Raw genomic sequence first — 120,903 nt, forward strand, 5'->3', positions numbered from 1 at the left:
TTTGAACACACAACTAACAAAACAGTCCACTCGAGATAATTTCCAACAGTAAGACACAAAAATAAGGGTTTAGGTGTTGAATATGCTACACTCGTACCCTAAACCGTATTCCTAGTGCACGATGTCACACGGCCAGTCCCTTATTGTTAGGGAACTAATTTTGGTGTCCTATCCGCTGCCGATCTGTTGCCCAAATTCCGCGCATGCGCAGAGCTCACTTTTTCGTTTTTTTTTTTCCAGATGGCGGAACCGTGTCTGGCGCTATTAACTCGTATATAGTCATTTTTGTGATCATCGGGAGATGCATCAAGCGTGTTGAAATATCAAATTTAATAGTACAGTAGCGAAACTATCCTGGAATACATTCTGCACACCTTAATAGACATAACAAGAAATAATCGCAACTTAAAAAGTACTTGGGAACATTAGAAAGGCGGTTCTATTTCTGTGCGATGTTGCTGCTATCTCTAGAATTTTTTCTTTAACAACTGTATCGATCGATTGTATCAGAAAAAAAAAAGCTATTTAAGAAGGAATTTAATTCGATTTGGTACCAAAAAAACTACGAGTTCTACACTATAAACCAATTATAGATGCAAAGTAATTAAATATAAAGGTTAAACTCTAGTGTTTAAAAGATGGTGTTAGAGCACAAAATTTGCAATGAAAGGAAAAATAACTAAATTTGAGACGTCCGGGCGAAGTCTGTGCCCCGGAATCTCCTAATCAAGATATTCGTCCCGCATGCCTGCGCGATCCGATGCAATTCCCTACTCTAAATTAAATTTCCCGCTGAAGTGTCGTTCCGCGGGGAGTTTACTCGTTTCCTCACTTCGGGGTATCTGCGAGCTGATTGTGCCCCTTTTACAACCCCCCTCCCCCCCCCCCTCCTTTTATAGGGACTCGTTGTTTTCTCGCCCCAGCTAACTGCGAAACTGTGAAGTTCAAGTTTTGTCGAGGGAAATCGTTATGTTTCCTGACCCGAAAACATCGCGCCAAAGCGAAACAGCCAGCGCCTCTGCCAGGGTTGGCAACCTTGTAGCCGACTAGAGTGTTTTTGGATTGTTTTTTTTTCTTCAATAAAAACCAGTTTTTAAAAAAACAGTTTAGTATACATCCACTTTGTTTTTTGACGTGACAACGTCTAATAAATCGATGAACGCCAGCTGCACGCACGAAAAAGGATTACAGGTTGTCCCGTTACGCTCATTGTACGCTTGCGCCGCATCTATCTCTCTTCCACTCGATTGGAACAACCATCGATTTGACTTTTTCGAGGCACATTAAACTTGAAACACTCCCATTCGTTTCCTACTTTTCCTATCATCGCTCGGTCTCAGTCATGAGAAATTGTCGTTGCGGCACACTGGCCGTTGAGGAGTGGAAAGATGAGCAGAATTCACAACACAATGCCTTACCCCCTCTCTAGACCAGCGAGGGAGGTAGGTTTTCCTTCGCCCCTTGGTTACCCTTCACCCATCGCCTACGCATGGAACCGGTATTTACGGACTGCACCCCTCCCCCTCTTCCTACCTGTAAGTTGTTATCTCACAGGCGACCTGGAGGGAAAATCCTTCCGTCTGGCCTAGGCTCAGTAGCCTCGCATTTCAGACATGTGATTTGTCACGGCCACTATCGGTAACACACCGCGCCAGTCAAAAGGTGTCGTCTGCATGTCATCTGCTTTGATATTAGTGTATCAGTATAAATAGTTTTCCAATAACATATTGGGAAAAATAATAAAAAATTAAAAAAGATAGAAATTTATCTTATTTTCAGTAATTATGGTGTTTATAAGATCTTGTTTGGCTAGCTTTGCGCTGCATTCCTACTCCAGACATTACAATCTGTAAGTACCATATTTACTTTTACCAATGCCAAACAGCAAATCGACACATAAACACACTGCATTTCTTGAAAACACTGTACCGTTGCCATTAAAAATACTTAAAGGAAACCACGCAGGCAAGATTTCAAAATTGCGCTTTTTGACAATTTTCACAATTTTGTTTTCTTTTCATATACTAAATAGGATAAAAACTAAAGGATCATCCATAGATAATAAATGTTTAAATTTTATTATAAAAAAAACATAATCCCACACCGTTTACTTCCTGAGATACGCGCATACGCATACAAGCTGAGTCTCACAAAAAAAAAAAAAAAAAACTTCCCCAGTCCTCTTGAATAGATGTATGGGAACGTTTTCAGTTTTCCAAACTAAAATAAAGAGTATAACATAATTTTTAATAAATTTAAATTATGAATAGTGTGACTATCAAAAAACGTTATTTAATTTTAAAAATGCGTGGGGTGCTTTTTAAGATATTTCCATAATGACTCTAATTTTACCAATATCTGTCAATAAAATATTACAACAATTGACATCAAGCACCTCACGTTTTTTACAATATTTTGTTTTATTTATCACACTATTCTTAATTTAAATTTATTGAAAATTATTTTCTACTTTTTAGTTTGGTTTTCTATTAAAGCGTGTTTTTTAGTTGTTTTTTTTTTAATTTTTAGTTTGGTTTTCTATCAAAGCGTGTTTTTTTTTAGTTTTTAAACTATCATTTATTTTTTTACTTTTTAGTTTGGTTTTCTATTAAAGCGTGTTTTTTTTTAGTTTTGAAACTATTATTTATTTTTACATTTTAGATCAATTTATCATTAATGTGTGGTTTTTAATTTTAAACGATAATTTATTAAGCTCCCTCTGGAAACTTTATTTCTTACGAGTACATGGTGCAAGACACTACCGTGTATCCGGGTATAAAAAAATCGCTAATCCTGAACATCCTGATCAGGATAATGGGTCAAACTGGTACTTTGTATAGAATGAAACTCGGTGATGCTTTGTCGTCTCGAGCTAAACAGGGCCCGCTCCCGCGCCGACGAAGCTAAAACAATAAAACAAATACCTGGAACGCGGGAAAGACATCATCCACCCGACCCACCACTTCGTGCATCTTCGTGTATTGTCGGAAGCAAAAAAAAAAAAGAGGGTCGCAGGTAAGTTGTGGCCACAGCGGGTGGTGCCCCACCCCCTAATCCCCCCTTGAGAAAGTCCAAGCTCTCGCTCTGCCGCAGCGCGGAGGGGAAGGATATTACCGGTGGTGGGGGAACAGGACTCAGGGTTGCGCATTCTTGAGGCAAACGCCGGAACTAAATATAAATATTTGAAATACTGTTCATAAGCAAACTATCTATCGAATGTACACAAATGTATATATATATTCAATATCGTCGTAATATTTCCTATAGCTGTATTGTAACATAAAACCATTTTTTGATAATTAAAAAATGAACAAATATAATATTTTTTTAAACTTATTAAAAACAGTTAAGCCGCTAACTTTTACTATGCAGCCAATGTCAACAATGTCTACTTTCTGTAGATAATTAATTTGATGATTTAAGATGTTTCTAATCTGTGCTAAGAGTGCAGCAAAATGAACACTTTTTCCCATTGTATATCTGCTATGAGACCGAGCCTTAACAGAATAACACAGATTGGAAGAAGTTAAATAGCAAACATGTATAAAAGTTATACTTAAAATAATCTGTTCGTTAAAGTAATAAACATATTTGAATCAATGAGTGCAAATAAAAGTAAATTTACCAATTAAATTGTAGATTTCATTTCACTCCTTCTTTTTATCCATACAAAATAGTGATAATTCAATAAAAATGATTCAATTTTATTCATGAAAGTATGCAATCATTTCATCAATGTTTTGTTATGACGTTGTCACGTTATACTATCGTCCGTAAACCGACTTTACAGACAACCAATTTTTTTTTTTTTTTTCCATAGAGCCTGCCAATGAGGGAGCGAACAGGGGTGAAAGGGCGGGTTGGAGGGGGGGGTAGGGTATCTCCTGCACTTCGGGGCGCCCGAGAACTGATCGCGTCAGAAGTTGTCGCCAATATCCCCCCCCCCCCCCCTGTTCCAGCCCATCCATCCCGCACCCGAAATGTCGAGGAAGTGCTTCGGCGGAACAATTATCGAGCGTCTTAATTGGTCGGCTGCGCCGGCAAAGGGGGGTGAGACAGGGGGAGGGGTTGAGAGAGGGGGGGGTGACGGCGTGGCATGGCGGAGCCGGCGCCTCTCTCAGTCCTCCTAATGAGCGCAAAGCCCCTGGGAGAGGCTGCAGGTGCAGACGCCGAGGAAGAAAGCAGTTTCACGTTGGGGAGGGGGGTGGTTGGGGGGGGTGGGGGGGGATAATAATTGATTGTGCCCCACGAGTGCTCGCTAATTTGGAGCGACGGGAGGGAAAATGGGACTCCCCTTGGAGTGGGGAGGAGGAGTTGAGTTCTCTCTCTCTCTCTCTCTCTCTCTCTCTCTCTCTCTCTCTCTCATCTCTCTCTCTCTCTCTCTCTCTCTCTCTCTCTCTCTCTCTCTTCCCTCTCTCTCTCCCTCTCTCTCTCTCTCTCTCTCTCTCCTCTCTCTCTCTCTCTCTCTCTCTCTCTCTCCCCCCCCTCTCTCTCTCTCTCATCTCTCTCTCTCTCCTCTCTCTCTCCTCTCTCTCTCTCTCCTCTCTCTCTCTCTCTCTCTCTCTCTCTCTCTCTCGTGGTGCCTGGCAACAACGTCGTTCCTCGCCCGAAGAGAGAACCCCCGGGCTCACTCCGGCACTCGCATGATCGAGTGACGGGACACTCGCTGTTGTCTGCGCCGTCATGAAGTCAGCCCTCGTAGCGTACAAGCCACCCGCCGACTAACAGCCCTGCGCCAACAACACGAGACAATAACCTAGCGGCATGAAGTGACACTACATTCTAATAAGCATGAAACAAAATAAAGTCCTTTTTTTTAAATTTCGATTATCTTTTCAATGGTTAAAAAAAATATGCTTAAATGAAACATCAATTAAACTTAATAAAATTATGCCCCTATTTTCGTAATAAAAAATTCTTTACTATCTCGAAACAACGTGTTTCATACAAATTATCATACTCACGTGTTATTACAAAGTTGCAATATATATTTTTTGTAGCATTACAAATTATATCTTTGGCAACTGGTTTCCAATCTAATCTTTTGTAAAAGTGTATAATTTTCTCTGTGACACCTGGAGAGATAGCAAGAGCGGGCCTGTCTCGTGATTGCAAATGGCCGCACGCAGACGATGCGCGCTCTCCTCCGGCGCATGCGCGTCACGACGTGCGCGGACGACCAATTAGAAGCGACGACTCCCCCCCTCCCCTCACCAAAAACCGTCGCGCCGCCTCCTCGCTCGACTCCCCGCTATAAATTCCGACCCCGCCAATATATCGCTGTTGGAGCTTTATTAAAACGTTTCCCCCCTCTCCACCCTCCATCGACAATTTTTTTTTCTGTGATATTTTTTTTTCTCTCTCCCATAGAGCAATTCCAGATACGGGGAAGAAGAATCATCTGCCATAAATTATCGCGAAATTCGTAATTGAACGTACGGCTATTACAATCGAAGCAATTACGAGGAAAGTGTTTTCTGAAGAAGATTAGATATCCGACAGAAAATATTTCAAAAGTGTCTAAATCGGTGTGCAATTTTTGCTATCTACGTTCAATCCCGATAATTGCCAATGTTAAATTCTGGCAGAGTAAATAACTAATGAAAATATTGTAATTTTCACAAGTTAATCCCACACTAAACACTTGAGGCAATCTTTATTTAAATTACTGTTCCATCTGTATGATCACCATAAGTTTTATTATGAGTAAAAGTGTGGAATTATAAATAAAATCGGGGTATTATGTGTCATGTGAAGGATTTGTTAAGAGATGCATTCAACGAGAAAAATAAAAACAATTTATTAATTTATTAAAATTTCCAAAATGGATACATATGTGTTACAAACTAAGCACTATATTCGGGTTCCTTACTATCTATAGTTAATCTATAATTTGTTAGTTTAAAAAAATAGTACCCAATGTTTTATATAGTTGTGAATTAATTGAGGAAGATCTATGACAGTATTTTTTTACAGCTCAGACATTTTAAGTTACTGCAGCCTTAAAGTGAAATACTCCACAGGGCTTCCGAGACAATTTTTATTTTTTATGATCGAAGAAAATGTTGTTTGTTTGTTATTTTCATTTGGGGGAAGACAATTATTACGCATTATCAGCATCGATACACGGTAAATATTTTGTAAGAACATAGAATCTCTCTTACTTTTGAGAGAGTTTGAGCTAGCTGTAAGGTTAACATGACCGCAGTCATAGAACTGTGGTTCGACCATCAAAGTAAACGTTAAAATTTAAATGACTGCAGTCTACGTGGTGGCGAAAAAAAAAAAGGACGTGGAATGTACGGGTCTGTAGTCAAAAGGTCACTGGTTCCGAACCACCTAGTTTTCTCTACTAGCCTTCGCCCGCCAGAAGCAACAGCCCGCGAGTGGGCGTGTCCCGATTGGTGGGTGGTGGTGGTCGGGGGTGGAGGGGAGGCAACTTGATTGGCTGTCGGCCCCGCGGGGTAAGCCGGGGCACTTTGTATTCGCGTCTCGGGCCGAAGCTGGACCGCGAGAGAGGGTGGGGGTAGTTTTTTTGGTGGGGGTGGAGGTAGGGGGAGGGGTGAAAGAGGTGGGGTGGTGGGGATTGTGTGTCAGCACGTACGCACACCCCGACCGAACAATGAGCACCACCCCCCCTCCTCCCCACCACAGCATACAGCCCTCGGGCCCGAGGGTGTAACTGGCACGGCTAGTATCTTTCTCCCCCTCGCCGCGGTGCGGCGCTAGCATCGCCGAGTCTGGGAAACCACCCTCCCGCGGACGACAATAGCGGCGTTGACACCGTTGTTCGGGGATGACGGCACACACCCCCGCCTCCGCAAGAGCTGCTCCGGGAGAATGCAGGGCTAACAGCCGAAGGACGCCACAATGGCGCTAACAAACACGGCACGTGTTGACGCCACACACTACCACCACAATCCACCCCTTCCCAAAATAACCCCTCAAGAACCAAAACCCAGTCTCATCTCGAGCCAAGCTCCCCCAATCTCCTCTCCAATTAGGCGGCAGCTTCTATGGGTCGGGATCAGCGACTCAAAGGGGTAGTACCTACCCTCAATTATCTTGCTTGCGATATTTCGTGTTTATGTACGTGATCTTCCACATGAATAAAAATGTATATGTTCGTTCGCTCAAAGTCTTAAATCTCCGAAAGTTCTTCACCGATTGCTTTTAAATTTTGACACGACGTTGCATTCGAATAGGCACGTGTTTATACATACCTATGTATAACCTGTGACATGTAAAAAGATAAATAAAAATATAGATATGTAAAAAAATATATAAATGAGTGTTTGTGTGTTCGTTTTCTCTTTTGTATGAAGATAAACTGACTGACGTAATATATTATTTGGTATTAGTATGTGAGTTAGGTACCTATTAAAAACACTGTTAAAAATTTTCACTTTAAATTTACGAAGAATGCTGAGTATTAATTATCCAAGGATCTTCGTAAATTGACGGTATATCTCCGAACATTTACGGTACTGGGTTAAATTAATTGTAATATACATCAATAGTCATAAACTTATTGTATTAACAAAACATTCAATATCTTGACGCCACAGCAGCCATCTTGGATAAGCCATCTTGTTTACATCTGCTACAGTGTGCTGCCGCCATCTTGGTTTATTTTTTTTACCCGCTAGAGTGTAGCAGTGTCAATCACCAGACCGCGAATCATCCACCCCATCATCGGCTGTCTTAGCATCCGCCATCTTGTCAACCATTTAATATCCGCAGTTATGGAAGAAGTGGATGTTCGAATACGATAAAAATAAGCCTATATCAGTGCGTCGAATATGATAAACTATTTGGTTAAGGAGACATTATAAAACTGAATGGGGCCAGTTAAAAACAAGCAAGAAGCAGATTGTAAATTTTGTGACGATGTAGTGAACTTGAAGCTTCGTGTGTCATATTTTAGGGAAATTTTTAGTAATTTTAAGGATTTTTGAAAATATTTTTAAAGAATTTCGTGGAAGTTTTGAGACCAAAATGGCCGTCATGACGTCACAATCCAAAATGGCTGCTGACAACCTTGAACATGCCGCCGGATCGGCTATTACATGCTACTTAGTTATGTAGGTAACAATCTGAAGCAATTTGTACAAAATTGTGGTATTTATCGTGTCCATAAAGATGTTATGTAAAAATACGTCTTTTTTTAAAAGTTTAATACGGTTTTGACAGTCTAGAGAGCATGAAACAAAAAGTAGGGTGACATTTGTCCGGAAGTCACACAATGGTAGTCTTTCTAAACAAATCCGACCTAAATTTTTTTTTCACTCAAGGCGGGACTATAAATATCACCCAACCCAATATTTCCTAGTACGTTGTCTTAATCAAGTCTTTAAAGAATATAGTTCAGGACCCCAGCTATACCTGGGAAAACATACGGTGTTGCAGAGCTTCAGAAAAAAATAAAATTGCGATCTGAAAAAAAAAATATCCATGATATCAGAGTTGTGTCCACATACGAAAAACATTTTAAAACCCGCTGTGGGCGGATGAGTAGTTATGTTTACGTATGTCGTTTAAAAACGGTATTTTCAAAGAGTGTAAATGGCTAAAAACGGGTGAAAATTCCCAATAGAGATTCTTGAAAGCACTCACAGGATTTGCGTTACACATGTAATCTTCAATTATCCGCCATCATCGTGTTTGGTTATCGTGTGGTACCGTATTTTTCACAGTTTTTTGTCCTGTGCACGACGAGAAGACTGCGCGCCAGCTCAGAGGAGACACCGCGCTAGAAGCACCAGCGAGCGTCGCGCTTATCATCCTGCCTCACTGACACAGATACAGTCCTGGCCAGGGCAATCAACTAGAATGTAGAGTAAGGCAGTAAGCAGAGTTGTAGAGCAAGCAGTGCTGCTCAGTGAGAGGCCACACAGACGTCTCAGATCGCCACGGACCAGGCGCGGTGGATATTTACGAGGAAGCCTTCTTTTCACAGACGAGAGAGCCAAACGCCCGATCGTGCATCTTCGGGTTTTTTTTTTTGTTCATTGTAAATAAATATGGCGGTGTTGATAAAAAGGATACTAACGGTCAATTAGGTTAGGTCAGCTACATTATAAATACTTTGAAACATTGTAAACGGTTGATTTGGTTAGGATAGCTACATTAAAGATACGGGGGGGGGGAGGGGGGAAGCGAGCATGAACTTGGGGGAACTTCGGGTGTGGCTCTCTCGTCTGTGAAATGAAGGCTTCCCGATATTTACGAGCTTCCCCCCCCGGGCGGTTCGGGCCGCGGCTCGTAAATCAGGCGCGCGAGTCGTTTGTTTACGAGCGCCTCCGAGGGCGACGTGACGTCACGCGACGTCGCTCCCGCCTCCGGTCACCCCCCCATCACTCCCCGGCCATGTCACCGTGACGACCTCCCGGCGTATCGCCAGTTTCCATCGACAAGGGCATGGGGAATGAGACTCAGACTGTTGAAGTTACCCACCGTAAGAATACAGTATGTCCATAAAAAGAATGTCCCTCTTGTGATATTTAACAGTAATCAAGTAGTAGCTTGGCTTCTGGGTTGTAGCCGCGTCCTTGGCGAATAATTCATCGAGACGTGTTTCGGTCGACAATTGCAGTCGCCATAATCAGGGAGCAGTTACCTTCCTGAGGTTCTTACAAGTTATCCTGCCGTTATAATACTCTCGCCTGAACGGAAGGTGCTTCCTGATTGACTGCAGTTGTGGGGCCAATCAGAGCCTTCCTTGCTCCTGGTTGGCTGGGCTGTTTTGCCAATCAGGGGCGATCTGTCTGATGTTGGATGTGGATAACTTGTAAGAATCTCAGTAGGTGACTGCTCCCTGATGATGGCGACTGCAACGTCGGTGAATCATTCGCCAAGGACGCGGCTACAAGCCAGAAGCCAAGCTACCTTAGAGAACATTTTTAACATTATCAACTGTAAGCGTTGTAGAGAGTTGGTTCGAGGTCATAATAAAAGAGCTACTCAAAACAGTTTAAGATATGCGCACGCTAGTATGACGTCATGTTCACCATATTGTTTTCGTCTGCTGGAGGCCACCATCTTGTTTTCTTTTACTAGAGAATGATACCACCATACTAGATTATTTTTTACGCGCTATAATGTAATTTGGGCACCATCTTGTGATTTCTTAATTATTTATCTAGAAATTCGGGAAAAATTCCTGAAGTCATTTAATAAATTTCCAATCAATATACTGATTGGTTCGATTGATTTCTGTACATGGTTAGATCCCTGGTCAATACAAATAAATTTTAATTCTATGTAAAAATAATAATTTCAATAAATCATTTTCAAAATTCTTAAAGAGGCTTAAAATCCTCTACTACCAGCCTCCACCAAGTTATTATAACCACCATATTGGAGATTTGTATTTATTGACCTAGAAATTCGGGAAAAATTCCAAAATTCACTGGAAATATCACTCATTAACGTTTTGGTTTTCCCGCTTGCAACGTGAATGGAACGGAAGTTGCATGGAACGTAAATGTGTAACCACACTGCTGTCGTCTGTGGCGGATAGCGCGAACCAATGTTCAAAAATCCAAAGGACAACTTTATAGGTTTAACTGTTTAAAGAATTTTAATAAGATGGACAGTTTTTTTTAATAAACATTCCTGTCGAAAAATTAGGTCTAAATCCCGGGTTAGTATTTGTTCAAGTTAATTCTTTTCGCTTTCATTGGTGTCGTTCCATTGTATAGTTTAATATTTCGCTCTGCTAATCTGATTCGATAGTCGACGAGTGTGATCCGGCAGCGAATTCTAGCGGTTGGTTGCGGAAACTACGTGTGATTCGCGTCCAGAAATGTAGTCGAAAACACAAAATTTTCGTAAATTTATAACGCTCGGGGTTATTGACGTGAATAGGCCTAATAAATCGATGAACACCGGCTGCACGCATGAAAAAGTGTCCCATTACGCACATTGTCCCGTTACGATGTGTCCCGTTACGCTCATTGTACGCTTGCGCCGCATCTATCTCTCTTCCACTCGATTGGAACAACCATCGATTTGATTTTTTCGAGGCACATTAAACTTGAAACACTCCCATTCGTTTCCTACTTTTCCTATCATCGTCCTATCTTTAACAGAATAACACAGATTGGAAAAAGTTAAATAGCAAACATGTATGAAAGTTATAATTAAAATAATCTCTTCGTTAAAGTAATAAACATATTTGAATTAATGAGTGCAAATAAAAGTAAATTTATCAATTAAATTGTAGATTTCATTTCACTCCTTGTTTGTATCCATACAAAATAGTGATAATTCAATAAAAATGATTCCATTTTATTCATAAAAGTATGCAATCATTTCATCAATGTTTTGTTATGACGTTGTCACGTTAAACTATCGTCCGTAAACCGACTTTACAGACAACCAATTTTTTTAAATATAAAATAATAATTATACCTTAAATTTCGTGTCCGAGGGCTGGAGTTTCGTATTGCATGTTTATTTGCGACACGTGAGCTACGCGAATTGCGTCGTTAACCCGAGTCACTGGACGTCTCGCTCGCGCGGTGTTGACCGAGTCACAAAAGCCTGAATGGGGTGCGACGCGCGCCTTTTAAGAAACATCATTCACCGCGGCGCTACGACGAGCCACATTAATCCTCGACCAAACTGCGCAATGGCGCAGGGATACCAACCGCGCGCAAATTGCTGCACTCGGACAACTGTGGACCTTCCACCCCCTCCCCCCCCCCCCCCACCACCTATTCCCTCCCTCACACAAGGGCGTAACTCGGGCGCTGAATGCTTTCAGCTTGATTAGGGAAATGTCTCTTCTCGTCCACCCGCCGCTTCCCCCCCCCCCTTTTCCGGCGCGGGGCTAAGTGAATTTACCTGGCGCGCATTGTTGCCAACTTTGCACTCGGCTCGACAGTAAATGGAGACACCCACCCACCCCCCTCCCCCCAGCCCAACTGTTACACGAGGCACTACGCACACACACAACTACATGTTACTCGCAATTTCCAACCCCGCCACCAATTTAAACCGGACCGTGGAGGGGGGGGGGGGGTAAAAAAATAAAAGAATAACGAATAAAAAGCCCCTTTCACACGTATTTCCTGCGGAAGAGCACGCGCCAAACGGTACTCGAACAACGCCCGCGACAGTTTGTCTGCAGGATGTAACTCCGCGATTCGCTAAAGGCTTAGAGCCCCAATCGCATTAGTCTCCGCTTTCGTTGGGACTGTTATTTTTTTTTCCTTTTATTTTCTTTTATACACTCCAACACGCGCGTTCTGTCGGTTACACAGGCGATGACTGCTGTTCAGGAAATGGGTATTTTGACGGAGCTATGCTGTTCTGCGGCACAGCCGACCTATGTGGCCAATTACGAACAGGACGTATTCATTCTTGATCTGTATTTCGTCCTCTGACGTGGCCGCAGTCATCGTAGATTCAAAAGTTAAATCATCGTTCGATTCCCAGCGAGATAATTTTTTTTTTTGACATTTTTTCTCAAGTGGGAAACCTGGCGGACGTTTCCGTGGGTCAGTGGTTTACTCGGGATGCTGCATTGGGAAAAAAAAGGAGAAATTCTGATATACATGTAGCGGCTAATATTACAACCTTGATACATGGTGAGGTTTAATTCTCGTGACGACGAAGTGACTAAAGACCGCATCACGTATGCACTCACAGGTCCCACCAAAAGTTAAAGACCATTAAAAAATAACAAATATATTAGTATTTAGTTCTAGAGTTCTGGTAGAAATTGCTTATTAACCGCAGAAAATCTTTGAAAAACTTATTATTTAATAGCTTTGAACGCCTAGTTAGAAATTTATAAAACGAAAAAAAAAAAGACAATAGTAACTTTACGTAATTTTCGCTACTAAATTCGATTTTTTAAAGAAATCGACATTTTCTTACAAGAGGTATTCATTTTTTTTTACTGAGAACAGTTTTTGCAAATTTATACTCACTCCATTACTCTCTCCAAAATTTATACTTACTCTATTATTTAAAAACTTCTGATATAATAAAGATTTTCTAGAAGTGAATTTTTTTAAACATGTTATTACTAAATGATTATTTAGTTATTTAATAATGTTTCAACTGTGAATGTTACGATTTAATAAAATCAATAATTAATTTATTCCCAAAGTTTATGACCAAACCCTCTTAATTCTGTTTATGGTCTTAAAATTAAGGTGAGACAAGCGTATTTCTTATAAATTTGAGCAATGCCGGGGTATCTGATTTTATCTGTGACCTTCAAAAAAATAAACACTCTTTTATTTAGGGCCTACGCTAGTCGGCCATTGGTGTGCTCTAAGAAGAAGTAAAGAAATACCCGCCTTCCTAATATTTTCTACCTTCATTATTATTTTCCCGTAGCCCGAGGTTCTAATTAATTTATCGAATAAAGGCATACTCTGGTCTTGCGTTCTCTCTATTATACACACAAAGCATATTATCATTAGAATTCATAAGTACGTATTTCCATATACAGCGTCCTGTGATGCTTCGTGTAATACTGCGCTCGTAAAAAAAAAAAAACTTTTATTTTGGGCATGGAGCTTCCTCCTCTGTGTGATTATTCTCTAGCCTGGGGATAATTACAACACAACGCTGCCTTAATTATTATTATTATTTCGCAGCAAGGGGTTTCAACATGCCGGCAAAGCACACAGAAGGGTCAAGCACACAAAATCCAAGCAGCAGAAACCTACCTCGGAAGGGCAATGCATTTTACACGATAAAGATCACGAGTCCATAGCGGAGAGTTATAACACTGAATGTAGAATTTTGTGTGTTTCCCGATTGGTCGAGGTTCTTTCGGGTACATGTTTCGTTGTCGGTTCGCGAATCGCAGCCATCCAGTGCGGAGGCGAATGCGTCCTGATTGGCCTGGTCGAACAGGGCAAGTGTGTCTTGCAAACGATCACCAGTTACAAGGAAGAAACCACTGCCTTATTGCAGTCTTATGATCGTTCATGTTTATTTCGCGAATATTACATGGATCTATACCTCGGATATACTTTGTGGCAGAACATAAGCTTTACAGAGGATGGCCCGTGTAGGCACAGGTCTGACAGGTGACACTCCTGCAGTTTACAAATCCTGTAGAGCGAATACTATAGAAGTAGAGCGTGAAGCAACGTCTGCAGTGCCTAGTAACACGTGACACCGTCATTTGAGCAATAATAGTCCATAATTCGTGCCAAACAAACAAATATTCAATTGAGAAATTGCCTTGAACTAGACTTATCAGTAGATCAACACATTTAGCTTTTTTTTCCCTCTAAAGACTTTTTTTTAGAAAGGAACACTCGGAGTACACAAAAGTGGGGGGGGGGGGGGGGTAGTATGAGATGCTCACAATGCGTAGGTGAAGGCAAGATTGAAAGCCGTCTGTTCATGTGCATACGCCACAATGAACTGCTTCCCTCTTCTGCGGACGAACGCCCGTTCAGGCTCGGAGGACATACTGTCCGCGTCTACAAAAACACTCCAACAACAACTACAACAACTACAACAACTACAACAACAACAATTAAATCGCGAATTTATGAGTGCGGTGAAGCACAGCGGGCTCGCTGATTAAATGGCGCGTGGCTTAAACACCAACTCTTCTCTCAGAGAGCCCATTTGCAGTTCTGTTTCACAAATTACAGGGGGAAACGTACAGACGCCTCGTTACAAACCCGCGGGGCCTTCCATCACGCTGATAGGTCCTCGGCTGTTCACCGCAGCGAGTGAAACAACAAACCAGCCACACGGGAAGCGTGCACCGCGCCTACAAATTATATTTTACACTGAATTTTTTTTTTATTATTATTTCCCTGTGTCTATCTCCCTGTCTCTCTCCCGCGCGCATTGTAAGCCTGGTATTTACTGCTCGCGGCTGGTGTTATTTATGCGCGCGGCCGCCAGGGGCGCGCCTGCGGAGCCAGCCGCCGGGAGCGCGCGCGGCGGTGACAAACAGCAGCCTGTCTTCGCCCCTCCGCGCGCGCGCTAGCAAGGTCGCGCCGCGGGGTCGCTGCAATTACCGGCGCCATCCATTGTGCGCGCCAGCTCCGCTCGGTGAGTGAGCGGAGGTCGGCGGGCAGGGGCGGTGAAGTGCTGCTCCGAGCTGATGCATCGCCGGCGGGGCTGAGTGCGCCGCTTCGGAAACAATCGCGGTGATTTAACCCAGACTGTTCGGTCTCGCGGTCCCAAACAGCCCGCTTCCCTCTACTTGGATAGTCTCGTGGTCCCGAACAACCTTCTTCCCTCTACTAGGACAGTCTCGTGGTCCCGAACAACCTTCTTCCCTCTACTTGGACGGTCTCGTGGTCCCGAACAACCTTCTTCCCTAAACTTGGACGGTCTCGTGGTCCCAAACAACCTTCTTCCCTCTACTTGGTCTCGAGGTCCCGAACAGCCCGCTTCCCTCTACTTTGTCTCGTGGTCCCGAACAGACTTCTTCCCTCTACTTGGTCTCGCGGTCCCGAAAAGCCCGCTTCCCTCTACTTGGACGGTCTCGTGGTCCCGAACAACCTTCTTCCCTCTACTTGGACGGTCTCGCGGGGCGAAGGTTACGCAGAGAAACGCTTAGGCCCGTCCTACAACGACACGGAAACGGCAATGGATCTCCCGGAGCAGACTTATTACAATAGCACGCAGAATAAAGACGTACCCGTACGTATCAGCTCGGCAACGTTGAGCTCTTCAGTTTACGTTGCTCCGTGCGACAAATAGCAGCTGATAACTTGGCTGCGGTGGTAGCCGCGTATGTTAAGGTTCTAAGAACATTTAGCATTGTTTCAAGTACAAAGAATATCTAGTGTTCTTTTATAACTAGGTCGTTTATTTCTATTATGTATTTAAATACTGCCAGTGCTATATTATCGAAGGGAAATATATTTTTTAAAATTAATATTTTGTGACCTTGGAATGCAATATTGTTGGTTCCCAGTTGTTACGTTTTCGTAGTGTGGAAGCAGCCGGCGCGATAGTAAAATATTCCGGAAGATCCGTCTCCGTTGACGTGTCATTGCAGAACGGGTCTTACGACTGGGCCCGCCATGATTTTGGAGGCCAACAAACCGCTTGACTCGTAGCTCATGAATTATTTAATGATTGTCACATCGCGGTCGGGACAGAAGCATTGACATTCGCATCCCGTGGTGATCCTGACTTCACAGGGAACAGCGACGTGTGTAGCACGGCGTTGAGATGTTCTATGCTCGTTCCAGCCTAGGTCCCTGCAGTGCGAGCTGCATGGCTTCCAGTCCTGGGGTCGCGGGGTTGAGTCCCTCGCCGGGGCAGAGGTGTTTTTACAATTAGTTGGGGACATGAATCTATATGTATATGAAAATTAATTATTTTTTGTTTGTCGCTAATGCGTTCCTAAACCATTAATCCGATTGCGATGAAACGTTGGTGAGTTGTTATGCGCATGCCCGCGAAGGTTTATGAATTGGTACAGCCATTTTACAATAGGTGGCACGTGAATCGTTTCAACAAATGAGTATATTTCATATATGTAGCTGAGTGGCACTTCGTGTGTTTTCGTTGTATATTAAATATAAAAGAGAGATAGAGAGAGTGATAGAGAGTGATAGAGAGTGATAGAGAGAGATATTAATATATAAATAGATAAAGACAAGATATAGCAAGGCATAGAGAATGAGATTGAAAGATAGATAAAGAGATATAAAGATGTATAGAGATATAGGTATATAGAGGAGAGAGATAGAGATAGTGGGAGATATAGATATGTATATATAGATAGAGAGGTAGAGCGAGATAAATAGATATAGAGAGTTAGAGAGATAGATGTAGATATAGATATAGATTTAGAGAGATATAGAGAGATGGATAGAGGGATAAATAGATAGAGAATTAGAGATAGAGAGACGTTTTGTAAGTGTGTAATTCAAACAAATTACAAAAAAAATTGAATGAGGGATTGTAACGCATGGCGGGCATTAGCATATATTACATATATTGTTCCAATAGTGGTACACCTTCAATTTCGTTTATTTTTAATGACGGTTTGTTTAATATAAATAAAATAATGTTTTTTGAGATACCTGAAGTGTAGCAACTTTCTTTCAAATGACTTGTAATGAATGTGTGGATAACTCCATTTGTGCCACTGTCAAAATAAGGCCTTTAAATACGTAGCACGTAAATAAGCAAAACCTGCTACGTCTGCAGTGAGCAGCACTTAGCACGTTTGCGTGTCGTCTGTGTTTCAGGCGATCGGATCGTAACAAGTGCTGGGGCTGCTGTCGCGAATGCAGTCATTTAAATTGATCCATTCACAATTGGGCTAGACCCCACACATCTGTTCACTATGGCAATTGCCTGTGTTTTCCTGACTTTTCTGGCCAGTACATGAATTCACGAGTGTCCCCGCTTTTCGATCGAGACGTTTGAGATGTAAACAGAACCTATTTAAAAAAAAACACTTTTTCACGTGACAACGTCTAATAAATCGATGAACGCAGGCTGCACGCACGAAAAAGAATGACTCATTGTCCCGATACGCTCATTGTACGCTTGCGCCGCATCTATCTCTCTTCCACTCGATTGGAACAACCATCGATTTGACTTATTCAAGGCACATTAAACTTGAAACACTCCCATTCGTTTTATACTTTTCCTATCATCGTCCTATCCTTAACAGAATAACACAGATTGGAAGAAATTAAATAGCAAACATGTATAAAAGTTATAGTTAATATAACTGTTCGTTAAAGTAATAAACATATTTGAATTAATGAGTGCAAATAAAAGTAAATTTATCAATTAAATTGTAGATTTCATTTCAATCCTTCTTTGTATCCATACAAAATAGTGATAATTCAATAAAAATTATTCAATTTTATTTATAAAAGTATGCAATCATTTCATCAATGTTTTGTTATGACGTTGTCACGTTAAACTATCGTCCGTAAACCGACTTTACAGACAACCAATTTTTTTTTAAGCAATGTGACGTTATAATTTAGTGTAGCTACAAAAAAATGTGTATTTTTAAAAAAATTTAATTTCTGGAATACTTAGAGAAGAATTTCCAAGGCCGAAGCCTATGCGCATTTCATGCGGGATTTCAACCATGCAGGAAGGGTAGCATGCATTATGCGCTCTATTATTGGTGATTGACTAGCCATGACAGCTATTGGCACCTCGACTAACTCATCTATCTCAACTATAAACTATTCCATTTGGGACAAAAATGATAATTGTGCCATAAGTGAGCCGTGTAGGTGTGATGAATCAGCAGGAAAGCAAAACTCTGCTTTTTCTCTTGCTCTTTTTTAGTCTTTCTTCAGCGTACCGAGAAACCATTAAAAAGTTCAAAGAAAATTAGCGTCGCAGACCAAACTTCTTGTTGGCTTATCCGCGCAATGTAACAACCGTTAATGAAGGCTACGAAGGAGGAATGTAATTGGTGACATCGTCCTACTGCACGCTGGTAACTACCCCTACAAGCCTTCGACCTGAATACCGTAAGCGCCCAAAAACACATCTTCACCTTGGAGGCATAACACACTATGTCACAAAAATCATATTTTTTCAATAGAGCAATTTAAATAATTTTATATAGAGCCTCACTTAGTTACTCAACTATTTTCCACCCGAAACGTGCGAATTTTTTAAACATCGTAGATCTTAAATGTTTTATGCCAATAGAAAGAACTTCAAGTTTATGGTTGATAGGGCATTTTGCCCAAAAGCGGACATAGTGTCTTGTGCCACATAGGTACAGTGATTCAAGTGTGCAAAATGTTATCATCACAGGAAACGTGAAATTTCAGTGAGATCTTGGAGCCGAAAGCTGTCGCTTTTAATTCACTTCGCAAATTAACGATATATATATATATATATATATATATATATATATATATATATATAGAAAAAAAATTCGGACTTGTTAGGTTTCCGAATCCCGGTGCTCCTACATCGCCTGAGCTCCGGAATTGAAATATTTTTTTTTTCTAGAGACGCGGTACATGAGAGTGGGCACACGGGGAAAAAAAAATTTCGAGTAAAGAAAAAAAAAAAGATCCCCACAGCAATGCGAATTTAATTTCCTGTTCCGGCCGGTCACCATATACACCCGGTCATAGAGCGAGAATGCGCCGTCCCCCTATCCGTCTCTCTCTCTCTCTCTCTCTCTAGCTTCGCTTCCGTTGCGAATCAGGATCCTCTCTCTCTCTCTCTCTCTCTCGCTCGCTCGTGACAAGTAGCGGGCCCGGCGCGAACAGAGCTTCGCCGCCTGTTCCGTTACGAGCCTCGAGGCGCGAGACGCGCGGCCTTGTAAGGGGTGGATGACACGACTTCAAAGGAGAGCGAGCACCGCACACCCCCTCGGCTCCCGGTCAAAGGTCACGGGCCCGATTCCCGGACGCGTGGCGGCGTGAAAACCCCCACATCCCCCCTTCACTCCCGTCTCCTCTAATCACGAGTATTTTTAATTCACTTTCCGAAATGGCTTTACGAATAAAATAGTAAAAAAAAAAGCAAAGCTCCACCAGGTATACATAACTCTTAGTGGGGTAGGCATCCTAAACTAGTATGCCTCAAAAGGAAAAATTCGTGTTTTTCGTTAATGAATTTAAACGATCGTAGGTAACATTCTTTAATTGATAATGGAATGGGGAACAATTACTTGGACATAAGCCATTGCAGTTTCTCACCTGTTTGTCAAAGAAAAATTTCAAGAATGCAAAATAAATAAAAAATGAAAACATAAAATCACAAAGAACTAACCTAAATCAGCAAATGTCAAACTTTAGATATCAGACAGCACATAAAATCCTGCGGAAGGAATTAGGTGCTGACAAAAATAAAAACAGACGAACGCAGTGGGTTAACAATTACTCTTCGCAGCATCTTTTTCTCTAAGCCTTTCATCCTTACACGGACAGTAGGCTAAACGCGTGCAGTGCCTTCGTAATAGGAAGGTCTCTTCAAATTTGACGCGTTGACAATGGGAAACTAACTAAGCGGCTAATTTTATGGTGAAAAAAAAATACACTTTCCTCCCAGTGGAACAAAATTATAGTTTATGTACAGTGCTTGTCTACACAATTGTTCAAAAAATTGGTCAAAATTGTACTTTTCGGTGCTGTTTTAAAGCAAAATAATAATTGCAATTTTCCTGATGTTTTGTAATGAAAACACTCATTTAATGATTAAAACATAAATGCTAAAAGTTCAAAAGTGTCGGCGTGATATTTCAAATCCTGGACGACTGTATCGGAAATTCTAACACCGCAGTGATTCCCGCTCTTCAAACTTCACCAAAAGGAAAAGAGTTTTTTTTTTTTTTTTTTTTTTACCAACGACTGAACTCTTTCTTCTCCGCCCTCCTTCGGGGTCTCAGCGGCGCTGAAAAAGGAAAGACCAGGCTGAAAAAATATATATATTCCTCCCCTGCGGACAATACCGCCTCATCAGGCTCTTGCCCCCTCCCCTCCCGTGCGGCGGTGGGGGGTGGGGGGTGGGGGTTGACGCCGGAGGGCGTAGCGCGGGGCACAAGTCCTTCCCTTCTCGCCTGCGCGTAGCTCAACAATTTTTGACGTGATGTCTTATAAATCGATGAACGCCGGCTGCGCGCACGAAAAACATTGACTCATTGTCACGTTCCGCCTGAGCCGAGCGTGCAAGAACCGGCCAACCATCGTGCGAGGAAATCTTCTATAATACCAAACAGGTTAAGGCGGGCTTTTTTAACTAATTGTTCGTGATTATATTTAAACAAATTATTTAAATTAAAATTTGCAATAACTGTAAAATATTATTTGAAAATTAAAAAGTATGCAATTTTTAATCAAAGTTTTCTAATGACGTTGTCACGTAAAATTATCGTCCGTAAACCGACTTTACAAACAACCCCCCCCCCCCCTTTTTTTTTTTTTTTTTTTTAAAGAACGCTCAGGTTAAGGGATGATTAGGCCCCGCCAATCTTGAATCGTTCCATCCTTTTTTGAAGTGAAAACTTCTATGGGAAGTTTTGGATAGGAAGTAAATTCATGTAAGTCGTCATCGACATGGTCACCTGACGTGTTAACGATAACACTACATCTGTTCCTATTAGTATAACTTATTGAGCTTTTAAATCTTAAGTATACGATTGCTGTGCAGTAAAAAGTGAGTATAAAATATATTAATATTCTCATATAGACATATAGTTTGAATAACGAAGAAAACGGAGTCTTTGTAGCAATGTAACATAAAAATTAAGAACATCATTATTTATTTTTTTAATACCTTCAACTACTATTCAATGCGTATTTTATAGTAATTTAGGAGTTATTTTACTAACGTAATAAAACAAATTTGTTTTGTGATAGTATTTTTTTCGTAAAATGTTGCGAAAAACGTTTTCACTTCTGTCGGCAGTCCTCATGACTGCTTTGAAATTTTTTTTCTGCTACAATTCTATTTTTTAACTATTTAATTCCAATTTTTTTGGTGTTACAGGGCATAAATCGCATATCCCAGACATTCTATACCTGGTTACAACCACGTGTACACTAACAGGCTGTAGTCTGTAAGAGCCGCGAGGAAACAACTTATTATTTCTCGCGGGTGATAATCACACCAGGTCACGTGTGGTTGACTTCAACAAGCAGCCAAGGCTAAGTACAATGCCGTGACAACTGAAAACATTTAGCATGGAGTTTTATTGCAATCGGTATCCAAATATTTTAAATTGCATGACACGAAGTTTTAAATTGACGTAACAAAAAAAATACTTAAGGAAGTAGCTTGGCTTCTGGGTTGTAGCCGTGTCCTTGGCGAATAATTCACCGACGTTTCGGTCGACATTGCAGTCGCCATCATCAGGGAGTAGTTCAGAGGCGACACCGCGCTAGAAGCACCAGTGAGCGTCGCTCTCATTAACCCCCACACAGTCACACCACCGATAGCCTGGCGGTGAGTGGGCGAGGAAACAGCAAGCAGGCGTGAACCCGCCGTCAAGGCCCTGTCATTTCACTTGAAAATAAAGTGTGTCAAATAATGAAGTAGTTTTGGCTTCTGGGTTGTAGCCGTGTCCTTGGCGAATAATTCATCAGGGAGCAGTTGCAGGTGACTGCTCCCTGATGATGGCGACTGCAATGTCGACCGAAACGTCGGTGAATTATTCGCCAAGGGACGCGGCTACAACCCAGAAACCAAGCTACTTCAGACCATGGGCGTGAAACCCTGCGAACAAAATACTTAAGAAATGAGAAAAAAAAATATTGATTTTGGAAATTACAGCAAGTATCTTTGCTACATCACTTGATACCTGACAGTTACCTGTCCGTACTGAGGCCAGCTGCTTGCAAGCACAGCAGGTATCGCTAAATTGCGGCGGCTCGTGCGGACATTAAAAAAGGTTAATAACACGTGAAGTTGAAAAAAAACACCGAAGTTACACGAAGGCAAGTATTCGGGCGTGTACGAAAATAATTTTGAATCGTATGTTTTTTGGCTTAAGCTATCGCTTTAACGAAGGCAAAATTTTCAAAAAAACTAAACGATAACAAATTATTAAACAGTTCAAAACAACATGGCGCCATTTTGTTTTCTATCCGTCTACTCTTTAAGGAAACGAACTCATAGTTCTGCTAGAACTATCTCGGATGTTTTCTTGGTTATGAACTTCAAACAACCCTTCTGAATATATATATATATATATATATATATATATATATATATATAGATCATCAACCCAGACATTGTTTTGTTTATATATTTTAAGGCATCTGCGCAGGTTTTCATCATTGCTGCAGATTCCGTTGCCACGCTCAGCTGGTGTTCGACTCTCGAGATTTGGCAACTCCGGCGCTGCAGTTCAAACGACGTCATTAGCACCGGGCGGGGGCGGGGGGTGTTCCGAGGAGACGAAGACTTCGGCCCACGGTTCTTCCCCGTCGAGGACGAAGGAGGGGAGTTGAGAGAGGGGAGAAGAACACATCTGCACAGTCACAGAGAGAGAGAGAGAGAGAGAGGGTTGTGAAGGTATTTTCCCGGAACGGACCAGGCTGTTGGGAGAGTGGTGATGAGTCCATTCAAGGGAAGTTTCTCCCTTTTTCGCGCGCCCCCCACGGGAGGAGATGCAAGGGGGAGGGTCACGCGAATGCAAAAGGAAAGGAGGAGAAACTGTGATTGAAACGGGATTTTTTTTTTTTTTGCGGACATGGTCGCCAACGGAATCTCTTTGACGACCGTGAAACCAAACACAAACACCATCATCCGGGCCAACGACGTATCAAGCTCAAAACAGAAGTGGACACATTATTTTTTTTTAATTTGACAGAAGAGGGCAGGGGGGGGGGAGCATTTTTTTTTTTTTTCGGAATTTAGCCATTTTTTCATGGGAAATAAGTAGAGACCGGAAAAATTCGCGGATTCATTTCGTGATAGGCTGAAATTCAAACATGTGTATAATTCTGCTGGTTCTGCTATTGGCTCGCAGTTTAACTGGAGCTCTCTGGGCCAATGAAAGACTATCGACCAAAGAAGAAGATGAATCACAAGCTACCCAGTGGAGACGACTCACAATTTAGTAACCAATGAACACGCGTGTTTACTTGAGAGGATAATGGAGGCTATTCTAGAGGTCATTGAATCCGCGAATTTTTCCGGTCCCTAGAAATGAGGGTGCATGGTGCCATACAATAATAAAGAATAACTAATGAAAGAGAATCGTTTATGAAAAAGAACTTGTTTGAGCAATATGTTTGCGATGAGTATTAGTTAAAAGTTTTCTGTGTAACTAATGATTCTTCTTCTTCTTCTTCTTCTTCTTCCTTGTTCCAATTGTTTTCCCACTTCATAAAGGGTGAGCATCGGACCCCCCCCCCCACCCCCCTCACTTCATTTTCTGTATACGCCTTTTATCCAGCCCGATCGCTCATTCGCTGGTCGTAAATTGCAGTGACTCCAAGTGCGACTGTTTCACCGCCCAAACAGTACTTTTTCCTCTGGCAACCAGTTGTGATGACGTCTCGCAAAACACGGTTTCGAGTTCTATAGGCCCACTAAGTATGAGCACCAACCTGCCATTTTAACGTCCAGATATGAGGTCCATGTACCATCCAAAATTCCACCATACTCGTCTCGTTAAAGAATGTTATTTTCTTTCTAGGTTTTTCCCATTCATGCTCGCCGAGAATGTTGAAAGACCACTTAAAACTACAAAAGTTCAAATTATGTTCCGGGAGAATAAAACCAATAAAATCGAAGAGTATGTCTGAGATATATGAACCATTTCATATTATGTGTGTGTTGGAAAATTATATAAAAAATTGGTTGTCTGTAAAGTTGGTTTACGGACGAAAGTTTAACGTGACGTCATAACCAAACATTGATGAAATGATAGCATACTTTTATGAATAAAATTGAATCATTTTTATTGAATTATCACTATTTTGTATAGATACAGAGAAGGAGTGAAATGAAATCTACAATTTAATTGATAAATTTACTTTTATTTGCATTCATTAATTCAAATATGTTTATTACTTTAACGAACAGATTATTTTAACTATAACTTTTATACATGTTTACTATTTAACTTCTTCCAATCTGTGTTATTCTGTAAAGGATAGGACGATGATAGGAAAAGTAGGAAACGAATGGGAGTGTTTCAAGTTTAATGTGCCTCGAAAAAGTCAAATCGATGGTTGTTCCAATCGTGTGGAAGAGAGATAGATGCGGCGCAAGCGTACAATTGAGTGTAACGGGACACAGCGTAACGGGACGCAACGTAACGGGACAATGTGCGTAACGGGACACTTTTTCGTGCGTGCAGCCGGTGTTCATAGATTTATTAGACGTTGTCACGTCATAAAAACAACTAAATCTTCATTAATAAGTATTATAGCTGGAACTATAAGGTCGTCACTCAAGTCCTGTAGACGAGAGTCGGTCCATAGGCGTGCGCACGGTAGGTGCCACAGGTGCCTTGGCACCACCATTAGTGTTAACGTTATTTTGTTTTTTACAAGCAGAAATAATACGTACTTACAAAAAACCGTATTATTTCTAAAAAAAATATGTTTTCCAATCGTGTCAAGTTACAGATATGTGCTCATAACACTATCAGTATATCAATTATCAATCGAACCAACTATACACACGGAAACAAGCCAGGTGCAATTACTTGTGTTGTACACGCGGGCCGCAGCTACGAAACTTCTGAAATGTAAATACTTCTCCTAGTTCTCCTCGAATTACATAGAATGCGCGCTCGGTGTCCACTGTTCACTCCACTCGGCAGGCGCACGGAATAATAGCCGCCATCCGCCAGGTAGCACTACTGTGTAGTGTTTACTCTTACTGTTTACTCATCAGTTTACTGTTCTAATGAGTACACGAGTACAGCCTGTGTTTGTTACGTGGATCACTCATTAATTAATTATCATTTTGTTTTCACTAGTGGACAGTTTTTATGGTTCGTTAATTGCTGTATATATATATATATATATATATATATATATATATATATATATATCTGTCTGCATTATGTATAAATGGGTGATTAAAATTAAAAATCCCGATCCCGAAAAGGATTACTCTATGACTTATATGCAGTCGCCGACAAAACATTTTTGTTGTATTCCAAAAGTTAAAACTTTTGCCCACTCTTATTTGTGTATTATCATTATTTTAATGTTTTACTTATTTGAGGTATGTTACAAAAAGTCCCTTGATTTGTTGATTTTAAAACTTAACATTTGAAAATGTTAATTTCTAGCATTTATTTGGCGTCTTCAGAAAACATGTAAGTACGGTTTTTCAAAGCCACCAGCATGAATTCCGTGCAAACAATTTGTGCAACTTACTTTATGGCTCAACAAAGCTTAAAACTGTAAATAGTTTAGTAGTTTTCCTGGCGATTATAACGTTCAAAGCCATAATTTGTCACAAAAAATGTTAAATTTTTTACATCTGTGTATTTAATGTTTTTGTTCGGCAACACCTTAAATAGCACCATTTTGCGCTTTCAAATCCCAATTTTTCCGGGGGAGGACCCCCGGACCCCCCGCTTTAGGTTCGGGTCCGTGAATGATAGGGCTGTTGTGTAATCTGGCACCACCACTACTGAAGTCCTACGCACGCCTATGAGTCCACCACTAAGAAAATTATATGCAATTTATTTCCTTGCGCGCAGGGGCGAAGAGGCACGATAAACGCAAGGCAGTCTCGCTCTTAAGGGTGCTATTAAATCTCGGGTACTCTTCCCGGGGCTATGTTAAATATACCGAAGTCCTTAATTGCGAGCCGTAAAACTCCCAACTTTGATTACGTAACCGCAACAATCTGAAGGCAAAATTATACGTTCCCTCCCCCCTCTTCCCTTTTTTCTCTTACACGGTACAACATTCGCAGGGATTTGATCTGCGTCGTGTGACGTCACACGTGACGAACGCACGCCGCTGGACGTGCTCGTGACGTCACGTCGCCATGGCAACAGGGCGGGGAAGAAGCCGCTGGCGCTGGAGAAATGTTACCTCGAGCGGTGAGCGCGGTGTTTGTTCCATGAAACGCTTAAGAGAGTTATTCGCTGTCGGACATAGTCCAGCGAGGCGCAACTGAATACAGCGGAATATGGCCATTAAAAAATGCTGTGCTGTTGAGAATTGCCAATATCAAAAATAAATAAAACATTTAATTTTATATTATCTTTGAAAGATTTGTGCAATGGGATCGCATGACTTGATGTAAGCTTTTGGACATACGCCATTGCTAAGCACATGTACCGTAAACCGGGGTTACTCTGACCCTGGGGGTCTACTTTGGCCCAAAACGAAAAAAAGATTGTAACACATTCTATTTGGATGAAACGCCGCAGATTGTGTTATTTCTATGTCTGTCCGCTAGGTAGGATCATCGATCAAGGAAATATACCCTCGAAATGGTTATCACTCTCTCCGCTAATTCGCAGCACTGTCAGTTGCGTAACAGTTAGTTGATTGCGTGTTTCGTGTTGCTGAAACTTCTGAATGTGAAACTTAACAATACCCACTTTGGCTTTGGTAAGTAGTTAATTCGAAAGTGTCATATACATATTTGTACCCTATGTATTGTTTATATCGGTAAGTGCGACAATTTTTTTTATATCGGGTGATGAAAACAATGGTTGCTTTTTTTGTGTTAAAAGGGGTTACTTTGGCCCACTTTCTTCGTGGGCCAAAGTAGCCCCAACACTTTTAATCCACTGCAATATATAACATTTTGTTCGGTGTATGTACTTGTAATTAATTTTCAACAACTCGCGACATATATTATAAGATTGCACTCGACACACACATACGTACTACATTTCAAATTCAAAATAGTACCTGAATTTATAGCTACTGGTGAACATTTTCCAAGATGTTTGTTTTTCAGAAACTGTAATTTAGTGTCAACTCCTGAGATGATAAGCTGACTTAAAACCTTTATTTCAGTTTCGTTTTACGAACGTGTGATTTAATTAGTAGAACAGAGATGTGGTACAGCTACACTGTTAACAACTTCCATTAATTAAGATACATTGTCAAGGCTTATTTAACAAAACAAGGGAAAGTTGTGCCAATATTTCAAAACAACTTGCCAGGGATCGACTGAGTGAAGTCATTTTTGCGAAGACATAGCCAGCTTACAGTCAGATTTGTTTCGAACATTAAAAGAATTCGTACTGCAGTGAATGAAGAGACCATAACTCAATATATTAGCAACTTAGAGGAACTGGTCAAAGATATTCATCCTGATAACATTTATAATTTTGATGAGACGAACCTGACCGACGATCCTGGACGCAAGAAGATCATATGCAGAAGGGGCTGTAAATACCCAGAAAGAATAATGAACTCGTCAAAATCAAGTACAACAGTCATGTTTTGTGCGAATGCATCTGGACAAACAGTTCCACCCTATATTATATACAAAGAAGAACACTTGTGGTCCACGTGGACCGAGGGAGGACCTACAGGAAGCAGATAGGACGAAACATGGATGGATGGACCTAGCAACGTTTGAAGAATGGTTTTTCTCTCATTTCCTTTCTATTTTGAAAAGGCAAGAGGGACCTAAAGTTGTGATTGGTGACAATGTTCCCTCCCATTTGAGCCTAAACGTTTTAAAATTGTGTCAGGAGAACAACATTCATTTTGTGTGCTTGCCACCAAACTAATCATGTAAGCCAACCGTTGGACGTTGCCTATTTCCGACCACTTAAAGTTAAATGGCGGAAAACACTTGCTGTTTGGAAAGAAAACTGTGAGCATCTTACCCAAAGATATGTTCCCCAAGCTGGTAAAACAAGTGCTTGATGAACTTCAAAACACTGTATCTGCGAACATAATTTCGGGATTCAAGAAAGCAGGAGTGTATCCAGTTAACAAAGAAGAGATATTGAAACGTCTTCCCCAACAATCAACAGCAGTCAACCTGGATTTGGTGGGAGAAACATTCATGTTGAAGCTACAGCAAACAAGAAATGACATTGTTAAGCCCAGAAACACCAAAAGAAGTAAACTGAATGTGCCATCTGGACAGAGTATTACTGAGCAGAACATCACTCCACTGGAACCATCTTCTGGTGGCAGTAAGATGCCGAAAAGAAATGAGCCTAGTTAAAGAACACATAAGAAACAAAGAAAACAAAAGAAACAGGACATAGTGATTTCAGCTTCTGTAGCAGTGAATGTGTATCAGAATATAGAACCTTTGTACCATTAAAATCATCACGGAACAAAAGAACTTGCCAATCTGATGCATGTGACGATGCCAGTACATCTGTGCAAGATGTGACGCAACAGGTTTCTGTAAATGACTGTGAAGGTGGGAAGTTTTGTTCTTGTGCAGTGGGATGGACACACATATCCTGGATTAGTTGTAAGTGTAACCGATTATGGTGCTACAATTGACTGTATGGAGCCGACCAAAAAAGCCTGGAAGTGGCCAAAAAATAAAGACAGCCTATTTTACAATTGGCGTGATATTGTGCAATGCATTGAACTCCCGAAGATGATTAAAATGGGATATTTCTCTGTTAACGTATAATATAGTTTGAGATATTGTTGCCTAAGTCTTTGCAATTAATAATTATAAGTATAGGCAGGAATACTGTTATGTTACTATTAAAAAGTTGTATTGCTTACTCAATTTACATTTTACATGTATGAAGTTTGCCTTAAACAACAAAAATCAAGGCAGAAAATTATAGTTTTAAAAAATGTACCATTTCTATTTAACTTTCTCTTTCAAATCCATGTGCTACTTTGTCCCAAAACAGGTTTTTCTTGGTTCTGTTAAGTAAATTGTGAAGGTGGGCTAAAGTTACCCTAACAAAGGGTCAACTTTGGCCCAAAACAAAAACCAAGCTGAACTTTTAAAAAGGAACACAGTAATACCTAATGCCATATGCACGCAATCCCAAAAGCCTAGAGAATATGATGGTTGCTAGCAAAAGTTCATATTTATTTTCATTAAATTTCGGCAGCAATGTAAAGTTAAAAATCTTAAAAAATGGGTCAAAGTAGCCCCGTTTTACGGTATGTCTGATTTTTTTGTTCAATATTTTTGTGCTGTCATCATTTGTGGGAGTTTTTTTGTTCACTTAGTCCATTCTTATTTGTTTTTCTTTGTTTGTTGACCATATTCCTGTTATGGAATATGATGTGGTGTTTATATCCTGTTGACAACAACAATTTTTTGCTTAATTAGTGTTTTTATCTTTTGGTATTTTTCAGTTTTTCTCTAAAGACATACGTGTGCTTAGCAATGGCGTATGTCGAAAAGCTTACATCAAGTCATATAATTTTATCAAACATTATTTGTATAAAAAGAAATTTTACAAATATTCTCAGTTCAGAATATATGGCATGCTGTATTAACGAAGTGGAATATTGAGTATAATTTCCAAAAAATTTATACTTTTGAACAATTTTGAAATTGTTGAATTAACATGGTATCAATGAAATAAGCATGGTGTTCAAGTTGTCTGCTTATTGCATGCATGCAGGCCAACAAATGGAGTAACGTACAACATATAAGCACAGTATCCAGATATGTATTGTGTTTGTTAAGGCGATTTGTGCACAGTAAAAAACGGTCACAGGCCCGAAAACAATGAATTTTGTATCATATGATCACTAAAGAGTCTAGATGCCTATGTGGGTGACCGTTACTATGTAGGGAGGTCAGGGGCTTAGTTCCAGCTCGTCAATGGCGAGATGGCATTCAGACAGGAAGGGTGTCGCTGGCGGTCGCTCTGCGGCCTGCCATCTAGGAAAAACTAACAGAACCTCAAAGATTGTATCTCGCTCTCCCTCTAACACACAGCCGATAAGGTTCTATCGTGCCCGGAGGAGGGGAAGGTTTAGCAGGTTTCTCTTTCACTCATCCTTCGCCATGGGGAGGCGGAATGGATTATTTTTTGTCCGCAACTGTGCAGACGTCATGTGGCCACTCCCGCACATCTTCTCACTCAACTCGCTCATTCTCTCACACTATTTCAATAAATCTTTTCAAATCTTCAACATCAATACTTTAAACCATTGCGCTTCCTACGGATTAATTATATTTCATGCACGTGCCCGAATTCAGCTGCAAAAAAATATAACGCGTAGTCAATTTTTTCTTCAAAAACCTTCCGAAACACTGTGTGTTAAAAAAACATTCTGAAAGCGCATTTTTCTAGATAAATGGAAATTCTAAATCACCTACGCCACAAGGAAACATTGCGCTTTAATATTATGTAAAGAAAACACCTCTTAGTTTAATAGTTATGTAAAGGTGGTGTGATATGTTTTAGATGTCGCACCATCTTATCATCCATGTAGAAGAGTTACCCGAAAAGCTAACAAGACTATTGCCATGGAAATGGGAATATGGTTAAGGAAATATTTTTCAAATGTTTGTAAAAAGTAAACAACATATAAAAAATCTTATAACTGTAAAATTAAAATACAAACAACCCTATAGAAAATTTAATTTCTATATGAAAAAGTATACAATAATGTTTACAAGAAACGAAATTGCAATAGCAATACAAAAATATCGCAATTTTGTTACATTGTTAACATATATATTATTTTTAATAAAGGCAATAAAAATGACATACTCAATATTTGGAATACAAAAATACCTTACGCCCTACATAATTGCTGCGATATTCACAATAAATGCTTTTCTTGAATATAGTAGTTAAAAAACATCGTAAATAAATTATGAACATACGTATTATGGTGAAGGAAAGTGGACACTATCACACTGAAAACTCTTAGAGGGTAGTTTTCCTCATCTTATTTCTTTCTTTGCGTTTTTGGTCTTGTTCGTTAAAATATTTCATGTTCAAATACTTGATACGCATATACGTTCTTGTCCTGACAAAACAGTATATAACTTCTTCTGGATATTTATTTTCAGTAGTTCCGCAAATAATTTTAGTCAGTGATTCAAAAATACGCTCTTTTTTGCACAAATTGTTGCCATGAACATTATCAAAACACATTTCAGCAATCTTTATTAATTCAAAAAATTCATTAGTGGGGCATTTTAAGTTACCCTTTGATTGTACATATATCCAGCTATCGTCCTCCGAATTGAATTCCGTAGTGCCAAGGTCAGGATATTTATTTCTGAAACGGTGAGCTATATAGCCAGAAACATATTTCAGCCCTTCAAGAGAAATTTCGTCACTTGAAAGGGGCCTGGCCTCTAAATCTATTTCTTCCATTTCAGCAAGATCTATTTCATTTAAAAGTAATTTCTCTTGAAATGTCTTTGTAAAATGCATTTCCTTGCACAAAAGTAGTTCTGCACTTTAATTCTGATAAGCACTGCCCTGTTCCATTTCATTTGACGAAAAATCACTTACCAAACATATTTCTTCTGTCTTCTCAACCGTGTTTTTTCCGTTCAGCAAAAACTGCTGCAGAATGTTTTCACAATATGTAGTTTATAATTCTGTATTTAAAGTCAATGGGCGACAGATGCGTATTTTATACCTCTAATATAGAAAAAAAACACTCTAACACATCTTGGTTCAGTTTAACTGTTAACAAATATTTCGGTTAACAGGTCCTATACATATTTTCCAGTGTTTTACTGACTGAGTTATACTGGACATTAATTAAATAGATCGCTGATATTTATACATTCAAACGAAATTTTGGATTTATCATTTTATGTGAACTCTAGTGCTTTAAAAAGTGTAACGCAACACTACACACAGGTAGTGATGTCTAGTGCACTGCCCTATGCACATTAATTAACAAAAAATAAAGTAAAATATTAATTACTGATAAATAATACCTAGATATCGTGATACAAGTAACACATGCTTATCTGATATTTATCTCAATTAGAATACGAAATAGGAAGACAAAATAATTAACTGATTTAGGACTGATTTATTACTTACAGACGAATAAACAAATACCACGTATCCCTCAATACAGTAATTCCATTTAACCAAAATATCACTCCGATTTTTTTTAACTATCGTTGCCAGGTACATGGGTACGACTTCGCAAATGTCAATGTTTCACGTAGAGTTCAAAAATGGATTTACGGTTCGAAAAATTCACTAACTCATAAATTAAATCAATTGTCAGATAAAACATAAGACCTATAGACTCAAGACCACTAAGATAGTTGTGCATTTTATGTTCAAATGATCGTGCCATTAATAATACTGAGAGACTAATTAATTTAGTAAATATAATAATTAATAGCGGCTGGTTTTAGTTTATACCAGCAACATCAACAAAGTCATAATATCAATCGACAATGTTAAAAAGTTGCAGGGCGTCAGTACAGCGTTAGTGATAGAGTAATAACAAAATGACCATACCTGGACTAATGATATCTTCTGACGTTAATAACTTTAAAATCGCGTATTCCCGTTCACAAATTAACATACCATCAGCAGTCTGATGATAACCTTTTTATACATACTATTATTACCGCACACGTAACATAACTTATGGTAGGCCCGCGTCAGGAACGTCCTGACGCGGAGCTGCACGCACCAAAACGGCCAAAACCAAGCTTCTTTTTAGTAGCGTAACTTTTACAACAATAGGCTCGAGGCACTTTTTGAAAGTTCCGCCGAAACCTCAGGCAATTTCTGGCCGTGAAAAACGTAATTCCAAAAGCCGCAATTACTTAATAATTACATAGAGAAAAGCCCAAACGTCTGTAACAATGTCAGAAATATAGTTCAAAACCAAAAATAAATTAAAAATATAAATTTAAATAACGTAGCACAGAATAATAAAACTGTAAAAAAACATTTGAAGTGTTAAGGTTTCAGTGTTCTGTGCAATGTAAGATTATAAAAGGACATTTGTAATTAGTGTGCCCGACATTCTGGCATCGCTAGCTAACATTTCAATTTTTTTTTATTTCATATAACTGGAATAGCCTAGTGTTGATTTGATGTTCTAAATAAATTTTAATACATATAAAATCTATTTTTTTTTTTTGGTTAAATTTAGATCTGTCATTCTAGTGTGCATATAGCATACCCTATCCAACCAGAATACACAACTGATGTTCTATGCTGTCAAAACATATTAATCTGGAGGGTAAAAATTTATTCATAGGTGTAAACAACCACCACAAAGAATTATCACCGTGTCAGTAATCAACTTCAAGTCGAAACATAACCGCTAAAAAGAATTTCGCTGTACGAATTTTTCTGTACAGACACAGTTTCCTTGCTTGAGCGAAGATAGACTCCACTATGAAGCGCGACCTTGACAGACCCTTCGTTTCTTCGGCCTCCTCTCTCGTCCTCCCTCTACACCCCATTCTTCCCCCTCCCCTCCTGCTGGCTGCGGCCCGCCGGCCGGAGCTCCGCCGGACCACCTGGTTCCGACAAGCGCCGCCCACAGCGCCACGTCGCGGGGACATTCTTACCGGCGGCGAGAGTTTTACACGCAGCACTAGAACGGCCACTCCATAGGGCGTGTTTTGAGTCGTATTGTATCAAAAACAAAAGGATATGAAAATATATACATAATTCAATAGTGTTCTGCCAATTATGTTTTCATTTTCATTTAAATTTATTCTTTAAATCGCTGCTGAAGTAGTCCAGCAATGATCAATGGAAATTGTCAATATTAAACTGTAATTTTGACGATGAAAAATTTTTTCCTTACTTTTATAGGTGCAGAAACCTATTTGTACACTCGCTTCTTGAACTATACTTAAGTTTAACATAATTATGTGTTTTCTAAATAATTCTGGCTTGGAATAAAAATAAATTCATTAAAAATGACATAACTCAGTAAAAAAAAACTTTATTAAAAAAGATCCTAGGTATATTACGTCTTAAAAAGAAGCATCAAAAATAAATATGTACAGTTAAATTAGTTTTGTCGAAATACTTTCCATGCACCAATCGCCTTAACCCCTCGTGAAGAAACTCTCGCCCCACCCCTTCTTCTCCCCCCTGGATATTTCCGCGGGCCAACCCACTTGCGATGCCAACAGATTTTCGCCCCTGCTTTTGATAACATTTTTTTTTTTTGCTCTGGAACTTTGAGAATATTAAGAATACTGCGTGAAATTTCTGCCCAGCCATTTGCTACCGCGTTGTCTGTTGCGTTTGCCGTCAGAGGAACAGTGCAGAGGGCTGGTTTCCGATTCGCCCAGCGAAGAGTGAACGTGTGTTAGATAGATAGAGAAAGAGAGAGAGAGAGAGAGAGAGAGGAAATCGAGCACTCTCTTGGATTGGGCGCTCGGTACGAGAAGAAACGTCAGAACGCGCGCTCTGGAGGCGGACAGGTGTGGAACAAGACCGCAGGTGTCTGAATTCCATCACATCCCCTACCTTACCAGCTCTCCCTTGGTCACGTCTGTGTCCTGTAAAAATTGATTTACGACAAATGCCACAGAGCATTCCTGAGGTCACGTACGTTCAGTGGTGGATCCAAGGGGGGGGGGAGGCACCAGGGGCATGTGGCCCCCCCCCCCCTCCGAAAAACCAGTTATTATCTGCTACATTAATATTGCCGACAAAAATGATTGTTTCTGAAACCAATAAAATATTTTAATGTAACTAATGAATTTATTTCTTGTAGAATCATAAAATCTGGTGGTTGGATGTTAAGTGTAGTGTGAGTAGATTAAATTCAAATTTAGTAATTTTAAGACTTTTTTTTTCTCTGGCTATTCTGAAATCCTAGAGTGAGGTGAACCTCTGGATCCGCCACTGCGTACGTGAGGGGGGGGGGGGGGGAGGGATAAACGTCTTGGATCTCATTCAAACTTTCAAAATACATTTAGAGCGTCACAATAAATTTCCAAACCTGTTATCAATATTAAATACATGTTTACATGAATAAAACTACATACTAAAGTGTACAAAACACAAAATAAAGAATAGATAGGTAACATTTAAATCCTGTAGTACTCATAGAAGTTAGACTACGGAGAGAGTGTCTGTCTTAAAGTAGATTTTTTTTTTCGGTTAACAATTAGTTAGCAAAACCAACCGACGTTGTTTGAAGACTAATGCTAAAGGTCTGTTTAATTTCCTGAGAGTAACCCGATAAGACGAATCGAAAAAATGCAATCAAAAAAGTGTGTATTGTAAAATAACTATATTAACTGCATATATAAATATAAAAAAATTTTACTGTCACATAAAAATAAACGTCATTCAAGTGATATAATTCAACTTGTCAATTTATATCATTTTCAAGTTTTCACTCATGATTATGAATTAATTTGTTTTTATCCTTTTTATAAAAGTTCTCATAATTTTATAAGTCTTTTCAAATAGTTTTAAGATTCTTAAAGGCCATATTATATCTAAATTGTAGCATTAACTAACGACCTGTAACCTTTTGTGTGTAGTCTTTACTGTAAAACTGTTTATTTTTATATCACTCATAAATCAATTTAACTGTTTTCTTTTCCTTAAAAATTCTGACGAAACCCGTGTCTTTCAGAAATTTAATTTTTTTTTGTATTTATGAATAATTAAAAAATAAATATATATTTTTACGACAAAAAACTACGTATAAACGGTTATTTCACAACTGTTTACCGTAAGTTTTTAATCTCTCGATTCATTATAGGATTGAAATATTAATTGTCCTTTACAGGTCTCAGAAAAAAAACACTTATTTAATTGATAAAACATTTTACAATCAAATGAAGATACTATAAATTATGAATTAATTATGAATAGGGACATGCATATTTCGCCAAAAGATTTCTAGTCTAGTTATAAGTTAAAAACACTGTAACATCGTCTTTGTTTTGCGACTGGGTGTAAATCTTTCAGGCACATGTATAATGTTAGCGCACCAATCACAGTGATTCAGTGCTGAAGCAAACGCGTCCCGAGTGGCTCGGTCAAACAAGGCTACGACTTCTCTCGCAGACGGCCGCCAATCACAAGGAAGAAACAGCTGGTGCGGGTATACCTTGTTGCAGTCTAATAGGCGTTCAGATTTATTCGCGAAAAATGCCTGCCCCTAATTATTAAGGACCTGAAAAATTCGCGCGTTCAATGACCTCCAGGATAGACTCCACGATCCTGTGCATACTCGGGCAAACGTCACCTGTTCATTGGCTGCTGACTTGTGAGGCGTCTCAATTGGGAGACTCGTGATTCGATACTGCTTTGACTGAGGGTCTATAATTGGCCCACAGTCCTCCAGGTTAACAGTTAACCAATGGCAGAAGTTGCATAAAGCTACAATAATTTGCATTTCAGCATATCGTGAAATTAATCCGCGAATTTTTCCGGTCTCTACTAATTATGAACAGTGAGTAAGGGGTGAGTTATGCACATGCGCCATTTCAACAGTAACTAATTAATCTGCAGCAACCCTGCATCGTGCACGTAAGCGCGCTAGAACTGTCTTCCCACTGGAGGAATGGGAGAGTTGGGGGGCAACCGACGTACCCACGAGTCCACACCGTCTCCGCCGAGTAAACACAACCCCCTTTCCCTTCTCCGCGGGCAATCTTCTCCGCAGTGTAATCCCCTCCCCCATGCGCGCATCCCAGCCAATGGCGACCGCTCCGTCGCGCCATCTTTCATCGTCAACACCGGCGCGGGCGCCCCGGCTCTGCCTTCAATTTCTTCGCCCCGGCAACTCGGCGAGAAAATTACATTCGCCTCATTTCGCGGCCCGTTTCCCCCCCCCCCTCCCCTTTTCCCTCTTCCTAACCCACCGCCCTTAAAACCCTTTACACCCGACCACCTCCCCCCAACCCAGCAAGCCGGCGTTAACACTCCGCTATACACACGAACTCTTCTTCTCACCCCCCTTTCTGCAAGTCCCCTCCGGAACTCCCCTTTTTCTCCGTCGTTCGCGGAATGCAGATTTGCAAATACTTCCTCCCGTTCGCTTACCCCCCCCCCTTCTTCCCCTGCCTGCTCTTCAAGGGCCTGTCAAGACGACAGGGAATTAATACACAAGACGACACCCCCTTTACCCCACTCCGTACTCCAGCCCGATATATCCCCCCTCATGGACCTCGCTAGACGAAAAATAGCTTCCGGGGTAAATTGTTTTTTTTTTCAAACTCCCCCCCTTCTCCTCTACATACTCTGATTTTCCCTGCGACGTTGCAATAACTTGCTGCATCGCGGGTTGTTCAACGTATCTGCCGTCCGAATCCCGACAAAAGTGTAAATTTACGGACTAGTGCTTTTATCGGCTCATTTTTTGAAAGTGTGGCTTAAGATTGTATATGATTGGTAGAGACTGGAAAAAATTTGCGTTTTCGATGACCTTCAGGATGGACTGCACATTCCCTTGTACACTCGGGCAAATAAACGCAAGTTCATTGGCTGCCGACTTGTGAGACGTCTCAGCTGGTTTGCTTGAGATACGATACTTATTTGATTGGAATTTTCCCATTGGCCCAGAGTCGTCCAGATTAACAGTGAACCAATAACAAAAGCAGCTTTAAGTTATATGTATTTGAATTTTAGCGTATCGCGAAATGAATCCGCGAATTTTTCCGGTCTCTAATTACCCGTTACGCTCATTGTACGCTTGCGCCGCATCTGTCTCTCTTCCACTCGATTGGAACAACCATCGATTTGACTTTTTCGAGGCACATTAAACTTGAAACACTCCCATTCGTTTCCTACTTTTCCTATCATCGTCCTATCCTTAACAGAATAACGCAGATTGGAAGAAGTTAAATATCAAACATGTATAAAAGTTATAGTTAAAATAGTCTCTTCGTTAAAGTAATAAACATATTTGAATAATTAATGAGTGCAAATAAAAGTAATTTATCAATTAAATTGTAGATTTAATTTCAGTCCTTCTTTGTATCCATACAAAATAGTGATAATTCAATAGAAATTATTCAATTTTCTTCATAAAAGTATGCAATCATTTCATCCATGTTTTGTTATGACGTTGTCACGTTAAACTATTGTCCGTAAACCGACTTTACAGGCAACCACTTTATATATATATATATATATATATAATTCATGGACTGCAGTCATCGGTGTCAAGCCCGCAACTAGGCTTTAAAATTCGTTTTCAGCCGTCGATCCGCGGACGGAGCTCTTGGCTTGTGCCGTGCGCTCGTGTGTAACCACGGGGACATCAGTGTGAGTTTACTCTTCGTTTTGTTAGACATTTCTGTACCATTTTAAAGTAATTTTTTTTCCTCGACGCAACAAACTTTTTTCTGTAATTTGTTGTGGAATTATCTGGAACAGATTTTTGATATGAAGATGGCGGCCTTTGTGCTAATGTGATTTTCGGTAAAGGATAATAAGAAAGCCGTAAAAAAACACTCATTATTCTCAAGGGACTATATTTTCATCCTAGTAGTATATAGGTATACTTATACGAGGCTCCTGTTACAGGGTCCAGGGTCCGGAGCAGGAGCCGACCGCCATCTTGAATCATGACGTCACGGCGGTCATATTGAATGATAATGTCATCGTTGGACTTTTGCTACGGCCGCCATCTTGAAAACCCCGTATTTTATTATGCTAGAAAGTCGGGGGAAATTTTAAATTTATAATAATTTAAATAATAAAAATATATCTCCGCCATTTTGAAATTAGTTTGCCATTTTGAAAAATCCATAATTTTTAAGCTAGAAAATCGGGGAAAAATTTAATAAATTAAATAATTTGACGGTGTCCATTTTGAACACTACATACTTGGGTACACATGAGTTGCCGCCCGCTGCCTGTAAACCTCTGTCTGACGTCATCCGCCTTCCAGGGAAGTTTTCTGGAGAGCCGGAAGGATGGAAGTGTTACGGCGAACGAGGAGGGGGGGTGTGTGTGTGACGAAGGTAATTGCAGCCCACGGGAGTCGCAGGCCTAGCAGGGGTGAAGGGGGGGGGGGGGGGGAAGAGGGTCGAGGGAGGACTTTCTTTGGAGGCAAGATCACAGAGCACATAGGGGGGGGGGCCTGTAATTCCAAGTCCCTTTTCACCTGCAGCCCCTCTTCCCCCAACCCTCTTTCACCCAACCCCTCCAAGGACCGGCGCAGCGCCTGATTAAAAGTACGCCTCGCGCCTTTGAAATGCTACCTGGGCTGCATCTCTCCAAGCCGGCCCGCGCGTCGCACTGCCGCCAAGTCGCCGCGCGAACACGAGCGAGGCGTGTCCGGGAAGTAAGTACCGTTTGGTCGTTTAAAAAAACGTCGGTTTACGGACGATAATTTCACGTGACGATGTCATAAGAAAACATTGATGAAATGATTGCATACTTTTAAGAATAAAATTGAATCATTTTTATTGAATTATCACTATTTTGTATGGATACAAAGAAGGAGTGAAATTAAATCTACCATTTAATTGATAAATTTACTTTTATTTGCACTCATTAATTCAAATATGTTTATTACTTAAACGAAGAGATTATTTTAACTATAACTTTTATACATGTTTGCTATTTAACTTCTTCCAATCTGCGTTATTCTGTTAAGGATAGGACGATGATAGGAAAAGTAGGAAACGAATGGGAGTGTTTCAAGTTTAATGTGCCTCGAAAAAGTCAAATCGATGGTTGTTCCAATCGAGTGGAAGAGAGATAGATGCGATGCAAGCGTACAATGAGCGTAACGGGACAATGAGCGTAACGGGATCCAGCGTAACGGGACAGTGCGCGTAACGGGACACTTTTTAGTGAGTGCAGCCGGCGTTCATCTATTTATTAGACGTTGTCACGTCAAAAAAAAAGGGGGGGGGGTTGTCTGTTAAGTCGGCTTTACAGACGATAATTTCACGTGATAACGTCATAAGAAAACATTGATGAAAAAAAATTGCATACTTTTTTTTAATTTTAAAATATTATTTAAATTTTTTTGCACATTTAATTTAAATAATTTGTTTAAATATAATCACGAACAATTAGTTTAAAAAGCCCGCCTTAACCTGTTTTATATTAAAGAAGATTTTCTCGCACGGTGGTTGGCCGGTTCTTGCACGCTCGGCTCAGGCGGAACGTGACAATGAGTCATGCTTTTTCGTGCGTGCAGCCGGCGTCAATCGATTTATAAGACGTTATCACGTCAAAAAATAATTATTTAAAGTTTTAGTTTACTACATATCTACATCGCATTCTCACATGGTCGCCATGCTGTTTCAAGCACTTTCCGCAACGCTCTACCAGTTTGTTTATATTTAACCCCTCTGCATAGATGTTGGCCGCCTGGAAATGGAACGGACGCCTTGGACATAGGCATCACGGACTTCGAATACGCAATGCGTGTAACCTAAGTATAAGCGCGTGGTAAACAATATCCGGAAAAAGGTTAAAGCAGTCAGTCTCCTCACTAGAGCCGTAAAATGATGGCTGCGGTTTTAATTTTAGGACGAAAAGGGGCTTAATTTTGGTTGATTTAATGAAACGTCAGCCAAAAATTACAGCAAAATGTACAAAATTACGATTGTAAACTGGTTTAATTTCCAGGCGTAACTGGCGAGTACTGAAAGACTCGCTCACTTTTTTTTTTAAAATTAAATTTGATAATTTAAGTTAAACGAATCAAGGCTTGTCGAAGCGTTGATACGCCGCAGTTAGCGGCGATGATACGAGAGTGAAGCATTGATTGAGTGAATGGTCGAGGGAAACGGGAATACTCCCCCCCCCCCCCCCCCAACCCAAAAAAAAAAAAGAAGGCTGCAGTTCACGGCAAACGTCCGCCACATTTTCGACTTACGAAAACGTCTCCTACGGAAATTGATGCCATCACCGAGCGAAGATATCTTACTTCTCAACCACGTCTCACCTCTTTATATTGGCGCAAATAATTCACTGTTTATAATGAAGGGCATTTTGTTTTTCGAAAACATCTGATAACTAGGGCCATGTATTTTTCGCGAAAAGATTACGAGACCAGCTGTGTGTCAAAACACTGTAGCATTGTCTGTGTTTTCGTGCGTGGCTAGGTTTATTTCAAGCACGTGTCTGCTGTCCACACACCAACCAAATGATTCCTGCATGTCCCGGCCAAATAGGGAAATGGTTTCTCTAGCAGATACACGCCAATCTCAAGGCGACAATCGCTAGCGCGGTCCAATGAGCGGTCAGATTTATTTGCGCAAAATATATCTGTTCCTGCTGATCGCTGATTAGTAGAGACCGGAAAAATTCGCGGTTTCATTTCGTGATAGGCTGAAATTCAAACATGTGTACAATTCTGCTGGTTCTGCTATTGGCTCGCAGTTTAACAGGAGCTATCTGGGCCAATGAGAGACTATCGACCAAAGAAGCGTCCAATCACAAGCTACCCAGTGGAGACGACTCACAATTTAGTAACCAATGAACACGCAGAAGAAAATGGAGGCTATCACAGAGGTAATTGAATACGCGAATTTTTCCAGTCCCTACTGATTAGTAGAGACCGGAAAAATTCCCGAATTAATTTCGCGATAGGCTAAAATACAAATAGTTATACCTCAGTGCTGCCTCTGCTATTGGCTCACAACTCACCTGGATGACGCTAGGCCAATGAGAAACACCCGACCAAAGCTTTATCGAATCACAGGCTGCTACGCTGGGACGTCTCACAAGACAGCAGCCAATGAGTGGGTGACATTTGACCGAGTGTACGTAGAACTAACTATTGAGTTCATACTGCAGGTCATTGAACCCGCGAATTTTTCCTGTCTCTACTGATTAGTCATGCCCGGGCGTCTGCAAGAGAAGCCATCGCCCTATTTGACCGAGCCACTCAGGACGCGTTTACTTCCGCACTGAATCACTGTGATTGGTGTTGTTACAATCGATATGTACCTGGGAGAAACTCACCCAATCAGGAAACACAGACGATGCCATAGTGTTTTAACTTGCATCTAGTCTCTAAATCTTTTCGCGAAATCTGCATGCCCCCAATGATGTTTGGATTGATTTAGGTTCAACTGCAGTTCTCTGGCCTTCGATTGTGCGCTGTAGGTTCAGTGGACGTGAAGCCTCGTGGTTATGAGAAGGGGGGAGGGGTGGGGGAGAATGGAGACGCTCTACAACCTGCCCCTCCCCTCATCCTGGCAAGCAGAGTGGTTGGATTGGTGACGGGGTGATGTGTTGTGGGGGGGGGGAGGGAGGTCGTCGCAAGCCGACACACCGACGCGTCGATTGCAACTGCCGCGCACGCCAGCGCTAATTACACGTCACAACCCTCCCTTGTCAGCTCTGCCTCGCCCCCACCCCCTCCCCTCGTCTCCCGCCGATCCTCCGGGGCACTCCTCCACTTCCGGCGGAGATGTCGAGGAACAAAGAGCGCGCCTCGCTTCTCGTGTCCGGTGAGACGGGCGAGATCTCAGGGCGAGATTCTCCTCGTGGCTTGACGTTGCAAAAAAAATAAAAATAAAAAATGAAAAATAACTTACATCAACGCCGCCATATCCTGCACGTTCGGCTTATCCGCGCCCATGCCCGTGGGGGCCCCAGGCCGGTAGGGCTTATGCTAAGCGGGGCTGGGTTAACAAACCAAAAGGGGAGCAATCCCTTGTGCATAGAGACCTGTAAAATTCGCGGATTCATTTCGCGATAGGATACAGTCCAAATACTTTTGACATTATTTTGCCTCAGTGATTGGGCCACAGTTTATCTAAAGGACTCTGGGCCAATGAAAAATCTTTAACGGAAGAATTAGCGAATGACGATCATTCCAGTCAACAGGTGTTACGAGTCGGTAACCAATCAGCAGATGTAATTTGCACGAGTGCATAGAGGATCATGGAGTCTATCATTTAGGGATTTGAAATCGCGAATTTTACAGGTCTCTACTTATGCAGTTTACTTTTCTATAGTGTTGAATCAACCAAAACTATGGCGTATGAAGGGCCCCGCCTTACCTGGTCGCCCGAGAAGTTTATGTATCCGTGTTTTGTTTTCTAAACTATGTGAATTGCTAAAACGCGTCTCTTCTGGATATTTTTTTAGGAATAAAACACCCGGTACAGATACTTGAAAGCACTCAAGGGACTTGCATCACACCATATAATGACATAGTTATGACTCTAATCTCATAGTTGTCCTATGCACGACGAGAATACTGCGCGCCAGTCCTCAACCTAGATACCGTGCTTCAAGCACCACTAACACACGCAACCCTGACTAGCCAAGCACCTTAAGGAGGGAGACATACAAACGATTATAAATTCATACGTAACCTGAAGCTACGCCACAGGTTATGATATTTTTTTTTTTACCAAAATTAGATGTTGTAAATACTTCACGTGCAGATCATAACTGTCTCGAAAATAAATGGGGAAGTAACTTCTACTGTAATTTGTTCCGAAATGTAATCCTTTCGTTTGGGAACTGCTGTTTGAACTCGCGATGGAGTGAGATATTCGGGGGCGGATTCCGTCGCCAGACGCGTCAGTTCTTATGCACAGAGGCGGAGCAACACGCAGGCCCCAATTTACAAACGGGCAAACCGTGCATTCGTCCAGAGCGCCAGTTCTTAAAGGGACGAGAGAGTTTAAGATGCTGGAAAAAAAATAGGGGGAAAAAAACTTGAGGGAAGGGAAAAACTTACAGCCACGGCAAAAGTAAGTTCCGCGTAATATAATCAACACACCAAGCTTACTTCGCGAATCCCAAGAACGTTTCCCTTTACGAGTGAACGGTTTACGTTAAAACTATTCAACTATCGAGTCAACTGGTACTTACGTCATCAAAATTTGCGCAAATATAAATAATGTTTAAAGGATTAAGAACTTTCAAAATAACATAGTTAGATATAGGTGTACAAAAGAATGGTTTAAAAGTTCTGCAGAAATGTTAATTATAAATATATTATTCCCTACTAACACAATTTATTCAATAGCCGTCTTTCACCCTAGGCAATGTAATTTTGCGAGTCTTAAAACCAACACCTACAAAGGGATAAGAATCTTGGCTTTACGGATTGACATGTAGGATTAAACAGCAACAGAACGCAATGGTGGTGGAAAGACAGGAGTACCCTGAGACAACCATATGGAAACACTTGGGGACCTTCGTCTGAATGAACAACATTTACAGCGAGTGCTATTTTTATCACGACATCTCGCAAAACTTAAGGACGAAAATATTCATCCTCGGCGTGAATAGAACACTTCCCTCTACCCTTTTAAAATAATTAGTAACATTAAAATTTAATTAATTTTTTTTTTAATCGACGTGGAAAAGTTTTTTTTCTTTCTTTCTTTCTTTCCTTTCCACTGTAGCTGGGAGCTGAGCTCACGCTTTATAGTTCGTAAAGTTCTGGTTTTAATTTTCTCCCGGAGCGTTAACTCGTTGTTTGTCTTGTTCGATCGCGCGTCTGACGCAAGCCGGCTGTTGATCGGCTGAAGTTTCCTCGGGCAAATGAAAGTCCCGCCAGGCTGTTGGATCGCGCAGCAGCGCCGGGGTTTGTGTCGGAGTCGCCCTCTTGCTGAATGTCTTCATCCATCAGTCGGGGCATAGATACGGAGGGATAGGCCATATAGCCCTCGTGCAACGTCGATGTGACTCATTTTTGACGTGATAACGTCTAATAAATCGATGAACGCCGGCTGCACGCACGAAAAAGTGTCCCGTTACGCACATTGTTCCGTTACGCTGTCGGCAAGTGCAGTAATAATAGGTTATGTTACAATTGACTAAAAAAATTGTGGTGATTCATATAATTGATGATAGATATTTGATTACGTTTTATTTATATGAAAACTTGTTCATAATTATATTTAAACTTTATAGCTGAACGCCAGTTTTTAAAATTAATTACAAGTCATCTACACGCGAACTGTTTCGTCGACTGTTTATAAAATGAAGTGAAAAGCTAATGTGTTTTTCATTGCTTATTACAACAACAATTTCGGCAATAAAGGTTAATTAGTCTTGCATTTTAAAAATCTGATTACTAGTATAATTTCAAGTATTTATTATGTTATTATTAAAAAATTATTCAATTTTATTCATAAAGTATGCAAACATTTCATCAATGTTTTTTGTTATGACGTTCTCACGTTAAACTATCGTGCGTAAACCGACTTTACAGACAACCAATTTTTTTTTAGCAAATAAAACTATTGGCTGATTCGGACCACTTTAATTTTCTATCGCCCCAATCGTATTGTTACGAGGCTGCTAGAGACGAGGGCCGGCCGGTCAGCCCCGCGCTAGCGTGGCAGGATTCCTAATGGTAAACGGGAAAACCCCGTTTCATCCAGAAGCGGGCGTAAAAGGAAGCACCCGTCCCTTCCCTTATCACCACACTATCGCAAGGCCAGCTTCGGTAGGAGGGGTTTCAGGGTGTGTACGAAAAAGTTTAAATTGTGGGATATCAGATTAAAATGATCTCGTAAGCCGTTTCTATGAAATTTTAAAAAAATGTTCATCCTTGCACGGAATTTTAATCTTCCACGTTGCCACGATCCTCGTATTGGTGAAGTATATCCTTATAGAACGTCCTCGGCTCATTCCAGAGAATTAAGTAAAAAAAACTTAATCAGGGGAAAAAATTAAAAAATTTAAATACAACGTTGACTGAATTGGGTGCCAAACCCACGGTACAAGGCCTATGCAAGAGGATAGCTGACCACATCCAACTTTTAAGACAGTTCTTACTATTCCATAAAAAAAAATGGGTGCGTTTACTTATGTACGCGCGTTAGAAGTTATACTTACGTGACGTAATATAAAAATAACTTTAATTTTGCATGCAAATTAATATCTAGAAATAAAATAATATATGCACTGGTGTGATATTATAAATACGTTTGGTGAAGTATAAAATCGAACAAATCAAAAAATTAATTAAATACTCAGTATTCAATATGACTATAAGCACGTTTATAAAATTAATTATTCAATTTAGGAAAATATTCGAGTTAAAATTTTGATCAATAATGAAAATCAATTGATATGCTGAATGTGTATTCTAATTTATTAATTTTAGTTATTTATATAATAATTATGTAATAATTAATAATGTAAATAAATTATTCATACGAAAACATAACCACATTTCTATAAATACATTTTAAATATTATAAACACATATATATCACACTAATATTCAAAATATTTTTTTTAATTACATGAATTTAATATCAAACACTAAAAAATAATATTTAAAAACACCTATATATTTTTTATTTATTTATTATCAGCCTAATTTTCATCCTACGAAAATTTTGTTGCATGGTGCGCGCGCATCATAAAAATTCACTCTCATAATTTTTTTCATGACGCTCCTAAAGAACTAACTATAACTTCAGAAAATTAAAATAATACATTTAATATCCATCAATGATATAGAAATAATAGAGACGGTACGCGGCCGTGCATGCGAGTGTGTGACTGGTTCTGCCTGCCCCGGACCTCGCGTCCGCGGAGGGGAACCCGAGTCGATAGTGGACAGTCGACAGAGTCGACAGAAGGAACACGAGTCGACAGTCGACAGTCGACAGTCGACAGTCGACAGTGCTCCCCGCGGGTAAACCGCGCCAGGCTCGGGCTGATGAAGGTGGCGTCCCTCCGTGGCGTGGCGGGGCTCATGAATAGTAAACGGATAAAAAGGCTCCCACGGTGGTCTCTCGCGCAGTATCACGTGCTCGTACATTCGAGAGCAGAGCTGAAGAAGTGTCCGGAGAGTTCTCTCTCTCTCTCTCTCTCTCTCTCTCTCTCTCTCTCTCTCTCTCTCTCTCTCCTGCGAACACGACCCTCGCAACCACCGACGCTATCTCTGACCGCGCGCTCAAGGGTTCCGCTATCAGACGTCGTGGATGTCATTTCCCGCTGTTGTTGTATTTTAATTTCCAACTGCATGCATGATCAAAGAATCTTTTTTTTTTCGAACCCCCTTCCCGCTCTCCCCTACCCCACCCACATCCCTGTTCAAATTTTTTTTTTCCGCCTTCTTTTATCTACGACGAAAAGTTTAGTATTCGCGAACAAGAGTACTGCGTTTCCTACCAAACATTTGCATTACAAAAATATTTGTGTGTACACACACACATTCGCCGTCTTGCTGGTGCGCGAACGCGCTGCCGTGAATAACATATTGTTGCGATTTACAGGGTTCGTAAAGGATAGCCCAATTAAAGAATTTATTACACACACAGTTTTATTTTTTGCCACAATTTACATTACTAGCAAATAATCTAAAAAGGCAAATTAATCAATTGTACTTTAAAAAATTTCTTCCTCAGTCACTCGTTTTCACACACCGCACACATCGCTGGGCCGCACTTCTGGCGCAACTCTCGCCGCAGCAACCCTCGTGGTCCTCCGCCGCCGCCGTCGCACTTCACCTTCGCAGAGATCCCACTCGACGCCTCGCTCGGAACTTCGCTCGGGACTCCGCCGCGCCCGTGACACTTTCGCCCGAAACTGAACTCTTCACCCTGGAACCTTCGTCCAGGGACTGCCGCTTTATCACCCGGAAACTCCGCCGCGGGAAAACTCCCGACTTCACTGAACTGAATCACTCACTCCCCGCCCTGGAACCTTCGTCCAAGGACTTCGCCACTCTACCGCACCCCCGCACTATCGCCCCGGAGACTCCGCCGCGGGAAAGCTCCCGCCTGAACTCTCTCTCTCTAACTCAGCTCTACTCTGAGGCCAGCATACTCGTCTTATATATCAGCCGCCATTTCTAGAACTCACGAGCGCGGCCGGGGCCTGTCGCGACATTCCGCGCCCACCCGACGCCAGAAATCTCTCGAAACACGTGTCGGCGGCTCGCGTAACTCCGCAGCTGTCAGGTGTCAGTTACGTGTCAAAGGCAGGGCGCCGCGCGGGGAGTGGATGGGAAGGAGGGGGGAAAAGCGACCCTTGTTATCCTCCAGGCGCGCGCGGCGCATATCATGTTGCGGCAGCCGCCAGCCAGCTCTGCACCTGCACGTGTCGCGGCCTTGCTCACGTTCGTAACATTATGGTTCTTGCTCAGAGCTGGGTGGCGACATTGGGAACTGTTGCTCGCCCCTCCCCCTTGCCATGTGACGTCACCCTTCTCTCCTCCGGTACAAGGTACCCTCCCTCCACTGCTGACCTTGAGACGCCCGCCCCGCCCTTTCGTTTCTTCAGTTCTCCACGGATGGCGCGCCTTTTAAACACGGCACGTCCTTTGTTACGACTATTGCAAAATACGTGTTAATATTGTACATCAGGTACGCAGACAATGGTGACCGCGTGCGTAAAAATCGATTTGGTCGGAATCACCTATTCAGAAACACGGACCTGGACGCTCTTAACGTTCTGTCCGTGATTCTTACAACGTGGTAGATTGATTTCAAACATTGTAGACATAACACCGTTGCTAGTTTACACTGTATGCCATAGAGAAACCTCACGAATGGACCAAAATTATCGAAACACAAACACACAGGAAACAAATCAAAATCAGCTGATGTCAAATTTTAAATATATATAAGACATCACAGAGAATTCTGTGGAAGAAATAAATTTAAAAAAAAATTAGAAACAGTTTCATTCTTTTTTCCTTGTCAGCTCATGATGCTTTTATATGTTATGGGAAGCTGTAAATCCGCCTTCCTGGGCTCACACACGGTGTGCAGAACTTTAGAACAAAACACGCGTTTTGATAACCCATCAAGATATCCTAGTAGTGTCTGCTCACGTAAAGCATTTAAGAATACGCTGATGATGGATGAGTAGTTCTGTTTCCGTATTTCGTTTCCAAACTGTACTTTTAGAAGAGGTAAAAAAAAAAATTGTTTGTCTGTAAAGTCGGTTTACGGACGATAGTTTAACGTGACAACGTCATAACAAAACATTGATGAAATGATTGCATACTTTATGAATAAAATTGAATCATTTTTATTATAATAAAAAAACAATAAATAATTGAAATTATACTAGTAATCAGATTTTTAAAATGCAAGACTAATTAACCTTTATTGCCGAAATTGTTGTTGTAATAAGCAATGAAAACCACATTAACTTTTTCTTCACTTTATAAACAGTTCAGTGGAAGAGAGATAGATGCGGCGCAAGCGTACAATGAGCGTAACGGGACACAGCGTAACGGAACAATGTGCGTAACGGGACACTTTTTCGTGCGTGCAGCCGGCGTTCATCGATTTATTAGACGTTTTCACGTCAAAAAGGATGTAACATTTTTTTTCGGAATAATATTTAGGCTTAAAAACACAGTAGAGATTTTGTAAGTACTCAAAGAACTTTCAATACACCTTTATCTTGTAATTTCTCCGCCATACCGGACCGATTAAAAAAAATTCTGTTTCACAGCTCAAAATCTATATAATCCAGATGGATATGAAATATAAAGCCTTTGTCTCATCATTTGTAAAATATGTTTCACTTGAAAATATTTTTAAAAAAAAATCACTTCATCGATGAAATTAAACAATTAAGTATAATGAATTTCACAAACATGACGACAAAAACACCTGCAAAGAAATTTACGATCTTCTTTCTCTCGGCTTTGATTGTTCTCCTCCCCCCCCCCCCCCTTTTCCCATCCTTCATCACACCCAAAGCTTCTCACCACTCGTTATTTTTTTTTTTTCAAACTACACGCCATTTAGCAAAATCCGTTTCCTACATTATCTATACTCACTTCCGTTACCCTATCATGACGTCTTCGCTCAACTTCCCCTTCCGGCTACAAATATATTTCCATTTCAAAAACCTATTGTTCCGTAAGATATATAAATATTTGTAACTAAAAAAAAGTATAAAAACTACCAAAATTGATTTCATCTTTGGCTTATGCTGAGCTAACAGGTTAAGCAACAACTATATAAGTTTACATTGAGAAATTATATATACGTGGTCGAGCGCATGAGATTCTTCAATAAAATATTTCTACCAACCTGAAATTCATCACAATACCTGCCAATGAAATGTCACTTTTTTTTTTTAATAATCCATAGATAACGACTGGAAACAAAAGTAAGGTTTTTCTTTCGTTATTTGACTCTTACATCTGTAATAAACCAATTTAAATATATATCACCTGAATTTATGCATGCACATTGACATTTAATATTTAATTTGTTTTCCAACGCTGCAATGCAGTTACTTGTTGTCTGTTTAAGGAATGTCGGGTTCGCGATCTCGCTGAAAGTTTGCGAGTGCCCAGAACCCCTTTCAAGAGCGTATTGCTTTACATAACATCTCACTTAACCACGTGATCACCATTCCGAATTCCTGCAAAAAGAACAAAAAAAACACATAATTTGCCTCGGAACGTGCCGTGGGTAGGAATGAACGACCGCGGATAAACGATCGGGAGAGGTGGGAAAAAAAATTCCGCAAGAAAAGAAGGAAAGAAGAGGAAGGGAGGAGAGAGAGAATTAATAGCTTGGCAAGCTTCGGCTGAAGCAGCGAAATCAGTTTTGTGGCAACCGATAATCAAGACCCAATTCCAGTGCGATCGTTATTGGAGGAAAGCCGTGAGGGAGAGAAAGAGGAATTCAAGCTTCATTCACCTCTGTCTTCTATCCAACATTTCCTCCCCCATTCTCTTCCTCCGACACCATGGATTCTAGAGTCCTTCGCGGCTACACTGTTAAAAAAAAAACAGTCGTATTTAACGAATAATCCTTCACGTAGTTCACACGAAAAATATACACAATATTTACAAAACTAAAAATTTCCAAATCATTAATCAAACAATGACAAAAAAAAACAATCCTTTACTTTTTTCCAATAATTCTGTGAGAATATCACGGCTTTCTCTGCTGAAAACTTATTCTTCATGACAATCTAATACAAGACAGTTTATCTGAAAATATTTCTTTATAGTCAGATTCTCTACGTGGGTCACCAATTTGGCTGTCACTGTTCTAGATCTACTATATATTTGTTTAACTTCTCCGAACTCATGGCTACTTGCATCATTCTGCCCTTGGATCCATAATCCAGTTATCTTGGTCCAGAAATCATCTTAGGATCATTCCTGTAAACTATGCGCCAACACATACGGGAACTTAGCTCCCGTGAACTAAAGTTAATATATTTTCTAATCTGTAGCAACAGGTAGCAGCAGCAGCAGTGTCGAAAACATGTTAGGTGCATTTCTATTGGTGGACTGGAACGATATGAAGTCGTTACAATCGATTGTGACACGGCTTGCATATGGTTGATGCGATTGCCTCAAGATAGTAGCTCATGTGGCCGCTGCCTAGGCCGAAAGCCAACAGACCGAACAGGCAAAGAGATGGAAAGGCGCTAGACCGAACAGGCACTGTATGGAAAGGCACTAGGCCGAAATACGCTAGGCCGAAAGGTGCTAACCCAAACAGGTACTACAACGAACAGTCTCTAGACCGAAAGATACTAGATCGAAAATCGTTCCTCTGATTTTTTTTTGCCAAATCCACGGTGTCAAGCACTACACCGAACAGGCACGACCGAAAGTCACTAAACCGACAGGCGCACTTAAAGAAAAGGCAGTAGGCCGAAAGGCACTAGACCGAACAATCACTAGACCGAAAGGCTGATCAAATGACTACATGGCAGACGGAGCTACTCCGGCAGCCAATTGTAGCGGCGTGCGATTCGCGTCCAGAAAAATGTATTTGAAAACACTTCATAAATTCATTTATAAAGCTCTTGACATTAATTTCTAAGAAGTTTAAGTTAAATTTTATAGCCGAGTTTCGTATTATAAGTGTATTTGCAACGTGAGAACACACAAATTTTCTTGTTACCGAGGTTAGATGTTACACAACTCGGTCTATTAGAGAAACAATATCTCTCTCTCTCTCTCCATCTCTCTCACACACACACACACACACACACACACACACTGGATCGTCAACCAACCATATACACTGGCCACTTCATCACAGAGGCTGGTCGTTAGCTCTCCCTCGTGTCGTCGGGGTGGGAAATGGTGGAGTGAGTGGTGGTGAGTGGTGGCGGCACTTGACCGGACCCTCCATCCTTCCCGTAACCGCCACACAGCCTGAAAAAAAGAACCGCGACAACCTCCAGCGGCGACGCGCGCCGCAGATGGCGCGCGGAATAAAAGCTTCTGCCTTTATCTGCCACCGCTCGGGGCTGGAGTGGCCTGTGTGTTTGGTCAGCACTCTGTCTCCCCTCCTCCCCTCAGCACTCCACGCCCGTCGCACAGGCAGCTCAGCTGGGATTAGAACCCAGTGTTGCCAGACGTGCCCGAAATTCGGGTACACCGTGCCCGAAATTGCTACGTCTGTACCTGGAACCCGAGAAAATCCGCTCGGTACGCAATTGAAACTGAATTCGGGAAAAATAGCAAAAATACTAGCCAGAAAATTATTGAACAATATTTACTTTAAATTAAAAACCAATTAGGACGGAATACCGTTTTTGCCCTGGCCGTAGCGTACTGACATTAAACATCCCTGCCTTTTTGAAAACAGCCTCGGGTACGCTATATCCTTAAGGATCTCTGGAGAACCACAGGATCAAGTTATGCCTAAAAAAATTGCCTTTTTGTGTGCCCCGGGTAGCAAGAGTCCTTGAACTGGAATCTAAGGCAACCTGACCAGGGATCGAAACGATGAACCTTGAGCCAACGAGTTAGTACAACTTCTCGTGGCCGGCGGAGCGAACAAACCAGACAGCATCAGAGGATTCCTAGTTGGATCGGGGGAGGAGAGGGGAAAGAACTAAAATCTCTACGTTATCGAAAATTCGTTATCTGGTCACACACAGACTCCTTCCCCGTGAGACCGAATACTCTAACCCGGGAAGCTCAGGCGGGGTATGCGGTAGTTCGAGCGTGGCGTGGGAAATGAAACAGGCCCGCTAGGGGTTGGAGGTGGCAGGGTGGGTCGAGAGGGGGAAAGGACAGCGGAATAGCGCGGGGTTATTCGCGGGCACACACACCCGCCGGGCGGGGCGAGGTCAGGGGGTCGGCTCAGATGCACGCCGCTATTCTGCGCGGTTCACTGGGCCGGACAAGAAAGCTTCGACTCACAGACACACCCTCCCCCCATCCAATAAAGGGGGCGGAAAGCTTCCTCGCGTTCCTTTTCCTCTCCCACTTTCTCCCACCGAGCTTCGAACAAAGTCCCCTCTTGGCAGCCGAGTCAACGGTTTTTTTTTTTTACGTGTAACATCTCATCTCTCGGTACACGGCATCCGGTGGGAGTAATTGCGTGAGAATGGAACGGAAGTCGGCGTGGAACGGAAATCTGTAACCACGGTGCTGCCATCTGCGGCGGATGGCGCGAACCAAAGTTCACAAATCCAAAGGGAAAGCATTGTTTAGTGAATTTTAACAAGATTGGGCAGTATTTTAATAAAATTCCTTGTCGAACATCTGGTCCAAAGCCAGGGTTTTTGACGTGACAACGTCTAATAAATCGATGAACGCCGGCTGCACGCACGAAAAAGTGTCCCGTTACGCACATTGTCCCGTTACGCTGTGTCCCGTTACGCTCATTGTACGCTTGCGCCGCATCTCTCTTCCACTCGATTGGAACAACCATCGATTTGACTTTTTCGAGGCACATTAAACTTGAAACACTCCCATTCGTTTCCTACTTTTCCTATCATCGTCCTATCCTTAACAGAATAACACAGATTGGAAGAAGTTAAATAGCAAACATGTATAAAAGTTATAGTTAAAATAATCTGTTCTTTAAAGTAATAAACATATTTGAATTAATGAGTGCAAATAAAAGTAAATTTATCAATTAAATTGTAGAATTCATTTCACTCCTTCTTTGTATCCATACAAAATAGTGATAATTCAATAAAAAATTATTCATTTTTATTCATAAAAGTATGCAATCATTTCATCAATGTTTTGTTATGACGTCACGTTAAACTATCGTCCGTAAACCGAATTTACAGATAACCAATTTTTTTTTCAAGTCTTTTTTCGCATTTATCAGCACCGTACAATTATATAGTTTTAAAATTTTGGTCTTCAAATCGAATTATTCGATATTCGACGTAGCTGCTCCGGCAGCGAATTTTAGCGGCGGGTGCGGAAACTAAGTGTGATACGCGTCAAAAAATGCAGTTGAAAACACAATAATTATATTCATGACGTTCGGCGTTATTTTAAAGAATTTTACGTTGAATTTCGTGTCCCGAGTACTGCATCATAAGTGTATTTGCAACATGAGAACACGTGAATTTTCTCGTCCCCCCCCCCCCCCCAAATTACGTGCACCCCTGTCTGTTTGAAGGCGCACCACGGCTCTCTGTAGTCTCCCCACGTCGCTGCCGTGTTGCAAGCTGTTGTCCGGGGCGATTTCCGCCGAGTTGTTCCCAGCGGTGGTCCCGGGTAAAGACAGAGATTAGAGAAAGTTACAGATGGAGCATAAACACAGTCTGTAGGCATCTCTGCTGAAGCCAGGGGACGTAAGGGGGAAGCAGGTCGCCGCCATACTGTGACATGAAGAAAATCGCATTTTCTCATAAGTGATGTATGTATGGTGGTGGAAAAGTGCATGAATATTAGACAAATAAAGACTGTTGACTCGAGAAAAATGATTGTGTACAAGAGTATGAAGTAAACTACATTTCTATATACAAACTATATAAACAAATGGCCGCCATCTTCTTACGTGTACAAACTGGCCACAGTGCTCAGAGCTTATGCTCCATCTGTAACTTTCTCTAATCTCTGGATAAAGAGGATTTCCGGTTCGCGCCTCTGCAGTGAGAGAATTACTTCAATGTCTTAGCGACAGGACCATTGTGAAGGACGACCAAAAAAAACCTTACAAGTAACACAATACGTACTAGAATATTTACAGGCTTACATTTTTTTTTTTAAATTTTGTATTTTGAAAAGTTTAACTTCAGTTAACGGGAGGGAATGAGAAAAAATTTTTGTGTCCACGGGACTTAGATTCTCAACGGCCATGCTTAGCAATATTTAAATGTTACGCGGCTGATAACACATACGAATGTAAATAAACTTATATGTAGGAGGGAGTAACAAACGAACATGTAAGATATAGCGTGATTAGCCATATCTGAAGTAACTGAAGGATGAGTGTGCGTGCTAAGATACACATGCCAGGGTTGAAGTACTGAATGTGGCCTATGTATCAGTGTTTGAAGTCTAGTCGACCAAAAACTCATTAAGGGGCCCGCCTACCTGGGCACACATACGGTGTGCAGAGCTTCAGGAAAAACAACGCGATTTCAAAACTACTCAAGATATCCGAGTGGGATCTGCTTACGAATAGCATTTAAGAGTTCGCTGAGGACCGAAAACTACTTTTAATTTCGGATTAAGTTTTTAAACTGTATTTTTAGAAGCGTTAAAATGCCTAAAACGCGTGTTTTCAGAGTAATTTTTAGGCATAAAACAATCAGTACAGATTCTTGAAAGTACCTAAGGGGCTTGCATAACACCTTTATCTTCATTTCTCCGCCATATAATGTTACGGTCACCGCTCAAATTTCACAGTTATCTTGTGACGACGAGACGAATGCGCGCCAGTTCAGAGACTTGCGCTTAGAGGCTATACCGCGCTGGAAGCACCAGCGAGAGTCGCGCTTATCATCCCGCCTCACTAACACACATACACCCCTGACGAGGCGGGCCCCTTAATAGGGACCGGAAAAATTCGCGGATTCAATTACCTCTAGGATAGCCTCCATTATCCTCTGCACATTTCAAGTAAACACGCGTGTTCATTGGGTACTAAATTGTGAGTCGTCTCCACTGGGTAACTTGTGATTCGACGCTTCTTTGGTCGATAGTCTCTCATTGGCCCAGAGAGCTCCAGTTAAACTGCGAGCCAATAGCAGAACCAGCAGAATTGTACACATGTTTGAATTTCAGCCTATCACGAAATGAATCCGCGAATTTTTCCGGTCTCTACTCATTAAACACGGATGAAGGGTGAAAAGGTTAAATGTAGACGTGACGGAAAGTCAGTTTTTAGAAGGAGCACCCCGAGAAAACCTGCCAAACCCAATTTTCGCCACGCACGAAAAACCCCCATGTTCGACTCCGTCGTAAATCCGTACGGACGATTAAAAATAGGGGCAGTATGAAAAAATTTCTTTTAACAGCTACAGTATACATTTGTACAGCTTCGTTAATTCCCTGGGTCTCTAACAGGTAATTATAGGATTATTTGCAATTCATTTAAAGAAACATACATAAATGTCTTGCCTCATAGTTTATTGGGGCGATTTAATTTTCATGGTTTATTGGCAAATACGTTAGAGACTTTTTTTGAGAAATAATTTCCCATCACATTTATACAAAACCAATTTTTTAAAAGGTGATTTTTGGAAAGTTCTTCAATGAAAGTACAACTGTGCGAATACTTCCATTTCAAAATTCTTGAACCACAAACACTACAATGATTTGTGTATGCTATAGGCGACGAGTGTGGAGTATGTTCCAAATTTAAAGTATATATATGTATGTATATATATATTTATTTATTTATATGTTGTAACTACAGCTATAGGTTATACCAAGAACAAGTGCAATGAAGACAAACATTCGAAACACCAATGAAAGATGTCACAGATTGAAAATCTAGATATAAAAGATAAAAACTTCAATTTACTAATCGAAAGATGTTCGTGAGACAATTTTTCCTTGTTTATCAGAGATTCTCGTTCTTATATTACACTTACATTTAATGGCAATGGCGAGCGCTGTTGCCACGTTGTTGCAACAAGGCGACTTTGCAACAGCTGCGTTTCATGCTAAGGCATGATGTTATAGACATTCAAATACTCAATACAAATATTATGAAATTTTTTAATAATTACGTAGATTATGCTTTTAAACTTAAAAAAACACACACAAAAATAAAACTTAGAAAGTAAAGGTAAAAATAAGCTAAATCACAGCCACCTTTTTTTAATCCGAAAATCAGTTAAATAAATAATAATAAAGTTTTATTAATATTTACTTAACTTAAAAAATAATCAATATAACCATTGCAAATAAACAATTATTGAGTTACATTACTAGCTCTAAAATAGTGAACTTGGCCAAACAAACTGTATTATTATCGTTTGTTATGTCCAACTTTGATAATTGTTCTTGAAACTAAGCAGTGTTTGTATTATTATGTTGTAAGTGAACACAGTAGTAATATAACAGCTATGAATCTGCTTTACACGATAAATATTATTTGAATATTTAGTTTCCATAAAACACTGGAAAAAAATTCGTATTTAAATTATTCCGGGAAAACTTACTTGGCTTTATTACTTACAACTTTAATTTTTCGTGCAAATAAATATAAATAAATAATAAAATGACTGGAGTGACGTTATAAATACATTTGGTAAAGTATAAATTCAATACAATTCAAAAATAAAATAAATATTCAGTATTAAATATTAATATAAACTAAATAAAAAAAATAATGGAGATGAATTTAAATTAATAACGAAAATCAATAAATAAAGGGAATGCTTGTTCTAGTTTTTTATTTATTTATTTTAGAATAATCTAATAATTTATAATGCAAATAAATTATCCATACGGGAACATATCTCACATAACTAAAAGTGAAAAAGTTTATAAACATTATTTCTATCATTAATATTCACAATAAAGTAAGTTTTTTTTAATTATATGGACCAGTATTCAATATCAGTCACTAAAAAAGTATAATATTTAAAGGCACATTTATAATTATTATGTAGCCTTAATTTATCCTGAGAAAATTTCGTTTCATGGTGCGCGCGCATTGTAAAACCTCTCGTCATTTTTTTTTCTCCATAACGCGCCTAACTTCAGAAATAGTCAGAGAGAGGCAAAATAATTTAGTACACCATTGAATATTTTAAACTCAACACTGACTAGGACTGATACAAAGTTCTTAGGAGCTAATTATCACGTTACTAGGGTACACAATCCCTCCATACAGTGATCCTAATAACTGTCTTCTCCTCCGGTGGTTTCATGGCTCTCAAAGGCAGTGGTAAGGAGTACTTATCGTCAAGGTCGCCGAACGGTGCTGATGCCAGCTTCCCGTATATGGGACGGTGAAGGGAGGTGGCATGACTGGCTGGTTAACCTAATACGCCCCAAGACCGCTAGGGATTGCGCTGTCGATACCCAGCGATTGAAGCGATCGCTGCCACGGAGCTTCCTACAGGTCGTCACCACAACGCCGAAATACCATAACGCCGAATGTCAAAATTGACCACAACGCTGACAGCTAGAAAACTGCTGTGTACCACAACGCCGAAATAACGACTGAATGAATTTGTGTGTGTTTCTTAAATGTACCTTAACGCCGAAATATCACAATCAAACCTAACCTTACCTAACAAAACTTAACCTAGCCTATCCTAGCCTAGCCTAACCTCACGTAGCCTAACCTAACATAGCCTAACCTAACCTAGTCCAACCTAATCTAGTCTAACCTAAACTAGTCTAACCTAACCTAGTCTAACCTAACCTAACCAAGTCTAACCTAACCTTTGTGGCAGTCCTGCAATGACATTTTTCGGCGTTAGTGTATTTCGGCGTTGTGGTGATTCGGCGTTGTGGTACACAGCAGTTTTCTAGCTGTCGGCGTTGTGGTCAATTTGGCATTTCGGCGTTGTGGTGCGTCCCCGCTTCCTACTACAACAATTCTTCGGCGAAACCGGCCAGAAAATTTAACCTGGACTCGCGACTTATATATATATATACTATTACATAAAGTCAATGGTACAACTAACCCGCTGTGCAGCGTTGCCAAACGGCGCGCCTCCAGGAGGCGACACTCGACCGCGGCAACGCCGCCCGAAGAGGCGCTCCATCAGACCTTTATCTCCAAGGTGACTCTGGCGCGCGGCGAGAGGCCCGATAGCGGGGGAGATAGCTGCGGAGATCCTAATGCACCACTCACTCCCGACCGAGAGGACTCGAAGCCTCGTCGAGTTGGCAGGCGCGATAAGGGCGATAAAACGTTTGTTCGGCGCACGAGTTTTCACACGGAGAAATCCGGTTGAAGCGACGTTATGTGAAATCTGTGTATGTTCCCCCCTCCCCTTTTTCAGGTGGCGTGACCGCTTCTGAAAAAATTCGCGGATTCATTTCTAGATGCGATAGAATCCAAATAAGTCGGCCTTTCTGCTGCTTCATTGATTGGGCAACAGTTCACCTGAAGTACTCTGGACCAATGAAAAATCTTTAACAAAGGAAGTAGCGAATCACGAGCCTTCTCAGTTAACAGATGTTACGGGTCAGTGACCAATGAGCAGATGTAATTTGTACGAGTGCATAGAGGATCTTGGAGTCTATCCTATAGGTATATGAAATAGCGAATTTTTCCGGACTCTACCGATAAGATTTTGAAGAATGAATGAATGAACCGAATTAAGGCCTAACAGCCCCCCCCCCTTACGAACAGGGACACACATACAGAGCTTCAGGAAAAACTACGCCATTTAAAACCTGCTCGATATATTCAAGCGGGATCTGTTTACGGAAAAAAAAAAAATTTAAGAATATTCTGAAGGCGCATAAGTGGTTCTGTTTCCGAAATTTGTTTTCAGACTGTATTTTTTTTATAAGAGTGAAAATGGCTACAACGATTTTTAAGCGTGTTATATCTTATTCTTCAAATTTCCCGAAGTTGGCCTATGTACGACGAGTAGACTTCTCGCCAGTTTACATACATTTGTGCTTAGAGGCGATACCGGACTAGAAGCACCGTCGAGCATCGCACTTATCATCCCGCCTCGCTTACACAAAAACACTCCTGACTAGGAAGGGTCCTAAAGGCACAAGTCTGGTCAACATCGGGGTCAATAAAGACCTTGATTTAAACTTCAAACAGAAATAAATTTGTTTATTACGAAAAATATATTTTTCTGTATTACTTTCCTTAAAAAAATTGTTTGTTGTGCCTACGTAATTATTTCATTATGCGATGTAAAACTATTCTCTCACTAAATTAGCTAATTAACCTTTTTTGTAAAGATAGTTACAACAATATTTGTTTTACAGGGTTATATTAATTTGATAGTATAGAAACAGCTATAAAGTTTGGTAAATCTACTCTAATTTCAGTTGACCTGGGATAACTATCTTTCCATATCTACCCCTCCTCAAAAATAAAATATTATTTTTTCAGTTCTAGTTCAGAACTTTGATAATCCCTTCCCCCCTTTATTTATGTCCTTCTTCTCGTTATCATCACACCTGGTAAAGAAAGACATTGAAACACGCACCTGGCGAAACGTAGACCAATCAAGACCGAAGTTCTGCGGGGGCGTGGTTTCGACATTATCTACTGTTTAAAAAGCCCTTCCGGCAGAGATATACGTGTTTTTTTTATGTACCTTGTCTCAACGCCCGATAAAAAATCTCATTCATTTCTTGGCGTCTCAATTTTGTTATCTAACGGCACTGTGCGCCACGAATCACGCCATATCTACTTATGTAAACATTTTTTTTTTTTAATGCACGCGTTTTCTTCTCAGAAAATAAGATAAATGATTTCAATTTGACCGCTGGAAATAACAGTAAACCAACCTTTTTTTTTTAACGAATAATGCAAATAAAATAAATGAATTCTACTTCGCAGTTCTAGATCTACAAAAACTACATAAGATTACCAGTTCCGAGTTCTAAGATCCCTCGTAAACAGAACAAACATACACGTAGAAGGGAGAAGAGTGCTTCTACTGTAGACTTAAAAGCCCCGTCTACCTGGGTACACACACGGCGGCGTGCACAGCTTCAGAAAAAACTACGTGTTCACAAACTTTTGAAAAATTCCTATCCCAGACTACATGTGCGAACGACCGGTGTCGTTGGGTGATCGTCGCAGATTTAATACACGCTCTGAACCGGACTTTCATTTGTTTTGTTCCCGCTCACAAAACGCAGAACTATTCCAACTCCAACGGTCACGCCGTATCTGCGGCGCGCGAATGGAACAGGCTCCCTGCAGAGTTCAAAGTTCAAACAGCAGAGTTCAAAGTTCAAACGTGAGGCTGCTAAATACATCGTTCAGTGTCGCAATGATTCCAAACCACATCAGGTTAATTTATAGAAAGACGTCCATGTAGCTATGTGTTAAATGTTTGTTTTTTTAATCTGTTCTATTACTGTATTAAATTAATTATTAATTCTTATATTTGTTACATTTGTTTGTACTTTTGGACGTTAATAATGTCTGGAAATAAGTTTTAAGTTATCATTATAGATTAAGTTTTAAAATTATTATAAGACTATGTAATCTGATTTTGTGTAGTTAATGGTTAAGTTTAAGAAAAGACTTAGACCATTTACTTAGCCATAAATTCGGTGATAAGTAAAATAAATGAATTATCCGAAAAAAAAATTTTAATTACACCGAGAGCTGATTAGTAGTTATGTTACCGTATTTTGTGATAGTATAAATACGGTTGGTAAAGCATTAACTCAATCCAATAAAAAAAATTGAAATAAATACTCGGTATTCAATATTAATATAAACGCGTCTATAAATTAATTATTTTATTTAATAAAAATAATCGAGATAAATTGTAATTAGTAATGAAAAAATCAATAAATATGCGTAGGCATAATGTTTAATCTAATTTTTTTAATTATTTATTAAATAATTATGTAATAGTTCATAAATATACGTATAATGCAAATACGTTTATAAAAACAATTCGTATTACTATAATTCACAATAAACATATGTTTTTAATTATATGGATCAGTGTTCAGTATCAATCACAAAATTATAACATTTAAAGGCACACACACACACACACACACACACACACACACACACACATATATATATATATATATATATATATTTAAATGTAGCCCTTTTTTTTCATCTTGTGAAAATTTCGTTGCATGGTGCGCGTGCATCGTAAAAAGCACTCTAGTATTTTTTTTTTTCGTAACGCGCCTGAAGAAGTAGTGATTGAATGTGAATTAGTTTGTGTGTGGCCCTCGTGCTGGTAACCGGACCCTCAAACGGAACGAGTGCGATCGGCCGTGACCGCCGCAGACCGCAGAAACGGAGACACACCACAACGCCGAAATACCACAAAGCCGAACGTACAATAACACCGAAAACCATAACGCCGAATACCAAATTGACTACAACGCCGACAGCTAGAAAACTGCTGTGTACCACAACGCCGAAATACATTAACGCCGAAAAATTGTCGTTGCAGGACTGCCACAAAAGGTTAGGTTAGGTAAGGTTAGCACACAAATTCATTCAGTTGTTTTTCATTTTGCTCCTGTGGCCCACCCCCTCCCCGCAGCAACATTTTTCGGCGTTTGTGTATTTCGGCGTTGTGGTACACAGCAGTTTTCTAGCTGTCGGCGTTGCGGTCAATTTGGCATTCGGCGTTATGGTATTCGGCGTTGTGGTATTTCGGCGTTGTGGTAACGACCCCCGCAGAAACGTCACGAGGAGCGAGTGCGAAGCGGGGCCCCAGGCCGTGTGTGTTATCGGCGCCGATAGCGGAGATAGCGCTGGAGCGCGCGTATATATATAAGCGCGGGCGCACGGCCGCAAGGCTTCCGGGAGCGTCGCGACGCCGCCCCCCCCTCCCGCCCCCGCATGCTGCTGCTCGCCGTCGTCCTACTGGCGGCCGCCGCGGCGGCCACCGACTTCCGGAGCTGTGAGTCTCCCGCCTCCCGCCCCCCGGGGGCGGCTATCTCTCTGCGGGGCGAGTGCCGCTGTTGTTCCGTGTTCTCTTGGCGCATGACCGCCAGTCACGGGGACGCACCACAACGCCGAAATGCCAAAATTGACCACAACGCCGACAGCTAGAAAACTGCTGTGTACCACAACGCCGAAATACACTAACGCCGAAAACTGTCATTGCAGGACTGCCACAAAGGTTAGGTTAGGTTAGACTAGGTTAGGTTAGACTAGGTTAGGTTAGACTAGGTTAGGTTAGACTAGGTTAGGTTAGACTAGGTTAGGTTAGACTAGGTTAGGTTATGCTAGGTTAGGTTAGGCTAGGCTAGGATAGGCTAGGTTAAGTTAGGTTAGGTTATATTACGCTAGGTTAGGTTAGGTAAGGTTAGGTTTTATTGTGGTATTTCGGCGTTAAGGTACATTTAAGAAACACACACAAATTCATTCAGTTGTTTTTCCGGCGTTGTGGTACACAGCAGTTTTCTAGCTGTCGGCGTTGTGGTCAATTTTGACATTCGGCGTTATGGTATTTCTGCGTTGTGGTAACGACTCGAATATATTATTCATTTGTTTCTCTGGTTAATATTGCTGATATTATTCATCCATCATTTCTGATTGACGAATACGCTATAGTTTTACGATTTGAAGTTTGTTTTTGATCCACCAATATCCCCGAAAATAACAGATGAAATTATTGCACTTATTGCAATTATTAAACTTAGATGTATAGTATCGCAGTCAGTGTTAGAGTTTTATTAAGAAGATATTAATTTTTAAATATAAGTTCTCACTATATATATAAGCAGAGTCACACGGTGTAACCAGCGTTAAATTCTAATTATATTATAGATACATATTTGTTTTCCGTAGTTCCAACTCGTGATAAAACCAACGTATAGTTTCCCATGGGAGAAACGCTCTTTTCGTGAATCAGTGCCAACCAAAGGGAATGTTTGTCCGTGAGACTTATTAACGGTCAGCGCAAACGAAGTTCTTGCCAGCTGGAGCCGTGTGAAACATATCGGCCAGTCACTGGAAGGAGGGGGGGGGGGGGTCACTGCAGTCGGGTTGTGCGCCAGTTGGGCGGTGAGAATGGTCGCCACTATTCAGTTGTCTTAAGTCCTTTGTTAGTCGCCTTGTGCCATTGCACATATTAGGTGGGCTTACATTTCTTAAGAGCATAATATTCGTGCCGACTTTTTAACAATAGTTCGTGAGGTGGCAGGCCAGATGGATAGTGGATACGGCATCCTCAACATTTTTAATTGTTTACCGACTTGTAGATTTTTTTATATGGCCGGGAACGTTTTGTAGAACTAGATTGTTGACTTCACTGACAGTGTAGTTCCTAGGCGACACTATCGTCCTAGAACACAGCCAATGAAAGTCTCTATCGAGTAGTTTTCCAAGGTGAGGATATACTGCATCTGTAAGATGCTGCAGGCGGTGAACTATTCGACCCAGTGTTTCATTCAGTACGATTTCAGCACCGTTAGCGTTCTATCCGCGTTTCCGCTAAGCCGAGCTCTCGTGTTTGTTCGCAAATGCAGTCTTTGAATGGAACTCCATAAGCGAGATGATTTTAAGCATGCTTTAATGATGTCTGCACGTGTCCCTTTTAGTAACGTCGGGAAGTGTCCGCCGAAAATCACCAGCAAACGCAATAGTAACCCCACCGCTGACAGAACAAAAGTTTCTGAGGTCGTTCAACGTTAGGTCAACAGCTCCAACGTGGGCTGTATGAATCATGGCACATTCGCTCCACGTCATCAATAGGGACCTGAAAAATTCGCGCACTCACTGACCTCCAGGATAGACTCCACGATCCTGTGCACACTCGGGCAAACGTCGCCTGTTCATTGGCTGCTCACTTGTGAGGCGTCTCAATTGGGAGACTCGTGATTCGATACTGCTTTTACTGAGGGTCTATAACTGGCCCACAGTCCTCCAGGTTAACAGTGAACCAATGGCAGAAGTTGCATAAAAGTAAAATTATTTGCATTTCAGCATATCGCGAAATGAATCCGCGAATTTTTCCGGTCTCTAGTCATCAATGATGCGTCCTGTAACAACTCGCCCAGGGGCCTAGGTTCCGTGCTGGTCTCCCCAGCCGCGAGCTTGCGAGGTGTAATCTCTGCGATTCGCTAGACGCTGCGTGGTTTCAACCAGAAACTGTGGCGTAACCTCGCTCTCGTCTGGGATGTAATTCGTGAGGGTTCAGATTCTCTGTTCGGCATTTTGTCGTCATTAAACTCTACACAGAACTTGACACGACACTTTACAGAAATCTTTACACATATCTTTACACAAAACTTCAATAAGATAAAAGTTATTAACTAACCTAAGTTAGTTTTATTTAATGAAAACAATATACATGTAATCGATGTGCTTGAATGCTTGTCAGAGAATACTTGAACACCTTATCTTGTAAAATTTCCTTTGACTTTTAACATAAAAACAGTATCTGTGGCTGGAATATTAAACTTCGATATATGGTATCGCGCACTTATTTGTAAAGATAATAAAGTTAGATTTTTTTATTGTGATTTCTTACTTAAAACACATCTTTATCGTAATAAAAAAATATTCTATAGCACTCAGGAATAATTTAGCTTCCTATTAGTGAAAGAATTGTCAGAATAGGATCAGTAGTTTCAGAGATTACCCCCTATATCCAAACTTACAAACAAACTTTACCTCTTTATAATATTAGTATAGATAAATAAAGTAGAGTTTCCGTTTTTTTTTTTCCAAAACACATCTACAGTTTTTCTCTGATCTCGATGAAATTTTGCACACTTGACACCCCTGAAAAATGAGTAAGGTCACTCACTGTCTGGGTGAGATTTCTAGAAAACCACCCCTTGAAGAAGAATTTAATTATTCTTGATGAAATCCCGTCAATAATTTCTTCGTCTCCATGGCAACAGGCTTTTGATTTGTTGATGCCTTCTACGTGTCCGTGACAACGGTTTCTGTTGTAACGACAGTGGCGTACACTCGAGGATGGGCAAGTATATTGAGCTGTGCGAGAATGTTCTGCCTGCAGCCTGCTGCGGGTACTTCAGCTAGTGTGTGTGTGTGTATGTATATTCATTTGATATAAACGAAATATTGATTAAAAACTAGTTTTCTTTTAATATTGTGCAAACAAAAATAATTTCTGATGTAAATAAAATAAAAACATATATTTGACCAAAAAAATTGTGTTTAATGAAGAACCTCTTGAAAATCTACGCATTTCGGCGGCACACCCAGATGGCACAGCCATGTGGCATAGTCAGGTGGCACAGTCAGGCGGCACAGTCAGGCGGCACAGCCATGTGGCATAGTCAGGTGGCACAGTCAGGTGGCACAGTCAGGCGGCACAGTCAGGTGGCACAGTCAGGCGGCACAGTCAGGCGGCACAGTCAGGTGGCACAGCCATGCGACCATTACTTGACAACTTCCATGTTAGCTGGCACTGGCCTTCGTGACGCAGTTGAGGTCGCGCCGACCGTCGTTACTAGGAGTATCTGAGTTCCAGTGCCAGCACGTGATGTGTGCATGTATGTGTGTTCCAGTAAAGTCACAGGTGTGTTCCAGGCATGTGACGTGCATGTTCCAGTAATCTGACGCGTGTGTTCCAGTTATTTGACGTGCGTGGTCCGGTTAATGTGACGTGGGCGTTTCCAGTTATGTGACGTGTGTGTTCCAGGCATGTGACATTTATGTTCCAGTAAAACACACATGTGTTCCAGGCATGTGACGTGCATGTTTCAGTCATGTTCCAGGCATAACATGTGTTATCCAGTAGTCACGCGTGTGTTCCAGTTATACGACGTGTGTGTGTGTTCATGTCAGGTGACGCATGTGTTCCAGGCATGTGACAGGTGTGTTCCAGGCACCAACACATCGGCTCCAGTGGACCTGAGAATCTCCGGATGTAGCGAGGGTCCTTGCAATTTCACTTCCGGCGAGCAGGTGTCAGGCGAGGTCACCTTCAAAGTCGGTGAGCTATGTTATGTTATGTTATGTTATGTTATGTTATGTTACGTTATGTTATGTTATGTTATGTTATGTTACGTTATGTTATGTTACGTTATGTTATGTTACGTTATGTTATGTTATGTTATGTTATGTTATGTTACGTTATGTTATGTTATGTTACGTTATGTTATGTTATGTACATAATTTAGAAAAATAGACCTGTCTTCCAGGAAACGCTTCACGAAAAAACACAGCAGGTACCTCGTTGCATTAACAGTGGCATAGCGCTGGAAACGTGGTATTGAACAACTATGTTTCATTTCATTCGATATTCTGTATGCTTGAAAGATTTTTGAAGCAATTTATTTAAGTGCTTATGTTTACGCATATATATTGATAACTAAACTCTTCTTTTATATTTATAATTTATCACTACGTAGTAGGCCCAATACTGTATTATTTTCTGTGATAAATTTAATTTTTATTACTTGTACTGATCAAACCACGACAATTTACAAACCGGCTTAATGTTGTTCTTGCATTAAAATTTAAAAAAAAAGAGCGTAAAGTCCACGATCGACAGAAGTGAAACTTCTTGCTTTTTATGTTATTAGGTATAGGAATCATAATTATCTTTAGCTGAGGTCGCAGATTAAAAAAAAAAATGCAAGTACGCGAGCGCTAAAATTATATTGCGCAAGTGTGTAATTATGAAAATATACAAGAATACAAGTGTGCAAGTATGCTACGGCATTTCTACCTCTCCCTTGACGTCTCTTCTTTCCCGGTTCCCCCACCACGGACCTAAATATTCCTCTCGGAATTTTCGTAACGCTCGACAATTGTTGCTTCCTCATCAATGTCTAAATGTTTTCCGCTTAGGAAACCCTCCGCTTCCATTCGAAAATGTTAGGGATATGCCCTCGCTGAAATACTATCTACTACAAATAAAATCAATGAAGCATTTTTTGGGATGCTGTGGAAAAGAAAGAAATCACTGGGGTCAAAAACAAACAAATTGCAATATCATCTTAGATTGTTTACAGGCTCGTGGCTCTCAAGGCCAAACATCGCTCACTCCCTCTTTTGGGGCCGGTGGTGCGCGATCTACACACTCGTGGCATACACCATGTTCGTCACACTAATAGAGCGGGAAGGATGAGTATCGGAAGGAGAAGGTGGAGACATTTCACAAAGTGGGCGAATAATTTGCCGGTTAAATTTCCCCTTCCATGGCTAGGAGATTGTTTCGTCGGTGCACTACATGCGTTTACGTTCATGACGCGCTTGGCGTCCCGGTTCAGCCTGCCAGCGGGGTACCAACGGTAAACGTTTCCCTCATCCGTCCATTACGTCATTTTCTCCGTTCTCTGGCGACCGCCATAATTAATTTAGTCTCTAAAACAATTTTTTTAAATAAAATTCCCTTAAATATTTTTTAAACCCGTGTAGAAACAAAGTAATTATTTTATGCTTACTTTCAATCATTATAGTGATAAGGCCTTGGGTTGAAGTTCTGTGTTAGCAAGTTGCACTTCTGACTGTAACAAGATACTTTGACTGGTTACTTTCTACTTCACCTCTTACTACTGGTGGACGTGTAGCATAAATATTGCATTCGTAGATTAATAAACTTGTTCCTGGCACGTATGCAGACAGTAGCTACTGCGCACGCGCCAGAATATCGCTCTGGCGCGGTAAACGTTTCCCTCATCCGTCCATTACGTCATTTTCTCCGTCCTCTGGAGATCGCCTTGCGCCGTGTCTGCCTAGCCAGGGGGTGTGTCTGCGTCGGGTGAGGCAGGATGATAAGGGCGACGCTCGCTGCTGCTTCTAGCGCGGAATGACCTCTAACAAGGAGGGGGGGGCACGACTCGGGAAAATCCCACTTCGGGATGGGTCTCTGTGTGAGCGCCTTATGTTACTCCTGCGATGGTCTAAAAGTCGGCGAGTCAAACCTTTGCCCCCGAGGGGTGGAAAAAAAAAGTGGTTTGTGGTCTCGTGTTCACGAAAGCTTGCCAGTACTTACTTAGTGGCAAATTCTTGAAGCCTCATGCATGATGTAGATAGAAACAAAGTTGAACACTCCAATTCAAAATTTGTGAAGTTTTCCGAAGTAAAAGGAGTAAATTTTGCAACAAATTGATCCTAAAAAGGAGATGACCTGGTGCTGTAATACAAACACGCCAAAATATATGTGGCACAAAAGTATGTGCAAGGGTATAAACCCAAAAAAAAAAAAATTCAAAAAGGTTGGAATTCATACGGCGGGAACTTAGAAGACTGGAATTAGAAAAAAAAACAAATATAATAATAAATCTTCAAAACCAGACAAAAAAAAACCTCTCACAAAAACCAATGGAGACGAAGATTATGGTCCTCGACGTCAACAACCTGACATGGATCCAGAAACATTTCAGGAACACGTACAAGAGTAGCAACAGTAAGTTGGAGAGAGACACTATTTACAGACAGGAAGCGTAAAATGGCTTGATACACTTAGAAATATTCTTAACGGCTTCGAATTATGGTAAAGTTTGTCGTAGACGTGCATCAACAAGCTGCGTGAACCTAACTGGCAGTATTGTTTATACCTCCGATATTTTTAACGTGCCTGTAATTACTCCAGCTTCTTAAAATTAAAATAAAACCAGGGCCGGAAATATAAACTGTATGTGCTGTTAAACGACTGTATCTAAGTATGTATGTATCTAAATGTACCAACTTAACTTTATACATGAACTCATGTTTGTTGCACACGTAGTGTGAACATTTGTTCCAATTTAATTCCAATTGATTAATGAAGTCATCGTTGTGCAACTTCATACACTATTTCATTTTTTAATTATTTTCCAAAAAGCCAAAATAATTTGGGCAAATAAATATGGGAAGGAAATGCTTACATATGTGAATTAATAAATTATAAACAATTTTAAACAACAAGGTGGAAAAATAATATGACTGCGCGCGTGTATTTAAATCTGATGAATATTTTATGATTAAATTATAAGGGTAAATGTATGTAACTGTACTGGAAGGCTAACACCTAGTAATAGTGTGTCACACTGGCGGATACAGGGGAGGGTTTGAAAGCCTCAAACACCCACCCCTCTTTCTTCTGACCTTAACTTACACAATATAAAAATTAAATTTTGGGAAATATCCATCTTTATTGGGCGGTATTCACAACACTTTGTTGCTGGCGAACATGTGATAGCACACGACGTGAAGGAGAACCAGATCCAAGCGTATAAAAATATCTCTAATTCGGTAATTATTTACCTATACATAAGTAATTAATTACTTAAGGTAAAACATAGGCGCGAATCAATTTCAGTTCCTTAGCCAGCGAGGTTTAAACCTACAAGTGTGCATGTGTCCGCGCATGCGTGCCTGTGTGTATTAGAGGTGTAAAAATAACGAAAAAAAAGCGTACTTACCCGTATGTATTCGTTACTATAACAATTAGTACTCGTTACTATCGTATCGTTACGTTACTGGTTACTTCTGATACCGCATAGCATGCTATGTTATGTTGCAGCAACGAATCGAGTCCTATTGCGTACGCGTACAGTATGACGTCGCGTGAATAATAATAAATAGAATATAAACAATTAACAATATATGATAACTAATAGTTTTTGTTAATCATAAAACAATTAAATCTCATTAGAGCGGCTTTTTAATATTATCACTTTTAAGATAACAACAAAAACGTGAAAATACGCGATTATAAAATAACAAAAACATACATATTTCTAATTTGTAAAAACAAAAAACTTTCTTACGTTGTTTCTGTTCCAATCTCATACTTTGTCTACACACACAATACCTTTAATAAACAGTAAACTTGGACGACGAATTTCCAAATTATACTTTACTTAATAAACAAACATCGTTCTTTGTAACGTAAATTCATCGAATATGCGCGCGCATGCGTAAAACTTACGAAAAATGCGAGTAACGAGATGCAGCCGTGTGTAACGTTTCGTTAATCGTTACTAGATGGCGCACCCGTTACTCAGTACCGAATACATACGGTTTGCTACAGCTCTAGTGTGTATGCATGTATGTTGTGACGGGGGGTGCGTAGCATCAGCGCTGAAATTTAAATTTAAAAAAAAATTAAAGTTGGGATAGTGTCTTTAGGTAGAGCTAGTAGCTAGGGACCTGGAACGTAAGAAGCCAACAGGAAGCTTTTACTTTCGAAATCTGAACTAAAAAATCTTAAATTATAATCAATACATTTAACATTGTTTATTAAAAATAGATAACAGTAGCGGGTAACAGCGAGTTGCTTTTACAATAAAAAAAAATACGTACATAAATAAATACCGACTCAAGTAAAAAAAAAGTTAAATAAATAAATAGTTTTAAAAAATAAATAAATAAACTTCATTTATAAAATCGACTTTTAGGGATCCCTTAGTTTCAGAAAATCAGACATGTATGTACTCCTCAGTTAAGTAGGTATGAAAACTTACATGTCAGTATTTAACAAATCAACTGTTAAGTGGCATAGAAAACCATAGTTGTAATAACTTAGTCTAACATAGTCGCCATATTAATTTTCCTACTCACCGAAACGTCTTCTACCAGCAACACCCAGTTGAATGGGTCGGCAGGCAAAAAAAATAAAGTTCCCGCCAACATTCGTGATGTGCTTATATAAAAACGTCACAGAGTTTACATAGCTGTGAAATTCACGAAACTAGCACAAGATTCTGAGAAATTAAACTTTAGTTACATTCGCGGCGCAACCAAGCCGCGCGGGTAACTCCCCCTCCACCCACCAACGACCGACGCAGTTCGAAATTTGCCCGGCAGGTTGCGACACGTACCGGCCGAAGGGAACCTGCGCGGGGCGCGGTGCGCAGAAAACTAACTCAGCTGAGCGGAAAACAGACCAGAGTCGACGAACAGAACGACGCTAACCGCGCAACAGGTGTCCACAGTTAGTACTGTCGTACTAGATCTAGTACGTTTATAAGTTTTTTAGTGGTGTAGTACATTTACGCTCAGATCTAGTACTTTTTTCTTTAATACTTATAATAATATTACACTAACTCCAATATGTTTTATTATTAAGCGTAGTTATTTTTAAAAACTATGGAATGTATGTGTGTGGTGTAATATTTAAGTTAGAGCATTGCAATGTCATAATAACTTCCTAAACTGTTAAAACCATAACAAAATATAATTTAGTACTTTTTTTTTCAAATCTAGTACTTTTTTCTCTCCTAAGTTGGTACGAAATATTGTTTTCCTTGTGGACACCCTGCCGCGCAGTCAGCTTACAAGGCAACACCTACGCTCTCTCGCCACCCGTTCCCGTAATTCCCGGCCACAACAACATGGTTCTCAACCCAGCACAACCTAATATTCCCGAAGACGGTAAACACAACAAGCGCTAGAAAGGAATGTAAGCGAAATCGAACCTACTAAATTACCGAGAGAGAAATTTCTGCGCGACAATAAATATATACACAAAATATGTATGTTTTTTTTTTTGTTTTTTTTATAGTAACTGGGGTACCTACCAATTACCGACAGTGATATTGAAAATTTGTAATATTTTTGTTTAAATATGACGCAAAATTATTATTTTTTGTTTAAATATGACGCAAAATTATTATTTTTTTCCTTAATAATATGAATGAGTGTAATAGTTTTGACAGCACAATGGAACTTACATCTTGAGCATTGAAAAGTGAGAGATCTCCAAAAAAAAAAAAACCTGAGCGACTTGCTAGAGATGTTTCAAATACACAATACAAAATTCGGACACGAATTTTAACATAGAATACTTTAAAATAATTCCGAGCGTGATAAATATAGTACGCTTATTGTGTTTTCAATTACAATTTATGGTACAATAATTTTATTCAAAACTTTTTTTTTCAAAACTCTGCGACCCCGCAGAAACCCTCCGCAAAGAAAAGGGCTTACCATTTGGAAGCCACCCTAGAAAGTTTTTTTTTTTTTTTTCCACCCACCGTCTCTTTGGTAGCCTAACTTGTTGTCTGAGACATTCGGCATTGGACGGTAGGTTAGGTTATCGTTAAATTTATAAATCCTGGCGATATGTTTTTTTACACAAGATATCGGCAAACTTCGGAACTGTTAAGTTGTGGCTCACAAACGTGTGAACTGTAAACTTCCCCTTACTTTCATATTCTTTTAACCACTATCCATAACTTTGTGTTCTCTAAGTACTGTTGTTTACGAAATAAACTAAACGACAGAGGACTTGGACACAGCATTTTGGTCTTTTTGACACTTAACTATTTAATCAAAAACAGCCGTAGGTAAAAAAATATGGTTATCATAGAGGTAATATATTTTTTTCATCATCCCGGCGACATTTATTTTTCCGCGTTGATCATCGCTTCTTCTTAGCTCAACAAAAACCTCCGATTATTATGAAACACAGCAAGTCAAGTAATGAAAATATTCTGAAAAACCTAAGTTATGAGAAAAACTTAATATCTCTTTTGCAAAGACTTCAACGGTTTAATTTCATTTTTAAATTATATTTTACAATTTTCTGGCCAGAAATTCATTAAAACCTTGAGAGAAATGCAAACTACATAAATCAAAAATAATTTTAAATTAATGGTAATTAAAAATGTATTTCATTACTTGTACAGCTCCTAAAACATAAACTCATTAGGTAACATATATATGTGTGTGTGTGTTTGTGAGAAATGTATTTGTGATAAAGAATAAGGTAACACTAAATATATTATGTCACAGAATTTAATTACAACATACGTATTATCATGAGTTACAGCTCAATTTAGCTTCTATGCACAATATTATAAACTTCTGAAGTTTGTATTGGTAGCATTTTCTTATAATTATGTATTTCATAAATTATTTAACCTCATTCTCGTATATTTCATTTACTCAGTCCGCCATTTCATCTCGAAAGTTAGGGTTGGTAGCGCGTTCAAGACGCATTCCATCCAACCATTAAGTTAAGGACAGTAGGAAGATCAGAGAGCATGGACGTAGATTCTGGGAAGGAAATGGGGGGGGGGGGGGTTGTTTGCAGACAAACCACCCCCCCCCCTTCCCCCAACCCGGAATTAACAAGTCCCTCACTGAGGGGGCCCGCTTTCTCTGTCGAAAGTGTGACTGCTGTGAAACGGGTTTCACGTCAAAACTATGTTTTATGGATAACTTCCTGTATGTTTTTTTAAGTTTCCTGCTTATTGTACGCACGTTAGGCCAGAATATGGGCAGTATGCAACATACAAGCACCCTATCCACAGATGACTTTCTTGTGTCGGGCCGCGCGGGCGAATTTTCCGCGGGCTCACCCCTGGGAATCTTATTGATTTGTGACCTTGCTCGAGAGCACAGTGAATCGCTTCGATAATATTTAACAGCAGCGTGGCTACCTACAAAGTGAGTAGACCGCCACCAGCCAGGGTGCAGCCGTGGACGGAATGTGTGGACGGTGTGGACCGTGCACTGTGTGAACAGTGTGGAAATGTGGACTGTGGACATTGTGGACTTGAAGACTGTGTACAGTGTGGACCTTTTGGACTGTGAACGGTGAGGACTGTGTGGACCTCGTGGACTGTGTGTACCTTGTGGACGTTTGGGAACCTTGTGAATTGTGTTAAACTTGTATACAGTGGACAGTGTGAACCTTGTGTAGTGTGTGGACCTTGTGTACTGTGGACAGTGTGAACCTTGTGTAGTGTGTGGACCTTGTGGACAGTGTGTACCTTGTTGACTGTGTGTACCTTGTTGACTGTGTGTACCTTGTGGACTGTGTGGACCTTATGGACTGTGCGAACCTTATGGACTGTGTGGACCTTGTGGACAGGGTGGACCTTGTGGACTGTGTGGACCTTGTGGACAGTGGGGACCTTGTGGACAGTGGGGACCTTGTGGGGACCTTGTGTGGGCCTTGTGGACTATGTGGACCTTGTGGGGAGTGAGTGGACCGGGCGGGCTGTGAGGACCTAGTGTACAGTGTGGCCCTCGTGGGGAGTGAGTGGACCGGGTGGGGAGTGAGTGGACCGGGCGAGGAGTGAGTGGACCGGGCGAGGAGTGAGTGGACCGGGCGGGGCATGAGTGGACCGGGCGAGGAGTGAGTGGACCGGGCGGGGCATGAGTGGACCGGGCGGGGAGTGAGTGGACCGGGCGGGGAGTGAGTGGACCGGGTGGGGAGTGAGTGGACCGGGCGGGGAGTGAGTGGACCGGGTGGACCGGGCGGGGAGTGAGTGGACCGGGCGGGGAGTGAGTGGACTGGGTGGACCGGGAGGGGAGCGAGTGGACCGGGTGTGCGGTGCGCAGACCACGAGATCACGATGCTGGCGCCGCGGCTGAGGGAGAAGGTGCTGGACGACTCTAGCGACCTGCCCCTGGCGCAGTCTGACGGCTGCCAGAGCCTGCTGCAGGCCTCCTGCCCCATCGAGGACGGCGAGACCGTCACCTACCAGCTGCGCTTCCACATGCCCGCCATCAACATCAAGGTACCGCGCGCGTTATTCATTTTAATGAAAACATGGGGTACAAAATAAACTCTTGTCAAAGTCTGATCAAGGATGTCGCTAATTCTACATAAATAATTTACATGAAAAATGGCATACCAATTAAAGTCTATAAATGAGTAGAGATCGGAAAAATTCGTGGGTTCAATGACCTCCAGGATAGACTCCAATACCCTCTACACACTCGGGCAAATGCCAACTGTTCATTGGCTGCTGACTTGTGAGTCGTCTCGACTGTGTCCTCCAGATCAACAGTGGACCAATGGCAGGAGCAGCACTAAGGTATAATTATTTGAATTTTAGAATAACACGAAATTAACCCGCGAATTTTTCAGGTCTCTACTTATAAATCGATGAACGCCCGCTGCACGCACGAAAAAGCATGACTCATTGTCACGTTGCACCTGAGCCGAGCGTGGCAATAACCGGCCAACCACCGTGCGAGAAAATCTTCTATAACATAAAACAGGTTAGCGGGGGCTTTTTAAAAGCAGCAATTTAAAAAAAAAATTTATTTGTCCAATTTCGTCATTTCAAATTAACAAGTTATTGACATTGATTTGTTTTCAGTTTATTTGTATAACTAATTGTTCGTGATTATATTTAAATAAATTATTTAAATTAAATTTGCAAAAACTGTAAATAATATTTGAAAATTAAAAAGTATGCAATGTTTTCATATGACATTATCACGTAAAATTATTGTCCGTAAACCGACTTTACAGACGAATGATAAAATCGGGAGATACAGTTTGGTGTTGCAGCTACATATCTATCATCTCCATCCAAAATTTAATCGCCACTGGATAACTAATGGATAAAAGAATTCGTTACGCTGAGTGAGGGCTGTGACGCAATCGCTCGCGGTGGAGGGGGAAGCGCCGCCATTTTGAGGTAACTTTGCTGCGTTTCCAGATTTCCGTTTAATATAACTTTTGACTCGGAGAAGCTACGACGTTCGTTTGAGTCTCAATCGTCAGCTCTTGTCAAAATCTATCAATTGCATATATAAAATATTAGTGTAAAATAGTCACAGTGAATATATATGGTGTTAAAATTAAAAAATATATATTACCTTTTACGTACACGTATTCACCTACAACACACGGTCGTTTCCATGGCACAGCCACACCACATTGTGTTTAAGTGAAACTTTTTTGCTGAGGGGGCTACAATTTTCTAGCGTTACGAAAATTCCGATCACATGAGGGCAATAGTTAAGTAGGTACGTGGTGGGGGAACCGGTAGAGGAGGAGACGACAGGGGAGAGGTAGAAAAGACGCAGCATACTTGCACACTTGCGCAATAGCATAATTTAGCACTCGCATACTTGCATTTATATATATATATATCTTTTTTTATCTACGACCTCAGCCAAAGTTCTCTACAAATGGCTACGTCATCGGCAAATGACCACGGTTGGTTTTAGTACAAAAATAAGTCGGAAAAATTAACTATACTATTCATTAATTTCAATTATATAAATTGTGTTTATGTCATGAAGTAGCTATTAACATTGACTTTCAATCTAGAATGTTTTAGTTTCGTAATGAATTCAGTTGTCAATTCGGAAAGGTGGTCAAAATGTTAAAACTATTATTTTGACAGATAATCTTGCAAAATATAGCCGAATGCATTATTTTTTATTTAATGAAAATACCGTAACTTAAGTCAAAGTTATCTTATTTGTTAGTTAAATCATGTTTATCTTACAGTTTTTACTAGGCTAATCTTGCATGTGCCTACTGAGTAAAGATGTATGTGTGTAAGTGTAAGATAAGACGCCACTTTAAATACAATAGAATAGATAAATAATGATGTAACCAACACTTAAGCAAGGAGTTATCGTTATACTTCATTAATGTTTTGCTATCTGGATAGGTCGGTCTCATTTTGAACTTCTTGCCTCCGTGAAGATTTCCACCTTGTTGTACATACGAATGATTATTGGTAAACGGGTGAAGCCTTATCTATTTTTTTTTTGGGATCATTGTCTGTTCCATGTTGGTAGGTGACCCAAAACATTGTCTGAAATGTAGTATTTGCATCGTGGGAACAGTACTGTATTTTACGGCAGTGGCCATGTGTAGCGGCGGAGATTATAATTCGTAGTTACTATCCATCATCAGACGTAGTCAAACACCATTTCCGAAATGACGTCATAGCGATGACGTGTGGTAAAAAGTGACTTCTACTACGTCACAACATGCCGTCTCCTGACAATAAGGTTTATGGTTGTTGTTTCTTTTTTTGTTCCAGTCTCCGGTGTTGATCACTTTCTCCATGGCCGACCAGAGATCCACGAGTGTCACGTGCTTCAGCATCGCCGGCAACATCGTGTGACACGGCCTGCGACCGGCGACATCGTGTGACACGGCCTGCGACCGGCGACACGAAGACCACGCCTCGAGGCCTGTCGCGTCGCGCTGCCCTTCGATCCGGAGATCCGGAGATCTCGGCTCCTAGAACGATCTGAAGATCAAACCCTCCAACCGTTGTCCCAAAAAAAAATATATTCGCTCGCTTGGAACAAAGTTCACACATCTGCAAACTGCGGCAACAGCATCGTAGAAATGTAAGGTGCATTTCTATTTTGTGGTCTGGAACAATTTGAAGTCGCTTGCAGTCGGTTGTAACGCGGCAGGAAAATAGTCGATGCGGTTGCCACGAGTTGCCATGACGACAATGATAGGCCCTGCTTCATGGTGAACCTAAGCCGACGGCAGTTCCCCCCCCCCCTCCCCCTTCCCTTCCGCAGCAGGAAGATTCTTTTAAACCTTCTGCTGTTGCCACCAGAGAGGCCTTTTCCACCTCACCAGATGCCTCTTTGACAACACCAGAGGATGTCGAGGTACGAGGATTCCCTGGCAGAGTCTTCTTTGGTAAACGCCGCTGGTACCACGAGGAGGTAGTGAGTTGTCTTGGTGTTAGCTTTGAATATATATACTGTATAGGAGTGCGGGGAATGACAGCGGGCGACAGTGCTGCGCTCTAACGTGTAAATAACAACTAAGACGATACAGGGCGTTACGGCAGCGCACTGCAGCGGTGAAGTTCCCAAGCTGCTCATCATACGCTTCTGAAAAACGTAGAGTAAATCCTATCCACTCGCGACTTCTATACAGTATATATATTCAAAGGTGTTAGAGAGGCTATGTACGCGCACAATACACCCTTGCCGTGAACCTGGATTCAGTCTCGGATACCGGAGCCGGCGACAGACCCGACACCTCCGAGCAAACACGCACCTTCCCCCTGCAGGGGCCAGGATCAGAAGAAGAAAAAAAACTAGTTCATTAACCAAACTCAAGCCGTAACTCTGACGGTGCATAAGGCCATAAGATAAGAGCGGCCACAATCGCGAACATTAATCGCGAGCGCAGCCGACGTCAAAGGCGCGGTGTCTGTCTCCCTCCATGTTGTTGCTCTACGACCTCGTGGACTCTATGGCGGTTTCTACCCGGGAAGGGGGGGGGGGAGTCCTGCGCCAAGCCTGTTTCACACGTACACTGATGACGCCGAGCGGACAACGAACAACGAACCATAGAGCAGACCTCGTTTTCCACTGGAGCCTTAGAGGGTTAACGCCGAAGCCAATTCACGACCCCATCACTGAACTTTTAATTTTCCAAACAACTGCCAAGGAGGCAACGCGGTGCGTAACATGCACTTGACTTTTTTTTTAAGTTACGCTATATTATAGCACTTCATCTGTCTGAGTTTAAATTTTTTAAAAATAATAGTACATAAAATATTTACGACGTTTGAATTTTAAATCCCTGCCGATACAATTATGTACGTTTATCATTTACTGCAGGGATTAACCAAGGGGTGGGATACAGTGATATATTCCCTCCCAAATTCCACGGAATATAGATTTAAATTTCTACTTTAAAATTTGCGTTTGTATTTGATTAAACGTAAAAAAAAAGCACTTCATAGTTTGCCAAATTAAAAAAAAAAACAGCAGAATTTAAAACAAATACATTAAATGCTACTGATAATATAAAGTTTTGGGAGACAATACAAAAAAAATCCCTTTGGTTTATTGAGTCCTTGATTTTTATTAATGAAAATGAAGAATCCCATACAACTAATGGATTGCTTGTAGTTATTACATTTATTTATACCGCTACGAAATGAATGAGGGACTACTGATGCTCTTTTTCTAAGTACATTTTTAACTGTAGTCAATTTTCGGAAGTATCATTGAATATATTTTTGTGTTTATTTTTCTACCATAGACATAACAAAAATTAATATATTAACTATTGATGTTTAGCAGTAAAATTGATAAAATAACTGTAGACATTTCTTCCACATTAATTTGAAGATAGCGCTAGCAAGAAGCACTCACTATCCATAATTCTAAATCTACATGATACTGATATTTTTGCAACGTCAGGAATGAAAAGTATTTTCACAAAAAACCCTGTTTGATAATTAAAGATCTGTTACTTGTTTATCTTTTTTTGTATTCTGAAAATAAAAACATAAAATAACACAACTGGAGTATTCTTAGAACTTCTTCCGCAAAACTTCCACAGGAAACAACATAAATCGTTATATTCAAACACGCCACATATTATCCTTAATTAACAAAACACTTGACCGAGTTATGGTCCTACATACGTGTTAGTTTAGGAACAAAATTTATTGCGCTGGGGAAGCGCTAAAGATAAAACATAAGCTGGTAATGGGCACAAGTGCAGAAGATGAAAGTCATACTGCTTCATCTTAATTCTGTTGACCTAGGATGAGGTACAAGTGTTACGTCTGATGCCATAGATAATATAAGCCAAAAATATTACAATGAATATGAACAAACTATTATCACGTGTCAGATACATATCTTACAGCTCGATCACACACGCCATTAAGAATTTTTTTCTTTATTTTTTTTTATTACCTTACCTTTATCTAAGGGCTATTTACAAAATTTTAACTTGAGATCTCCCTTGCATTTGTTATATGTCCCTAATATTTTTACTTATTGTAGTATAATGGCTGTAAAAAGCGCAGTGATAATGATTGCGAAGAATTACGCTACTTTATACACACACGATAGTGAATATTTTTTGAAAAAATATTTGTGGCAGTACAACAAATTCAAGGGAGGTATCGAGTAAAATTTTTATAAATAGCCCGTAAATAAAAGTAATCACGGAAAAAAAAATGGCGTGTGAGACCGAACCTTAAGATATTGCTTTTATAACTGTTACTTTAGCCCATAAACAATTTGTTAAGTTTCAAATAGGCCGTCGAGATTTTGTGTTTAAAATGAGAATAAATAATTTTCTCACAAACGTTTAAAGAGGTTATAAAAATACTTCACTTCGTAGCAGTGTGTGTGGAGGCAGAAACAGTACTTGCCCCCCCCCCCCTCCACAATCCTTTTTCCTACACAGCTCTTTTACACCATGCTCCGCCCAGAATATTTTAATAACAATTTAAAAATATTATGTTAGTTTCAGTTTAATTTCTGCTGCACGGAGCCATATTCTAAATTTTTGAAAATAAACTTCTTTACTTCCCTCAGAATAACTCGAAGCTATGAAGTCATCAGAGAGCAAGAAAAAAAATCGTAACGAATAAAAAAAAGTTTTGCACTAGGAGCGAATAAAGTAGTGAGCAGGTTTTCCATAGTAATGTTTGTTCCGAAGTCTGAACCTCCTTTGAGTATTTTATTAGCTATTAACTATCAAGTGGGTTTTGAACGGTAACCATAACAATATACGGCGGAGAAATGAAGGTAAAGGTGTAATGCATGTTCCTTAAATGCTTTCAAGAATATGTACCGGTTGTTTTACGCCTAAAAAATTACTATGAAAACACGCATTTTAGCCATTTTAAATCTTCTGTAAATTTAAATTTAATTCTGTAAGTTTAAAAAACTTAATCCGGAATCAAAAGTACTTTTCGGCCCTCGGCGAACTCTAATATGCTTTTCGTAAACAGACCCCACTCGGATATCTTGAGTAGTTTAGAAATCGCGTAGTTTCACCTGAAGCTCTGCGCACCGCGTGTGTGCCCGGGTAGGCAAGGCCCTTAAGTTGTGCAATAGGCTCATCCCGTTTGTAGTTGTGTCACGGTATACAGAGAAAAAAGTTTGTTTGAATCAAACAAATATTTGTTTATATATGGCGAAACAAATATTTACTCAGTGGAACAAAATATTTTTTTTTTTTAGTTTAACATAACTCGGCAAGTAACAAAAATAATTTGTTACACCTAACCAAATATACATTTGAGTTGACAAAATCTTTTTTTTTTTTTGGGACAACACAAAGAATCTTTCCTACTACGAAATATTTGTTTGAATTAACAAAATATATTTATTTCGCCATATACAAACAAATATTTTGTTGAGGCAAACAAACCTTTCTCTGGGTGATAACTTTGTACAAGAAAATATGCCTGGAAGACTACAAAGACTACAAAGGGAGACAAAAAATATATCTATAAAATATTTGGAGGAGGCTATATTATCTTTTGGGGGCGGAACATTAAAAAAAAAAAACAGATCATTGACAAATCTGTCGGCCACAAGTGTATGTTGTGTGAGGGAGAAGCTATTCCAAGAAAATGTGCGGGACAGCCTCTGCATCCAGTAACTCAAATTTATTTACGCTCCTTGATTTGTCTACAGTGTTCATTCAGTTTTAGCTTTGAATATATATACTGTATAGAAGTCGCCAGCCCAGGTTAAAATTTCTAATACGGTTTTGAGGTAGTTGGTTAATTCACCGCCGCAATCGCCACCATCTCTAGGGCATCGACTTGTGGTGGTCCCTAGCGGACAAGTGCCGAACTCTTCAAACACCCCTTCCCCCTCCTGTTGAACGACCTCGAGCTGCAGTGAATGATGGATGAGGGGTGCGGGGAAAGACAGCGGGCGACAGTGCTGCATTCTAACGTGTACACAACAACTAAGACGATACAGGGCGTTACGGCAGCGCACTGCAGCGGTGAAGTTCCCAAGCTGCTCATTTTACGCTCTTGAAAAACGTAGAGTAAATCCTATCCACTCGCGACTTCTATACAGTATATATATTCAAAGGTTTTAGCGAGTGACAGGAGGCACAACGCACGCATACAGTTGTCGAAGCATAATCACGTGACCTTATGCAGAGATCTGAGATCTTACGCAAGAAACAGTGGTGACATGTTCAATATATATCGAGTTTAATTTAGTTCGGAGTTAGAAATATGAGAACAGATTTGTTAAGCCAATCGATACGTGCCACTTTTTTTTTAATTTATTTATTTATTTAAAAATGTAAGTCACGTAAAATGCAATTTGCTAAATATTTTCAGGTAGGTAATTATGAAATACCGACACAGACATAAGTCGTGTGCTCAAAAGTGGAAAGAAAAGCTGTTAAGTGGTTCAGTATTGCAAAAATATTTAAGGTTTAAAAGAAAGAAAAAATTGTCATGTTTTTTTAAAAAGTAAAAAATTATGAAAAATATTTTTTAAAAATTTATTAAAATGCTGTTAAAAATCACTTAGTGCTGTTCCGTTTATACAGCATCATCATCTCTTCAAGGTTTGCCGCCTTTTGATTTTTTTTTAAATAGTGAGGAGTTTGAAGAGTTATGTATTTAGTAATAGGGCGGGCCCCAACAACATTATTAGTCCCCAGGCTCTTTATTTCTTTCAGAACTTGCCCCACCAGGGACTAAAGTAATTCAGTCCCACCAACAATGGAAAGAATTTGAAAGCAATCAACATTTTAGTTTTTCGAAAGTTCGTCAATGTTACCAAAGAAGCTGTACATTTTGATATGTTGTGCTGTATCGTGTATCATGATTTAGTTGTAAGATATATTATCACAGTAGCAAAAAAAAAGTTTACTAACCATATATTAATGTTAATAATATCTTCTCAGAAAAATGTAAATCTTACTTGCCCGCACTGCCGTAAAAGTTCGTACATCCCAAATTAATACCACAAAATTAAATTTCTAGCGAAAAATTATATCAATACAAACAAAAAAACAATTGTGCCAAGCAAATAACATACCCGAGTCTAAAATTTACAAGAGACAGGCTGCGCTATCTATCATTTGATATTTAACCAAAGCGATGATAGTATATATTTCAGTTCAGAGATAGCGCTGCAGACACTGGCTCTCATTTTTAACTTTTCTGCAGATAGCGCTAAATACATCCGATACTAATACCGGACATTTCATTCATACATGACAAAATCAAAGCGCACGCAGTATTTCATTTTGAAGGGGTGGGAAAAAGATAACTTAAAATCTCACATAATCTGCCAAATATAGTTAATTTCATTACTGAGGAACACAACCCTAACAAATGAATCCAGAGTTCTTTCCCGGAGAAAAATTGTTTATCTAGGTACAAAATATTACTATTCAAGCATTTTTCGTACCCAAACATTTAATACACATAATGATGGTAACTGTAATATTTTATTTTGAAAATTTTCGTTTTGCTTGCAATTTTACACGCTGCAATTTAAATAATTATTTGTATTTATGTTAAGGCTGTATTTAAAAAAAAAAAATTATTGATTATGCTCAAATATCAGTCACTAGATAGAAATAAACTGACAGCAGAACCTGCACTACCGCTGTTTACTTTAAATTTGTTTTCTTTTGTTGGTGGGAATGTTATTTTTTTATTATTGAAGAAGGGGGACCCCCCCCCCCCCCCCCCTCTGTTGCCCGATTATAAAATAGATAATTTAATTTTTTTAATATAATATTAATGATGTGTCACACTTTGCGGCTATGTTGTTTTTCTCACTTTCGTATTTGGAGAATAGGTTTCTACAAAAACGCGGCATTGCTACAGACGAATAGGTACCCGACAGCTCAATGCTTATAACATAGACAAGACAAAAGTATCAAAATAAACCTAGCTGCACGTATATTAATCATTTAATATTCAGTAAACATCTGATGCAATGACAGCACATGTGGACATTAATAAAAAAAGTTTTGCTCGTAGAAGGGAGTTAAATGCAATTTTCATACCACAATTCGCACTACTTTATAAATAATGCTTTTTTTTTCTTTTCCAAGTTTTTCTCGCGAAAGTGATTGAGTTGTTCAGTATGAAACTGTATTAGGCCTGCAGTTAGGACCTACTTGTGTAGTCACTATTAAACAGCCAGGAAATATACCTATTGTTATATTCTGTATTCAAAATAATTAATTTTTCAAAATAAATGTAAGTCATATCAATTATTACAATTACTGTAATTCACTCAAAAGAAATATCAAGTTTCAAAAGTATAAATTATTTAATTTACTAATTATCTTTATATGGGAGTGATATTACTGAAAATTAGGTTTATTATGATAATTTTAAATAGCAATATCAAGAGAAAATATAAAGTCCTGTTGAAAAATATTTTACTTACATTAGTGTGAAATATTTGTTACATGCAGTAAACATGTTGAGTCATTTTGGGCAAAGGTTTGGCAAATTTTGAAGGTCAAGGTCAAAGGTCACGGCAATCAAATATGTCGGTCGAGACTTCACATTACAAGATGGCGGACGGCACCAGGTACCAGCCGCAGGAGCATCATGTATATACTACTCATGTACTCTATCGAATTCATTCTTATTTATTATGAACATTCTAAATAACTTATTATCAAAAACAAATTTTAACTAAACATTACTGCAATGGGTGTAAATAACAAGGGTTGAAGGACCCAAAAAATCATAACTCCTCAGTTGGTATTTTATCAAAAATAATTTATTGTTAAAATTCAAAAACCTTTGGCTAAAACCTTTTTTTTTATGAGAACGAAATATTACGGCAAGAATTTAAAAAAAAAAATCATGGTTTGAATTTAAAATATTCCAAATTTCCTTACCAAGTACAATATCAAACAGGTTGAAACTTAGGTTTCAAAGCTGTAAAATTTTCTAAACATTACCTCAAACCTTGGTTCAAAACATTTTTTTTTTTACTGTTTATTTGTTTAAGTGATGAAACATAGTGCTTGAAGGTAAAACAAAATTCTTAACACTTTAGTAGGCATTGTATGAAATTCGTTCTAAGTTATTCAATGATGGGTGCATTGAATTAAAAACATTCTCACCATTTTCGCTGCCTAAAATATGAGAACATGTTTAATCGATCATTTTGGAATATTGGAGAACATATAAAATGTCATGTATACTAATCTCAAAATGTTCTACAATTTGAATGAAGTTTCCAGAAGGTTCCAGAAGATATAGGTTCTTTGGAATCTACCTCCGCTATTAGGGATTTTTTTTTTTATTGTATGAGTTTGAAAAATACAGTTTTGACCATGTTTACCTGTTAAATTTTGTATGTGTAATACGCATAGCGCCTTTGAAAGCACTATTCCTCTGTCAAATGAAGTCCGTGTTTACAATTTACATTATGTATTACAGTTTACAATATTACAAATACATGTACACATTAGTTTCGTATAAACTTGCAACTCAGTTCAAACAATAAAACTTATGGGCTTAATGATGCATAACATGCTGCCAACATTTTATCTAATATATAAAATTCTCGTGTCACAGTTTTCGTTGCCATACTCCTCCGAAACGGCTTGACCGATTTTGATGAAATTTTTTGTGCTTATCCGGTATCTATGAGAATCGGCCAACATCTATTTTTCATCCCCCTAAATGTTAGGGGTAGTCCACCCCTAAATTTTTTTTTATTTCCAGTTTTTGGTAGGAAATCACCATGGCAACGGCTGTTGCTTTGTTGATGCTTCATTCGTCTCTATGGCAACGGCTATTTCATTGTTAGTGCAGTCCTCATCACCGTTGAAATTTTGCAAGTACTTTAAATATCAAAAATTGCCCTTTTTTTTCAAGTATATATATTTTACAGACTTGAAACTTCACAGTAATGTTCCTTATGTTACGCAGGATGACATTTTCCGAAAATTAGATCCCATGGGTGGTTAAAACCAGGCAACAGTGGGTACTTTGTCTGCATGAGAACAGAATTTTGCATTGTTCATGCCTTCTGCGTATCCATGGCAACGGGCATCGCGCGGCAGTGGCGTACCGACAAGGAGGGGCATGTATAATGAGCGGCGTAAGAGTGATCTGCCTGTAGACTGCCGTAGCGAAATACGGGTACATCAGTTGTACGTTGCGTGCACGAGTCGGGAAACCATCGGTGCTATTCATTTTCTCTCCGGTACATTATACAGCACTGTAATACATTTTCACTGAATTGTTTTTATTTACCATTACTGTAAATGGGAGATGTGGCTTAATTCTTTTCCATTAGTATAGCCGTGCGAAGCCGGGTCGGGCAGCTAGTATTTTATAAAACACTGGCACAGTAAGTTATCAATTATGTAAATAACACTTTAAAACAGTAAATTATTAACTTTAGTAAGTAATTTTTCGTGACACCTAACTTCATTCACATTATTTCAGACACAAAACTACCAATAAAAAAAATTACAAAACAAATTCAGTCACTCACACAACCCAATATTAAATGTAGAGGGGTGAGAACGTTAATTCTCATTGCAACTACCTTTAGTTCCAAGAGATCTCATTTTAACTTATGTTTGTTTGACTGCTTGAGCTTCAAGTAAAGCCTAAGTCTTGCTAGGCTGAATAAGTTGAAATAGTTAAAAAGCAAAATTGCAGAGACCACGACTTGAGTTTGCATTCATACTGTACTTTGAATGCAAAAGTAACGGGTTACTTCCGACATTTTGAATTTTAACATTAAAACAAAAAGAATTTAGAGAAGTAAACAAATACGTGCATTTTTCGTCATGATTTACTTTCTCGCACCTTGTTAATTTTAATAAAAATATATTCACTCTAAGACTACAAGCTTAGGTAAAACAATTTGGGAAAATACACTTTTTTTGCAAAAAAACAAAAACAAATTATGATAATAATAAAACATTAATCTAAATCTGTATTGCTTGACAGTACTTTATTCCCCTCTCATCTGTATTAACTACATATTTATGGTTTATTCATACCTACAGGCTACTAAGTGTGGTTTGATGCGAACAGCTTTTGAGTTTCCCTACCATTACTCTGCTGAATAAATGAGTTATCCGCAGAGCAACCACAACCATTCAGCATAAGAACAACCGGATTAAGGCTCATGCGAAACACATTGACACATCAGGCATCGGACTAACAAACCGTAAGAGAAATATCACCAAAAATATGTGCCGATACTAGATAGTGCCGAACCTCCCAAAATCTTTCTTGTCACTCATTTCTTCCCAAACGCACTGAAATAAAACTAAATTTATTTAAAACATTTTAAAAAGATTTATGTAGATGTTTGTGTTGATTTTACTTTACCATTAAACCTTAAAATACAATCAAATAATAATTTTATATAAAAAAAATTACTATGTTAATTTTTTTTCGTTCATAAATCACACGATTGAAAAGTAGGTGTAAAAATAAATCCAATTACATGTTTAGACGAAAAAATGCTAAAATCGTCCTTGTGTGTAAGACTAATATAACACTCATAGGCCCATTAGATAGCATCGAAAAAAAGTCCATGAAACACTGTCGTTAAATTAAATTTTGTTGTGACACCTGGCAAAAAGGCAAACTTCTATTCATCGATTGGTGGTACTTAGGTAGGCATACAGCACCAAAACAGAAAGATGTGCGAGTCATTTCTGGTAGGTGAAAATGAAAATCTAAATAATTCTAAGTCAAAATATATATTTTTTAAAAATCTATCACAAAGAAGTTGAGCAAAACAGTACAATTAAATTTTTTATATAAATCTGTTGTCTGTAAAATAATTAAATAAGCCTAGGTCCCTACATATTGAATGTTATTGTATAAATAAATTTAGGGTATATAAATTTTTGTGCCATCTTGAGAAATCTTACACCCAAAAATTTATAAATATTGGTCATTACAATAGCACGAACTCCACATGATTTGAATACGAAAATACGTTAAAGTAATATGATTAAATTTACTCTTTCGTAAAAACAAGTACCTAGCTATCTAAACTTGAATAATCAATTTTCGGCTGTGTAAACTTGGAATAATATTTGGCTCCTCAAATTTGTTTCATTTTATAAGAACAGTGTGAAAAGGGTACATTTTTGAAGAGGAATTTGACTTATTTTGAGTCTAGTCAAATGTTACTTAAAACATATAAAATACAGTTATGCACATTTGCCACTCTTGTTAAAATAACTATCACTAGTATACTTGCTACTAAAAAAAGCTGCAGTTCTTATAAATAGCTGCAATTTATAAAACATAAAAACTAAACACTGCAGTTCATAAATAAAATAGCTGCACACTAATAAATAACAAATTTTACATATACATTATTTAAACGAATAATGGATTGGTGACAATAATTCCAAACTCGTACACTCCGACTGAGGGGTTGTCTTTCAAAAATGTTTAATATAAAATAATTGTAAAAAATATATAAAACTATGATCGTTTGTCTAATAACTTAATGCTGCCATAAGTTCCACAAAAAAGCATGATGTGACTAGAAAAATAAATATTTTGTTTTAAACATACTAGCACGATTACGGGGCAGTAGTCAATGATCTGTCGAGGAACAGAAAATCGTCGTCACCACTCTGTAATCTTCGTCATTTGGCTGAGGGGGATGCTGCCCTTCAAGGGCGTCGTCTCGTCCGTCGTCGACGAGGAGGTGGCGTAGGTGCCCGTGGTGCTGTTGGCGACGAGGGTCTGCCTCCGGGACCTGGTGGAGGAGGAGTACGTCGCGGAGCTCTCCCTCGGGAACCACTTCTCGCGCAGCTTCTTCTCGCCGGCGATGAAGAACAGGAACAGCACCATGCCCTGCATCGTGGCGGTCACGCAGAACAGGTAGGTGAACACTATGCTGACGCGCGCCAGGAACCCGAACACCCAGGTCAGGCCCAGCAGGAAGAAGAGCAGCACCCCCGTCAGCAGGCGCCGGTTGTTGAGGTGCCGCTTGGAGAACCCGCGCTTCTCCACCGTCCCCGTCGAGCAGCAGTTGTAGATGCTCTTCAGGATCGCGAAGAATATGAAGATGTTGACCACGACGACGAGGACGACCGGCGCCAGGACGCCCCAGTAGAAGAAGTGGCCGGTCGGGAAGCAAAAACCACGCTCCGTCCCCGAGTCCGAAGTGGTCGTGTATATGTTTGGATCGATGGATAGCAAAATTATGATGATGACTGAAGGAAAGCCCCAGGAAAACACTGACACTTTCAGAATGAGGTGGGACACGTGCTGGGTCACAAGAACCTCCACGAGGCGTCGATATTGCAACCACGCAGACACCAGCATCCAGCAGAACGACGCTAGCAACGAGTAGTGCAGTCCCACACCGGCCACGATGCACCAGACTCCTTCCTTGGCGCTCCCTATAGCTATCAGCAGGAACATGATCATGTTGAGCGCTACGGAGCCGGACAGACAGAGGAGCAGCTTATTGCCCAGCTGACGCCTCCACGCCGGGAAAATAACCGCCGTCGCCACAATCCCTACCACTCCGGCGAGAGACAGGGAGCAGCCCACCATGGAGATGACTTCGAGCGACAGCTGGTGACCTTTGCTGATTGGTGGTCCCCCACTCGTGATGATCTCGGCGAAGTGGGTGAGATGGTGGCACCGACAGACGTCGAGGCCTCCCGAAGAGTTGACCAGCTTGCAACCGTCGGAAGACCAGCGTCCTTCGTAGCCTTGCTTGAATTCCCAAAACACGCACTGCTTGATTTCTCCTTCACTGTGGTTCTCGAAAGGTCTGAAATAAATGTGTATTGCGTTTTCCTCGTCGATGATCGTGCCATTTTCCTCCGAGTTAATGTCTATGCTGACGATGTGGCTGTTTACCGAAACGTTCTGCACGCTGGCCAAGTCTCGCATGCGGAATGCTCTGCTGTCGCTGTAAATTGCCACTGATATCCTGGCATCTTTTTCGAAATCAGGTAATAAGACTGCTACATCAATATCTTTTCTCTGGCTAATGTCACTACTTGCACCTTCACCTAGTCCAGTTTCTATTGAACCATTCAAAGAACCTTCAGCGTCTGTGTCTCTGCCAGTCAGGATCATACTTCTAATGGGGTCCATTTCATTTTTCTGGATGTCCGCGACAAACACAGCTATCTTGGGCTGTACGACCTTGAATTCGTCTCCTTCAAGTAGCACATTGCTCAGGATTGTCTTCACATCGTGCAACATTGTCGTTGGTCTGCTGCTTCTATCTATCATATCGTCCATGTTACCTTCCAGGATGTCGTTTATTATATTCACAGCCTTGTAAAGACCTGTCGTGTTCAGCTCCGCTTTTGAAAGCTTGTGGAGGTCATCTGCAGCTTCAACTGACTTCCGAACTTCTTCGAATTTTGACTGGGAGGCTGGTGTTGGTCCTTTAGAAACTGCTGTGCTTGGAGATGCAGTGCTGAACATCATTATTGTGTTATCTGTGGAGGAACTGTTATATGTTGATGTTGAAACTATATTAGAAGGTTCACTGATAATAGTTGTAGAATCTTCTGACTGTGGCAAAGGTGCAAAAATTTCTTTTCCCCAAAAGGCCCCAGTATCAAAATCTATTTCACAGGTTCTCTTCACGGCACCATTTGGAATCATTAGAACAGCAGTTTCACCTGCAAACAAATTATTACAAAAACATTTAAGAAGTCAATATAATTAAATTTTAATTTTAACAAAATATACCTAAATAATGTAATATTTAGTTTTAACTTACTAAAACTTGGTTTATATTTATGTAGGTAATTTTAAAAACAAAGGATTTAATAAAAAAAATTATAAATGTCAAGACTTATAAAAATTGATATTTTTTACCATATTGTATTAGTAATGCAAATATAACATGCATGCTTATACAATTTCTAATGAAAAATTTATCTGAGATAAAGAGGAAAGGCATGTATTTCAAGACCATGCATAATCAAAATATTACAAGTGAAAAATATTAACTTCATTATTTTTAAAAACTTATTAGAAGAATATTAATTTTTTGGATCAAATAACTAAATATGAAAAGAATAAACGGAAGAGAAATGACAAATAATCTGCAATATTAAAAAGAGAGTTTGTTAACTTTAATAAGTTATATTTTTAATGCTCAAAATGAAGAAGCAGGACAGTTCTTTAACTCCTTGTGACTAAATACAACATGGAAAGTTCGATAATTCCCAAATAAGCTCCTTGTTATTTTTTGTTCAATCAATAAGTGATATACCATCATAATGGCCTCTCGGAGTTATGTTCTGACTGCTACCATGATTGTCTACTCACATGATAGACCCCATTAAAATCAACATTAATGAATAATATAGCTAGGTTGGGGTGATCGTCATCATTGTCTGTCCTTGGATTCATCCATGATAAACTGTACCTGCTATCGTCTCTGGCCACTTATAGTCAGTGATGTTCTCGTCGCAGGAGTCCACGCTTCTGGCCGAAGTGACGGAGTAGTAGAAGCCATCCACAGCTATGCTGGGGGCGACGTGGCTGTCTCGCGGGGCCTTGACGTGCAGCAGCATGGTAGTGCAGTCCCAGCCGATCCTCCTGATGCGTCCTTGGGCGCGGTCGTCGAACAGCGTGACCGCGAGGGTGTCGCCGGCGTGCACGTACGGGTACACGAAACGGTACCTCGGCCCGAGTCCGTCGGGCAGAGTCTTGGCGCTGTCACCCGGTGTTGGATCGGAGAGGTTCCCCGAGCCCTCGAAGACTCCTTGGATGTGTTGCTTGATCCTAATGAACTCCCTCAGGAGATGGAACTTCTCACAGACAAGCGTCTTGGGTTCGGAGACCCTCAGCTGGACGGCGAAGGTCTTCAGCCCCTCCTGGAAGGATCTGACGAGGAGCTTGTCGGAGAAAATCGGTTCGGTGGTGAAGACATCGTAGCCGATGCACCAGTAGACCCCGTCACCGACGGGCGAGAGGACGACTTGGTGAGGTTCGACGCTCGAATGGTACACCTCCACGGGATAGAACGTGAGAGCGTCCGTGAAGCAGCGCAACTTGGGAACGAGGCGGACGGATGAGTTGTCCCCAGACCATGACCAGGAAGTGGTCCTTATCAGGTACTCTGGGTTCTCCACCTGCGCTATGATCCTGGCCTCGTCCACCGCCAAGCGCAGGGTTATCACCGGCTTCTTGGGAGGGGGCAGCGGTGCCTCGCAGGCCAGGCAGTTGAACGTGGTGTTGGCATCGACGAGCCGCCACTGGGGGCCGAATGGCTTCACCAGGTAGCGGATAGTGTTGTACAGGTACACCTGGCCCACCAAGTCAGCGTCCGCCTCGTCGCTCCCACCCAGCAGTTTCTTCAGATATTGTTGCTCCACCTGCGGACATACAAGCTGCAGTTTAATCATAACCCTAGTTGAGCATTTAGTAGATTTCATTTTACAAATGTTCAACTCACCCAACATTATCAATCTCAAGGTATTTGTTATTTTTTTTTTAAATAAACACATCATAAATTAACTTAATTATTTATTTCTTTACTTGCACATAATTTTATGGAATGTCTGGTGATTAATAGTGTCAGAGTGTTACAAATAGTTTCTCCTGTGAATTAATAATAGGTGTTTAGCATTTAATTATTTTTTTTGTCAGAATGACTACAACAATAATAACAATATCAGTAGACACTATTTTATGGTATTCACGTATCAATATATGCCAAATGAAATGATGTTTTCTGCCATAGGTACTGTTTGAATGTCATTACAGAATCAGCTCTTTACACATCAGGAAAATTAAAAAAAAAATTGATGGTAGATGCGTGTGTTATTTAAAAAATGTAACTCTATTTTGTGCTTGTTAAAAATTTAGAATTTTATACAGTCATATTGCATATTGGAAATATTCAGTTCTTATATGAGAATTGGATTTTAAGTCTCACTCATATGTGTAATTTGGTGCACTAAGATAATTTTACTGTAAGTAATTTTAGGAAATAAAGTTTGGGTTCGATAACCATTTCGTTAGCCGAAAACATAATATATGAGGGCAGTTTTCTTTTCAACATTCGAAGGACTATAACAAAAAGACAAATTTAGACATTTTAAATATTTTACCACCAAACGTTCAGCAGGTTCTTACTCATTTTTTTCTACATAATCGCCAAAATGGTTGAGGCATTCATATCGTGACACAATCTTCTCGATGCCTTCTTGGAAGAAGTTAGCCGCCAGTGAATAGAGATACAGGGACAGCGCCTGGACTGCCTCTCCCTCTCTCGACGCCGCTGTGAGGCGGATGGACCAATAACGCGGCGCACTGGCTTCCGCAACAAGAATTAAACACAAGATTTGCGAATAGTGGGGCAGGGGGATCAATTATTGTAATATTTTGTTTTTAACATTAATTGCTATCTATCGACAGTGGACGCAACTTCAAGAGTAGGTACATAAAGATTAAAAGGTCAATTTGCCCAATTCATCAAGCTCGGGGGAAGACTGTAGATTCGTATAGAAAAAAAAACAATCCACTGACACACTTCTTTATGTACAGAAAAATAAGGGTGAAATGAGATTTTTTTATATCAAAATTTATTTTTGATCAGTAAAGGTTATTTCCACCTGTTTTGATGAAGAGTATTTGCAATGTAAGGTAATTGCACTACCATGAGTTTATTTTCGTTTGAGTGCGAATCATATGAATGTCGCTCCGTGTAAGCATTTCGTATGGTGTTTCAAAGCAAGTTTAAGTCACCAAAGCTATCGTAGGTGTTAACTGGTGTTTTCAAAATGTCGTATTTGTGATGATGACTTGGTGGTAGAGACTGGAAAAATTCGCGAATTAATTTCGTGACAGGCTGAAATCCAAACACGTGTACAATTCTGCTGGTTCTGCTATTGGCTCGCGGTTTAACTGGAGCTCTCTGGGCCGATGAGAGACCATCGACCAAAGAAGCGTCGAATCACAAGCTTCCCTAGTGGAGACGACTCACAACTTAGTACCCAATGGACACGCGTGTTTACTTGAGATGTGCAGAGGATGATGGTGGCTATCCTAGAGGTCCCTACTTGGTGGTTACCGCCCGACCACTCTGGAGCCGGGGACTTCCCTGGCAAGCTCACCGGCTCGCTGGCGTCGGGCTGACCCTCGGCGTCGGTCCACACGGGAGTGCCGCCCAGCAGGCGCGCCCCCAGCGGGCAGCTGTAGAAGGAGCGCGCCAAGGACTCGCCGTGGAGCGCCGGGAACCCGCGCTGCACCAGGCTCGCCCCGGGTGCCGTCTCGGCGCAGCGGTCTACCGCCTCGCGCCAGGCCAGGCCGCCCTGCTCGACCACGGTGTGCGCCAGGCAGGCCCGGGAGCGCGCCGCCAGCCTGAACCCCTGGGGGCAGCCCGCCATCTCCAGCCGCGGGGTCGACAGCCGCGCCAGGCACGCCGCGGGCAGGGCGTCGGCGCAGTCGCGCGCGAGGTGCCTCATGGGGTCCACGTCCCAGGCCAGGCACTCGCCCTGGGGGCAAGCCGGCACTCTCTCACCTCCAGGCACTCCACAACAACACTGGGCATCCTCCAGGCACAACGTCTCACCTCCCGACACTGCTGGATCTACAGCACTGCAGAGACCTCTCCTCAACAACATTGGGCATCCCAAAAGTGAAACTGCAATTCTACTGCGACATTGCAGAAAAAGGGTGTAGCCCAAAATAATACAATAACCTCAATGAAGCATTGTAAAATTCCTACAACAGTCTCTAAAACATTGAATATCTCAATATGGAACAACAATTGAAAAAATTTTGATATCTAAAAATTTTTATATATATATTTAGGAAGAAATTTTTATTTTAGTACCTACCTATATGCTGCAAGTACCTATATATCAGACACAGGGGCACAATATTAAAGACTTTAAAAAAATTAAGTGGTTTACATAATTTTTTTACAACTAACCTTACCAAGTACTTCTTCAGATGACAACCAAGTGTTTTTTATATTGGTAGTACAATTATTTTTCGTATTATCTCGGAACACGTATTTGACAAAAGCAAAGATAACCATGGCAACGTGTTATCTGAGGAGGCAGTGCGAGGTACCTGGGGGCGGTCGGGCGGCAGGTCCAGCCCCCACACGGGGCTGTTGTACAGAGAGTTGCCCGGGAAGCCGTGCAGGAACATGCCGCCCGGGTAGGCGAGCCGCGCCTCCAGCCACACACGCCGCGCCCCTGCCCGGAGCAAGGCCTCGCGCACCAGCCGGAACAAGGTGCTGTTGTCGGTGCGCAGTTGCCACGCCGTGGCCACGTGGCGGTCCGCCGCCAGGTAGCAGCGGCGTGCCGCCTCATCGCGGCCCAGGGGCGGCGTCACCAGCAGGCACAGCCCATCGGCGACCGGCGAGAAGCCGTCCCCAGGGCAGCCGTCGGCCGTCTGGGCGCGCGCCACAGCCGCCGTCAGCACCAGCAGCATGAGCGCCGTCGTCCACATGCCGGGAGTCCGTCGCGAGAACCTGCCGGGCAGAAGCTGCCTGCTTATTGTGTACACCACTGGCGTCAAGCTGGAATCAGATAGAATTCATTATTAACCTTATTTTAACTGCAGAGACCTCTCCACAACAACACTGGGCATCCTCCAGGCACAATGTCTCACCTCCAGACACTGATGGAACTACAGCACTGCAGAGACCTCTCCACAACAACACTGGGCATCCTCCAGGCACAACGTCTCACATCCAGACACTGATGGAACTACAGCACTGCAGAGACCTCTCCACAACCACACTGGGCATCCTTTAGGCACAACGTCTCACCTCCAGACACTGATGGAACTACAGCACTGCAGAGACTTATCCACAACAACACTAGGCATCCTCCAGGCACAACGTCTCACATCCAGACACTGATGGAACTACAGCACTGCAGAGACCTCTCCACAACCACACTGGGCATCCTTTAGGCACAACGTCTCACATCCAGACACTGATGGAACTACAGCACTGCAGAGACCTCTCCACAACAATACTGGGCATCCTCCAGGCACAACGTCTCACATCCAGACACTGATGGAACTACAGCACTGCAGAGACCTCTCCACAACAATACTGGGCATCCTCCAGGCACAACGTCTCACATCCAGACACTGATGGAACTACAGCACTGCAGAGACCTCTCCACAACAATACTGGGCATCCTCCAGGCACAACGTCTCACATACAGACACTGATGAAACTACAGCACTGCAGAGACCTCTCCACAACAACACTGGGTATTCTTCAGGCACAACGTCTCACCTCCAGACACTGATGGAACTACAGCACTGCAGAGACCTCTCCACAACAACACTGGGCATCCTCCAGGCACAATGTCTCACCTCCAGACACTGATGGAACTACAGCACTGCAGAGACCTCTCCACAACAACACTGGGCATCCTCCAGGCACAACGTCTCACCTCCAGACACTGATGGAACTACAGCACTGCAGAGACCTCTCCACAACCACACTGGGCATCCTTTAGGCACAACGTCTCACATCCAGACACTGATGGAACTACAGCACTGCAGAGACCTCTCCACAACAACACTGGGTATTCTTCAGGCACAACGTCTCATCTCCAGACACTGATGGAACTACAGCACTGCAGAGACTTATCCACAACCACACTGGGCATCCTCCAGGCACAACGTCTCACCTCCAGACACTGATGGAACTACAGCACTGCAGAGACCTCTCCACAACAACACTGGGCATCCTCCAGGCACAACGTCTCACCACCAGACACTGATGAACCTACATCACTGCAGAGACCTCTCCACAACAACACTGGGCATCCTCCAGGCACAACGTCTCACCTCCAGACACTGATGAAACTACAGCACTGCAGAGACCTCTCCACAACAACACTGGGCATCCTCCAGGCACAACGTCTCACATCCAGACACTGATGAAACTACAGCACTGCAGAGACCTCTCCACAACCACACTGGGCATCCTTTAGGCACAACGTCTCACCTCCAGACACTGATGGAACTACAGCACTGCAGAGACTTATCCACAACCACACTGGGCATCCTTTAGGCACAACGTCTCACATCCAGACACTGATGGAACTACAGCACTGCAGAGACCTCTCCACAACAATACTGGGCATCCTCCAGGCACAACGTCTCACATCCAGACACTGATGGAACTACAGCACTGCAGAGACCTCTCCACAACAATACTGGGCATCCTCCAGGCACAACGTCTCACATCCAGACACTGATGGAACTACAGCACTGCAGAGACCTCTCCACAACAATACTGGGCATCCTCCAGGCACAACGTCTCACATACAGACACTGATGAAACTACAGCACTGCAGAGACCTCTCCACAACAACACTGGGTATTCTTCAGGCACAACGTCTCACCTCCAGACACTGATGGAACTACAGCACTGCAGAGACCTCTCCACAACAACACTGGGCATCCTCCAGGCACAATGTCTCACCTCCAGACACTGATGGAACTACAGCACTGCAGAGACCTCTCCACAACAACACTGGGCATCCTCCAGGCACAACGTCTCACCTCCAGACACTGATGGAACTACAGCACTGCAGAGACCTCTCCACAACCACACTGGGCATCCTTTAGGCACAACGTCTCACATCCAGACACTGATGGAACTACAGCACTGCAGAGACCTCTCCACAACAACACTGGGTATTCTTCAGGCACAACGTCTCATCTCCAGACACTGATGGAACTACAGCACTGCAGAGACTTATCCACAACCACACTGGGCATCCTCCAGGCACAACGTCTCACCTCCAGACACTGATGGAACTACAGCACTGCAGAGACCTCTCCACAACAACACTGGGCATCCTCCAGGCACAACGTCTCACCACCAGACACTGATGAAACTACATCACTGCAGAGACCTCTCCACAACAACACTGGGCATCCTCCAGGCACAACGTCTCACCTCCAGACACTGATGAAACTACAGCACTGCAGAGACCTCTCCACAACAACACTGGGCATCCTCCAGGCACAACGTCTCACATCCAGACACTGATGAAACTACAGCACTGCAGAGACCTCTCCACAACAACACTGGGTATTCTTCAGGCACAACGTCTCACCTCCAGACACTGATGGAACTACAGCACTGCAGAGACTTCTCCACAACAACACTGGGTATTCTTCAGGCACAACGTCTCATCTCCAGACACTGATGGAACTACAGCACTGCAGAGACCTCTCCACAACAACACTGGGCATCCTCCAGGCACAACGTCTCACCTCCAGACACTGCTGGAAGCTAATTTTTATTTATTTCCTACAATTTTTCTCAAAGTCGGTGCAATTTTAAGGGCTTCGAGTAGTTTTTGGAACAGTTATGATGCATTTAATGCCGTATACCGAGAGATAAGATGTTACACATTAAAAAAAAAAAATCCTCATTAAAAGGTTAGGTAGTTGAAAAGTTAGTAGGAAAACTACAAAAAAGGCAGCACTGCGACCGGCCTATGTGCCCTCTTAGGACCCCTTATGATGGTTTCTTTTTCTGACTCGGCTGGTTAAGCTCTTCTCTCCATCCCCTTCTTGACAGTGGCGCACTTTGTCGGAGGGGGGGGGGAGGGATGGTAGGGGAGAGATTTATCCCACACCACCGAAATCCTAAAACATCTATCTTTCCAAATTTTAAAAAAATGAATTTGATAACAAATAGCGGGGAAAATGGTTACAACCCCTCTCACTCTGCCTAACTCCTGCTTCATACCTCCATGCCTGATGGGTGACTTCGAGGAAACGAGAATGGCGAACTACGGACGGAAAAGTGGCGATGGAGAAGCAACAGAACGCGTTGGTGCGGGAAACGGGAGCACTCCGAGAAAACCTACCGGTCACTGGCTACGTCCGCCCCGTTTCTCGTTTTATGGAGAGATAAAAGATATCTGGGCTTGGTGGAAGACGTGTGATGTCTCGCCACTACGAACAAGGCACAAACTCTCGCGACGGAGCGAAGGGTGTCCCATGCCAGAGAACCGGGTCAGGATCCCGGGTGCGCATGTACGACTGAGGCGCGCGCCACGCCACACATGCACCCGACAGTCGGACGGGACGTGATGAATGGGAGAGGTCGCCGGAGGGGCGCAGCTCCAGCGACTGTGAGACGCACTTGCAGGGTCTCCCCCCTCGGAGACAAGCGCCTCCTTGTCCGCGGCAGGAGACGAAGAGACGCCCGTCTCCTCCTCCTCGCAACAACCCTCGAGATGCGACCTTGCCCGACTTTCCCGCGCCGCGCGACCGGCGTAGATATCTTCGGCCATCTCAGGGTAACTTCGACCATCTACAGGTGACGTCGGCCATCTACTGGAAACTTCTGCGGATATCTTCGGCCTTCTACGGTAAATTCGGCCTATTCCGGGTAACTTCAACCATCTACTGGAAACTTATGCGGGTATCTTCGGCCATCTACTGGTAAATTCGGCTATCTTTGGGAAACCTCGTTAATCTACGAGAAACTTTGGCCATATAGCGTAATTACAGTCATTTACGGGAAACTTTGGTAACTTCGGCCACCTACGGGTAACGTAGGTCATCTAGGGTAACTTAAGCCAACTTCGGGAAACTTCTGCCATCTACGGGAAACTTTGACCATCTGCGGGTAACGTTGGCCATCTAGATAAAGTCCCACCTAACAGATATCTAACCCGTCAATGACGGTTGCTACAAGAAGTAAACTAAATTTAATTATTCTCCTAGATACGGAACAAAAAACCATGGTGTATTTCATCCATTGATTTATGTATTGTAAATCTTTTAGACTTCGAGATTTAAGCAGCTTCTGAAAAACTATTTCTCTTTTTTAATTCCTATCTTATATTCTACTGAATCATTGTCTCCCTTCGTTCTAAAAATTTGTCTTATTTTTAAGTTTACTTTAACTTCCAGTTAAAAAAAAAAACATTTTTGGACCCTAAATAAAAATGTTTAATTTCATATTATTGATACTATATCTACTAATTTTCATTTAAAGTCCAAAATAGTGCGCTTTGTAAACCCTCATCTTTGATTATAGGTACTCTAAATATCTTTCCGCAAGTAGGTGAAGGTACTTTTGTCACGGCCGCAAGTTGTGGAGTACTGACCAAAACAATAAATTACTTTGTACTATTTTAATTCGTGTTCATCATTTGGCGACATGCATATGTCTACAATTGAATGACTTGTCACTGGATTGCTTGTTGTCTGACGCACCCTGAAGGATTAGAAGGTAATGATTACTTTGTTGTTTCCACAGCTGCCTCGCGAGTGACGTCAGCACGGCAGCCGGGAAGGACAGGCCGCTGGCGGTATTCCGAAGGAACGGCCGTGTACAGAGGAACTCTTTGTGACAACAAGGGCCGCTCTATCTTATCTGGGATTGCATGTTCGTGAACATTTCCCCCGGGAACGGACCGCACGGGGGAACGGGGAAATTGCCTGCAGGCACGGACAGCCAACTGCCAAGGCCGTTCCCGCCGCCTGTCTCCCCCCCCCCCCTTCACATCCGCCGACAGAAAGCGCAGTCGCCGTCTCTGCAGTAGAGGTGTAAAAGTAACGAAAAAATGTGTACCCGTATGTATTCGTTACTATAACAATTAGTACTCGTTACTTTCGTATCGTTACTCGTTACTAGAGGTGTAAAAGTAACGAAAAAATGTGTACCCGTATGTATTCGTTACTATAACAATTAGTACTCGTTACTTTCGTATCGTTACTCGTTACTAGAGGTGTAAAAGTAACGAAAAAATGTGTACCCGTATGTATTCGTTACTATAACAATTAGTACTCGTTACTTTCGTATCGTTACTCGTTACTAGAGGTGTAAAAGTAACGAAAAAATGTGTACCCGTATGTATTCGTTACTATAACAATTAGTACTCGTTACTTTCGTATCGTTACTCGTTACTAGAGGTGTAAAAGTAACGAAAAAATGTGTACCCGTATGTATTCGTTACTATAACAATTAGTACTCGTTACTTTCGTATCGTTACTCGTTACTAGAGGTGTAAAAGTAACGAAAAAATGTGTACCCGTATGTATTCGTTACTATAACAATTAGTACTCGTTACTTTCGTATCGTTACTCGTTACTTCTGATACCGCATGACATGGCACATGCTATGTTACGTAACAGCATCGAATCGAGTCGTATTTCGTACGCGTACGGTATGACGTCGCGTAAATAAAAATAAATCGAATATAAACAATTAAAAATATTTGATAATTAACAGCTTTTGTTAACCAAGAAACAATTAACTCTCATTAGAGCGGCTTTATTATAATATATGTTTTAAGATAAGAACATAAAACGTGAAAATACGCGATTATAAAAAACAAAAACATACATAGTTATAATTTGTAAAAAATACTTTCTTACGTTGTTTCTGTTCAAATCTAAAACTTGTCTACACACACAATACCTTTAATAAACAGTAAAAAACTTGGACGACGAATTTCCAAATTATACTTTTATTAATAAACAAACATCGTTCTTTGTAACGAATACGCGCGTGCATGCGTGAAACATACGAAAGATACGAGTAACGATATGCATTCGTGTGTAACGTTTCGTTACTCGTTACTAGATGCCGCACCCGTTACTCAGTAACGAATACATACGGTTTGCTACAGCTCTACTCTGCAGTCACCGGGAGCGAACGGCAATGTCTAGAGACCGGAAAAAAATTCTCGATTTGAATGACCTACAGGATAGTCTCCATGAGCCCTCCATGCACTCGGGAAAAATTACACATGCTCATTGGCTGCTGACTCGTGACACCTGTCAACTGGGATGCTCGTGACTCGTTACTTCTTTTTTTGAAGGTTTTTAATTGGACCAAATGTCTTTCAGATAAACTGTGGCCCAATCAGTCAAGCAGCAAAAAAGGCAGACGTATTTGGGTTCTAGTCTATCGCGAAATGAATCCGCGAATTTTTAAGGTCTCTAGCAATGTCTTATGGATGGAGACCGGAAAAATTCGCGGGTTCAATGACCTTCAGGATAGACTCCAATATCCTCTCCACACTCGGGTAAATACCAACTGTTCATTGGCTGCTGACTTGTGAGGTGTCTCGACTGGGTGGCCTGTGATTCGACACGTCTATGAGTGAGGGTCTCTAATTGGCCCTCAGTCCTCCAGATTAACAGTGAACCAATGACAGAAGCAGCACTAAGGTATAATTATTTGAATGTTAGCATAACACGAAATGAATCCGCGAATTTTTCAGCTCTCTACTAGTGGACTGCCAACGTATCTACGGGATGACGTCACAGAGCGTAACGCCAATTGAGACGTTTAGAGAGCAACGAAAAGCGCGACGATCACAAAAAGTCATGTTTGCACTACAGCACACTTGCGTACTAGCGCACATTCTTCACACCTCTCCCCGCGAAGTATCACTTCCAACGAGAGTTTCAGCCACACAACGGAGTTTTTTTTATATATTAGTTATTTTTTGAGAGTTCTTAAAGACGACGAGTGATAGGCACCGAAAAAAAATGTATTAGCTTTAAAAGTTCTTTGTCATAGCATTTTTTTTATATCGTGGTTGGCTGTTGAAAATTTAACCACATTAAGTGGGTATTGTCCAAAATTATTTTGTGGCTTTGATTTACTGTTTTTTTTAATCACTTCAAATAAATTTATGACATAAATATTACTATTTAAATTTTTTAATATAATTTAATTAAACCTAAGTACGAACTAAGAGCATGCAATCATGAGGTATGAAGTTTTGGATTAACCATTTGTATGTTACCCTTGTAAAACTCTTTGTCTTTAATATCTGATTCCTAATAAATAAATAAAAGTCTTTTATGACTCAAACTTCATTCGAAAAATTTATTTAAAACTATATACCTACTATTTCATACTCTCAACTCATGCTAGGTGTAAAATATTTAATTAGCCATAAGGTTCATAAAACTATTAAATTAGTTTTTTTATTAATACAACATTTTATAAACATTTATTAAAAAGCATGAGAAATATCATTAATTACAGAAGCAAAATAATTAAGGACACTACCAATATTAGGCATAATACATAATTTGATTGAGAACCTGCCAGCGACAGTGACTGTTTGTAACAAATAGTTACTCCTGCAAAACCTTCGCGGGCTCGGAATTCAAATCATTTCGCAGAATGACTAAAATTGTAATATATTATCAATAATCATTTGTTTACAGTCTCAGAAAATAACTAAAGGAATTTTTTTAATAATGAACGATAAAAAATTATTATAAACTAAAAAAAATGCATACAATAAGTCACCCTTTGTCTTTTATCTCTCCCCCCCCCCTTATATTTTATTAAAAACTATCCGTCGCTGTAGCGTTGTGTATTCAGCCACGAAAAGTGCATAATTATTGTTCAGTATACATAATGCTATGTAAAATAACTCGTATCCTTAGGCTAACTAATGTGGCTGAGGACGCCTTGAAGTCGACTCGTGGTTTGTTTGAGGACTATTCGCTCCGCTAACTTGAGAGATAAGATAAGATAAGATGTACCAACTGAAGATATCACGATGACACTGTTTCTGAGAAAAAGCATTTTGCTGCTCCCTGGGAAAAAAACTTGGTATCTATAAAACGAATATAAATTTACTATGGGCGCGGCTATTTCTAAGAATTGAAAGCAAACCCTTTGATTAAATAATGTAAAAAATTGGTTGTCTGTAAAGTCGGTTTACGGACGATAGTTTAACGTGACAACGTCATAACAAAACATTGATGAAATGATTGCAAATTTTTATAAATAAAATTGAATCATTTTTATTGAATTATCATTATTTTGTATGGATACAAAGAAGGAGTGAAATGAAATCTACAATTTAATTATAAAATTTACTTGTATTTGCACTCATTTATTCAAATAACTTATGTTTATTACTTTAACGAAGAGATTATTTTAACTATAACTTTAAGACATGTCTGCTATTTAACTTCTTCCAATCTGTGGACGATGATAGGAAAAGTAGGAAACGAATGGGAGTTTTTCAAGTTTAATGTGCCTCGAAAAAGTCAATTCGATGGTTGTTCCAATCGAGTGGAAGAGAGATAGATGCGGCGCAAGCGTACAATGAGCGTAACGGGACAATGTGCGTAACGGGGCAATGAGTCATCCTTTTTCGTGCGTGCAGCCGGCGTTCATCGATTTATTAGACGTTGTCAAGTCAAAAATAATAATTCTGTTTCCTGCTATTTTATTTTAAGGGCGGGAATGCTTCATGCTGAATAGGTCCGTTCTAAATGACACGGAAACGTGTGACCCGAAAGATTTCTATTTTATTTTTTACGCCCTGAACATCAAGATTATATATATTTCCCAAGATACTTAACGCGTCTTTTCGAACGGTTTTGTTTGTATATAACTTTGAGGAAACATCCCACAAAGCAGGACACTTTTTACAGTTTTATATAAAATTTAAAGTATCCTCAACCGCGGACGGCATGGCTTCCTAATATCGAAAGCGCAAGGAAAGACGCACGAAATCCCCGAGTAGTACGGATCGGCTTTCAACACTTTGTGCGCTGCGTTCACTCACCCCCGTTCACTCCGACGACGCATGCAACAACACGTTCGTCAGTTGCGTTCCTCCGTGCGCTAGACGCGTGCCTTTGACGCATGTAGAAACGCACCAGTGTGGACATACCTTACCGGCTGCAAAAAAAAAAGGTTTCACTTGAAGTGAAACTAAAAGCGTCGCAGCCCGGAGCAGGCGTGTAGCGCTGACACATGAGACCCCGGTGGCAGTTCTGGGAAAGGAAAATGTCGCTGTCTCAGGCGTTCCACGTCCGCTCGGTGGGCCGTGACGTCATCAGGGGGCGGTGTTGCCAGACGTACCCGAACTACTAATGTCTGTGTCTGGTACCCGACAAGTTACGCATATGTAGCTTTGAATATATATACTGTATAGAAGTCGCCAGCCCAGGTTAACATTTATAATACGGTTTTGAGGTAGTTGGTTAATTCACCGCCGCAATCGACACCATCTCTAGGGCATCGACTCGTGGTGGTCCCTAGCGGACTAGTGTCGAACTCTTCAAACACCCCTTCCCCCTCCTGTTGAACGAACTTGAGCTGCAGTGAATGATAGGTGGGGGGTGCGGGGAATGACAGCGGGCGACAGGGCTGCGCTCTAACGTGTAAATAACAACTAAGACGATACAGGGCGTTACGGCAGCGCACTGCAGCGGTGAAGTTCCCAAGCTGCTCATCATGCGCTTCTGAAAAAACGTAGAGTAAATCCTATCCACTCGCGACTTCTATACAGTATATATATTCAAAGTATGTAGGACCTGAAAAATTCGCGCGTTCAATGACCTCCAGGATAGACTCCACGATCCTCTACACACTCGGGCAAACGTCGCCTGTTCATTGGCTGCTGACTTGTGAGGCGTCTCAACTGGGTGGTCTGTGATTCGATACTGCTTTGACTGAGGGTCTATAATTGGCCCACAGTCCTCCAGGTTAACAGTGAACCAATGGCAGAAGTTACTTAAAGATACAATTATTTGCATTTCAGCATATCGCGAAATGAATCCACGAATTTTTCCGGTCTCTACGCAAACGTACCCGAATTCAGTAAAATGAAGATATAAAGTCGGTTTACGGACGATAATTTTACGTGATAACGTCAAAAGAAAACATTGATAAAAAATTGCATACATTTTAATTTTCAAATATTATTTACAGTTTTTGCAAATTTAATTTAAATAATTTGTTTAAATAATATCACGAACAATTAGTTAAAAAGCCCATCTTTTACATTATAGAAGTTTTCTCGCACCTAGGTTGGCCGGTTCTTGCACGCTCGGCTCAGGCGGAACGTGACAATTTTTCGTGCGTGCAGCCGGCGTTCATCGATTTATAAGACGTTATCACGTCAAAAAAATATTGAACTACATTCACTTGTCATGGAAAACCATTCAGGGTGGGGAAACAGACTTTGTCCTGGTCTTAACGCACGGGCAGTAAACATCCCTGCCAGCAGGCTCTCTGGAGAACCACAGCCAGTACCGAGTAAACAGTAAACGGCATCAATCGTAATGCAAGATCTTGCAACACTGCCGTCTCGTACAAGGAGTCACTCTGTAAACGAATCTTTTTATCAAGGAAAACAATTGGATACTTCTGTTCCCCCATCAGTAAACAAAGTGACGAAACAGGAAGTGAGATTGGCAGTCTTGAATGACTACGATCTACGATTGCAGCAACCAGTAGCCAATAAGTAGGGGGGCAGCATTTATGGTATTCCCGCGCCAGTTGTTTCTTCCTTGCGATTGGCTGCCGTCTGAGAGAGAAGCCATTGCCCCCACATTCGATTACGGGCCCATGACTCAGGATCTGAGACGTCCCCCCCCCCCCCCCATACCACCACACACACACACAATTTTGCAGTCACATGCTACATTATAATTGCATGGTTATTTCTTACCTACACTCTTTTGACGTGATAACGTCTTATAAATCGATGAACGCCGGCTGCACGCACGAAATAGCATGATTCATTGTCACGTTCCGCCTGAGCCAAGCGTGCAAGAACCGGCCAACAACCGTGCGAGAAAATCTTCTATAATATTAAACAGGTTAAGGCGGGCTTTTTAAAAGCAGCAATTTAAAAAAAATTGATATGACGTTAAAAGGTAAAATTATCGTCCGTAAACCGACTTTACAGACAACCCCCTTTTTAGATAGTTATTTAGCCTGAAAATGCAGGGTAAAATTATAGTTACTAATTTATAAGTCCAAACTAAGCTTTATTTATATAAATTATTTTACTTTAAAATAACCACAGCGAGTATTTATATATTTATTTCACTGAGATAAAAATGAAATTTTTTTACAGAAAAATAAAATTAGGCTGGGCCCGGGCCCTGGACCCAGGGGTCAACTCAGCCCCCCCCCCCCCCTTACCTGTGGGAGCCATGAGAAAAGCTATTGCTTTATTTGACCGGGCCGTTCAGGACGCGTTTGATTCCGCGCTGAATCACTGTGATTGGTGTGCCGGCAATAGTCATGTACCTGTAAGAAGCTTGACCAATCATGGAACACAGACGACGCAACACCGTTTTAATTCTCAGCCAGTCTAGAATATATTTTTTTTTCGCGAAAAATGCAAGCCTCCTACCTATAAGTTTTTTCTTTGGACACAACTCGATGACTGCGTTGTCACGCAGAAGTGTCGCCAGACATTCAAAGTAGTAAATAACTAGAGACCGGAAAAATTTGCGGATTCATTTCGTGATAGGCTGAAATTCAAACATGTGTATAATTCTGCTGGTTCTGCTATTGGATCGCGGTTTAACTGGAGCTCTCTGGGCCAATGAGAGACTATCGACCAAAGAAGCGTCGAATCACAAGCTACCCAGTGGAGACGGCTCACAATTTAGTAACCAATGAACACGCGTGTTCACTTGAGATGTGCAGAGAATAATGGAGGCTATCCTAGAGGTCATTGAATCCGCGAATTTTTCTGCCCCTATAAATAACTAAAGATATTTGCTTCGGTGCAGGAAGACACGTCAATAAAAACGTTTACTACACTAAATAATAACACAAAGATTTTTATTTATCGCTCATGCTTTGGTAATAAACAATAATTTGAAAACAATCCAATAACCCGTGAAAAATTTCATGGCATTACTATTCAAAGGTCGCTTCATATCCAAATGGGTCGTTTTAAAAATCGCCATCTTACCAAAACGATGCATTTATCCTAACAGGTAATACGTAGGGACTAGAAAAATTCGCGTTTTCAGTTACCTCTAGGGTAGACTCCACAGTCCTCTAAATTCTCGGGCAAATGTCACGTGTTAATTAGTTGCCGTGTGATGCCACGTCTCAACCGGGTTGACTTTGAGTCGACACTTCTTCGGTTGAGCTTTTCCAGAGACCTCCGTACAAACTGTGAGCCAATGGCAGAAGCAGCTAAAAGGTAACGGTATTAGAATCTTAGCCAACAGCTGGACTCGAATGATGCGTCTCATCAGTCCGTCAGTCACGTCACATTCAGCCAATCAGGTGGCCCGAAAATTTTCATCCGGCCGTCAAAACAAAATAACATATAACAAAATAATATATATTACACTCAGAGCGCAATCTAATCCGTTCGAATTGTTTGTAAATCTTATAATTTTTAAATTTTTATCTAAAAATTTTGTTGATAATATGGGGAGTTGAAAAAAAACAAGTGTAGAATTTTTTAAAAAAATTATAATTTTGTGCCATGTACACAATCAAATTCGTTCTAATTTATTTTAAAACTTTGAATTATTATCTACAAATTTTGTGTAAAATAATTTTTATATTACCTAATATGACTGCAAGGGGTGGAATAAATATATAACTCCCTTAGTAGGCACAGTATCAAAACCGTTCAAATTGTTTGTAAAACTTATAATTTTATTTTAAAATTTTGTTTGAATAATTTTTGATAATACAAACCATTATTGCAAGGGGTTGAAAAAACCTGGGGTTGGAATAAGAAAATAAATAAAACTTCCCTATCCGATACACTATCCAACCCATTCTTATTTTTGTTTAACCGTCTAAATACTGACTTAAACTATTGTTAAAATGAATTTTTGTTTACCCAGCCATTGCTGGGAAATAACAATGTTTGAGGGTAAAAATTATTCATTACTTTTTTTAATAGTATACTATCATATCCGTTATAATTTATTGTATCAACCCAGATTTCATATACAAATTTGGCTGAAACCATTTTTATTAAGCGAATTATTACCGTAAAACCATGGGTTGAAATTTAAAAAAAAAATAAAAACTAACGTACTAACAAATTCTTTTGAATTTTTAAAAATCATCTTAATATTATCTCAAACCTTGGTGCAAAGCAAATTTTTATACGACCACGTTATTAGTGCAACGGATGAAAAATAGTGTTTGAAGGTCAAAATAAATAAATAATTACCTTAGTTGGCATATAATATGAAATTCGTTGTAGGTTATTCAATGCTGCGTTGTAAACTATTCAATGCTGGATGATACATCGAGTTAAAAATATTCGTAATATTTTTGCTGCATGGAAAATGAGCAAATATTTAATCGATCAATTTATAATATTGGAGAACCTAAATATGTTTTGTACTCTACGTTCTTAAAAAGTCCAAAAAGTTTATAGAAATTTCCAAAATATTTTCAGAATAAATAGGTACTTCGAAATCTACATACGCCTGTAATCTGTTCCGAAAGGTTTTTTTTTTTTTTTAATATTTGAAACAAAATATATCATTTTGACTATTTTTGTTGTTGTTCCGTATTAAAAAAAATAATACTCTTAAACTTAATACCTAGGGACCTGAAAAATTCGCGCGTTCAGTGACCTCCAGGATAGACTCCACGATCCTGTGCATACTCGGGCAAAAGTCACCTGTTCATTGGCTGCTGACTTGTGAGGCGTCTCAATTTGGAGACTCGTGATTCGATACGGCTTTGACTGAGGGTCTATAATTGGCCCACAGTCCTCCAGGTTAACAGTGAACCAATAGCAGAAGTTGCATAAAGGTACAATTATTTGCATTTCAGCATATCGCGAAATGAATCCGCGAATTTTTCAGGTCTCTAGTTATGGCTAGAGACCTGCAAAATTCGCGGTTTCTACGGCCTTCAGGATAGACTGCACATACCCCTGTACACTCGGGCAAATAACGCAAGTTCATTGGCTGCCGACTTGTAAGTCATCTCAGCTGGTTTGTCTGTGATTCGATCCTTCTTTGGTTGAGGATTTATAACTTGTTGATATTCGTCCAGATGAACAGTAAGCCAATAGCAAAATTATCTAAGAGGTATGTGTGTTTGAATTCTAGCCTATCACCGAATGAATCCGCGAATTTTGCAGGTGTCTAGTTATGGCATTGAGTCTTCCTCGCTCTGTGGTCTCCTGGCCGCTGGGTCCGCGACATGCACACATGTGGAGGTCTGGGACCATGAACCACTTCAGCCTCGTCAAGCCCCTGTGGTCGTCTCGGCCCGTCTGCTCGCTGACGGACCAATAGGCACGCAGCAGCCTCGCGACACGCCCCAGATGAATCGGGGACGTCTAGACGGAGATGACAGCGGGCGGAGTGAGGGGGGAGGGGTTCGTGACACGAGCCAGAGACGGAGATGACGTGGACGAACTGGGAGGTACTGCCCCCTTTTTTTTTTGCTCAAGTGAAACCAACGGGGGCGCAATTGAGCAGGCGGAAAATGACCACTAAAGAAAATCTGCGCGGTTGAGAAATGTCAACATAAGAAATTTAAGTTATACAAATATAAAGAAACCACAGAAATTTGTTAAATTTAGTAATTAAAATAAAGACGTAATTTTACAAACATCCTGAGTTCAGAATATTTTAGAATATTGTATTTGACGGAGTAACGCATTGAAGTGAAGCATAACTGCAAAATAATATAATTTGAGATAATTTTTGACAATGATTAATTATCTTAGCTGCCATGTGCACACTTACAGATACACTTTCTTTTTACACTTACAGATACACTTTCTTTTTTTGCAATTGAAACCAGTTACATGCACGAATACACATTATATATATATATATATATATATATATATATATAATGTGTATTCGTGCATGTAACGTGTATGCAAAAAAAGAAAGTGTATCTGTAAGTGTGCACATGGCAGCTAAGATAATTAATCATTGTCAAAAATTATCTCAAATTATATTATTTTGCAGTTATGCTTCACTTCAATATATATATATATCCTCCCTTAACATGCCTCACACCCGCATACATTAGAAACACGGTTCTTTTTTGACGTCCCTCCAAAATATGCCGCCCGTGAACTCCGAGCGACAAAGTCGCGGCGACTTGGCCCTGCGACTCTCTTGTCGTGTCGCTTGGTCGCGGCTTGTCGCAGGGACGCACATCTGTCGCTGCGACCCCCTCCACTGGCTGGCTTGACGGCGGCCCACGCGGGACTCGACAGCCACTATCGGCGGGCAGCGCTGGCTGTCACCCCGCCTGCGGTGAGTCAGCAGCGACCCGGTGAGCAAAGGTCCAGTGTCGTCACTACGTCCAGATTAGATAGCAATTTTTTTTATTGTTCTTGTTTGTGCAACTGACATCTTGGAAACGCTTAACCTCTGCTGATACTACACTGTACATTTTTTTTTTTTTAATGGAACATAGATATTCATGCAAAATTACAGATGTTTGTAAATTTGTACATTTACACGAAAACAACTGTATCACTTTAAAAATATTGTTCGCAGTAATACTTACTTGGGCACAATTTTTGCTTTGCCTTGTCCCAGTGCCTCCAATAGTTTTTAGATGCTCGATTTTCTTTTCCATGGTTTAAAAAATTATGCTTGAATGAAACATAAATTAAACCATAAAATTATACACAATTTTCGCAAGAAATACTCCATAAACGTAGCCATGTGTTGTACAAAGTTACAATATATTTCTTGCAGTATTACAAACTATTTATTTGGCAACTGGTTTCCAAAGAAATCTTTTTTTTCTTAATTAAAGTGCATATTTATTTTTCTGTGTATACTTGCACAAATCATCAATGGTATTACTAGGGACTGCAAAATTTGCGTTATTATTTTGAGAGACGCTGGAATGCATTCCAGTATACATTTGAACTGCGTTTTCATTGGACCACGGGTATAGATCAACTCACTCTTAAGACGGGGTTCATATTCGTCATGGAAGCATTTCTTGAAAACGAGCGTTGCTTTTAATCGTTCTTAAATTATCAAGCTATAGTCATTGCAACGATTATTACTTGTTGCCAACTTTGAGGTGATGCTTCATCAAGTACTTATTCCTTAAGGGCCCCGCCCACCTAGACCTAAGGCACACACATGGTGTGCGGAGCTTCAGGAAAAAACAACGCTTCAGGAAGCACAGTGGCTATTGAGTCCATCACCGCCGACACATTGCAAAACAAGTGTTGGACGAGTTTGAATACCGCCTCGATGTTTGCCGCATTAACTCGAGGAGCGCATATGGAGTCATTGTTACTTGGGGGGGAGGGGGGGGGGGGGAAACACTTTCAGAGATTCTCTATTGACTGAAAAAAATGTTTCAGTTAAATCCGCCGCACCGTTTAGTATTTTTATGATTTTTTTTTTTAGTGTACAAATAATTTTTGATCATCCTGTATGTAGCACGCTCCTCTTAGTTCATTTGTATAGTTCATTTTTATTTGGTGATGGATAAATTTTCGTCATTTTGCGAATATGTTAAGGAGCTTTCCATGCTATCGTCCTTATGCGTTTATCATCAATGTTTTTACGATCTCCAAAGTAATCATCACTATCATCCTCCTCCTTGACATTATCATAGTCATTAGTCGTTATCTTCATAAGTATTAGTCCTCTAATTTACACTTAATTTATCGCAACGCTTCCATCTTTCAGCCAGGCCTGAGCAATAGAAGTGGTTTATGGGCCAGGCCTGTGCAACGAAGTGGTCTATGAGCCATGCCGGTGCAGCGAAGTGATTTATGAGACAGGTCTGTGCAACGAAGTGTTTTATGAGCCACGCCGGAGCAGCGAAGTGGTTTATGAGCCAGGCCTGAACAAGCGAAGTGGTTTATGAGCCAGGTCTGTTAAACGAAGTAGTTTATGAGTCATGCCGTAGCAGCGAAGTACCTTCTGAGCCAGGCCCGAGCAGCGAAGTGGTTTTATGAGCCAAGGCCGTAGCAGCGAAGTGGCTCATGAGCCAGGCCCGAGCAGCGAAGGACGACCCTGGCTCGCGCACTCACCTCTGGGTGGGGCTGACCACGTGACACCGCGCGCTAATTCACATTCCTCGCGCGCGCCCACGACCCAGGCTCGTGGATCCTCCGGCAGCAGAGGCGAGGGCTCTGAGCTCTGCTTCTTCGCCCGAGCCACAAGTTACCATCAGCCAACCCCCTCCCCTCCCTTCTAACCCCCCACCACCCCCAGCGAACCACACAACACAGACACACAGACGTAGCAGACATAATTTGTTTTGCATCCGTGTTCTGCACACTACTTGTATTATTGCAGGGTTGGAAAAAACCTGTTTTTTTTTTTGTTTAAACAGCTGTTTTTATTACGTTAATTATTTTTTTGGTTCTCACCATGTTCATATGAAATTCATACAACTTCTCCCGCTTTCTGCCACTCATGCTGAAACCAGAAAAGTCAATGACATCAAAGAACTGAAGTCCGGCAAATCTGCACATCTGACTGGGACTTGACCACTGGAAGGATATTTCCCCCCCCCCCTCCACAGGAGGAGGGTTCTCCATGGAATGGTTGCTCCCGACAGAATAGGGATTTACGGTGCATTTGGGGGATTTCCCACAGAATTAAATTTTTTAAAGTAATAAATTTATTTTATTTTACATGTAGCCCACATTTCAGTCACTTTCATGAGCGTATCAGCTCAAAACGGAATAGGAGGGGGGAGAGATGCAGGAACGTTTCGGAATTGAACCTATTTCATGGATGATGCCTCGTCTAAATTTCGTAATTAGTTTCTTTCAAAGCGTTAAAATACCAACAACTAAAGTGTTGATAATTTTTTTCATAACTATGTTATTTAAATATGTTTATTATTTTTCCTTACATTTAGGAAAGTAGCCACTTTCTCCCCCCCCCCCCTTTTTCCCAACACACATTTCACATTTTTTGTACCCTCTCCAAAACCTTTAGATTACGCACCTGGTCACTTGATCACTATTAAGACGCGAGACTTATAAAAAACACTACATCCAAACGATTATAAATTGCCATAAACAGATTTATCATTTTTTATCTACAAACACATGTACTTACTGGATACATAAAAAAACTTTTGTCATAGTAGCCACTGAAAGAAAGTCCCATAGTTGCACAGAGCTTGAAGAAACACAGCTCATCAATGCAGAGCCTGGCGCTTAGAGGCGATATCTGAGAAGCTGCATCAGCGAGAGTCGCACTTACGTCGCTCCCAGCTGGAGTTGAATTAGAGTTTATCCAGGGGTGCCCACAAGGGGGGGGTAACGACGCAGACTGCGTCATTAAAATTTCAGGGAGGGGGGGGGGTTAAAAGACGAGAAAAATGTATATATTATTTACATAATTATAGCTTATAATGTGAAAATACGTTTCTGGTGCTTTGATAATTGAAAGGGATCTTGTAAATCAAATTGGCCACCCCGCACTTTCCTCAACAAAAGCAGTTTGGCATCTGTCGGTTCAGGATGGAAATATTACCTGATATGACCAAAATTATTATTAGAAAATCAGTTTTAATTAATGCAAAATGTGATAAAATATAATACTAAAAAAGTATAATATTATAAAATAATTGAGTAAATCATTGAGAAAATGGCATAAAAAATTTCGGGGGGGGGGGGCGCATCAATAGGTTAGGGGGGGGGGGGGTGAGTCATAGTGTTTGGGGGGGGTGGGCACCTCTGGTTTATCAACTCAATGCTTTAGTTGGTTTTAATGTTTTTTTAGACATCGAAAATACCTAATTATTCTCGGGTCAGTTCAATGAATGCTTACGATCAAATTTACGATAGAATCGGTCATTATACGAGGCAGTAAAATCTTTGATTTTTTTTTTCCCCTCTAATACGATATCATTAACTAAAAATAGCCATTAACCAGCACATTAAGTTAGAAGATAGTAAAAATTTAACTTCATTTTCACATTAATGTCAGTAATTTTAACAGAAGAGGCGAACTGCCGTGGAGTCTCGTGGAACCAACCAGTCTTGACCTGGTTCATGTCACCGAGGCATTCATTAGTTACTTGAAGCGGCGGTGTGTGGGGGGCGATAGCATGGGCATTCGCATGGTGGGGATGGGGGGAAAGGGGGAGATCTCCAAATCATAAATAAATCTATCATTGCCGTCAGAAAATGGAAAGAATTTGAAAGCAGAGGGCAAAATTGTAATATATAAACCTCCCCCCCCCTTTTTTTCTTTTCCGTCAAAAACAACTACAACTAAAACAAAAGAAAACCTTGAGATAAACAAATAATTATTAACTCCAGTACGCACCTTACCTTTGAAGACACGTCAGTATTTACCCAATTATATTTTTTGCACTATTGTAATATATATATAAAAATTATTATTATTAAAAAAATAGATATACTCTTAATAATACATAGTTATTAAAATTTATTAAAATAAGCCTCATAAGGTACTTTTATTATAGACATTTTCGTACTTCCCATCTAACCACAAGGAAAAAAAACCTCTGGTATTCCGCCCCAAGTTTCGAAGCTAGTCGCACCACTGGTGTTATGGGTGATTGAATGAGGAGTTACTACGCCTAAGGGGAAGGGGGAAGGTGAGAGAGAGTGAGAGAGATGGAAAGGCCACTAGAGGGCGTGAATCACGCTACCGCGACACTCCTCGCGTGAATGGCGCCTGTTATTTTCGAAAAAAAAGAATGGCGTGGCTGACGTCACTCACCGGAATGCGACAGGGTGACGGGGGGGGGGGGCGGGGGGGATCCGCGCGCCAACGGTCGCGGAGTTCCTCGCTCCTCTTCCGTAACCGCCGACAATAATATTTAAAAAAAAAAGAACACGCTTCCCCTCCGCGCAACCGCCTCCGCATGCGGGCACGCGAGCCGCCAGCCGCGAACAGAAGACGATCGCGCGACCGGCCGAGTCGAGGTTCGCCGGCGAACTGGCCGGACTCTGCCGCGCGGCCCAGGGCTGCCAACCCGCGAGGTGACGACACGCAGATAGGCGCCTCGCTGACACGTGCAGTACCTGGGACCCGGCGCGCCAATACCAACGTCCCCGACGTCCGGCACCGACCATTCCCGCCTGGGCCAGTTCCGTCAAGCGCCATTATTTGATCTACAACTTTTCAAACAACAGAATCAAATTAAAAATTGGTTGTCTGTAAAGTCGGTTTACGGACGATAGTTTAACGTGACAACGTCATAACAAAACATTGATGAAATTATTGCAAACTTTTATGAATAAAATTGAATCATTTTTATTGAATTATCACTATTTTGTATGGATACAAAGAAGGTGTGAAATGAAATCTACAGTTTAATTGATAAATTTACTTTTACTTGCACTCATTCATTCAAATATATTTATTACTTTAACGAAGAGATTATTTTAACTATAACTTTTATACATGTTTGCTATTTAACTTCTTCCAATCTGTGTTATTCTGTTAAGGATACGACAATGATAGGAAAAATAGGAAACGAATGGGAGTGTTTCAAGTTTAATGTGCCTCGAAAAAGTCAAATCGATGGTTGTTCCAATCGAGTGGAAGAGAGATAGATGCGGCGCAAGCGTACAATGAGCGTAATGGGACACAGCGTAAGACGACAATGTGCGTTACGGGACACGTTTTCGTGCGTGCAGCCGACGTTCATCGAATTATTAGACGTTGTGCCGTCAAAAAAAAAATCTGAAACTTAACTTGGGCCCCGGGATTCTGCTCCCCCACCCCCCCCTTCCCACAACCGACCATAGCTACGAATGTCAGGGCTCGAGTTCGCTTAGTAGGCTAGTCCGTGCATACATCGTTGGTGCCGGACCATCGGGTGCTCCACACCGCTGGATGCCGAACTGTCGAAAGTCTACTTCAAATGTTTATTTAGCTATCTGATTTAAGGGGAAAAAAAAATTCTAAGCTAGTCTTTTTTGTGCTCGCCAGTGATGTATAAATACCTAACCAAGGTAACGAACGAGCAAACCCATTTGTTCTCAAGTTGTCCATGTTGCAAATAATCTTATAATACGGAACTCGGACAGAAAAATTAAAGTTGAATTATTTTAAAATAAGGACCAGCGTGGTAGATAAAACGATAAATAAAATAGTCATTTTTCAAATTCCAAAATATCTGGATGCGAATCTCACACCTAATTTCTGCGCTCGCCGATATAATTCGCTGCCTGAATCGTAAACGTTGCTTGCAACCATCATGCACAGATAGCAAACAGCAGCACGAAAAAAACAGGAAATTTTAAACTATTATAAACAGCTCCGATGAAACCCCGGCTTTGGATCATATTTTTGACAAGAAATTTTATTTTATAGATACGGTTGGTAAATTATAAGTTCAATAAAATTATTTTTTTAATAAATACTCAGTATTCAATATTATTATAAACACATGTATAAAATTAATTATTTAATTCAGTAAAATAATCTATATAAATTTTAATTATTAAAATAAAATCATTAAATATGCTGAATGTTTATTCTTTTTATTAATTTCAGTTGTTTATTAAAACATAATGTTATAATTTATAATTTACAATGTAAATAAATTATACATACGGGACATCCTGTCAATTTTACGCGCGTATTGTAGAAATTCGTTCTCATAAAAAAAAATTTAAAACGCGCCTAAATTCGCTTATTTAAATACATTTGCAAAAATGTATAAATGCAATTTCTTTCATTAATATTCACAATAAATATTTTTTTAAAGATATTTGCCAGTTTAAGATTTAAAAGCACGTTTAATTTTTTTATTATAATGTAGCCTTTTCTTCGTTGTGTGAAAATTTCGTTGTAAGGATGCGCGCGCATCGTAAAAATTAAAATTCCACTTTCACAATGCCCTCTAGAAGTATGACTTCAAAAATAATGGCAGCGTTTGTTTACTAGACGACTAGTTCTTGAAGTGTAAAAATGTCTGGTTTGGCAGAACTGGCTGGGCTCGGAGTATTCCGCGAGCGAGGCAGATAACCTCCCCCCTCCCCCTCCTAAGAATGTGGGACCGCAGGCAATTACTCTCGTTGCCCTGACTCGCGTCAGCCTCCGAAAGCACGCAGGTGACACAACGTCGCCGCTCGCTCGGAACAAGAAGGGGGGAGGAGAAGAGGAACTGGCCGTGTATCATCCGTGCCGCGTATCTCGGACCTTTTGGATACTACGCGACTAGCGAACATCGCCTCTTCGCAGACCTGATACGGGATTCGGAAGTGAAGTTTAATGATTATAGAGACATGCAAAATTCGCGGATTCATTTCGCGATAGGCTAGCATCAAAACCACTATACCTTCGTACCGCTTTTGCGATTGGCCCACATTTTATCCGGGTAACTGTGAGCCAATGGGAAACACTAAACCAAGAAAGTGCCGAATTACGGACAGCCTAGTTGAGACGTCTCACGCGTCAGTAGCCAATGAACAGGTGTCATTTCCGCGAGTATTTAAAGGACTTTGGAGTCTATCCTAGAGGACAATGAATCCGCGAATTTTGCAGTTCTCATTCATTAATAATGAATTTTATATATATATATATATATATATATATAATTTTTGTGTAACCTCCGCGTGAGTTAGAAATGAAACTTCGCATTTCAATAATCCACTTTAACTTGGGTGAGAATCCGTAGGATTCGCAAGTTATTGGCCCACGGGAAATTCGCTTGGTAAAGAAGAAGGGGGAAAGAGGGAAAAGCAGGCTGCCCGAGAGTTTTGGGCTTTGGGTTTCAAACCGACACAAGTCATATCGCTGGATTGGGGTACTTGTATGTATGTTGTATGCATGCAATAGGCAGAAAAAAAACTTTATACAGAAAGTTAATAATGTTCGCAGGCTTTCACGGCCATTTTCTGAAGTAGCTTGGCCTCTGGGTTGTAGCCGTGTCCTTGGCGAATAATTCACCAACCTAGTAGGTAACTGCTCCCTGATGATGGCGACTTCAATGTCGACCGAAACGTCGGTGAATTATTCGCCAAGGACACGGCTACAACCTAGGAGCCAAGCTACTTTATACAGAAAGTTTTCCGTAAAACTTACTTTTTGACATTTACGTTCATCAGTCACAGTTTTGAGAGCGCCCTCGGTGAGCGTTGGGGGGGGGGGGGGGGGGTAGGCGTGCCCCCTGAAATGACTAGAGACCTGCGAAATTCGCGGATTCGATGGCCTTCAGGATAGACTGCACATACCCCTGTAAGCTACGGCTAAATAACGCAAGTTCATTGGCTGCCGACTTGTAAGTCGTCTCAGCTGGTTTGTCTGTAATTCGATCCTTCTTCGGTTGAGGGTTTATAACTGGTTGAGATTCGTCCAGATGAACAGTAAGCCAATAGCAAAATCATCTAAGAGGTATATGTGTTTGAATACTAGCCTATCACCGAATGAATCAGCGAATTTTGCAGGTCTCTAACAATGACACACCATACACCATCACGTGTAGGGAATGTGCGGTCGGGTGACGGCTGAGTGTCCCCCACCCGTGTGTCGGCAGCGTAACGGGGAAACGCAACCCCGTGGCGTCGCTTCACTATCGCTCGCCCGGGAGTGGGGCGCTCAACGTCACACCCCCTCCTCTCCTCTCCGCCATCGAGCGCTCCAGTCCTGGGCGTCGCACTCCTCGTTACGCTACGGGGTGGGTCATCGCCCTGAATTCTCCTACCAGCTGTTAAGAAGTTACACATTAAAAAAAAAAATTGGTTGTCTGTAAAGTCGGTTTACGGACGATAGTTTAACGTGACAACGTCATAACAAAACATTGATGAAATGATTGCATACTTTCATGAATAAAATTGAATCATTTTAATTTTAATATAAAAAGAATAAATACTTGAAATTATACTAGTAATCAGATTTTTAAAATGCAAGAATAATTAACCTTCATTGCCGAAATTGTTGTTGTAATAAGCAATGAAAACCACATTAACTTTTCGTTTAAATATAATTATAAACAAGTTTTCATATAAATAAACTGTAATCAAATATCTAACATAACCTATTATTACTGCACTCGCCGACATATGCTACTTTTTTTAATAATATAAGAATACATACAGCGTAACGGGACAATGTGCGCAACGGGACACAGCGTAACGGAAAAATGTGCGTAACGGGACACTTTTTCGTGCGTGCAGCCGGCGTTCATCGATTTATTAGACATTGTCACGTTAAAAAATTTCGAGATTTTAAAACAATGACATTATTGCAAGTAGGGCCATGAGAAATGTATTTTCGCGTTTGTGTTACGCAACCTGACGCTTTTAAATCTCATAATGTGCGAGTAGCAGAACAAAAAATATTGCTTTGCCAGTAAGTGTCTTGTGCGTATAAGTGACGGTGGTTTTGATATGCGTGTCACTATCGCCCTTATTGCTTCCTACGTGAAACAGTTTTCTAATACCAGACTTTTTAAAAAGCATTTCGTTTAAAAAATTAATTAATTAATTAAAACTCCGTTGAATTTCTTATTTTGCGTGATTAACAGTGATAGTATAATTTTAACTAATTGAAAACCTACCCACACGAAATATGACTTCTGACGCCAAAAAGAAAAAGTTCTATCAGCTACTTTAAATTATATCTCAGATAAATTTATTATACTTTTCATAAAGTGTAAATATTTAAAAAAAATGATAGTTACGACAGTAAAGCACTTGTAAATTCTAACTTCACATTAAGGATTTTATTAACATTAGGCCTTTCATTTTCACTTATGGAATATTTCCATCCCTTGATTTCAGGATAGACTTGGTTTTGTATCTTTTAACCTTCAAATAGC

The 120,903-nt window shown here is 40.7% G+C and overlaps 2 protein-coding genes across 2 annotated transcripts; one reads left to right on the top strand and one right to left on the bottom strand.

Annotated features, from left to right (window-relative positions):
- Nucleotides 1-62,883: 62,883 nt before the first annotated feature.
- On the top strand, nucleotides 62,884-79,953 carry LOC134543240 (uncharacterized). Its single transcript, XM_063388145.1, has 4 exons — nucleotides 62,884-62,944; nucleotides 66,851-66,958; nucleotides 75,250-75,428; nucleotides 77,706-79,953. The coding sequence occupies exons 1-4, from the start codon at nucleotides 62,884-62,886 to the stop codon at nucleotides 77,787-77,789; spliced, it is 432 nt and encodes a 143-aa protein (XP_063244215.1). The 3' UTR covers nucleotides 77,790-79,953.
- Nucleotides 79,954-84,857: 4,904 nt separating this feature from the next.
- LOC134542960 (uncharacterized) lies at nucleotides 84,858-116,050 on the bottom strand. The gene is made up of 5 exons (XM_063387586.1): nucleotides 115,851-116,050; nucleotides 95,478-95,883; nucleotides 94,514-94,894; nucleotides 91,819-92,770; nucleotides 84,858-91,063 (listed from the first exon to the last, which is right to left on the bottom strand). The coding sequence occupies exons 2-5, from the start codon at nucleotides 95,859-95,861 to the stop codon at nucleotides 89,034-89,036; spliced, it is 3,747 nt and encodes a 1,248-aa protein (XP_063243656.1). The 5' UTR covers nucleotides 95,862-95,883; nucleotides 115,851-116,050; the 3' UTR covers nucleotides 84,858-89,033.
- Nucleotides 116,051-120,903: the final 4,853 nt, after the last annotated feature.

Source organism: Bacillus rossius (assembly GCF_032445375.1).
Source record: "Bacillus rossius redtenbacheri isolate Brsri chromosome 9 unlocalized genomic scaffold, Brsri_v3 Brsri_v3_scf9_2, whole genome shotgun sequence".
In the NCBI taxonomy this organism is placed as follows: Eukaryota; Metazoa; Arthropoda; class Insecta; order Phasmatodea; family Bacillidae; genus Bacillus; species Bacillus rossius.

What these genes read in the sequence shown, in the direction of transcription:
- LOC134543240 (XM_063388145.1), top strand. Translation starts at nt 62,884, where the DNA reads ATGCTGCTGCTCGCCGTCGTCCTACTGGCGGCCGCCGCGGCGGCCACC. An exon ending in CGAGGTCACCTTCAAAGTCG is followed by an intron (nt 66,959 to 75,249) that starts GTGAGCTATGTT and finishes TGCGGTGCGCAG; the next exon opens with ACCACGAGATCACGATGCTG. An exon ending in TGCCCGCCATCAACATCAAG is followed by an intron (nt 75,429 to 77,705) that starts GTACCGCGCGCG and finishes TTTTTGTTCCAG; the next exon opens with TCTCCGGTGTTGATCACTTT.
- LOC134542960 (XM_063387586.1), bottom strand. Translation starts at nt 95,861, where the DNA reads ATGTGGACGACGGCGCTCATGCTGCTGGTGCTGACGGCGGCTGTGGCG. An exon ending in TGCCGCCCGACCGCCCCCAG is followed by an intron (nt 94,895 to 95,477) that starts GTACCTCGCACT and finishes GCTTGCCCCCAG; the next exon opens with GGCGAGTGCCTGGCCTGGGA. An exon ending in AGCCCGACGCCAGCGAGCCG is followed by an intron (nt 92,771 to 94,513) that starts GTGAGCTTGCCA and finishes GTATGTCCGCAG; the next exon opens with GTGGAGCAACAATATCTGAA.